Source organism: Corvus hawaiiensis, chromosome 15 (genome assembly GCF_020740725.1).
Source record: "Corvus hawaiiensis isolate bCorHaw1 chromosome 15, bCorHaw1.pri.cur, whole genome shotgun sequence".
Lineage (NCBI taxonomy): Eukaryota > Metazoa > Chordata > Aves > Passeriformes > Corvidae > Corvus > Corvus hawaiiensis.
The window spans coordinates 18,632,282-18,769,679 of NC_063227.1; the positions used below are offsets into that span (position 1 = coordinate 18,632,282).

The 137,398-nt window shown below is 56.7% G+C and overlaps 4 protein-coding genes across 16 annotated transcripts; 2 read left to right on the forward strand and 2 right to left on the reverse strand.

The window, feature by feature from the left end:
- The first annotated feature begins 3,256 nt into the window (after positions 1-3,256).
- On the forward strand, positions 3,257-99,343 carry LOC125333968. Its single transcript, XM_048320300.1, has 5 exons — positions 3,257-5,879; positions 7,185-10,031; positions 78,990-79,048; positions 92,578-92,666; positions 96,891-99,343. Exons 1-5 carry the CDS (start codon positions 3,426-3,428, stop codon positions 97,115-97,117), a joined length of 5,676 nt encoding a protein of 1,891 aa, XP_048176257.1. The 5' UTR covers positions 3,257-3,425; the 3' UTR covers positions 97,118-99,343.
- Positions 16,291-33,624, forward strand: LOC125333565 (protocadherin gamma-A2-like). 2 transcript variants are annotated; one of them, XM_048319519.1, is made up of 2 exons: positions 16,291-18,256; positions 30,877-33,624. In XM_048319519.1, exons 1-2 carry the CDS (start codon positions 17,825-17,827, stop codon positions 33,085-33,087), a joined length of 2,643 nt encoding a protein of 880 aa, XP_048175476.1. In that variant the 5' UTR covers positions 16,291-17,824; the 3' UTR covers positions 33,088-33,624. The 2 variants fall into 2 exon arrangements, with proteins under 2 accessions (XP_048175476.1, XP_048175475.1); XM_048319518.1 differs by having other exon boundaries at positions 16,291-17,841; positions 30,462-33,624.
- Positions 99,344-105,449: 6,106 nt separating the features above from the next.
- LOC125333826 lies at positions 105,450-116,123 on the reverse strand. Of its 11 annotated transcripts, none has more exons than XM_048320079.1 (4): positions 109,851-109,988; positions 108,728-108,883; positions 107,879-108,007; positions 106,131-106,851 (listed from the first exon to the last, which is right to left on the reverse strand). In XM_048320079.1, the coding sequence occupies exons 1-4, from the start codon at positions 109,953-109,955 to the stop codon at positions 106,561-106,563; spliced, it is 681 nt and encodes a 226-aa protein (XP_048176036.1). In that variant the 5' UTR covers positions 109,956-109,988; the 3' UTR covers positions 106,131-106,560. The 11 variants fall into 11 exon arrangements, 5 of the variants coding, with proteins under 5 accessions (XP_048176036.1, XP_048176035.1, XP_048176034.1 ...); XR_007206980.1 differs by lacking the exon at positions 108,728-108,883 and adding an exon at positions 109,997-110,476 and having other exon boundaries at positions 106,132-107,464; positions 109,851-109,918; XM_048320078.1 differs by lacking the exons at positions 108,728-108,883; positions 109,851-109,988 and adding an exon at positions 108,940-109,643 and having other exon boundaries at positions 106,131-106,833.
- A 133-nt stretch (positions 116,124-116,256) lies between these two features.
- LOC125333825 lies at positions 116,257-126,981 on the reverse strand. Of its 2 annotated transcripts, none has more exons than XR_007206977.1 (3): positions 124,968-126,981; positions 119,381-119,478; positions 116,257-118,990 (listed from the first exon to the last, which is right to left on the reverse strand). XR_007206977.1 is itself a non-coding variant. In XM_048320076.1 (3 exons), exons 1-3 carry the CDS (start codon positions 126,246-126,248, stop codon positions 118,623-118,625), a joined length of 969 nt encoding a protein of 322 aa, XP_048176033.1. In that variant the 5' UTR covers positions 126,249-126,981; the 3' UTR covers positions 116,257-118,622. The 2 variants fall into 2 exon arrangements, 1 of the variants encoding a protein (XP_048176033.1); XM_048320076.1 differs by having other exon boundaries at positions 116,257-118,967; positions 125,723-126,981.
- Between the last annotated feature and the right edge of the window lie 10,417 nt (positions 126,982-137,398).

Sequence of the window (137,398 nt, forward strand, 5' to 3'; positions counted from 1 at the left end):
GTTCATGTAGAACCATGATTCATGGGTAAAACAGCTTATTAATCATGTGTGAAACCTCCATTATCCATCTGTATCTCTATATAACATTGTGATGCAGAGTTTCTTCACAGTTGGAATTATATTTTCTTTCAGGCCTTTGTTTCCTGGAAGGTTGCAGTTCATTTTGACAATTCTGGTCAGCATTTTTAAATTTGAAACAGGGACTGGTTTCTTTCAGCATATCCTTGCTTCAGCCACTGAGGAAAGAATTGTGTTTGGCGGGGGAATAGGAAGCAGAAGCAGTAAGAGGATCTGTTGTCATTTGTCAGAAGATTTACCTTGAGAAAGAGGCCAATGAGAAGTTGTTTAAAATGATGGATTGATGATCGTGCAAGGTGAGCAGGCCACAGGGTAGAAAAAGCTTGCTGAGGAGAGGACTAATTCTTCCCATGTACCCCCTATCCTGTAGTCCAATGTAAGTCTTTAGGGTCACCCTTAGAGCTTAAGACCTCAGTGACTTCCAGGTGCCCTCAGGGATGAATTTCAATGCCTATAATTAAAGCTGAGAAGACTTCACCATGAGCACCTCTGAGTATTTTTTCTCTTCTAATGCTTCCTTGCCTTATCTGATTTATTTTTGGGGTGTTTTGTTTTGGTTTCTTGTTTTGTTTTTCCTCGATTTACTCTGTCTGTGCGTTTACTTACTATTATCCACAACTTATCTTATCTTAGCAATGTATCATGTGTTAATGTCTCTTGCTCCAGTGGGCGTGGAAGGCAGGAGATATGAGAGTGACTTTGTGTTCTGTTATTGTTGGGAGAAATAGATGTAAATATGACTTTAGTAGACGTTGCATCTCTTTGGAAAAGTACATGTGATAAAGACGGGGAGGAGATTCCCTCTCAGCCAATGGTTTGATGAGCCATTCTCTGTTGGATGACTGCTAATCTTTTCGTTTGGTTGTTTATCATTTGTGTGCTTTAGAATCCTTCATTTCCTTCTCAGAATGCTGGTGAGCAGATAAGGGTACCTCCCTTCTGGTGTGATTGTAGTGCATTATCATCTCATGATAAATTTGACCAGTAAGGATATGGCCACAAGCAAAACCTTCCAGTTGCATGGCATAGAAGGAAAAGAAGACAGGGGAGCTCTGTGTGTGAGGCTGTAGAAGAACTCGGTCATTGCCTTGCTTGTCATATGTCATAGATAACACAAACCTGCGCCTGATGGAGTACAGTGTGATTTGAGTTGCTTCTGTAGAGCAAGTGAGACCCACGAGATGTTATTGCATCTGTTCATTTCTATGTGTTTCTAACTCTTGCATTGCTTGTTGTCATGAGCTCAGCCTCAGAGTGTCTGACCTTATGTGGAAGGTCACATCTGTGCCAATTGTCCGAGTGCAGATGGAGTGCCCACACACACTTGTGATGTTTACAGCTGTAAAGAGGAAAGGGTTTCATAAACACGTGCGTGTTCATGCAGGAATATTTTGTCTGTAGTGTAATAATGCAGAAGCATCTCTGCTGCAGTCCTCAAAGTACAGAGTGGCCACCCAGCCCAGCCAAGGTTTCCATGAACAGACCAGGGACCAGCGGGAGAACGTGTGCAGTGTCCCCCAGGTCATCGCCCAGAGGAACGTGCTGGGCATGCACCTGGAGGCTGTTAAATGGCTGAGGAACAGGCTGGATGGTCACCTCCAAAGTGTTGTAGACAGTGGCTCAATGTCCAGGTGGAAAGCAGTAACCTGTGTAGTCCCTCAAGAGTCCTTACTGGGACCAGACTACTCAGTACCTTCACAGACAATGGGATTGAGTGCGCCTTCAGCAAATGTGCAGCTGACACCAATTTGAGATGATTCACGAGAGGGCAGAGATGCCAAGGAGGGATAGGCTGGAGAAGTGGCCTCCTGCAAATATCAGCAAGTTGAACAAGGCCAAGAGCGAAGTCCTGCAGCTGGGTTAGGGCAATCCCCAGTTACAGCAGGGAGTAGGAGAAAGGGAACAGCTTTGCAGAGAAGTGCTTTGGGTTATTGGTGGGTGATGAGATGGGACATGGGCTGGCAATGGGCACCTGCTGCTCAAATTGTATCCTGCACTGCACAGCAAGTACTCTGACCAGCAGGTCGAGAGAGGTCCTTCCCCCAACTCAACTCCTTTTGTGAGACCATAGACTGCATGCAGATCTTGGGCCAATATCTGAAATGCACATGGTAGAGTCACCATACACATCATGAAAATGATCTGAGGGTGAAACATCTCCGCTATGCAGGAGGACTGAAGGAGTTTAGGTCTTCAAGCATAGAGAAAAGATGACTCTGTGTATACTTTTCAAATTATTTTTGCTGTTTGAATTTAAAAATAAGCTCATAGGAAAGATGGAGAGAGCTCTTTTTACCAGGGCTGGTGGTCATAGGACAGTGGACAAGTGTTTTAAAGTGAAAAAGGTGAGGCTTTGATTAGGAGAAAGGTTTACAGTGTGGGTTGTGAGAAAATGGAACATATTGCCCAGAGAAGTTATGGATACGCCTCCATTGTTCAAGTCTAGCAGAAAATGTTCCTGCAGATGGCAGAGGTGTGGATTCAGTGACCTTTAAAGAACACTTCCAACTGAAAATATCGTTTGAATCTATGAAGAACTCAACATTGCTTTGCACTTTCGCACTGTGAGGCCCTCAGAAATAGAGATGCCGATGAAAGAACTTTCATGAATCAGAAGCAAAAGAGTAAACGTTAATCGGCTATCTTGGCATAGAGAATGCTTACATTCCTTTAGGTTTAATTCATCCTAGGTAGTGAAAGAAGAATTTAGAATATGTGACGAAGTGCGAAAAAGCTCTTATAGTCTTATCTATATATTCATTTATTGCTGCTATAGATGTGCTGTGATTTAATTAAGAGCACCTGAATTTTGTTCTTTACTGCCCTGTCATGAATATTTGCTTCTTACTGTTCAATGCGACTCAAAACGCTGCCCTAAAAGCAGCAGACAGCGCATCTGAGATACAAATGGCTTGGTGTCGAATTAAGCAAGAACAACTGCGCTTGCTGTTTGCAATCGAGGAGAGAGCCCAGAGGCGGCGCAGCCCCCGAGCCCCGCCCAAAGCCGGGCCCCCTTGAGCGCGGCCATCCGGCGGCTGCAGCGGCGTCGCGGCGCCTCCGGGTGCCGCTGTTGGCCGCCAAGGAGCGGTGCTGGAGCCGCCGCCGCCGCCGCGTCCTGCCCCCGCAGGCTGCTCGCTCGCCCGGCGCCGGCCAGAGCGGCAGCGGCACGGGCAGCAGCGGCGGCGGCGGCGGCGAGAGACGGCGCTGGGCGGGGAGCAGCGGCGTCCGAGGCGGGCAGAGCGGGCTCGCTGCGCTGCGGCGGCCCCTGCGCTGTGTGGCGAGAGCGGCTGGAAGGGAGGCAGGGCGGCGGCAGGAGGCAGGAGCGCGGCGAGCGCTGGCGAGAGAGAATGGCGGTGAGGCGGCGGCAGAGGCGCGCTGCGGGCTGTGGGCGAGCGCTGGTGGCCGCGCTGCTGCTGTGCGTGTGGTGCCGGGCGGCGGCGGAGCGGGTCCGCTACTCCATCGCCGAGGAGCTGGGCAGAGGCTCGCTCGTGGGGCCGCTGGCGCGGGACCTGGGGCTCAGCGCGGACGAGCTGCCGGCGCGCAAGCTGCGGCTGAGCGAGGAGAAGCAATACTTCACGGTGAGTGAGGAAAACGGGAACCTGTACGTGAATGAGAGGCTGGACCGGGAGGAGATGTGCGGCAAGTCGGCGTCCTGCTCTGTCAGCTTCGAGGCGCTGGTGCACAACCCGCTGAACGTTTTCCACATCGAGGTGGCCATTGAAGACGTGAATGACAACTCCCCGGCTTTCAGCAAGGGTGTTCTGGAGCTCGAGATCGGTGAATGGACGCTTCCCGGTGCTCGTTTTCCGCTAGAGATGGCCCGAGATGCGGACGCAGGAAGCAACTCGCTGCTGACTTACCAGCTCACCAGCAACCCTTCCTTCTCTCTGGCCATGAAGGAGATGCCAGGTGGCAAAAAGCAGCCGGAATTAGTTCTAGAGAGAGCGTTGGACCGGGAGAAGCAGAGTTCCATTGATCTGGTGCTGACGGCAGTGGATGGAGGGGACCCTGCCAGGTCTGGGACTGTCCAGGTTCGGGTCAATGTGACGGACGCAAATGACAACCCGCCCGTGTTCAACAAAAGGATCTATGAGGCTCGTATGGCAGAGAATCTGCCGGTAGGGTCGCTGGTGCTGCGGGTACAGGCGACAGATGCGGACGCGGGCACCAATGGGCGGGTCTCCTACTCCTTCGGCAATGTCCCGGAAGACGTCCGCGCATTATTTGCATTCGACGCCGAGAGCGGAGAGGTCAGGACAGCGGGTCCCCTCGATTACGAGGGACAGAGTAAATACATCTTCGGTCTCGAGGCGAGGGACGGGGGTGGGCTCACTGATCACTGCGAAGTGCAGATAGACATCACAGACGAGAACGACAACCCACCAGAGGTCACCATTCTGTCCCTCTCGAGCCCCGTGCCCGAGGACGCACCGACCGGCACCGTGGTAGCCGTGCTGAAAGTTCGGGATAGAGACTCCGGTGAGAACGGTCAGGTGTCCTGCGAGCTGTCGGGCGAGGCGCCGCTGTCCATCGTGGCGTCGTCGGGCGGCTCGTACAAGGTGGTGACGGCGAGCGCGCTGGACCGCGAGGAGGCGTCCGAGCACCGCGTGACGGTGGTGGCCCGGGACCGGGGCAGGCCGGCGCTGTGGAGCAGCAGGGAGCTGGTGCTGGAGGTGTCGGACGTGAACGACAACGCGCCGGTGTTCGAGGAGGCGGCGTACAGCGCGTACGTGGCGGAGAACAACGCGGCGGGCGCGCTGGTGGTGCGCGTGCAGGCGCGGGACGCGGACGCGGGCGCCAACGGGCGCGTGAGCTACTGGCTGGCGGGCGGCAGCGCGGGCGCGGCGGCGCTGGTGTCGGTGGAGGCGCGGAGCGGCGCGCTGTACGCGCAGCGCTCCTTGGACTACGAGCAGTGCCGCGAGTTGGCGGTGGCGGTGCGGGCGCAGGACGGCGGCTCGCCGGCGCGCAGCTCCACGGCCACGGTGCGCGTGTTCGTGCTGGACCGCAACGACAACGCGCCGCAGGTGCTGTGGCCGGCGGCGGGGGCGGGTGGCGCGGCGGCGGGAGGCGTGGCCCCGGCGGCGGCGCCGTTCGAGGTGGTGCCGCGCTCGGCCGAGGCCGGCTACCTGGTGGCCAAGGTGGTGGCGGTGGACGCGGACGCGGGGCGCAACGCGTGGCTGTCGTACGAGCTGGTGCAGGCGTCGGAGCCGGCGCTGTTCCGCGTGGGGCTGCACAGCGGCGAGGTGCGCACGGCGCGCGCCGTGTCCGAGAGGGACGCGGCCAAGCAGCGTGTGGTGGCCGTGGTGAAGGACCACGGGCAGCCGGCGCTGTCGGCCACGGCCACGCTGCACGTGGTGCTGGCCGAGAGCTTGCAGGAGGCGCTGCCGGAGCTGAGCGAGCGGGCGGCGGGCGCCGAGGCGGCGGCGGGCGAGCTGCAGTTCTACCTGGTGCTGGCGCTGGCGCTGCTGTCGGCGCTTTTGGTGCTGAGCGTGGCGCTGGCCGTGCTGGCGCGGCTGCGGCGGGCCGGGCCGCCCGCCGTGCTGCGCTGCCTGGGCGCGCAGCGCTTCTCGGTGGCCGGCGCCGCCTTCCCGGCCGACTTCTGCGAGGGCACCTTGCCCTACTCCTACAACCTGTGCGTGGCGGCGCCGGCGCGCGCCGTGCCCGAGGCCGCTTGGCCGCCGCCGCCGGTGCCCATCCTGTCTGCGGAGGAGCTTCTGGGCGGGGATTCCTGCGAGAAGCCGAGCCCGGGCAGCAGCAGCGCCGTCGTGGGAGAGCAGCCCACCGAATCTGACCCACCACAGGTCTGTAATTTCGCACGCTGATTTTCTCTGAGCCTTTCCTATGAGCGTCGTGGCGGAAGAAGGCTCTTTGGTTTCGTTCATTAACTATTTTCCCTGTTTACTTTGGCTGCAGCACATGCGATATGGCACTTCCTGCCTCTTCAATTTTGGTGAAGGTCTTATTTCTCTTCATCTGAAGGTTTTATTAGATTCCTGTGAGAAAATAAGCCTAGCAATCTGATTTCGTCTTCAGTATTTTGGAATTTTGCAAATTATGCTAGTTGACCTTGTTGACTGTTGTTTTTCAGCGCAGAGTAATCAAACCTGATAGATAATTAGAAAAAAGAGCCGTTGCTATATGTTGTTTAAATATTGTAGTACCAAAGGAAATTTGCGTGTAGCTCCCTGAATAGAGAATTTATACTTCTGCCTTATGGCTCACATCTTTTGAGGAAAAGATGCCATAGAAACGTTTACACCACCGGGACAGGATAATTTAGCATTTCAGAAATAAAACAAATGAGCAAAGAAAAAACAAAAAATCAACCATAAACCATAAACAAAGAAAACAGAGTAACAAAGAATCAAACAACAACCAAAAAAACCCTACACAAAACGACTCCAAACCGTTGTGTTGTGTATTTCAAAGCATCTTTTTAGTGTTTTATTCCTCTTTCCTTATCATATAACCTGACGACTTTTCTTAAGTTATGTTTTGGTATTTTGTTTTCTTTTGGGTTTTTTAGTGTTCTGAAATTACCCCCCAAGCGAGAATGCATGGACTTGATCACGTAGGAGGTCTTTTCTGGCATTAATGATTCTATTGTTTTATGGCTCCTTGCTCTCTGCTTCTGAGTTACTCTACATAGGAGAATTAGGTGTAAGCGCCGCCCCTAGGGTGTAAAGCTCTAAGGAACACGTCTGAAGTGGTGCCTGGAGAATGGGGAGAAGTCAGAGTGGTCAGAGCAACCTCAGATGTGCAGCTTCAATAGAAGAAGGTCCAAAATTTTAGGGTGGTCCCTGTACTGGGGAATGCAGGAAGAGAGCATTTCGACTATTCCTAAGTATTTCAGATCATATATGGCGCTGTTTTAAGCACGGAATGGCTGAGGAAAAAGTCCTTGAAGAAGGTCTAAAAAGCTGTGCAGTTGCAGGAAGGAGATTGTGCTTCGGGGTCTGATGAAATAATATTAGTAATACTTTGCATGCCATATTCGAAGAACATTATATTTTATCAGTTTTAGGAAAAGTTTTCCTGTGCTGTAGGAATACCACAACCTCAGAAGGCGTAATAATTGTGTCTAGTGATCAGCTGGGTGATCAAAGAAGAGATCGGCTGTAGAAAAGCCGAGGCGGGAGGTTCCCGATGGGTGGGAACGCACGTCTCCGAGACCACTGTCCCATTCCCGCGAGCTTCCCGTGAACAAGGCAGGGCGGCATTGCTCGGCAGCGCTCGGTGCCTGCAGTGCCGGCAGGAGGCTGCGGGCGCCGCTGTTGACCGAGAGGAGCGAGAGGAAGCTCGGAAAGCTACCGGCAGCCCCGCCCGCTGCGGACCGGCTCTGTCACGGGATCGCTGCATTCCTGGTTCGGCGGTCGGGCGGTCTTGCGATCACTGCATCGGTGTGGATCAGTTCTGCAGCAAGGCGGTGGGACTGCCGGCGGCAGCGGCTGGAAGCGAGAGGCTCATCGGTGGTCTGCGGAGGAGAGCTGCCGGCGCCTGAGATGTGCGCGGCGGGGAGGCGCTGGGGCCGGCGGCAGCGAGCTCTGCTCTGGGCCGTCCTGCTGGCAGCGTGGGAGGCGGCGTGGGGGCAGCTGCGCTACTCGGTGCCCGAGGAGATGCCCAAGGGCTCGTTCGTGGGCGACGTGGCCAAGGACCTGGGACTGCAGCTGCCGGCGCTCAGCGATCGTGGCGTTCGCATTATTGAAAGAGGTAGGACGCAGTATTTCGCTCTGCACGGGAAGACGGGACATTTAGTGACGGCGGAGAGGATCGACAGAGAGCAGCTGTGCGAGAGTGTGCAGCAATGCGTGCTGCGCTGTGAGCTGATAGTGGGGGAGGAAATGAAGTTTCATGAAATTGAAGTAGAGATCATGGACGTTAACGACAATGCACCGAATTTCAAGGAAATAGACCTGGAACGGAGGATGAGCGAGGCAACAGCCCCAGGGTCACGGTTTCCCCTGCCAGACGCTCACGACCCGGACTGGGGCCGGAATTCCCTGCAGAGCTACGAGCTGAGCGGCGACGAGCACTTCTCGCTGGCCGTGCAGGCGGGCCCCGGCGGCGATCAGCGTCCCGAGCTGGTGCTGGCGAAGGCGCTGGACCGGGAGGAGGCGGCGTTTCACGAGCTGGTGCTGAGGGCGAGCGACGGCGGCGATCCGGCACGGACGGGCACAGCTCGGATCCGTGTGGTGGTGCTGGACGCGAACGACAACGCACCCGTGTTCAGCCAGGCGGAGTACACGGTGCGTGTGCCCGAGGACGTGCCCGTGGGCTCTGTCCTCGTCACTGTCACGGCCACCGACGCTGATGAGGGTCTGAATGGACACGTGAAATATAGTTTCCATAGAATTTCAGAAAGGGCATCCGAACTTCTTGACCTTGAATCAAAGACAGGAGAAATAACTCTTAAGGAGTCTTTAGACTTCGAGAAAATTTCCTCACTTGAACTGGAGGTGCAAGCACAGGACGGCGGAGAGCTATTTGATGTGGCCAAAGTCAGGATCTCCGTGACAGACGTCAACGACAATGCCCCTGAACTGACAGTATCGTCGGCACTGAGTGAGATTTCTGAGGATGCGCCGTCGGGGACGGTGGTCGCCCTGCTGCACGTCCATGATCGGGACTCTGGGGCGAATGGCGAGGTGCGCTGCTCCCTCGACGGGAACGTCCCGTTCCGGCTGCAGAGCTCCCACGGCAGCTACTACAGCGTGGTGACAGCGAGAGAGCTGGACCGGGAGCAGGTGTCGGAGTACAACGTGACGGTGCGGGCGGCCGACGGCGGGTCGCCGGCGCTGCAGAGCAGCGCGGTGCTGGCGCTGCGGGTGCTGGACGTGAACGACAACGCGCCGGTGTTCGCGCAGGAGCGCTACAGCGCGCGGCTGGCGGAGAACAACGCGGCGGGCGCGCTGGTGCTGACGGTGCGCGCGACGGACGCGGACTGGGGGCAGAACGCGCGCGTGCGGTACCGGCTGTGGGAGGGGCGGGTGCGGGGCGCGCCGCTGTCGTCGTACGTGTCGGTGCAGGCGGAGACGGGCGCGCTGTACGCGCTGCGCTCCTTCGACTACGAGGAGGTGCGCGAGCTGGAGCTGTGGGTGCGTGCGGAGGACGGCGGCGCGCCGGCGCTGAGCAGCAACGTGTCGGTGCGGCTGCTGATCGTGGACGAGAACGACAACGCGCCGCAGGTGCTCTACCCGCCCGCGGCTCCGCCTGTGGCATCGGGCAAGGGGGGCTGGTCGGGCGTGGAGCTGGCGCCGCGCTCGTCGGAGCCCGGCGCGCTGGTGGCCAAGGTGGTGGCGGTGGACGCGGACGCGGGGCAGAACGCGTGGCTGTCCTACGAGCTGGCCAAGGCGACGGAGCCGGGGCTGTTCCGCGTGGGGCTGCACAGCGGCGAGGTGCGCACGGCGCGCTTCCCGCTGGCCCGCGACGCGGCGCGCCAGAGCCTGGTGGTGGTGGTGAAGGACCACGGGCGGCCGGCGCTGTCGGCCACGGCCACGCTGAGCGTGGTGCTGGCCGAGAGCGTGGCCGAGCTGCTGGCCGAGCTGGGCAGCGCGGCCGAGGCGGCGGCGCCGGGCGAGCCGGCCGGCAGCCTGACGCGCTGGCTCGTGCTGGCCGTGGCCGCCGTGTCCTGCCTGTTCGTCGCCTTCCTGCTGCTGCTGCTGGCGCTGCGCCTGCGCCGCTGGCGCCGCGAGCAGCTGCTGGCGGCCGACAGCGGCGTCTTGCGCGGCGTGCCGGTCTCGCACTTCGTGGGCATCGACGGCGTGCGCGCCTTCCTGCAGTCCTACTCGCACGAGGTGTCGCTCACGGCCGACTCGCGCAAGAGCCAGCTGCGCTTCTCGGGCGGCAGCTGCTGCGACACCCTGCCGGCCCGGCCGCCGCCCGACGAGCCCGCGCCGCTGCTCGGGGAGGAGGACCCTGCCGGCTCCCGCCCCGCGGATCCCGCCGCTCCCTCGGTGAGTTTGTCTGGCACGATTGTCTCCTTGATGCTTTCCCCTGATGCTTTTCTGCCCTTTCTCCATCATATTCTGTTGCTTGTATTGGTAGGTTTTCTAAAATAGGTGAACTTTCGCTTAGGGATGCGCCGTGTTCTGGTGCTTCTTGCCGCGGAGAGGTGGACGTGGCGTGCGTGCAGAGCCTTAAACTTCTGGGTGCAGTAGGTGAAGGGAGGGTGCTCCTGGATGGAAGTTTTTAGCCTAGTTCTTTCTCTTTTTATCAGGTGCCAGGTCGTTTATCATTGTTTTTCCTGACGTGATATTGGTTCTCCTGTTAGTTTCTTCTGAATTGATGGATTAAGTTAATAAGTTATTAGGAAATGAACGTTAAGTTATTGGTAGGATCAGTTTCTTCCCAGAAGCACGAGTTTACTTGCGTGAGGTTCTTAGGTGTTTCAAATTCACTTTTCTTCTTTCGTTCTGTTCTCAGCCTTTATGTTTCTCTATGATAATGCACGTCAGCAAGGAAATTCCTTTGCATTTGTCTGTGCTGTCATCTTTGAGTCCCATGTAGAGGAATGGTCCAGGCAGCAACTGGCCCTTGACAATGTCTATCTGTTCGCCATTAAGAGGAAAGAAAATCCTGAAGGTTCTTATCTAGATGGGTTTTCTGATGCATGGTGATTCCTGTGAATGGCTATTACTGAACACAGATATACGCTTTACATCAAGGTTTGAGAATCATCTCTTCCAGCTTGGCTCTGTGCTGTAATAGGATGATTGTGTCTTTGAGCAGATACTTTGACAACTGGGCTTGTATCAGAGCTACATATCGTGCACTGGAGAACACTCTATATTTCTGATAAGGAGAGAAATCTCTTTGCATTCATCCATGTTTTGATCTTTCTTCTCTGTAAGAGGACTTGTGCGTGCATGAGATTTCTTTCAAAGGTGTCTTTCTGCAAAGACAGCTTTCTGTTTGTGTGATGTTTGGGCAGGGTGAAAAACAGGGTAAGTGTAAAATTTGGTCTGGTATAATGTGGAATGTCTAAAAGATGTAAAGATGATGGAAAATTTCAGGTTTTCTTATTTGTTATTTGAGGGAAACAATCATGGTTCTGCATCCAAGTAGATTGCACAGTAGCTATGGTCCTTGGTGTGAGCTCCTGTGTAAGTGTCCTGTGGACCTTTCACTAATGAGATGCCCTTCTTGTGTACCTGCTACAGTTCACATCATCTGAAATGTCAGCGGTTTGAACCTTGCAGAGAAATGCACCTCTCCTTTCTACGTGGCCTGATCATGGTGCCTGTTAGAGATATTTTCTCTAGGCAGCTGGCATTTTGATTCCATGTACTTGCCAATTATGGGGTTAAAAAACTCAATGGAAGTTTTGAAGGGTCAGGGAGGAGAGTCCTGGGAGCTATGTGTGAAGGCCAGTGGAAGGGCACAAGAGATGTAATTTGGTCCTTTCGTTGCTTGGTGCCTTTCTGCAATATCACACCATGTTAATTTTTTTCTTAATTGTGTTTTTGTACATTATTCTGTTCTTTTTAACTAATAGCTTAGTTATGGTCCCATGGCAAATGCTGCACCTGGAAATTTGGGAGGTTCTAATTGTGTACTTATTACCGACTAAATACCTGAAATATGTGCTTAGTCTGCCTAATCATCTGGAAGAGTAAGTTAGGATTCCTCCTTTCTGCAGGTGGTAACTTCTTCCCTCACTTGTTCTCATAGGAAACACTTGCATAGATATTAATGGAAAAAATCCTCTTGCTTGTTATGTACACATGGCAAGAAGTCAAATATTATCCATGGTAAAGAGAGGTTGTCTGTGGACTTCCTCTTTTGGTAGAGTCTCTCTGCCAAGTTGGAAGATTCATGATAGCCACGGGAGCTGTGACGTGTATGTGGAGGAGCTTGGGGGTGCTGTGTGTGAGGAGTACTGGTGATGAGGCATGTGCAGGGTTTGTTGCTGGCCTTCTCTAAATAAAAGTGTTTTATTTTTTGACATCACATGGTTTCGATTCAAATGGCCAAGGGGTAGGTACAGCACTTTTTGCATTAGAAGTGGCAGAGTCGTGTACCTTCAAAAAAGCTCATGTGCTGAAGAAAGGTGATGTTGCCTTTGAGTTGATACTTTGAAGACTGGGTCTTTGATTGATCTGCTGATCGCTTATGCCCTTTACAACATTTTACATTTGTTCAAAGAAATGGGATGTGCAGGATAACCTCTGCATGCGTCCTTGGATCTGAAAAGACTCGTGTGCAACTCTTCTTTTAATGGTGTCTGTCTGCAGAGTTTTCCTCTTGTGTGATATTTGGACAGGGAGAAGAGTTCTGTCTGTCCAGAGACATGGTGAGTGGAAGAGGTCACTGTAGTATCGTTTGAAATGGCTTAAAAAATGAGAAAAAGTTTAATTTGTCCTAGTTATTAAAACAGGCCTACAAATCAGCTTCCATGTATCTCCCTGATATGATTTTCCAAAGACATCAATACTGCATTATCCTCTCATGACACGTGTTGCCAATTAAGAGAAAGTCATGACAGTCATAATCTGCAAATGTTTATCACTCTGTTGTGTGTTAGCGTCACTTGTTCATGCTACAGCAGTTATGAGAGACAGGAGATGTGAGAATTCTGCTTCTTTTCAGAGTGTTCTGCAGACAAATGTTCTTCTGTTATTGGTGTGATCGTAGTGCAATACCCTCCATGATATGTTTTTCCAAATGATGAGAACGTCAGAAGGGAATCTGCCAGGTCGATATGGTTGGTGATAAGGTCAGAGGACCCCAGCATTTTACTTCTGTTGGAGTACAATGCAATTTGAGCAGCTTCTGGTTAAAAAGATTTAGCTATGAAATGCCATTGCACCTGACCCGTACATTTCTGTAGGTTTCTAACTCAGGCATTGCTAGTTGTCAAAAGCTACCGTGTGTTGTCTGATCTTTTGCGGAACATCACATCTGTAACAATTGTCCGAGTGCAGGTGCAGTTCCCATAAACACCTGAGATATTCGGAGCTGTAAAGAGGAAGGTTTGCCTAGGTCTATGTGTGCTCACCAAGCCAAACGTCTAGAGTAAAACTGCAAGACCACCTCCTAAGGTAGTCCACAAAGTGCTGTTCATGGCACAGTGGAGGACTCATTGATTTGTGAACGTCTATTAAAACTCAGGCCTCTTTTTGGTTCTAAGAGATCTCGAACTGGCTTTGCAATTTCCGATTTCAGCCCTTATGGTACAGACATGCAAAAGAAGGAAATTTTGTGGCTGATAAAAGAGCAAATCTTATTCTCCTATCTTAGCATACACCAATAAACCTTTGCTTTAGTTTGACTTACTTGTCGGATTAAATAGAGACAGGTAAATGAACACCAAGCAAGTGCTGCTGCGCTCGCTGTTTGCAATCGAGGAGAGAGCCCAGACGCAGCACAGCCCCCGAGCCCCGCCCAAAGCCGGGCCCCCTTGAGCGCGGCCATCCGGCGGCTGCAGCGGCGTCGCGGCGCCTCCGGGTGCCGCTGTTGGCCGCCAAGGAGCGGTGCTGGAGCCGCCGCCGCCGCCGCGTCCTGCCCCCGCAGGCTGCTCGCTCGCCCGGCGCCGGCCAGAGCGGCAGCGGCACGGGCAGCAGCGGCGGCGGCGGCGGCGAGAGACGGCGCTGGGCGGGGAGCAGCGGCGTCCGAGGCGGGCAGAGCGGGCTCGCTGCGCTGCGGCGGCCCCTGCGCTGTGTGGCGAGAGCGGCTGGAAGGGAGGCAAGGCGGCGGCAGGAGGCAGGAGCGCGGCGAGCGCTGGCGAGAGAGAATGGCGGTGAGGCGGCGGCAGAGGCGCGCTGCGGGCTGTGGGCGAGCGCTGGTGGCCGCGCTGCTGCTGTGCGTGTGGTGCCGGGCGGCGGCGGAGCGGGTCCGCTACTCCATCGCCGAGGAGCTGGGCAGAGGCTCGCTCGTGGGGCCGCTGGCGCGGGACCTGGGGCTCAGCGCGGACGAGCTGCCGGCGCGCAAGCTGCAGGTGGCGTCTGCCGGCAAAAAGCAGCTGAAATACTTCACGGTGAATGAGGAAAACGGGAACCTGTACGTGAATGAGAGGCTGGACCGGGAGGAGATGTGCGGCGAGTCGGCGTCCTGCTCTGTCAGCTTCGAGGCGCTGGTGCAGAACCCCCTGAACATTTTCCACGTTGAAGTGTCCATCGAAGACGTGAACGACAACTCTCCGGCTTTCAGCAGTGCTGCTCTGGAGCTTGAGATCGGTGAATGGACGCTTCCCGGTGCTCGTTTTCCGCTAGAGATGGCCCGAGACGCTGACGTGGGAAGAAACTCGCTGCTGACTTACCAGCTCACCAGCAACCCTTCCTTCTCATTGTCAATGAAAGAAAAGCCGGGTGGCAAGAAGCAGCCGGAATTAGTCCTAGAGAGAGCGTTGGACCGGGAGAAGCAGAGTTCCATTAATCTGGTGCTGACGGCAGTGGATGGTGGGGAACCGGCGAGGTCTGGGACAGTCCAGGTTCGCATTAACGTGACGGATTTAAATGACAACCCGCCCGTGTTTAGCAAAAGCCTATATGAGGCGCAAGTGGCGGAGAATCTCCCGGTGGGGTCGCTGGTGCTGCAGGTGCGGGCGACAGATGCGGATGTGGGCTCCAACGGGAAGGTCTCCTACTCCTTCGGCAATGTCCCGGAAGACGTTCACTCATTGTTTGCTATCGACAGCGAGAGCGGTGAGGTCAGGACAGCAGGTCCTCTCGATTTCGAGGAGAAAAATAAATATGTTTTTGGCCTAAAGGCGACAGATGGGGGTGGGCTGACCGATCACTGCGAGGTGCAAATAGACATCACGGACGAGAACGACAATGCCCCTGAGATCACCATTCTGTCCCTCTCGAGCCCCGTGCCCGAGGACGCTCAGGTGGGCACCGTGGTGGCCCTGCTGAACATGAATGACCTGGACTCCGGCGAGAACGGTCAGGTGTCCTGCGAGCTGTCGGGCGAGGCGCCGCTGTCCATCGTGGCATCGTCGGGTGGCTCGTACAAGGTGGTGACGGCGAGCGCGCTGGACCGCGAGGAGGCGTCCGAGCACCGCGTGACGGTGGTGGCCCGGGACCGGGGCAGGCCGGCGCTGTGGAGCAGCAGGGAGCTGGTGCTGGAGGTGTCGGACGTGAACGACAACGCGCCGGTGTTCGAGGAGGCGGCGTACAGCGCGTACGTGGCGGAGAACAACGCGGCGGGCGCGCTGGTGGTGCGCGTGCAGGCGCGGGACGCGGACGCGGGCGCCAACGGGCGCGTGAGCTACTGGCTGGCGGGCGGCAGCGCGGGCGCGGCGGCGCTGGTGTCGGTGGAGGCGCGGAGCGGCGCGCTGTACGCGCAGCGCTCCTTGGACTACGAGCAGTGCCGCGAGTTGGCGGTGGCGGTGCGGGCGCAGGACGGCGGCTCGCCGGCGCGCAGCTCCACGGCCACGGTGCGCGTGTTCGTGCTGGACCGCAACGACAACGCGCCGCGGGTGCTGTGGCCGGCGGCGGGGGCGGGTGGCGCGGCGGCGGGAGGCGTGGCCCCGGCGGCGGCGCCGTTCGAGGTGGTGCCGCGCTCGGCCGAGGCCGGCTACCTGGTGGCCAAGGTGGTGGCGGTGGACGCGGACGCGGGGCGCAACGCGTGGCTGTCGTACGAGCTGGTGCAGGCGTCGGAGCCGGCGCTGTTCCGCGTGGGGCTGCACAGCGGCGAGGTGCGCACGGCGCGCGCCGTGTCCGAGAGGGACGCGGCCAAGCAGCGTGTGGTGGCCGTGGTGAAGGACCACGGGCAGCCGGCGCTGTCGGCCACGGCCACGCTGCACGTGGTGCTGGCCGAGAGCTTGCAGGAGGCGCTGCCGGAGCTGAGCGAGCGGGCGGCGGGCGCCGAGGCGGCGGCGGGCGAGCTGCAGTTCTACCTGGTGCTGGCGCTGGCGCTGCTGTCGGCGCTTTTGGTGCTGAGCGTGGCGCTGGCCGTGCTGGCGCGGCTGCGGCGGGCCGGGCCGCCCGCCGTGCTGCGCTGCCTGGGCGCGCAGCGCTTCTCGGTGGCCGGCGCCGCCTTCCCGGCCGACTTCTGCGAGGGCACCTTGCCCTACTCCTACAACCTGTGCGTGGCGGCGCCGGCGCGCGCCGTGCCCGAGGCCGCTTGGCCGCCGCCGCCGGTGCCCATCCTGTCTGCGGAGGAGCTTCTGGGCGGGGATTCCTGCGAGAAGCCGAGCCCGAGCAGCTGCGTCTTGGCGGAAGAGCCGCCCGCCGATCCCGACGCACCGCAGGTCTGTAATGCTCGCCTACTTTTTTTTCCTGAGCCTTTGCTAAGCGCGTGATGCACTCTGTCCCTGGATTTCTGCTCCCTTTTGGGACGGCTTGTACAGGTCTGTGTTTCAACGAAGCCCTGAAAGAATCCTGTGCCGTGTATCTTAACAGACGGCGGTGCGAACGGGCACTTCTGGTCTCAGCAGCTGTCACACCTGTAGGCTCCGTGGAATGCCTCTTTTCTTTCAGCTTCTGGTGCATAAAATCTTAGAGGAGTGGTGATGCTCTGAGTTACATTTTCCTGTCCTTCATTTTCCACTCAGAGCAGGTAGATTTAGATGGCAGCTTTTTCCTCATGACATGTTGAGGTTTAGCTGAAGAACTTTGTCTTCTAAACTAGTCTGAAATGGTGACGGTTTCTACCGATGAAGGCAGATTTTCGGTGTGTAGGACGAGATGCTCGAAGTTTCAGATTCTTGTTTCCTGACTTCACTTTCTCGATTCGCGCCTGGGTAACAGCTCTAGAAAAAACCGGGTTTATTTACTGCTCTTTTGGTGTTGCAGTGCAAAATGAAACATACATGTGGGTCACTGAATAAAGAAGTGACAGATAATTCCTTCATAATGAATTCTTCTCCCCTTTCCCGTGTGCCCCTTTTCTTTTGAGGGAAGTAGCTGTGTAAATTGCAGGTTTCAGTGAACAAATTAAATAAGCCTGGAATAAGTCCGTGTCACTGCCTGCCTCATTATTTGTCAGACGTGTAGGGGAGGGTTTTCCCTTCAGTTGTGCTGTCCAAAATTATTCACGTGTTTTTAGGTCTTTTTTTGGGGGCATAACGTACGTTCAGGTTCAGTGGTAAAATTTCGTCTACAAAGCTTGGGTTATCTGAAATGTTAGGTATTGCTTAAGTGTCAAGCATATCCTTACTCCATAAAATAAGATATACTAATTTTACATGATGGTCTCAGGAAAACGGAGTGAATATTTCTCCTTCCTGATGCATCTTTCCCGAAGCGAAGTACTGGGGCTTGGGTGGATGCTGAGTAATAAACCATTTGTTAATGGCGGTTGTCTACTGTACCTCAGAAGGAACATACGAGTGCTTCCCTAAAGAAAGTTCAGCTGTGTGCGATCCCATGCTTTGCTGGAAGGCGGCTGCAGAAATGACAGCTTTAGTCCAGCTGGACTGGACACTGCATCACCGTAAGGACTTTGCCGACTGCGGAAGTTGCCCGTGGGCAAGGCGGGATGGGCATTGCTCGGCAGCGCTCGGTGCCTGCAGTGCCGGCAGGAGGCTGCGGGCGCCGCTGTTGACCGAGAGGAGCGAGAGGAAGCTCGGAAAGCTACCGGCAGCCCCGCCCGCTGCGGACCGGCTCGATCGGTTGTTCCCTGTCAGGCTCGGCGGCGGGCGGTCTGCGAGCGTCCCCGCGGTGCGGAGCAGTGCTACAACCAGACGGAAGGACCGGCGGCAGCAGCCGGGAGCTCTGAGCCGGGATCTGAATTAAACAGGGAGACGGACCGGTAGTCGGAGGCGGGGAAAAGACGGCGGTGTTGCGGTGCCGCGGCGGAGATGTGCGCGGCGGGGAGGCGCTGGGGCCGGCGGCAGCGAGCTCTGCTCTGGGGCGTCCTGCTGGCAGCGTGGGAGGCGGCGTGGGGGCAGCTGCGCTACTCGGTGCCCGAGGAGATGCCCAAGGGCTCGTTCGTGGGCGACGTGGCCAAGGACCTGGGGCTGCAGCTGCCGGCGCTCAGCGATCGCAGCGTCCGCATTGTCTCTGAAGGTAGGACGCAGTATTTCACTCTGCATGGGAAGACGGGACATTTAGTGACGGCGGAGAGGATCGACAGAGAGCAGCTGTGCGAGAGTGTGCAGCAATGCGTGCTGCGCTGTGAGCTGATAGTGGAGGGGGAAATGAAGGTTTACCGAATAGAAGTGGAAATCAGGGACATTAACGACAACGCCCCGAGCTTCAAGGAAATTGATCTGGAAGAGAGAATGAGCGAGATGACAGCCCCGGGGTCGCGGTTTCCCCTGGCCGAGGCTCATGATCCGGACTCGGGCCGGAATTCCCTGCAGAGCTACGAGCTGAGCGGCGACGAGCACTTCTCGCTGGCCGTGCAGGCGGGCCCCGGCGGCGATCAGCGTCCCGAGCTGGTGCTGGCGAAGGCGCTGGACCGGGAGGAGGCAGCGTTTCACGAGCTGGTGCTGAGGGCGATTGACGGCGGTGATCCGGCACGGACGGGCACAGCTCGGATCCGAGTGACAGTGGTGGATGCGAACGACAACGCGCCCGTGTTCAGCCAGGCGGAGTACACGGTGCGTGTGCCCGAGGACGTGCCCGTGGGCTCCACCCTCGTTACCGTTATTGCCACGGACGCCGACGAGGGTTTGAACGGACACGTGAAATATTCGTTAAAGAAAATAACAGAGAAAGGATCGAAAATGCTCCATTTGGACTCTGAGTCTGGAGAGATCACGCTAATACAGGGCCTGGACTTCGAGGAAGGCGACTTGTATGAGCTGGAGGTACAGGGACGAGACGGCGCCGGCCTTTTCGACACTGCCAAAGTCGTGATCGCCGTGACAGACATAAACGATAATGCACCCGAAATTTCGTTGCGGTCAGCGCTAAGTGAGATTTCTGAGGATGCGCCGTCGGGGACAGTGGTTGCCCTGCTGCATGTCCATGATCGGGACTCTGGAGCGAATGGCGAGGTGCGCTGCTCCCTCGACAGCAGCGTCCCGTTCCGGCTGGAGAAGTCCTTTGAGGATTACTACAGTGTGGTGACAGCGAGAGAGCTGGACCGGGAGCAGGTGTCAGAGTACAACGTGACGGTGCGGGCGGCCGACGGCGGGTCGCCGGCGCTGCAGAGCAGCGCGGTGCTGGCGCTGCGGGTGCTGGACGTGAACGACAACGCGCCGGTGTTCGCGCAGGAGCGCTACAGCGCGCGGCTGGCGGAGAACAACGCGGCGGGCGCGCTGGTGCTGACGGTGCGCGCGACGGACGCGGACTGGGGGCAGAACGCGCGCGTGCGGTACCGGCTGTGGGAGGGGCGGGTGCGGGGCGCGCCGCTGTCGTCGTACGTGTCGGTGCAGGCGGAGACGGGCGCGCTGTACGCGCTGCGCTCCTTCGACTACGAGGAGGTGCGCGAGCTGGAGCTGTGGGTGCGTGCGGAGGACGGCGGCGCGCCGGCGCTGAGCAGCAACGTGTCGGTGCGGCTGCTGATCGTGGACGAGAACGACAACGCGCCGCAGGTGCTCTACCCGCCCGCGGCTCCGCCTGTGGCATCGGGCAAGGGGGGCTGGTCGGGCGTGGAGCTGGCGCCGCGCTCGTCGGAGCCCGGCGCGCTGGTGGCCAAGGTGGTGGCGGTGGACGCGGACGCGGGGCAGAACGCGTGGCTGTCCTACGAGCTGGCCAAGGCGACGGAGCCGGGGCTGTTCCGCGTGGGGCTGCACAGCGGCGAGGTGCGCACGGCGCGCTTCCCGCTGGCCCGCGACGCGGCGCGCCAGAGCCTGGTGGTGGTGGTGAAGGACCACGGGCGGCCGGCGCTGTCGGCCACGGCCACGCTGAGCGTGGTGCTGGCCGAGAGCGTGGCCGAGCTGCTGGCCGAGCTGGGCAGCGCGGCCGAGGCGGCGGCGCCGGGCGAGCCGGCCGGCAGCCTGACGCGCTGGCTCGTGCTGGCCGTGGCCGCCGTGTCCTGCCTGTTCGTCGCCTTCCTGCTGCTGCTGCTGGCGCTGCGCCTGCGCCGCTGGCGCCGCGAGCAGCTGCTGGCGGCCGACAGCGGCGTCTTGCGCGGCGTGCCGGTCTCGCACTTCGTGGGCATCGACGGCGTGCGCGCCTTCCTGCAGTCCTACTCGCACGAGGTGTCGCTCACGGCCGACTCGCGCAAGAGCCAGCTGCGCTTCTCGGGCGGCAGCTGCTGCGACACCCTGCCGGCCCGGCCGCCGCCCGACGAGCCCGCGCCGCTGCTCGGGGAGGAGGATATTGCCGGCTCCCGCCCCGCAGAACTCGCCGCCTCACTCCCGGTGAGTTCCTCAATCCAGACTGCCTCTGCGACTCTTCCCTCTTCTGCTGTTCTATTCTTTCTCCCCCTGTTCTGTGTCCTCTGTAGGCAGGTTTGCTGAGAAGGATAGTAGAGCTTCGTTCTTTTACGTGCTGTGTTCTGGTGCCTCTTGCTGCGGGTTGGTGGAGGAGGGGTCCATGTTCAGCCTTCCAGTTGCTTGGGGAGGCAGGTGTAGTGAGGCCGATGATGGCTCGAAGTTCGTGTGTGGCTTTGTGATTCAGCACGAACTGGTTTCTGTGCCCTGACAGGTGTAATTCCCGTGTTTCTTTCAGTATTAGTTTCTCTGAACGGATGTGTTACGTTTTTAGCAAAGTGTAGATTTCGTTCTTTGCTGGTTCAGGTGTCTTCCCAGCCTCAGAAGTGCTTGATTGAGGTGAGATTCTGTATATTGTCATCTCGACAGCTGTGTGTGTAGCTTTCCTGCTCATCGCTTGTACTCTTCTCAGCATTTATTTGTCACTATGATACACGATGGGGGTCAGTAGGAAACACCTTTGCATTCATCCGTGCCAGGAATTCCTTTGCGTTCGTCCAGTGCTGAAGAAGACAAGGCCACTTACAGCGACTTGCTGTGGGCTGTTCCTTCTTGGCTGCCGTGAGGAAGACGTGGGGTCTCAGCCTTAAAAGTTGACGGGTGAGGCAGGAGAAGGGAGGCTGATCTTGGCTGGAGGTCCGTTCCTTGTTTTTATCCATCATCATTTCGTTTCTCCTTTTGTCCTCTGAGTAGACATAATTCCTGTCAGCGTTACACATTCTCAACAGATGTGTTGCATTATATGCAAATGGAATTAATATTGTTTGCAGAGTCAGGTGTTTTCTGGACAGCACATGTGCAGGATCAGGTTGAGATTCTTTTGAAACTGCACTTAATGTCCCCGTGTGTAACACCCCTGGACATTGATCCTGTTCTTCTCAGCCTTTCTGTGTCTCCATGAGAATGCAGAGATCATAGAAATGTTTTATAATTTGTCCTCTCCTTGATCTTTGTGGTTCTGATGAAGGAATAAGCTGGGAAACGTATTTCCTTGGTGATGTGCGTCTGCTTGCTATGAATGTGAAAGAAAAACCGTGAATGTTGTGGCTGTTTTGGCAAGTCTTTAGTTACTGCATGTAAAGGGATGCTGGAAGAAATGGCAGAGGTAGCTGAAGGTCTTGGTTTAATGGTGATGCATGTTGAAGAGAAATTGTAACAACGTGATTTTAGTCTTTCCTCAAAGATTTTTGGCTAGAGGATGTGTTAAGCAATCTGATTTCAGAGCACGGGGAGGTTCTTCATGTGTATTTGCAGGTTGCCATGATGATTTAACCAATCACTTAATTAGGGACTTATGGCTAATGTCACCATATGTCCTTTGGGAAGAGGAAACTGTGTATTCATTCCTTCCTTCAGACAGGAATTATGTACTTATCACGAGTGACATTATCTAGAAGAGTAAGTTGTGATCCCTACTTTTCTGCAGATGTTAAGTTCGTGCTTCCCTCATTGTTATGATCTGAAGTTTGGCCTTTGTATCAGATAATGTGTGGAAGATTAGATATATTACATTTATCTGACTGTGCCGCACATGCTTTTATTTGTCGCAGCTATAAAGACTTTCGGAGGTGTGTTTCCTTAAGATGTCACCCGCAGAAATGCTCTTACATGTCACATGCACGTGGTGTGAAATCAAATATTAGCCCCCCTAAAGAGAAGTTGTCTATGCAAATTTTCTATAGGTGTAGTCCATCTACAAATGGTGAGGACCGGAATGAGAATTATGTGAAGTGTGAAGGCTTTGAGGAGAATTGTGGAGTTCATGTATGTGAGAAGTTCTGGTGGAGACAAGGCGTGTGTTTTGTTGTTTCCCAGCGTTTACTGATAACCTTCTTAGAATGAGTCTAAAGATGTCTTCATTTTGACATCACACTTCTCAGAATCTGACTGAGCAAGCTGTGGGTTCATCAGTCTACTTTCCTATTGCAAGATATTTCCTATGAATGGCAGTTATTGAGCATTCATGTAAACTTCAAAGTTTGACAATCATGTCTCTGCCAAGTTAGCCATGTGCTGAAGTAGGATGATGGTTTCTTTGAGCTGGTACTGTGATGACTGGGTTATTTTCATCGCTTATGTGCTTGAGAGTATTTTGTTTTTCTTAGCAATGTACATTTCTAACGGGCATTGGTGTTGTGATCATTCTCACATAAAGAGAAGTTGTGTGTGCTGCTTTTCTTTCAGTGGTGTCTGACTGAAAAGGTAATTTTCTTTCACAGAATTCACAGAATGTCTGGGTTGGAAGAGACCTTCAAGATCATCGAGTGCAACCCATGCCCTAGCACCTCAACTAGATCATGGCATCAAGTGCCATATCCAGTCTTTTTTTAAACACATCCAGGGATGGTGATTCCTCCACCTCCCCAGGCAGTCCATTCCAGCACTTTATCACCCTCTCTGTAAAAACCTTTTTCCTACTATCCAGCTTATATTTCCCTTGACGCAGCTTGAGACTGTGCCCTCTCGTTCTGTCAGTTGCTGCCTGGTGAAAGAGGTCAACCCCCACCTGACTACAGCCACCCTTCAGGAAGTTGTAGAGAGTAATGAGGTCACCTCTGAGTCTCCTTTTCTCCAGGCTAAACAACCCCAGCTCCCTCAGTCGTTCCTCACAGGGCTTGTGTTCCAGGCCCTTCACCAGCCTCGCTGCCCCTCTCTGAACATGCTCAAGCGCCTCAATGTCCTTCCTGAACTGAGGGGCCCAGAACTGGACACAGCACTCGACGTGAGGCCTCACCAGTGCCCAGTACAAGGGAAGAATGACCTCCCTGCTTCTGCTGGCCACACTATCCCTGATACAGGCCAGGTGCCGTTGGCCTTCTTGGCCACCAGGGCACACTGCTGGCTCATGTTCAGTCGGCTGTCGACCAGCACCCCCAGGTCCCTTTCTGCCTGGACACTGTCCAGCCACACTGTCCCCAGCCTCTAACGCTGCAGGGGATTTTTGTGGCCAAAACGCAGTACCCGGCACTTGGACTTATTAAACTTCATCCTGTTGGACTCTGCCCATCTATCCAACCGTTCCAAGTCTCTCTGCAGAGCCCTCCTACCTTCCATCAGATGGACACACGCTCCCAGCTTAGTGTCGTCTGCAAATTTACTAATGAAGGACTCAATTCCCTCATCCGTGTCGTCAATAAAAATATTGAACAGAACTGGCCCCAGCACAGACCCCTGAGGGACACCACTGGTGACTGGTCACCAGCTGGATGCAGCTCTGTTCACCACCACTCTCTAGGCCCAGCCATCCAGCCAGTTCCTAACCCAGCAAAGAGTGCACCTGTCTAAGCTGTGGGCTGCCAGCTTTTCCAGGAGTTTACTGTGGGAGACAGTGTCAAAGGCCTTGCTGAAGTCCAAACAGACAACATCCACAGCCCTTCCCGCATCCACCAGGCAGGTCACCTGGTCTTAAACAGAGATCAGGTCGGTCAAACACGACCTACCCCTCCTAAACCCACGTGGGCTGGATCTGACACCCTGGCCGTCCTGTAAATTCTGTGTGATGACACTCAGTACAAGCTGTTCCATTACCTTACCTGGTACTGAGGTCAGGCTGACTGGCCTACAGTTACCAGGTTCCTCCTTCCTACCCTTTTTGTAAATGGGCATCACACCAGCCAGCTTCCAGTCAGCTGGAACCTCACCAGTGAGCCAGGACTGTTGGTAAATGATGCAGAGTGGCTTTGCAAGCTCATCTGCCAGCTCCCTCATCACCCTGGCATGGATCTCATCCGGTCCCATAGATTTATGAATATCCAAGCATCCCAGCAGTTCTCTGACTGCCTCCTCCTGGATAACAGGGGGACCATTCTGTCCACTGACACCATCAACCAACCCAAGAGGACAGTCCTGAGGAAAAGCCATCTTTCCGCTAAAGACTGAGGCAAAGAAAGCGTTAAGGACTTCTGCCTTCTCCTCATCTGCAGATACTAAGTTCCCTCCCTCATCCAATAAAGAACAGAGGTTGGTCTTACCCTTCCTTTTACCATTAATATATTTGTAAAAACATTTTTTATTATCCTTTACAGAAGTCGCCATCTTAAGTTCAAGCTGACCTTTGGCCTCCCTAATTATTTTCCTACATGCTCTAGCAGCCCTCTTAAATACTTCTGAGAGACCTGGCCCTCCTTCCAAAGACGATACATCCTTTTTTTATTCCTAAGTTCCTCCAAAACCTCCTTGCCCATCCAAGGCTGGATGTTTACCTCGTCGACTCATCTTTCGGCACACAGGGACAGTCTGTTCCTGTGCCCTCAAGATCCCTGTTTTGAAGCATGTCCACCCTTCCTGAACTCCTATGTTTTTAAGGGCTGCTTCCCAAGGAACTCTCTGAATAAGTCTCCTAAATAGGCCAAAGTCTGCGCTCCGGAAGTTCAGTGTAAGAGTCTTATTGATGCTCCTGTTGATGTCACCAATTATCGAGAACTCTATTATTTCATGATCACTCTGCCCCAAGCGGCCTCCAACCACCACATCTCCCACCAGTCCTTCTCTATTTGCGAACAACAAGTCTAACATAGTCCCTCCCCTGCTAGGCTCACCCACCAGTTGTGACAAAAAGTTGTCAATACATTCTAAACATTTCCTGGACTGCTTCTTATCTGCTGTATTAAGTTCCCAGCAGATGTCTGGCAGGTTGAAGTCACCTACAAGAACAAGGGCTGATGATCCTGAAACATTATCTAGTTGCTTATAAAATAAGTTCTTCCTGGTTGGGGGGACAATAACAGACTCCCAGTAGGATGTCAGCCTTGTTGGCTTTCCCCTTTATTCTTACCCATAGGCATTCGACTTCATTAGTTTCAATACCTGTGGCATCAAAAGCCTCCTTAATATAAAGGGCCACCCCTCCTCCTCTTCTCCCTTTCCTCTCTCTTCTGAAGAGCTTTTAACCACCCAATGCAGTGCTTCAGCTATGTGAGTCATCCCACCATGTTTCAGTGATGGTGACTGCATCATAGCTTCGCTGCATAAAATAGCTTCTTGTTGAGTAATGTTTGTGTAGAGCGAAAAAATCTCTCTGTGCACAGGCATAGGAGATGAAAAAGTTTGCTGTGGTTTAATTTGAAAAGTCCAAAAGATGTAAAGGTGGTGTAAAAGTTCATACTTAGAATGCAGAGTGAATAGGCTGAGAGATGGCATTTGAACCAGGAAAGTAGGTACGGCAAAGTGGTTTTGTTGGGTCAGTGGTTAGATTTCAAGTCTGCTGTCCAGGCCTGTGCCATTTCCCCCCTGTAATCCTGGTTTCCCTTTTCTGAAAGATAATGACAGCCATCCAGCACTAATGCAGCATGTTGGGTGTGTAGAATGCTTTATAATTCCTGTGCAAAACATGTTTTATTTGGTTCAATGAAAGACTCAAAGTGGCTTTGCATTTACCCATTGTCAGCCCCTCAAATATGGAGATGCCGAAGAATGAAATTACGTGAATCAGAAACAAAATAATAAGTGTTATTCAGCTATTTTAGCATGGAGCTATATAACATTTCCTTTTGGCTGATATCTTTCTCAGATTAAATGTTATAAGATACCTGACGGAGTATTATAAAGCCCCCAAAGTCGTCCGTTTCTGTCATAATAGTTTATTGCTCCTATAGTTGTATCATGATTTTATTAAGAGCAGATGAGTTCCTTTCCTTATTGCTCTGCCACGAATTCTTGTGTGTGAGGAGACAGTGTGATTAAGGAGATGACCTAAAGGCGCCTGACAGAGCACCTCAGTAAAAACGACCTAGAGTCACACCAAGCAAGTGCTGCTGCGCTCGCTGTTTGCAATCGAGGAGAGAGCCCAGAGGCGGCGCAGCCCCCGAGCCCCGCCCAAAGCCGGGCCCCCTTGAGCGCGGCCATCCGGCGGCTGCAGCGGCGTCGCGGCGCCTCCGGGTGCCGCTGTTGGCCGCCAAGGAGCGGTGCTGGAGCCGCCGCCGCCGCCGCGTCCTGCCCCCGCAGGCTGCTCGCTCGCCCGGCGCCGGCCAGAGCGGCAGCGGCACGGGCAGCAGCGGCGGCGGCGGCGGCGAGAGACGGCGCTGGGCGGGGAGCAGCGGCGTCCGAGGCGGGCAGAGCGGGCTCGCTGCGCTGCGGCGGCCCCTGCGCTGTGTGGCGAGAGCGGCTGGAAGGGAGGCAGGGCGGCGGCAGGAGGCAGGAGCGCGGCGAGCGCTGGCGAGAGAGAATGGCGGTGAGGCGGCGGCAGAGGCGCGCTGCGGGCTGTGGGCGAGCGCTGGTGGCCGCGCTGCTGCTGTGCGTGTGGTGCCGGGCGGCGGCGGAGCGGGTCCGCTACTCCATCGCCGAGGAGCTGGGCAGAGGCTCGCTCGTGGGGCCGCTGGCGCGGGACCTGGGGCTCAGCGCGGACGAGCTGCCGGCGCGCAAGCTGCAGGTGGCGTCTGCCGGCAAAAAGCAGCTGAAATACTTCACGGTGAATGAGGAAAACGGGAACCTGTACGTGAATGAGAGGCTGGACCGGGAGGAGATGTGCGGCGAGTCGGCGTCCTGCTCTGTCAGCTTCGAGGCGCTGGTGCAGAACCCGCTGAACGTTTTCCGCGTCGAGGTGTCCATTGAGGATGTGAACGACAACTCCCCGGCTTTCAGCAGTGCTGCTCTGGACCTCGAGATCGGTGAATGGGTCAGTCCCGGGACTCGTTTTCCGTTGGAGACGGCCCATGACGCAGACGTGGGAAGGAACTCGCTGCTGACTTACCAGCTCACCAGCAACCCGTCTTTTTCCCTGGCCATGAAGGAGAGCCCTGATGGAAACAATCAGCCAGAATTAGTTCTGGAGAGAGCGTTGGACAGGGAGAAACAGAGCTCCTTTGAAATGGTGCTGACAGCTGTGGATGCTGGGGATCCAGTTCGATCCGGAACTATCAAGATTCGGATCAATGTGACAGACGCCAATGACAACCCACCCGTGTTCGCGCAGGACCAGTACCGTGCGAGATTGCGAGAGGACGCCCCCCTGGGATCGAGAGTGTTAAACGTCTCTGCTTCCGACGCTGACACCGGCAACAATGCTCGCATCACCTACGGCTTCGGGAAAATGCCTGCCAAGGTACTTCAGAGATTCATGGTGGACACGGAGAGCGGGATGATCACCCTAAAGGAGATTTTGGACTTCGAGGACACTAGAGGCTACACATTACTGGTGGAAGCGAGGGACGGAGGCGGTCTGGTGGCACAGTGCAAGGTGGTGGTGGAGGTGCTGGACGTGAATGACAACGCACCTGAGATCACCGTTCTGTCGCTGTCAAGCCCTGTGCCCGAGGACGCGCCAGCAGGCACCGTGGTGGCCGTGCTGAATGTAAACGACCCGGACTCCGGTGAGAACGGTCAAGTGTCCTGCGAGCTGTCGGGCGAGGCACCGCTGTCCATCGTAGCATCTTCGGGTGGCTCGTACAAGGTGGTGACAGCGAGCGCGCTGGACCGCGAAGAGGTGTCCGAGCACCGCGTGACGGTGGTGGCCCGGGACCGGGGCAGGCCGGCGCTGTGGAGCAGCAGGGAGCTGGTGCTGGAGGTGTCGGACGTGAACGACAACGCGCCGGTGTTCGAGGAGGCGGCGTACAGCGCGTACGTGGCGGAGAACAACGCGGCGGGCGCGCTGGTGGTGCGCGTGCAGGCGCGGGACGCGGACGCGGGCGCCAACGGGCGCGTGAGCTACTGGCTGGCGGGCGGCAGCGCGGGCGCGGCGGCGCTGGTGTCGGTGGAGGCGCGGAGCGGCGCGCTGTACGCGCAGCGCTCCTTGGACTACGAGCAGTGCCGCGAGTTGGCGGTGGCGGTGCGGGCGCAGGACGGCGGCTCGCCGGCGCGCAGCTCCACGGCCACGGTGCGCGTGTTCGTGCTGGACCGCAACGACAACGCGCCGCGGGTGCTGTGGCCGGCGGCGGGGGCGGGTGGCGCGGCGGCGGGAGGCGTGGCCCCGGCGGCGGCGCCGTTCGAGGTGGTGCCGCGCTCGGCCGAGGCCGGCTACCTGGTGGCCAAGGTGGTGGCGGTGGACGCGGACGCGGGGCGCAACGCGTGGCTGTCGTACGAGCTGGTGCAGGCGTCGGAGCCGGCGCTGTTCCGCGTGGGGCTGCACAGCGGCGAGGTGCGCACGGCGCGCGCCGTGTCCGAGAGGGACGCGGCCAAGCAGCGTGTGGTGGCCGTGGTGAAGGACCACGGGCAGCCGGCGCTGTCGGCCACGGCCACGCTGCACGTGGTGCTGGCCGAGAGCTTGCAGGAGGCGCTGCCGGAGCTGAGCGAGCGGGCGGCGGGCGCCGAGGCGGCGGCGGGCGAGCTGCAGTTCTACCTGGTGCTGGCGCTGGCGCTGCTGTCGGCGCTTTTGGTGCTGAGCGTGGCGCTGGCCGTGCTGGCGCGGCTGCGGCGGGCCGGGCCGCCCGCCGTGCTGCGCTGCCTGGGCGCGCAGCGCTTCTCGGTGGCCGGCGCCGCCTTCCCGGCCGACTTCTGCGAGGGCACCTTGCCCTACTCCTACAACCTGTGCGTGGCGGCGCCGGCGCGCGCCGTGCCCGAGGCCGCTTGGCCGCCGCCGCCGGTGCCCATCCTGTCTGCGGAGGAGCTTCTGGGCGGGGATTCCTGCGAGAAGCCGAGACCGGGCAGCAGCGGCGCCGTCGCGGGAGAGCAGCCCGCCGACCCGGACACACCGCAGGTGTGTAAGTCCGCGGCCTCTTTCTCTGTGAACCTTTACTGAACGGCGTGCTGGAGGCAGTAGGCTCATGAGGGTTTTTTTTTTTTTACTTTCTGGATCTTTAAGTGCCCATCTGTGCTTTCCATGAACGCATTAAATAGTTCCATACCTACGCTTGGTTTCTCCTTCTAGCCTTCAGAAATGGCAGTTAGAGCCTCATCAGCTTTAAGACATCTATGCTCATCTGGAAGTTCTTACAGTTCTACTTCCGGTGCATAAAATGTATCTAGAGCTTTGAAGCTCTTTTCTTTCATCTCATATTCTGGCTCAGATTAATGGTTTTCCCTAGGTAAAATACATGTTTTTAATTGCTTTGTGATGCTAAGACAGAGGCGGATCCTTATTCCGTAGAAGGAGATGTAGATGACGAGCTTAGCTTGCAGAGTTTTCCTTCCCGGTAGTTTTTTCTCTTAGCTGTGTTTTTCAACTTCAAATTGGTGGACAAAACCCCTTAATGTTGTTTCGGTATTTGGATCCCAAAGGAAAGTTTCATATAGTTCCATGAATATGGAAGCTCCAGTTCTGTGTGTTTCTTCCAATTTTTTGAGTGATGGCTGCTGTAGAAATGCTTACTCTCCTGACTCGGGTGAAATTAGGATCTCAAAAATCCTCTATGACTAAGTCCTCAGAGTAAACACTGTAGGTTCTGTGCTAAGTAAGGTTGCAACGAAAAATTTTGAAATCGCAGTCAGAGAATGGAGAGCAATGCAGACTTCTTCAGGGTAGTCTGATGTGCGGGTGTAAGGACCATCCTTGCAGTGTCAGATTCGGCGATCAGAGCAACTGTTCACCAGTAGTTTCCCTAGACCGTAACACTGTTTTGATCTGTTGAAAGGCTAAAAGAGTTCTTCAAACACAAGTACTATAAAAACTTTGTCGGAGAGTTTGTGCTTCCTGACTTATGCAATAAAACTCGTGGTATTCCACACATAATATTAAGGGAGATTTATAATCCTGTTATATTGCCACAATAAAAAAATATTTCCTTGTGGTGGAAATAACATAACTACGGGAGGCGTGTGGCTTCTGCCTGGTCGTCATCATCTGGAAGATCAAACAGAGATCAGCAAGAGAAAATCAATGTGTCTCTGGCTACTGAGCCATCCCGCCCAGCTGCCCGCGGGCAAGACAGGACGAGCAGCGCTCGGTGCCTGCAGTGCGGGCAGGAGGCTGCGGGCGCCGCTGTTGACCGAGAAGAGCGAGAGGAAAATCGGAGCGCTGCAGCCCCGCCCGCTGCGGACTGGCTCGATCGGTTGCTCGCTCCCGAGCGACAGGCTCGGCGGCGGGCGGTCTGCGGTCGTCCTCTCTCTGCGGAACCGGGCTGCGCGAGGCGGAGGGGACGGCGGAAGCAGCTCGGTGCAGGAGCTCGGATCGCTAGGTGGGAGCTGCTCGCGGTGTTGCGGTACCCTCGGTGCTGCAGCTCAGGATGTGCGCGGCGGGGAGGCGCTGGGGCCGGCGGCAGCGAGCTCTGCTCTGGGCCGTCCTGCTGGCAGCGTGGGAGGCGGCGTGGGGGCAGCTGCGCTACTCGGTGCCCGAGGAGATGCCCAAGGGCTCGTTCGTGGGCGACGTGGCCAAGGACCTGGGGCTGCAGCTGCCGGCGCTCAGCGAACGCGGCGTCCGCATTGTCTCTGAAGGTAGGACGCAGTATTTCACTCTGCACGGGAAGACGGGACATTTAGTGACGGCGGAGAGGATCGACAGAGAGCAGCTGTGCCGGCAGGTGGAGAAATGCGTGCTGCGCTGTGAGCTGATAGTGGAGGGTGAGATGAAGTTTTATGAAATAGAAGTGGAAATCACGGACATTAATGACAATGCCCCGAGCTTCCGACAGGCAGAAATAGAACTTAGAATGAGCGAGACGACAGCCCCGGGGTCGCGGTTTCCCCTGGCCGAGGCTCATGATCCGGACTCGGGCCGGAATTCCCTGCAGAGCTACGAGCTGAGCGGCGACGAGCACTTCTCGCTGGCCGTGCAGGCGGGCCCCGGCGGCGATCAGCGTCCCGAGCTGGTGCTGGCGAAGGGGCTGGACCGGGAGGAGGCGGCGTTTCACGAGCTGGTGCTGAGGGCGATTGACGGCGGCGATCCGGCACGGACGGGCACAGCTCGGATCCGAGTGACAGTGCTGGACGCGAACGACAACGCGCCCGTGTTCAGCCAGGCGGAGTACACGGTGCGTGTGCCCGAGGACGTGCCCGTGGGCTCCACCCTCATTGCTGTGACGGCCACGGACGCCGACGAGGGGCTGTACGGGCAGGTGAAATACTCGTTGAAAAAAGTGTCAGACATAGCATTGGATATTTTCCATCTGGATTATGAGACTGGAGAGATCACGCTATTGCGAAGCCTGGACTTTGAGGACGGCAACTACCATGAACTTGAGGTGCAGGCACATGATGGTGGAGGACTTTCTGATACGACCAAAATTACGATCACCGTGACAGACGTCAATGACAACATGCCAGAGATATCGGTGAGGTCGGCGATTAGCGAAATCTCGGAGGACGCCCCATCGGGAACAGTGGTTGCCCTGCTGCACGTTCAGGACCGTGACTCGGGGGCGAATGGCGAGGTGCGCTGCTCAATCGACGGGGACGTCCCCTTCCGGCTGCAGAGCTCGCACGGCAGCTACTACAGCGTGGTGACAGCGAGAGAGCTGGACCGGGAGCAGGTGTCGGAGTACAACGTGACGGTGCGGGCGGCCGACGGCGGGTCGCCGGCGCTGCAGAGCAGCGCGGTGCTGGCGCTGCGGGTGCTGGACGTGAACGACAACGCGCCGGTGTTCGCGCAGGAGCGCTACAGCGCGCGGCTGGCGGAGAACAACGCGGCGGGCGCGCTGGTGCTGACGGTGCGCGCGACGGACGCGGACTGGGGGCAGAACGCGCGCGTGCGGTACCGGCTGTGGGAGGGGCGGGTGCGGGGCGCGCCGCTGTCGTCGTACGTGTCGGTGCAGGCGGAGACGGGCGCGCTGTACGCGCTGCGCTCCTTCGACTACGAGGAGGTGCGCGAGCTGGAGCTGTGGGTGCGTGCGGAGGACGGCGGCGCGCCGGCGCTGAGCAGCAACGTGTCGGTGCGGCTGCTGATCGTGGACGAGAACGACAACGCGCCGCAGGTGCTCTACCCGCCCGCGGCTCCGCCTGTGGCATCGGGCAAGGGGGGCTGGTCGGGCGTGGAGCTGGCGCCGCGCTCGTCGGAGCCCGGCGCGCTGGTGGCCAAGGTGGTGGCGGTGGACGCGGACGCGGGTCAGAACGCGTGGCTGTCCTACGAGCTGGCCAAGGCGACGGAGCCGGGGCTGTTCCGCGTGGGGCTGCACAGCGGCGAGGTGCGCACGGCGCGCTTCCCGCTGGCCCGCGACGCGGCGCGCCAGAGCCTGGTGGTGGTGGTGAAGGACCACGGGCGGCCGGCGCTGTCGGCCACGGCCACGCTGAGCGTGGTGCTGGCCGAGAGCGTGGCCGAGCTGCTGGCCGAGCTGGGCAGCGCGGCCGAGGCGGCGGCGCCGGGCGAGCCGGCCGGCAGCCTGACGCGCTGGCTCGTGCTGGCCGTGGCCGCCGTGTCCTGCCTGTTCGTCGCCTTCCTGCTGCTGCTGCTGGCGCTGCGCCTGCGCCGCTGGCGCCGCGAGCAGCTGCTGGCGGCCGACAGCGGCGTCTTGCGCGGCGTGCCGGTCTCGCACTTCGTGGGCATCGACGGCGTGCGCGCCTTCCTGCAGTCCTACTCGCACGAGGTGTCGCTCACGGCCGACTCGCGCAAGAGCCAGCTGCGCTTCTCGGGCGGCAGCTGCTGCGACACCCTGCCGGCCCGGCCGCCGCCCGACGAGCCCGCGCCGCTGCTCGGGGAGGAGGATATTGCCGGCTCCCGCCCCGCGGATCCCGCCCCTCCCTCGGTGAGTTTGTGGGGCCGAATTCTGTGTGAGATGCTTCCGTCTGCTGCTCCTCTGTTCTTTCTTGCCCTGTTCTGTGTCTTGAGTAGGGAAGATTTGCAGAGAAGGAAGTTCATGGGCACGCTGTGTTCTGGTGCTTCTTTCTGCGGGGGGGTGGGCGTGGGGTTAGTGGTCAACCTTGAAGATGTTAGGTGAGGTAGGAGAAGGGAGGTTGCTCTTGGCTGGAGCTTTGTTCTTTGTTTTTAAGATGTTGCATTTCGTTTCTCGGTTTTTTTTCCCCTGACAAGCATAATTCCTCTCAGCATTACGTATTCTCAATGGATGTGTTGCATTAAATGCAAGTGGAATTTACTCTGTTTGCAAGGTCAGGTGTTTCCCAGGCAGCACCTATGCACGAGCAGGTTAAAGTTCTTTTGAAACCGCACTTATTGGCCCCGTGTGTAACATCACTTTAAATTTTAAAGTTTGAGAATCATGTACCTTCCAAGTTACCCGTGTTCTGAAGGAGGATGATGGTTTCCTGGAGCACTTACTGTGATGACTGGGTCCTTATCAGAGCTGGATATCGCTTATGCACTTGAGAGTGTTTTATTTAATTAGTAGCACACATTTCTTTTGGGCGTCAGTGCTGTGATTGTTCTCAGATAAGGAGAGGTTGTGTGCGCCGCTTTTCTTTCAGAGGTGTCTGACTGCAAAGGTAGCTTTCCTGTTGCATAATGTCTGGGCAGGGTGAAAACTCTCTCTGTTCAGGGGCAGTGAAGATTAAAAGTTTGCTGCGGTTTAATTTGAAAAGTCCAAAAGGTGTAAAGATGGTGTAGAAACTCAGTTTGTTGTAGTTCTTATATGAGACTCACAGTCGTGGTTGTTTGCCTATTCCCTTTTTTAATCCACAAAAAAAATTACATTGAGGAACTGTGGCCATGGACTTTTCTGTGAGCTGCTGCGTGAGAATTGTGTGGGCTTTCTACCCCCTAAATACCCTTCTCGTGTACCTACTACACCTGGGATAATATGAAATGTCAGGCTATTGAACCTTGCAGAGAAATGCAACTCCCCTTCCTGGTAAATGTACATGGGCTGACGGCGGTGGATGTTAAAGATGTTTTGGATGTCAGCTGGGGTTTTGATTCCATGTTCTTGTAAATTTTGAGGGTCAGAGAACACCATGTACATTGTGCAGGGCTGGAGACAAGAGTCCTGTGAGCTGAGGTCTGTTGAAACAGGAGGGACACGGTTTGCTCTTTTCCATGTTCAATGTTCAGCCATACCATTGTGCAGTGTGATTTTCTTCTTCCCTGGTAAATTTGCCCTAACAGATCTTACTCCAGCTGTGTGGAGAGCCGTGGGAGCTTCCTCCTGTGTGTTTGGAGGTTGTTATGTTTTTTTAAACAAATGGTTTAATTAGGTACTTATGGCAGGTGCCATAAAGGGAACTCTGTGTTTAGACAACTCTCTGTTCATCACCTCTCAAGTACCTGAACTTGGTGCCTAACCTTCGTGCCATCATCATCAAGAGTATATGCTGACCCCCTCCTTTCTGCAGGTGTAAACTTCTTGCCTTGCTCGTTTTAATGGAAGTGTTTTCTTAAACTGTTACTGGAAGAAATTCTTATGCTTGTCACAGGTTGAGAAGTCAGATATTTTTCATGGCAATGGGAAGCTGTCTGAGGAGATTTTCTTTTGGTGGACTCTCTCTGGAAATGTTTAACATCTCTGATAATTCTGTGAGCTGTGAAGGGATTGAGGCGAGACTTGTTAGTGAGTAATTCATGTTGGAGACAAGGCATGTGTCTTGTTGATTCCCAGTGTTTATTCATGACCTTCTGAAAATTGTCTAAAGGTGTCTTCATTTTTTATGATATTGCGTCATTTGGACTCCAAGTACCGGTTGTGTGTTCACCATTTAGGTTTTCTGTTTCATGATGTTTTCTGTGAATGGGAATTCTTGGGCACAGATGGAGACCTTGCATTCAGAGTAGGAGAAGGATACACCCTACAAAGAACGCATGTGCTAGATAAAGATGGTGTTACCTTTGAGTGATACTTTGATGACTGGATCGCGAATTGAGCTGCCAATGTCTTATAGCTTTTTCAACAATTCAGAATTGCTGAAATTATTGCAATGAGCAGAAAACTCGCTGTGCATGCATTTGTGTTGTGATCCTTGGGATCTGAGAAATTGTGAGTGCAGCTTTTCTTTTCATGATGCTGTGTGATGATGGAGAGAAGTCTACCCAGAGACAGGGCCAGTGCAGGAGTTTACTGTGGTATGGTTTGAAAGGGATGAAGGAAATCTATAAATGTCCATTTTTCCTAGTAGTTAGATGAGGCCCTCACCTGTGGTTCCAAGGATTCTCCTTTTTTCGTGGTCCAGCGATCTGACTGTGGCTGGGGTGTGTGTTTCGAGGTCCTGTGCAACGCTCATGTGTACTTGGTACAAGACAGTTTCCTTTGTTGTGTACCTGCTACAACTGACAGAATCGGAAATGGGAATTTATACATTCTGGTGGTTTCAGAAGTGGAGTGTTGTCTAAATACCCAGCCCAAGTTGGGTGTGTCTGCACACTTAGAATGCATTGCGAGTAGGCTGAGAGCCTGGCTTCGATCCAGGAAATAGGTGTGCCAAAGGGGTATTGTTCGGAAAGTAGTTAGATTTCATGTCTGGTGTCCAGGCCTGTGCCATTTTTTCCCTGTGATCCTTTCGCTGGAAGTAAATGACATTCATGCGGCAATAATGAACCATGATGCTCGGATAGGACGGTTTATATTTCCAATATGAAACATCTTTTATTTGGTTCTATGAAAGACTCAAAAATGACTTTGCACTTTCTCACTGTCAGGTTCTCAAGTATGGAACGCAAAAGAAAGAATTTCCATGAATCAGAAAATAATAATAAGTGTTATTCTATCTTAGCGTAGAGTCCTAAACATTGCTTTAGGGTGATGTCTTTCTCAGGTTAATTTGTCCCATGTAAGGGAAGCAGAATTCAAGATACCTGATGGGGAGCTGAAAGGCTCCAAAAATCATCCCTTTTTATAATATAGTTTCTTACTTTTACACCATGATTTTATCAAGATCAGCTGATCAGCTGAGTTCTTTTCCGTACTGCTCTGCCACGAATTCTTGCGTGTGACTATTCTGTATGAATCAAGGAGACGACTTCAAAGCAGCCAAGAGCGTATCTCCGTTAAAAAGGACCTTGGAATCCCAGAGAGCCAGTGCTGCTGCGCTCGCTGTTTGCAATCGAGGAGAGAGCCCAGAGGCGGCGCAGCCCCCGAGCCCCGCCCAAAGCCGGGCCCCCTTGAGCGCGGCCATCCGGCGGCTGCAGCGGCGTCGCGGCGCCTCCGGGTGCCGCTGTTGGCCGCCAAGGAGCGGTGCTGGAGCCGCCGCCGCCGCCGCGTCCTGCCCCCGCAGGCTGCTCGCTCGCCCGGCGCCGGCCAGAGCGGCAGCGGCACGGGCAGCAGCGGCGGCGGCGGCGGCGAGAGACGGCGCTGGGCGGGGAGCAGCGGCGTCCGAGGCGGGCAGAGCGGGCTCGCTGCGCTGCGGCGGCCCCTGCGCTGTGTGGCGAGAGCGGCTGGAAGGGAGGCAGGGCGGCGGCAGGAGGCAGGAGCGCGGCGAGCGCTGGCGAGAGAGAATGGCGGTGAGGCGGCGGCAGAGGCGCGCTGCGGGCTGTGGGCGAGCGCTGGTGGCCGCGCTGCTGCTGTGCGTGTGGTGCCGGGCGGCGGCGGAGCGGGTCCGCTACTCCATCGCCGAGGAGCTGGGCAGAGGCTCGCTCGTGGGGCCGCTGGCGCGGGACCTGGGGCTCAGCGCGGACGAGCTGCCGGCGCGCAAGCTGCAGGTGGCGTCTGCCGGCAGAAAGCAGCTGAAATACTTCACGGTGAGCGAGGAAAACGGGAACCTGTACGTGAATGAGAGGCTGGATCGGGAGGAGATGTGCGGCGAGTCGGCGTCCTGCTCTGTCAGCTTCCAGGCGCTGGTGCAGAATCCGCTGAACGTTTTCCGCGTTGAGGTGTCCATTGAGGATGTGAATGACAACTCGCCGGCGTTCAGAAAACCTGTTCTGGAGCTCGAGATCGGTGAATGGACGCTTCCCGGTGCTCGTTTTCCCCTGGAGACGGCCCGAGACGCTGACGTGGGAAGGAACTCGCAGCTGACTTACCAGCTCAGCAGCAACCCATCCTTCTCTCTAGCCTTAAAGGAGAGCCCTGATGGAAGCAATCAGCCGGAATTGGTGCTTGAGACAGCTTTGGACCGGGAGAAGCAGAGTTCTTTCCAGCTGGTGCTGACGGCAGTGGATGGTGGGGACCCAGCGAGGTCTGGGACTGTCCATGTTCGGGTAAACGTGACGGACGCCAACGACAACCCACCCGTGTTCAGCAAAAGCATCTACGAGGCACGGGTGGCAGAGAATTTGCCAGCAGGGTCGCTGGTGCTGCGGGTCCAGGCGACGGATGCAGACGCGGGCACGAACGGGCGGGTCTTCTACTCCTTCGGAAACGTCCCGGAGGCTGTCAGCGCATTGTTCACTGTCGGCAGCGAGAGCGGTGAGATCAGGACAGCGGGTCCCCTCGACTACGAGGAGAAAAATAAATACCTCTTCGGTCTCGAGGCGAGGGACGGTGGGGGTTTGGTATCACATTGCAACGTGCAAATAGACATCACGGACGAGAACGACAACGCCCCCGAGATCACCATTCTGTCCCTCTCAAGTCCTGTGCCCGAGGACGCGCCAGCAGGCACCGTGGTGGCCGTGCTGAATGTAAACGACCCGGACTCCGGTGAGAACGGTCAGGTGTCCTGCGAGCTGTCGGGCGAGGCACCGCTGTCCATCGTAGCATCGTCGGGTGGCTCGTACAAGGTGGTGACGGCGAGCGCGCTGGACCGCGAAGAGGTGTCCGAGCACCGCGTGACGGTGGTGGCCCGGGACCGGGGCAGGCCGGCGCTGTGGAGCAGCAGGGAGCTGGTGCTGGAGGTGTCGGACGTGAACGACAACGCGCCGGTGTTCGAGGAGGCGGCGTACAGCGCGTACGTGGCGGAGAACAACGCGGCGGGCGCGCTGGTGGTGCGCGTGCAGGCGCGGGACGCGGACGCGGGCGCCAACGGGCGCGTGAGCTACTGGCTGGCGGGCGGCAGCGCGGGCGCGGCGGCGCTGGTGTCGGTGGAGGCGCGGAGCGGCGCGCTGTACGCGCAGCGCTCCTTGGACTACGAGCAGTGCCGCGAGTTGGCGGTGGCGGTGCGGGCGCAGGACGGCGGCTCGCCGGCGCGCAGCTCCACGGCCACGGTGCGCGTGTTCGTGCTGGACCGCAACGACAACGCGCCGCGGGTGCTGTGGCCGGCGGCGGGGGCGGGTGGCGCGGCGGCGGGAGGCGTGGCCCCGGCGGCGGCGCCGTTCGAGGTGGTGCCGCGCTCGGCCGAGGCCGGCTACCTGGTGGCCAAGGTGGTGGCGGTGGACGCGGACGCGGGGCGCAACGCGTGGCTGTCGTACGAGCTGGTGCAGGCGTCGGAGCCGGCGCTGTTCCGCGTGGGGCTGCACAGCGGCGAGGTGCGCACGGCGCGCGCCGTGTCCGAGAGGGACGCGGCCAAGCAGCGTGTGGTGGCCGTGGTGAAGGACCACGGGCAGCCGGCGCTGTCGGCCACGGCCACGCTGCACGTGGTGCTGGCCGAGAGCTTGCAGGAGGCGCTGCCGGAGCTGAGCGAGCGGGCGGCGGGCGCCGAGGCGGCGGCGGGCGAGCTGCAGTTCTACCTGGTGCTGGCGCTGGCGCTGCTGTCGGCGCTTTTGGTGCTGAGCGTGGCGCTGGCCGTGCTGGCGCGGCTGCGGCGGGCCGGGCCGCCCGCCGTGCTGCGCTGCCTGGGCGCGCAGCGCTTCTCGGTGGCCGGCGCCGCCTTCCCGGCCGACTTCTGCGAGGGCACCTTGCCCTACTCCTACAACCTGTGCGTGGCGGCGCCGGCGCGCGCCGTGCCCGAGGCCGCTTGGCCGCCGCCGCCGGTGCCCATCCTGTCTGCGGAGGAGCTTCTGGGCGGGGATTCCTGCGAGAAGCCGAGCCCGAGTAGTAGCACCGTTGTGGGAGAGGCGCCCGCCGAATCTGATGCGGCGCAGGTTTGTAAGCCCGCATTGTCTTTCTCTGTGAACCTTTCCTTCCTAGGGGCGTGCAGCAGTCTGTTCTTTGGCTTCCTTTTTCGTTTGGGATGGCTCGTTCTTGTCTGTGTTTCAATGAATCCCTGTAAGAGTCTAATCCACTATTTATTGTCAGCCGGCGTCACGAACGGCCACTTTTTTTGTGTCATGATCTGATGATAAGACAAGACGCAGTGAATTGGTTCTTACCTTTCAGCTTGTGCGTAGTAGAATTGTACAGGATTGGTGATGCTGTGATTGTTGTTTTTCTTCATTTTCCACTTTGAACAGGCAGGCAGAGACAGCAGCTTTTCTATTATCACATGGTGAGGTTCTATCTTCAAAACTTGTTGTCTGAATCGCTGAGAGTTTCTAATGATGAAGGCAAATTTTTAATATGTAGAAAGAGATTCGTTTATTGACGCTCGATATTTGAGATTTTTTTTTTTCTGAGCTCTCGTACTTGATCCACCCCTGAGTAACAGCTGTAGAACCAACCTCTTTATTTACTGCTCTTTTGGTGTTTCACTGCAAAAGGGACGTGCATATGCATCACTTACTTGTAAAAGTGACAGGTCATTCATTTATAATGAATGCTCCTCCCCTTTTCCGTCGCCTCTTACATCTTTTGAGGGACGGTAGCTGCATAAATGCCAGGCTTCCGTGAACAGATGAAATAAGCATGGTCTGTGTCACTTCCTGCCTCATCAGTTGTCACACGTGTAGGGGAGGATTTTACCATTCAGCTTGTGTTTTCCAAAATGTTTCGGATGTACAGTAGCTCTTCTTTTGTTCTATCATATCTTGAGGTTCCCTTGGAAAATTTTGTCTACAAAGCTAGGGTTGTCTGAAATGTTAAGAGTTATCAAAGTTCTAGGCGTATCCTTACTCCATAACATAAGATCTGGTAATTCTACACGATGGGCTCAGGATAACGGAGTGGATGTTTCCTCCTTCCTGATCTATATGTCCCATAGCCAAGTACTGAGACTTTGATGGCTACTCAGTAATACCCCGTTGGTTAATGGGTGTGCTCCAAAGCGAACATACGTGTGTCTGATGGAAGTTCAGCTGTGTGCGATCCCATGCTTTGCTGGAAGGCGGCTGCAGAAATGACAGCTTTATTCCAGCTGGACTGAACACAACGTCTCGGTGGCGACTGTCCCCTCCCCTCTCTCACGGGCGAGCTGCCCGTGGGCAAAGCAGGGCGGTAAGCGCTCGGCAGCGCTCGGTGCCTGCAGTGCCGGCAGGAGGCTGCGGGCGCCGCTGTTGACCGAGAGGAGCGAGAGGAAGCTCGGAAAGCTACCGGCAGCCCCGCCCGCTGCGGACCGGCTCGATCGGTTGTTCCCTGTCAGGCTCGGCGGCGGGCGGTCTGCGAGCGTCCCCGCGGTGCGGAGCAGTGCTACAACCAGACGGAAGGACCGGCGGCAGCAGCCGGGAGCTCTGAGCCGGGATCTGAATTAAACAGGGAGACGGACCGGTAGTCGGAGGCGGGGAAAAGACGGCGGTGTTGCGGTGCCGCGGCGGAGATGTGCGCGGTGGGGAGGCGCTGGGGCCGGCGGCAGCGAGCTCTGCTCTGGGGCGTCCTGCTGGCAGCGTGGGAGGCGGCGTGGGGGCAGCTGCGCTACTCGGTGCCCGAGGAGATGCCCAAGGGCTCGTTCGTGGGCGACGTGGCCAAGGACCTGGGGCTGCAGCTGCCGGCGCTCAGCGAACGCGGCGTCCGCATTGTCTCTGAAGGTAGGACGCAGTATTTCGCTCTGCATGGGAAGACGGGACATTTAGTGACGGCGGAGAGGATCGACAGAGAGCAGCTATGCGAGAGTGTGCAGCAATGCGTGCTGCGCTGTGAGCTGATAGTGGAGGGGGAAATGAAGTTTTATGAATTAGAAGTGGAAATCAGGGACATTAACGACAATGCGCCGAGCTTCAAAGAAATTGATCTGGAAGAGAGAATGAGTGAGACTACAGCCCCGGGCTCGCGCTTTCCCCTGGCTGAGGCTCAGGACCTGGATTCAGGCCGGAATTCCCTGCAGAGCTACGAGCTGAGCGGCGACGAGCACTTCTCGCTGGCCGTGCAGGCGGGCCCCGGCGGCGATCAGCGTCCCGAGCTGGTGCTGGCGAAGGCGCTGGACCGGGAGGAGGCGGCGTTTCACGAGCTGGTGCTGAGGGCGATTGACGGCGGCGATCCGGCACGGACGGGCACAGCTCGGATCCGTGTGACAGTGCTGGACGCGAACGACAACGCGCCCGTGTTCAGCCAGGCGGAGTACACGGTGCGTGTGCCCGAGGACGTGCCCGTGGGCTCTGTCCTCGTCACTGTCACGGCCACGGACGCCGACGAGGGGCTGTACGGGCACGTGAAATACTCGTTTAAGAAAATCACAGAGAAAGCCTCGAAGATATTCCATCTCGACTCTGAGACTGGAGAGACCACTCTTTTGCAGAGCCTGGACTTCGAAGAAGGCGACTCGTACGAACTTGAGGTGCAGGCACGGGATGGCGGAGGCCTTTCTGACATGACAAAAGTCACGATCACGGTCACAGACATAAATGATAACGCGCCCAAGATTTCAGTGAGGTCGGCACTAAATGAGATTTCTGAGGATGCCCCGTCGGGGACGGTGGTTGCCCTGCTGCACGTTCAGGACCGTGACTCTGGGGCGAACGGCGAGGTGCGCTGCTCAGTCGACGGGGACGTCCCGTTCCGGCTGCAGAGCTCGCACGGCAGCTACTACAGCGTGGTGACAGCGAGAGAGCTGGACCGGGAGCAGGTGTCGGAGTACAACGTGACGGTGCGGGCGGCCGACGGCGGGTCGCCGGCGCTGCAGAGCAGCGCGGTGCTGGCGCTGCGGGTGCTGGACGTGAACGACAACGCGCCGGTGTTCGCGCAGGAGCGCTACAGCGCGCGGCTGGCGGAGAACAACGCGGCGGGCGCGCTGGTGCTGACGGTGCGCGCGACGGACGCGGACTGGGGGCAGAACGCGCGCGTGCGGTACCGGCTGTGGGAGGGGCGGGTGCGGGGCGCGCCGCTGTCGTCGTACGTGTCGGTGCAGGCGGAGACGGGCGCGCTGTACGCGCTGCGCTCCTTCGACTACGAGGAGGTGCGCGAGCTGGAGCTGTGGGTGCGTGCGGAGGACGGCGGCGCGCCGGCGCTGAGCAGCAACGTGTCGGTGCGGCTGCTGATCGTGGACGAGAACGACAACGCGCCGCAGGTGCTCTACCCGCCCGCGGCTCCGCCTGTGGCATCGGGCAAGGGGGGCTGGTCGGGCGTGGAGCTGGCGCCGCGCTCGTCGGAGCCCGGCGCGCTGGTGGCCAAGGTGGTGGCGGTGGACGCGGACGCGGGTCAGAACGCGTGGCTGTCCTACGAGCTGGCCAAGGCGACGGAGCCGGGGCTGTTCCGCGTGGGGCTGCACAGCGGCGAGGTGCGCACGGCGCGCTTCCCGCTGGCCCGCGACGCGGCGCGCCAGAGCCTGGTGGTGGTGGTGAAGGACCACGGGCGGCCGGCGCTGTCGGCCACGGCCACGCTGAGCGTGGTGCTGGCCGAGAGCGTGGCCGAGCTGCTGGCCGAGCTGGGCAGCGCGGCCGAGGCGGCGGCGCCGGGCGAGCCGGCCGGCAGCCTGACGCGCTGGCTCGTGCTGGCCGTGGCCGCCGTGTCCTGCCTGTTCGTCGCCTTCCTGCTGCTGCTGCTGGCGCTGCGCCTGCGCCGCTGGCGCCGCGAGCAGCTGCTGGCGGCCGACAGCGGCGTCTTGCGCGGCGTGCCGGTCTCGCACTTCGTGGGCATCGACGGCGTGCGCGCCTTCCTGCAGTCCTACTCGCACGAGGTGTCGCTCACGGCCGACTCGCGCAAGAGCCAGCTGCGCTTCTCGGGCGGCAGCTGCTGCGACACCCTGCCGGCCCGGCCGCCGCCCGACGAGCCCGCGCCGCTGCTCGGGGAGGAGGATATTGCCGGCTCCCGCCCCGCGGATCCCGCCCCTCCCTCGGTGAGTTTGTGGGGCCGAATTCTGTGTGAGATGCTTCCGTCTGCTGCTCCTCTGTTCTTTCTTGCCCTGTTCTGTGTCTTGAGTAGGGAAGATTTGCAGAGAAGGAAGTTCATGGGCACGCTGTGTTCTGGTGCTTCTTTCTGCGGGGAGGTGGGCGTGGGGTTAGTGGTCAACCTTGAAGATGTTAGGTGAGGTAGGAGAAGGGAGGTTGCTCTTGGCTGGAGCTTTGTTCTTTGTTTTTAAGATGTTGCATTTCGTTTCTCGGTTTTTTTCCCCCCTGACAAGCATAATTCCTCCCAGCATTACGTATTCTCAATGGATGTGTTGCATTAAATGCAAGTGGAATTTACTCTGTTTGCAAGGTCAGGTGTTTCCCAGGCAGCACCTATGCACGAGCAGGTTAAAGTTCTTTTGAAACCGCACTTATTGGCCCCGTGTGTAACATCACTTTAAATTTTAAAGTTTGAGAATCATGTACCTTCCAAGTTACCCGTGTTCTGAAGGAGGATGATGGTTTCCTGGAGCACTTACTGTGATGACTGGGTCCTTATCAGAGCTGGATATCGCTTATGCACTTGAGAGTGTTTTATTTAATTAGTAGCACACATTTCTTTTGGGCGTCAGTGCTGTGATTGTTCTCAGATAAGGAGAGGTTGTGTGCGCCGCTTTTCTTTCAGAGGTGTCTGACTGCAAAGGTAGCTTTCCTGTTGCATAATGTCTGGGCAGGGTGAAAACTCTCTCTGTGCAGGGGCAGTGAAGATTAAAAGTTTGCTGCGGTTTAATTTGAAAAGTCCAAAAGGTGTAAAGATGGTGTAGAAACTCAGTTTGTTGTAGTTCTTATAGGAGACTCACAGTCGTGGTTGTTTGCCTATTCCCTTTTTTAATCCACAAAAAAAATTACATTGAGGAACTGTGGCCATGGACTTTTCTGTGAGCTGCTGCGTGAGAATTGTGTGGGCTTTCTACCCCCTAAATACCCTTCTCGTGTACCTACTACACCTGGGATAATATGAAATGTCAGGCTATTGAACCTTGCAGAGAAATGCAACTCCCCTTCCTGGTAAATGTACATGGGCTGACGGCGGTGGATGTTAAAGATGTTTTGGATGTCAGCTGGGGTTTTGATTACATGTTCTTGCAAATTATGAGGGTCAGAGAACACCATGTACATTGTGCAGGGCTGGAGACAAGAGTCCTGTGAGCTGAGGTCTGTTGAAACAGGAGGGACACGGTTTGCTCTTTTCCATGTTCAATGTTCAGCCATACCATTGTGCAGTGTGATTTTCTTCTTCCCTGGTAAATTTGCCCTAACAGATCTTACTCCAGCTGTGTGGAGAGCCGTGGGAGCTTCCTCCTGTGTGTTTGGAGGTTGTTATGTTTTTTTAAACAAATGGTTTAATTAGGTACTTATGGCAGGTGCCATAAAGGGAACTCTGTGTTTAGACAACTCTCTGTTCATCACCTCTCAAGTACCTGAACTTGGTGCCTAACCTTCGTGCCATCATCATCAAGAGTATATGCTGACCCCCTCCTTTCTGCAGGTGTAAACTTCTTGCCTTGCTCGTTTTAATGGAAGTGTTTTCTTAAACTGTTACTGGAAGAAATTCTTATGCTTGTCACAGGTTGAGAAGTCAGATATTTTTCATGGCAATGGGAAGCTGTCTGAGGAGATTTTCTTTTGGTGGACTCTCTCTGGAAATGTTTAACATCTCTGATAATTCTGTGAGCTGTGAAGGGATTGAGGAGAGACTTGTTAATAATTCATGTTGGAGACAAGGCATGTGTCTTGTTGATTCCCGGTGTTTATTCATGACCTTCCGAAAATTGTCTAAAGGTGTCTTCATTTTTTATGATATTGCATCATTTGGACTCCAAGTACAGGTTGTGTGTTCACCATTTAGGTTTTCTGTTTCATGATGGTTTCTGTGAATGGGAATTCTTGGGCGCAGATGGAGACCTTGCATTCAGAGTAGGAGAAGGATACACCCTACAAAGAACGCATGTGCTGGATAAAGATGGTGTTACCTTTGAGTGATACTTTGATGACTGGATCGTGAATTGAGCTGCCAATGTCTTTTGCTTTAACAACAATTCAGTGTTGTTGAAATTATTGCAATGAGCAGAAAACTCGCTGTGCATGCATTTGTGTTGTGATCCTTGGGATCTGAGAAATTGTGAGTGCAGCTTTTCTTTTCATGATGCTGTGTGATGATGGAGAGAAGTCTACCCAGAGACAGGGCCAGTGCAGGAATTTACTGTGGTATGGTTTGAAAGGGATGAAGGAAATGTATAAATGTCCATTTTTCCTAGTAGTTAGATGAGGCCCTCACCTGTGGTTCCAAGGATTCTCCTTTTTTCGTGGTCCAGCGATCTGACTGTGGCTGGGGTGTGTGTTTCGAGGTCCTGTGCAACGCTCACGTGTACTTGGTACAAGACAGTTTCCTTTGTTGTGTACCTGCTACAACTGACAGAATCGGAAATGGGAATTTATACATTCTGGTGGTTTCAGAAGTGGAGTGTTGTCTAAATACCCAGCCCAAGTTGGGTGTGTCTGCACACTTAGAATGCATTGCGAGTAGGCTGAGAGCCTGGCTTCGATCCAGGAAATAGGTGTGCCAAAGGGGTATTGTTCGGAAAGTAGTTAGATTTCATGTCTGGTGTCCAGGCCTGTGCCATTTTTTCCCTGTGATCCTTTCGCTGGAAGTAAATGACATTCATGCGGCAATAATGAACCATGATGCTCGGATAGGACGGTTTATATTTCCAATATGAAACATCTTTTATTTGGTTCTATGAAAGACTCAAAAATGACTTTGCACTTTCTCACTGTCAGGTTCTCAAGTATGGAACGCAAAAGAAAGAATTTCCATGAATCAGAAAATAATAATAAGTGTTATTCTATCTTAGCGTAGAGTCCTAAACATTGCTTTAGGGTGATGTCTTTCTCAGGTTAATTTGTCCCATGTAAGGGAAGCAGAATTCAAGATACCTGATGGGGAGCTGAAAGGCTCCAAAAATCATCCCTTTTTATAATATAGTTTCTTACTTTTACACCATGATTTTATCAAGATCAGCTGATCAGCTGAGTTCTTTTCCGTACTGCTCTGCCACGAATTCTTGCGTGTGACTATTCTGTATGAATCAAGGAGACGACTTCAAAGCAGCCAAGAGCGTATCTCCGTTAAAAAGGACCTTGGAATCCCAGAGAGCCAGTGCTGCTGCGCTCGCTGTTTGCAATCGAGGAGAGAGCCCAGAGGCGGCGCAGCCCCCGAGCCCCGCCCAAAGCCGGGCCCCCTTGAGCGCGGCCATCCGGCGGCTGCAGCGGCGTCGCGGCGCCTCCGGGTGCCGCTGTTGGCCGCCAAGGAGCGGTGCTGGAGCCGCCGCCGCCGCCGCGTCCTGCCCCCGCAGGCTGCTCGCTCGCCCGGCGCCGGCCAGAGCGGCAGCGGCACGGGCAGCAGCGGCGGCGGCGGCGGCGGCGAGAGACGGCGCTGGGCGGGGAGCAGCGGCGTCCGAGGCGGGCAGAGCGGGCTCGCTGCGCTGCGGCGGCCCCTGCGCTGTGTGGCGAGAGCGGCTGGAAGGGAGGCAGGGCGGCGGCAGGAGGCAGGAGCGCGGCGAGCGCTGGCGAGAGAGAATGGCGGTGAGGCGGCGGCAGAGGCGCGCTGCGGGCTGTGGGCGAGCGCTGGTGGCCGCGCTGCTGCTGTGCGTGTGGTGCCGGGCGGCGGCGGAGCGGGTCCGCTACTCCATCGCCGAGGAGCTGGGCAGAGGCTCGCTCGTGGGGCCGCTGGCGCGGGACCTGGGGCTCAGCGCGGACGAGCTGCCGGCGCGCAAGCTGCAGGTGGCGTCTGCCGGCAAAAAGCAGCTGAAATACTTCACGGTGAATGAGGAAAACGGGAACCTGTACGTGAATGAGAGGCTGGATCGGGAGGAGATGTGCGGCGAGTCGGCGTCCTGCTCTGTCAGCTTCGAGGCGCTGGTGCAGAACCCGCTGAACGTTTTCCGCGTCGAGGTGTCCATTGAGGATGTGAACGACAACTCCCCGGCTTTCAGCAAACCTGTTCTGGAGCTCGAGATCGGTGAATGGACGCTTCCCGGTGCTCGTTTTCCCCTGGAGACGGCCCGAGACGCTGACGTGGGAAGGAACTCGTTGCTGAATTACCAGCTCACCAGCAACCCATCTTTCTCTCTAGCCTTAAGGGAGAGCCCTGATGGAATCAAGCAGCCGGAATTAGTGCTTGAGACAGCGTTGGACCGGGAGAAGCAGAGTTCCTTTGAGCTGGTGCTGACAGCGGTGGATGGTGGGGACCTGGCGAGGTCCGGGACTGTCCAGGTTAGGATCAATGTGACAGACTTAAACGACAACCCACCCGTATTCAGCAAAAGAGTCTACGAGGCGCGAGTGGCAGAGAATCTGCCAGCGGGGTCGCTGGTGCTGCGGGTAAAGGCAACAGATGCAGATGCGGGCTCCAACGGGCGAGTCATCTACTCCTTCAGCAACGTTCCAGGCGTCATCAGCGCGTTGTTTGATGTTGACAGCGAGAGCGGGGAGATCAGGACGGACGGTCCTCTCGATTACGAGGAGAAGAATAAATACATCTTCAGCCTGGAGGCGAGGGACGGTGGGGGTTTGGTGTCACACTGCAAAGTGCAAATAGACATCACCGATGAGAATGACAACGCCCCCGAGATCACGATTCTGTCCCTCTCAAGTCCTGTGCCCGAGGACGCGCCGGTCGGCACCGTGGTGGCCGTGCTGAATGTAAACGACCCAGACTCCGGCGAGAACGGTCAGGTGTCGTGCGAGCTGTCAGGCGAGACACCGCTGTCGATCGTGGCGTCGTCGGGTGGCTCGTACAAGGTGGTGACGGCGAGCGCGCTGGACCGCGAAGAGGTGTCCGAGCACCGCGTGACGGTGGTGGCCCGGGACCGGGGCAGGCCGGCGCTGTGGAGCAGCAGGGAGCTGGTGCTGGAGGTGTCGGACGTGAACGACAACGCGCCGGTGTTCGAGGAGGCGGCGTACAGCGCGTACGTGGCGGAGAACAACGCGGCGGGCGCGCTGGTGGTGCGCGTGCAGGCGCGGGACGCGGACGCGGGCGCCAACGGGCGCGTGAGCTACTGGCTGGCGGGCGGCAGCGCGGGCGCGGCGGCGCTGGTGTCGGTGGAGGCGCGGAGCGGCGCGCTGTACGCGCAGCGCTCCTTGGACTACGAGCAGTGCCGCGAGTTGGCGGTGGCGGTGCGGGCGCAGGACGGCGGCTCGCCGGCGCGCAGCTCCACGGCCACGGTGCGCGTGTTCGTGCTGGACCGCAACGACAACGCGCCGCGGGTGCTGTGGCCGGCGGCGGGGGCGGGTGGCGCGGCGGCGGGAGGCGTGGCCCCGGCGGCGGCGCCGTTCGAGGTGGTGCCGCGCTCGGCCGAGGCCGGCTACCTGGTGGCCAAGGTGGTGGCGGTGGACGCGGACGCGGGGCGCAACGCGTGGCTGTCGTACGAGCTGGTGCAGGCGTCGGAGCCGGCGCTGTTCCGCGTGGGGCTGCACAGCGGCGAGGTGCGCACGGCGCGCGCCGTGTCCGAGAGGGACGCGGCCAAGCAGCGTGTGGTGGCCGTGGTGAAGGACCACGGGCAGCCGGCGCTGTCGGCCACGGCCACGCTGCACGTGGTGCTGGCCGAGAGCTTGCAGGAGGCGCTGCCGGAGCTGAGCGAGCGGGCGGCGGGCGCCGAGGCGGCGGCGGGCGAGCTGCAGTTCTACCTGGTGCTGGCGCTGGCGCTGCTGTCGGCGCTTTTGGTGCTGAGCGTGGCGCTGGCCGTGCTGGCGCGGCTGCGGCGGGCCGGGCCGCCCGCCGTGCTGCGCTGCCTGGGCGCGCAGCGCTTCTCGGTGGCCGGCGCCGCCTTCCCGGCCGACTTCTGCGAGGGCACCTTGCCCTACTCCTACAACCTGTGCGTGGCGGCGCCGGCGCGCGCCGTGCCCGAGGCCGCTTGGCCGCCGCCGCCGGTGCCCATCCTGTCTGCGGAGGAGCTTCTGGGCGGGGATTCCTGCGAGAAGCCGAGCCCGAGCAGCGCCGTCGCGGGAGAGCCGCCCGCCGACTCGGATACACCGCAGGTCTGTAAAGCAGATTTCTTTCTTCTGCGGTGTCCTGATGGCAGCGAGCTCTTGGGTTTTTTTCTTCCTCGAGTCTGTTTGTGCTTCTCTGTGTTTTCCATGAGGGCGTGAAATAATCCCTTCTTATGTCTTTGTTTTTTGCATCAAGCATTGCGAACGGGCAATTGCTGCCTCATCTGCTGTAAGATTGGTAGGCTCAGTGGGAGGTTCTTACCGTTCAGGAGTTTTGAATCACATTTGATTCATGACACATTGTATTTCAGCTGAAAGGTTTTCTCTGGATAAATTATGTTTTCATAATTGTTGTTTGTTATAAATGAAGAAGGTGGATCTTTATTGTGTACAATGAGATGTACACGACGGGCTTGGTGTGGAGATTTATCCTTCCCGATAGTTGTTTTTTCAAAGCTATGTATGTGGACCTTCTGATACGTGGACCAAACCCCTTCTTTTGAGGGAAGGGTGCTGCAGAAATGCTTTGCACTACTGAGCCGGGTTAATTGTGGATTTCAAAAAATCTCTATGTGGGAGTACTAAGTCATCAGAGTGCACACTGTCATCCTATATTGAGTAATGTTGTAATGAAAAGTTGAGAAGTCGTGGTTGGGGAACGGGGAGTAATGCAGGCTTTATTCACAGTAGTGTCTGATGTGGAGGTGCAAAATAGGAACGAGCGCCCCTGTAGTGCTGGATTCGGTGACCGTTGTGACAATTCATGAGTAGTTTCCCTGTTATATAACACTATTTTTATCTGCTGAAAGGCTGTTCTTTAAGTACGACTCGTAAAAAACTGCAATTAGTGGAAGAGTTTGTGCTTTTGGACGTATATAGCAAAACCCGTGATACACCAGACATCGTAGTAAGAGAGGGTTACATCCATGTTATATGACCATGATAAAATCGTTTTCTCGTGCGGTAGAAATAGCATAATCACAGCAGAACTGTTACTTCTGTCCGGTGGTCATCAGCTGGAGGATGAAATCAGAGATGAAATCAGAGACCAGCTGGACAAAAGCTGAAGCAGGAGCTCCGCGCTGGACGAAAAGCGACGTCTTCTTAACGATTATGTCCCCTCCCGGCGAGCAGCCCGTGGGCAAGGCAGGGCGGGCATTGCTCGGCAGCGCTCGGTGCCTGCAGTGCCGGCAGGAGGCTGCGGGCGCCGCTGTTGACCGAGAGGAGCGAGAGGAAGCTCGGAAAGCTACCGGCAGCCCCGCCCGCTGCGGACCGGCTCGATCACTCGCTTGCTCGGTGTCGGCTGGGTGGCCGGGCGGTCTGAGATCGTGTCCGCGGTGCGGAGCCGTTCTGGAGGAAGAGGGAGGGGCCGGCAGCTGAGATTCTGTGCAGAAGCTGAGAAGAGAGTCGGAGCCGGAGCTGTCTGGGTTGGCGGCGAGGAGCTGCAGGAGGTGCCGCGGCGCCTGAGATGTGCGCGGCGGGGAGGCGCTGGGGCCGGCGGCAGCGAGCTCTGCTCTGGGCCGTCCTGCTGGCAGCGTGGGAGGCGGCGTGGGGGCAGCTGCGCTACTCGGTGCCCGAGGAGATGCCCAAGGGCTCGTTCGTGGGCGACGTGGCCAAGGACCTGGGGCTGCAGCTGCCGGCGCTCCGAGACCGCGGCGTCCGCATTGTCTCTGAAGGTAGGACGCAGTATTTCGCTCTGCACGGGAAGACGGGACATTTAGTGACGGCAGAGAGGATCGACAGAGAGCAGCTGTGCCGGCTGGTGGAGAAATGCGTGCTGCGCTGTGAGCTGATAGTGGAGGGGGAAATGCAGGTTTACGGAATCCAGGTGGAAATCACGGACATTAATGACAACGCCCCCAGCTTCAAGGAAATTGATCTGGAAGAGAGAATGAGTGAGACTACAGCCCCGGGCTCGCGGTTTCCCCTTGCCGAGGCTCACGATCCGGACTCGGGCCGGAATTCCCTGCAGAGCTACGAGCTGAGCGGCGACGAGCACTTCTCGCTGGCCGTGCAGGCGGGCCCCGGCGGCGATCAGCGTCCCGAGCTGGTGCTGGCGAAGGCGCTGGACCGGGAGGAGGCGGCGTTTCACGAGCTGGTGCTGAGGGCGATTGACGGCGGCGATCCGGCACGGACGGGCACAGCTCGGATCCGTGTGGTGGTGCTGGACGCGAACGACAACGCGCCCGTGTTCAGCCAGGCGGAGTACACGGTGCGTGTGCTCGAGGATGTGCCCGTGGGCTCTGTCCTCATCACTGTCACGGCCACTGACGCCGACGAGGGGCTGTACGGGCAGGTGAAATACTCGTTGAAAAAAGTGTCAGACATAGCATCAGATATTTTCCTTCTGGACTCTGAGACTGGAGAGATCACACTATTGCGAAGCCTGGACTTCGAGGAAATTTCCTCACTTGAACTGGAGGTGCAGGCACGGGACGGCGGAGGCCTTTTTGACACAACAAAAGTCACGATCACCGTCACAGACGTCAACGATAATGCACCCGAGATTTCGGTGCGGTCAGCGCTGAGTGAGATTTCTGAGGATGCTGCGTCAGGGACGGTGGTCACCCTGCTGCACGTCCATGATCGGGACTCGGGGTCGAACGGCGAGGTGCGCTGCTCACTGACCGGGAGCGTCCCGTTCCGGCTGGAGAAGTCTTTTGAGAACTACTACCGCGTCGTGACAGCGAGAGAGCTGGACCGTGAGCAGGTGTCGGAGTACAACGTGACGGTGCAGGCGGCCGACGGCGGGTCGCCGGCGCTGCAGAGCAGCGCGGTGCTGGCGCTGCGGGTGCTGGACGTGAACGACAACGCGCCGGTGTTCGCGCAGGAGCGCTACAGCGCGCGGCTGGCGGAGAACAACGCGGCGGGCGCGCTGGTGCTGACGGTGCGCGCGACGGACGCGGACTGGGGGCAGAACGCGCGCGTGCGGTACCGGCTGTGGGAGGGGCGGGTGCGGGGCGCGCCGCTGTCGTCGTACGTGTCGGTGCAGGCGGAGACGGGCGCGCTGTACGCGCTGCGCTCCTTCGACTACGAGGAGGTGCGCGAGCTGGAGCTGTGGGTGCGTGCGGAGGACGGCGGCGCGCCGGCGCTGAGCAGCAACGTGTCGGTGCGGCTGCTGATCGTGGACGAGAACGACAACGCGCCGCAGGTGCTCTACCCGCCCGCGGCTCCGCCTGTGGCATCGGGCAAGGGGGGCTGGTCGGGCGTGGAGCTGGCGCCGCGCTCGTCGGAGCCCGGCGCGCTGGTGGCCAAGGTGGTGGCGGTGGACGCGGACGCGGGTCAGAACGCGTGGCTGTCCTACGAGCTGGCCAAGGCGACGGAGCCGGGGCTGTTCCGCGTGGGGCTGCACAGCGGCGAGGTGCGCACGGCGCGCTTCCCGCTGGCCCGCGACGCGGCGCGCCAGAGCCTGGTGGTGGTGGTGAAGGACCACGGGCGGCCGGCGCTGTCGGCCACGGCCACGCTGAGCGTGGTGCTGGCCGAGAGCGTGGCCGAGCTGCTGGCCGAGCTGGGCAGCGCGGCCGAGGCGGCGGCGCCGGGCGAGCCGGCCGGCAGCCTGACGCGCTGGCTCGTGCTGGCCGTGGCCGCCGTGTCCTGCCTGTTCGTCGCCTTCCTGCTGCTGCTGCTGGCGCTGCGCCTGCGCCGCTGGCGCCGCGAGCAGCTGCTGGCGGCCGACAGCGGCGTCTTGCGCGGCGTGCCGGTCTCGCACTTCGTGGGCATCGACGGCGTGCGCGCCTTCCTGCAGTCCTACTCGCACGAGGTGTCGCTCACGGCCGACTCGCGCAAGAGCCAGCTGCGCTTCTCGGGCGGCAGCTGCTGCGACACCCTGCCGGCCCGGCCGCCGCCCGACGAGCCCGCACCGCTGCTCGGGGAGGAGGACCCTGCCGGCGGCCAACCGGCGGACCCAGCCGCTCCCTCGGTGAGTTCCTCTGGTCGGACTCTGGCATCGACGCTTTCTTCTGCTCCTTCCCTGTCCTTTTCCCCTGTGGTCTCTCTCCTGAGTAGGGAAATATTCATACATGTAATGCAAACCCTCGGTGAGCGATGCGCTGGTGCCTCTTGCTGCGGGGAGGTGGACTTAGAATCAGATCTCCGTCTTATGGTTTGTGGGCGTTTCAGGACAATTGAGGCTCTTCCCTGCTGTAGATTTTTGTTTTAGATAGTTTGTTTTTATGAATCCAGGTTTTTTACTTCCGGTTATCTTGCCAGTCTTAGCTCTGGTGATCTGCTGTATTGCATTGTAAAGAAGTGGAAGTTTGCATTCTTAGCAGTGTCAGCTCTGTTCTCCACAGCACATGTGCTTGAGTAGGATGACAGAGAGAACATTTGTGTTTCCATCTAGGAATCTCAAGTTAGCGATAATATTTTTATTTTGGATGCAATATTACATATTACAGGGCTTCCCCCCCCCCCCCCCCCCCCATCATTATGTGCTCTAGGGTATAGTACCACCTGATCTTATATTTTAATTTTTTTTTTTTTTGTCGTTTAAAACAGAGCATGAACTACACTGTAGTATGGATTTCTCAAATCTGTCTTTGGTATACTTAATAATCACTCCCTGTATTCCTTTCCTTTTTTTTTAAGAGTATTTAGAATAAATGTAAGCCACTGCTGGGAATTGAACGTGGACCAGTGTTTGCCTGCTTGGTGTTGGGTCTGTTACATTCCTTACGTGTGGAAGTGCCTCATAGAACCTGCTCCTCATCCAGGAGTTGCAGCAGTGTCATCTTTGTGCAGCACTGTGTGTTTTCCAGGAGACCATTCCTAGGCATTCTTCGAGTTTGCTGGCGGGAATTTCTTTGGTTGAGTAAAAAGTGAGCTTCACATTCGGGAGTGAGTAGAGATGGTGAAAGAGGAGCAAAATTGTTTGTTGCTGATGTTGTTAAATCTAAAATAGATGTGTTAGCACTGGTTTGTCACCTTGGTGGTGAGTCATTGTTGTGCTCCTGTGAAGATGGAATAGAAGAACTGGATATTCCCAGAAGGAATGTTCAGACCAGAGACAATGTGCCCCTTTTTATATCTTCAAACTATGGGTGAATATCTAGAAATTAGAGGGTATTGTCGATGTTTCTGCTGAGGTGCGTTACAGACGGCACGGCATTGCAAGGACTGTTGAGATACACTGGTGGGAGGGGTTGTTCTTTTGTGCTTTTTACATCGCCTTAAGTCTTGTTTTGTATCGTTCTCTCTCGTGTAGCAGCGCTTGATCTTTCCATGCCAAGTGTTTAAAATCGATGCGGTGCATGAGCAAGAGAGTAGCATACATTTTAATGCGTTACTGGTTAGAAAGGTTGTTTTTGCCTCCTGTGCTCCTTGGCAGCCGATGAGCACAATCCAGAGTTACTGCACCTGGAGTGATTTAGTGACAATGACCTTGTTGTCCACGAGAAGCCTCTTCTGCCAAACAAAAGTTGATTTCCGAGGGATTGTTACTGTTCTATGGGCAATCTTCGTCTACTTTACTCCTCGTCCTTTTGCCTTTTGCAGAGGTGTAAACACAGGTGGTGCTGTAGCCGAGGGTGTAGCGACAGTAGGTCCTAATGTGCCTAAAGCCGATGTTAATTTCTTGATAACAGCGTTGCTCACAGGTTTGGACTATTAGACATACACAGGTATTTTCATCGTGAACAATTTATTGGTTGAAGGTTTTTTCAAAAGTCAATCATCCGTTTTTGTATTTATTACAGTTTTCTTGCAACACAGAGTTTTCAATTAACGTTTATTATTTGAAAGCTTGGAAGCTGTGTATTAATGTAATACAACAAAGGGTGAGGAAGGGCGTGATTCTGCCTAAATACTTTCTCACTATGGGCAGGTGTCCTTCCCCGTCCTTCCCCCAGCTGAAGCAGACTGTGGCCGCTTCTTGTTGCGGAGGAAGAGCCCGTTCTCACAGCAATGTTGCGGCTGAGCAATCGTTTTCTAATAACTGCTACAGCAGAAAAAACTTGTGAGATAAAACCTGAGTCTTGTAGTTTATATCTTTCTTTCTTTTGAGGCAGTGGCAAGAGTGGCATAACCGGGAACTGAGTTATCCCCAGGACCCTGTGAATGAGCACAGCAGTAATCCATGGAGTTATTTCTTGAGCAGTAGAACTGTTAGGAAAACCTGCTGTACCCATAGTTTCCCAAATCCTGGTTTGTGTAGCGCCTGAAATGATTCAGCTGATCATAACGTGCCCTGCTCTCTACACAGTCACGAAACAAGAATTGTTGGCTTGCAGAGAGTTTTGTATTCCGTGATTTCCTTTGGCTGTTGCAGAGAGGTGGTGTCAGTACCAACAGGCCCTGAGGTGGATCAAGTGTTTTTTCATAGGCGTTGCTCTCAAGAGTGTTTTATCATTGCCGTTTTCAGACCATCCCACGCCGGGAGCGTCAAAGGACACGTCACGTTTGTGCCTTGGATAAACTACCTTCTCTAGTTTTGCCCTTCTAAAATTTCTTTTTGTGACTTTTTTGTTGTCTTTTTTTCTCGAATTCTCTGTCCTGGGAAAGGTAGCAACAGGTCATGTATGCCTCGGGTGTCACCACAGAGGAGTAATAAGCCTCTTCTTTATGATTCTCTGAGTAGCACATTGGTAACTGAAGTATCCTGGGAGCATGGATACCTTTTTTCTCCCATCCACATCTTAGATCTACTTACTTAATGTCGTTCACTGAAAAAGCTTTTTGAAGAAATGCTTTAACGGGCCATTCTTCCCAGTTCTAGGTCAAGAAGTTGTGGTAATCTCCTGGATTTGTAAAACTGGGAGCATGGAAGGACAGTGCTGTTCTAGAGAATAAGACTTGCCATTTCCACCCAGTCTCAGCCTCTCTGAGAGGGATATAAAATAAAAGGAATATAAAAAAGAATTTCCAGAAAGAAAATGGTAGTCCTGGTGCTTCCCAAGTATTCTGTAGACGTTGCTTCACAGAGATGGTAGAAATGAAATAAAAGAGCTGGATAAAGAGAGCGCACAGCAATAATAGAAGGGATTGCGATCTGCAAGGCATTTGCTGCGCAGTGTACCTGCTTACACTTACCCGTACTCACCTGGGCTCCCTCGTATGAAGTCTGCGTGATCCTCCACTACTCAGTAACACGTTCCCCAGCCAGACTCTGCATTTTCGCTTCTGAACAGAGCTCCTAGATTCCCCGTTTCGTGGGTATGAGGAAACTCGCCAAATTGAACGCTGACTCGGCCTTTCGGTAGCTGACGGAGATGAACCACAAACGGTGCGGCCCGCGGCGAGAACCCCTTGAGCGCGGCCATCCGGCGGCTGCAGCGGCGTCGCGGCGCCTCCGGGTGCCGCTGTTGGCCGCCAAGGAGCGGTGCTGGAGCCGCCGCCGCCGCCGCGTCCTGCCCCCGCAGGCTGCTCGCTCGCCCGGCGCCGGCCAGAGCGGCAGCGGCACGGGCAGCAGCGGCGGCGGCGGCGGCGAGAGACGGCGCTGGGCGGGGAGCAGCGGCGTCCGAGGCGGGCAGAGCGGGCTCGCTGCGCTGCGGCGGCCCCTGCGCTGTGTGGCGAGAGCGGCTGGAAGGGAGGCAGGGCGGCGGCAGGAGGCAGGAGCGCGGCGAGCGCTGGCGAGAGAGAATGGCGGTGAGGCGGCGGCAGAGGCGCGCTGCGGGCTGTGGGCGAGCGCTGGTGGCCGCGCTGCTGCTGTGCGTGTGGTGCCGGGCGGCGGCGGAGCGGGTCCGCTACTCCATCGCCGAGGAGCTGGGCAGAGGCTCGCTCGTGGGGCCGCTGGCGCGGGACCTGGGGCTCAGCGCGGACGAGCTGCCGGCGCGCAAGCTGCAGGTGGCGTCTGCCGGCAAAAAGCAGCTGAAATACTTCACGGTGAATGAGGAAAACGGGAACCTGTACGTGAATGAGAGGCTGGACCGGGAGGAGATGTGCGGCGAGTCGGCGTCCTGCTCTGTCAGCTTCGAGGCGCTGGTGCACAACCCTCTGAACGTTTTCCGCGTCGAGGTGTCCATTGAGGACGTGAATGACAATGCGCCGCGCTTTCTGCAAGAAAATTTCCAGCTGGAGATCAACGAGTTCACTTCTCCCGGCGCCCGATTTGCCGTGGGTGTGGCCGAGGACGCGGACGTAGGCAGCAACTCACTGAAAGGCTACGAGTTGGAGGCCAACAGCTATTTCGCGGTGGAGGTGAAGGAGAGCACGGATGGCAGCAAGTTCGCAGAGTTGGTGCTGCGCCGTGCTCTGGATCGGGAGAAAGAGCCGCGTCTGCGTCTGATGCTGACTGCGCTGGATGGCGGAGACCCGCCCCGGACTGGCACCGCCCAGCTCTGGATCAACGTCACCGACGCCAATGACAACCCACCCGTGTTTGCTCAGGACCGGTACCGCGCCAGCCTGCGCGAGGACGCGCCTCCGGGCTCAACAGTGCTGAACGTGACAGCCTCCGATGCAGACGCCGGCACCAACGCCCACATCACCTATGGCTTCGGGAAAATGCCGGCGAAGGTGCTTCAGAAGTTCGTGGTAGATGCGGAGAGCGGAATGATCACGCTGAAAGAGGCTTTGGACTTCGAGGACACGCGAGGCTACGTGTTGCTGGTGGAGGCGAAGGACGGTGGTGGTCTGGTTACGCACTGCAAAGTGGAGGTGGAGGTGGTGGACGTGAACGACAACCCACCTGAGATCACCATTCTGTCCCTGTCGAGCCCTGTGCCTGAAGACTCGCCAGCTGGCACCGTGGTCGCCCTCTTGAACGTGAACGACCCGGACTCCGGTGAGAACGGTCAGGTGTCGTGCGAGCTGTCGGGCGAGGCGCCGCTGTCCATCGTAGCATCTTCGGGTGGCTCGTACAAGGTGGTGACGGCGAGCGCGCTGGACCGCGAAGAGGTGTCCGAGCACCGCGTGACGGTGGTGGCCCGGGACCGGGGCAGGCCGGCGCTGTGGAGCAGCAGGGAGCTGGTGCTGGAGGTGTCGGACGTGAACGACAACGCGCCGGTGTTCGAGGAGGCGGCGTACAGCGCGTACGTGGCGGAGAACAACGCGGCGGGCGCGCTGGTGGTGCGCGTGCAGGCGCGGGACGCGGACGCGGGCGTCAACGGGCGCGTGAGCTACTGGCTGGCGGGCGGCAGCGCGGGCGCGGCGGCGCTGGTGTCGGTGGAGGCGCGGAGCGGCGCGCTGTACGCGCAGCGCTCCTTGGACTACGAGCAGTGCCGCGAGTTGGCGGTGGCGGTGCGGGCGCAGGACGGCGGCTCGCCGGCGCGCAGCTCCACGGCCACGGTGCGCGTGTTCGTGCTGGACCGCAACGACAACGCGCCGCGGGTGCTGTGGCCGGCGGCGGGGGCGGGTGGCGCGGCGGCGGGAGGCGTGGCCCCGGCGGCGGCGCCGTTCGAGGTGGTGCCGCGCTCGGCCGAGGCCGGCTACCTGGTGGCCAAGGTGGTGGCGGTGGACGCGGACGCGGGGCGCAACGCGTGGCTGTCGTACGAGCTGGTGCAGGCGTCGGAGCCGGCGCTGTTCCGCGTGGGGCTGCACAGCGGCGAGGTGCGCACGGCGCGCGCCGTGTCCGAGAGGGACGCGGCCAAGCAGCGTGTGGTGGCCGTGGTGAAGGACCACGGGCAGCCGGCGCTGTCGGCCACGGCCACGCTGCACGTGGTGCTGGCCGAGAGCTTGCAGGAGGCGCTGCCGGAGGTCAGCGACAGAGACGTTGTGTCCGAGCTGACGTCTGATCTGAACCTCATTCTTGTTGTGTCGCTCTCCGTCGTGTCCTTGTTATTCGTTTCCACGGTCATTTTTGTTTTTTTCTTTAAATGGCGACGGTCCAAGAGCCCTCCCATTTTTGTAACTTCTGATAAGGAACTTTATTCCACCCTGGGCTCAAAAGCACCGTACAACTACTGCAGCAGCACGCTGCCCTTGCCCTATTCTTACGAGGTGTGTTTAGCCTCCGAGTCGGGGCAGAAAGACTTCACGTTCCTGAGACCAGGGACGGCAGCCTTGTCTGCCCGTCTCCTGTCCGGTGACCCAGGCTCAGGCACTCATTCCGGGAAGGACCCTCCTAGCCCCGGGAGCTCGGCACAGGTGAGCTTCTGTCCTACGGTCCCTCTCTGTGGGTTTTTGTGAATCTTTTTTTCCTCTGTTCTGCTGTCGGTGATCAGCGGGCAACCGGCAACGCCCCGGCGCACTGCTCAATAGCTCAGGGGTGTGGGGGTGTGACTGAGTGTGTATGTGAGATCTTGGCTCATCCTTTTGACCTGCCAACTCTTATCCGCAAATTGCTGATTTCCCCCGAGGAGCGACGCAATATTGTCAGTACTTCTGTCTGTCCTGGAGAAGGACAGACAGGTGCGAGTTTTACCGAACCGGAGTGATGAGGTGGACTCGGGGTGGAGCAGGAAAAAAAGTGTGGTGGAGTTGGAAGCTGAGACAACCCTTTCGCCTTGGGCTAGTGACCTCTAATTTTCTCAGCCACATTTGGGAGCTTTCATGTGATAACGATGTGTGATCAGTCCTGGCGTGTTTACTCAGTGGGGACAGCCACGCTGTAGCTCTCTCCCTTTTTGGCAAGCTCAGTTCTTGCGTGCTCTGAACCCCTTTAACATAAAGTGTTGTGGACACCCGTAATTTAACTTTCCCCCTTCGTTTGTAGAGCCGGATCTAGTGCTTCAGTGTAGCTCCAAGCCTGGAGTCCAGCTGAAGGAGCTTTTTGTTCCCTGCTGACGCCGGCTTGTCTGGATCCTCAGCAGAGTCGGGAAAAATGCCGAAGTGAGCGGCTCGGGCTGGGATTTGGCTTGAACCCGTCCCCGAAGAAATTCGTGGTGCAGGGGAAGGCGTCTTCCCCTCAGCTGTCGTACTTTTCCACTCTTCTCCCTCCAAACGGCACTTTCAGGCGCTCTGAAGCATCGTCTGCAATATTCAGGCTTGTCGTCAAGGTGGAGGAGACATAATGTCTCCAGATTAATCGGAATATGGTAGATGGAAATGTTCTGTCTTTCCTGCTTTTCCTGAGGTCTCTTTTCTACTCATCTCTCCGTTGCTTGGCCATCCCGCTACTGCTGGCATTAAAGGGACAAGGTACTCTGGTACGGGTGGTGTGTGCACTCATAGGAAGGGAAATGACTTGAGAACTGCGGTACCCACGTTAGAGGAATTGTTCCGTATACTGCGTTTAGAAAAAACACGAAATGGGCAGTGATGGAAGAAAAGGATTCAGAACTTACAGTGGTTGGAAAAAGGATTTAGGATTTATTTCAAAGAAAGTAAGTCTGAAGATTATTTCAAGATTTGTGTGGAAGAGAGCTGTGGATATTATTGGTTTTAGATTATATGTGAGGAAGAAAGATAATTGGGATTTGGTTGTCTGTAAGAAAAAGAGGTGCTTTGGGAACATTAGATGACTAACATTGTTTTTTATCAGTGTGAACCCTTTTATCACATTCTCTGGACAGACGATAAGAACGATAAATAGCACTGATAACGGTTATCTTTTGGCAACAATCAGGAGAAAAAGAAATAGCTGAACATGTAGATAGGACAGATTGCGCCGACTCTTTTGATGTTGCTGAGTCTTCATGTAAGCGCAGAGATGCTGCGTCTCTGGGTGGATCCCATGTGCTCACGGCAGCTTTTAGGATTGTGTGGGGCGAGGACACGCAGACAGAGTCGAGATTCCGCTCGCTCTAGCGAATATCGTTGTCCAGCAGTGGTGCGGGTGGTTTGCAGCCCCTACACAACGAGCTCAGCCACCACAATTAGCGGAGCAACAAATAACCCGCCGCAAGTTTCCGAGCCAGTTCTGCAAGGCTTTGAGGACCTCCGTAAGTGAATGAACGCGTGGGCGCTGGTTTCCAGTCTGGTTTTTTCCCAGACTTCGCCATCCCTTCTTTACCAGTCTCGGCTGTGGGATGACACTTGGGCGCTGTGTCACAGCCCGGTTTTCACAGGGTTCCTGGCGCTCCCTTATCAAGCTTCCTCATCCCCTTTCCATTATCCCGTGACAGCCGAGCAGTTGTGGGGGTGACAGACGATGAACGCCGAAATTTCGGTCATTTAATCCTTATGCGTGCGTGAAAAGTGAGAAAACCCGATGTAACACGAGTCGTTGGTGACAGCACCAACAACCCAACGGCAGGAAATGGCTGATTTTCGACCAGGCACTGCCGGTGCTGTGACCTGCCAGGCTGTTGCTGCGCGGCAACGGGATCCGTTCCCACCTCGGTGAACCTGCACCGCAGGTCGCAGAGCGTGATTTCCCTGAGTCTGGCTGATGGAAAAAAGTACCGGGGAGCACGCTGGGAGATGACGAGAGTAGGAGGGCGTATTAAACCGAGATTTATGCGGTTTGTAGAGGAAGATGCCTGCTGGGATAGTGGTGGCAGTGGGGATCCCGCAGGAGGGGCGATGCTCCTGGAAATGCTGCGGCGGGAGCCGCCCCGCGGCGAGACTCTGTGTTGCGGCCGGAGGAGCTGCTCATAACTCGGCAGCCCCAAATCAGTGTCGCTTTGCCGGCTACGCTGCTTTGGTGGCACACTGAGCGGCGACGTCGCGACGCCTTAAAAGGGGCTTCCTCCCAGGAAGGGGCTGGCCAAGCATTTGGGTGGGAGGACCGGCATCCTGAAGGTCCTGAGCGACACTGGGAGCTGGCGCGGTGGTGCCGGCTCTCCCTGCAACCCTGGGTACCCCTGATGACCCTCCGCACTCATCCTCCCGCCCTCTCCACCTCCCCTTCTTACTCCCGCTGCCTCATTCCAACGAGGTGTTCCCGGGACACACACCCCAAACACCCCACGTCTCCGTATCGCCCCTTTTGGCGTCACTATTTCTGCCATCCTTTCCACCTTCCTGCCCGCACACGCAGTCCCTGTGCCCGATCTGCCGTGCCTCTGCCACGGCTCCCCCCGCCCGGCTGTTCTCACAGCGAGGTTTCTCGCAGGACTGCGCTCTCCCGTCAGGTTCTGCCCGCTCGAGCCCCGCTGTCCTCGGGCCGAGGTCGCCGCGCTCCCTCCGGCGGGGCTCGGCGGCGGCGGCGGGGCTCCGGCGCCCTGCGCTCCGTGCAGTTATTGGACGGGACTCTGTGTGCCGCTGTCGGCCAATGATGGAGCGGGGGGGAACTGGCGGCCCGGCCCCGCTCGGAGCCGGGATGAGGCGCAGACGGTCTCAGAGAGACTCTGGGAGTGAGTCACCGCCGAGCCCGCCGAGCAATGCCCGGCTCCCCGCCGCCGCCGCCGCTTCCCGGGGCCGCTGGGCAGCGGCATGACGGGGCGAGCTGAGAGTTTCTAGCCGGGGCGGGGGGGCGAAGCGGAGAGCGCGGCCGTCCTGTGCGATGAACGGCGTTGCTGTAAGGAGCCGCGGGGTGACGACGGGGCAGGTATTGAGCCTCTTGCTTTTGTTCGGCGTTTCCGACTGGGTTTCCGCCGCGATTCGCTATGCGATCCCCGAGGAGGCGCGGAGAGGCTCCGCGGTGGGGAATGTGGTAGCCGACCTGGCGCTGGACCTCGGGCGGCTGCCGGGACGCCGATTGCGGGTGGTGTCCGGCGGCAATAAGAAGTACTTCGGGGTGGATCTGACGAGCGGGGCGCTGCTGGTGAACGAGAGGATAGACCGGGAGGAGCTCTGCGGCGCGCTCTCTCCCTGCTCCCTCAGCTTTGAGATCGTGGTGGAAAACCCGCTCGAGCTGTACAGCGGCACCGTAGAGATCCAGGACATCAATGACAACGACCCGGTTTTTCCCAGCAGCCAGGCGAGGCTGGAAATCAGTGAGTCGGTGGCTGCCGGAGCGCGCTTCCCGCTAGAGAGCGCGCAAGACCCCGATGTGGGAATTAACTCTTTGCAGACCTACCAGCTCAGCGCCAACCCGAACTTTGCGCTCGACGTGCAGACGAGGGTGGATGGCAGCAAGTACGCGGAACTGGTGCTAGAGAAGGAGCTGGACAGGGAGGAGCAAAGGGAGCTGAATTTGGTCTTGACTGCGCTGGATGGAGGCAGCCCGCCACGGTCGGCCCATGTGCAGATCCACATTGACGTTGTAGATGCCAACGATAATGCCCCGGTCTTCAACCAGTCCACCTATAAGGCGAGTGTGAGGGAGAACACCCCCAGCGGTACCCTGGTCGCCAGGATCAGTGCGTACGATCTGGATGATGGGCCCAATGGAGACATCGTCTACTCCTTCAGTAGCCACACCCCCGCCAAGGTACGAGAACTCTTTGCTCTGGACTCAGCCACAGGGGAGTTGAGGGTCAAGGGACAGCTGGACTATGAGGAAACGAAGCTGTATGAGATTTACTTACAAGCTAAAGACAAGGGAGCCGTTCCTGGTGTGGCTCATTGCAAAGTGCTGGTAGAAGTCGTGGATGTGAATGACAATGCTCCAGAGGTGACAGTGACTTCTGTGTACAGCCTTGTGCCTGAAGATGCAGCCCCAGGGACGGTCGTAGCTCTGCTGAGTGTAACAGACTTGGACTCCCATGACAACGGCCTGGTGAACTGTTTTATTTCCCCTGGGATCCCCTTCATGCTCAGCTCCTCCCTCAAAAATTACTACACATTGAAAACAGAAGGAGCTCTGGACCGGGAAAAGGCAGCAGAGTATAACATCACTATCACAGCCAAGGACTCGGGCTCACCACCCTTGTCTGCAGTAAAACACATCCTGGTGCAGGTGTCAGATGTCAATGACAACGCGCCCAAGTTGTCCCAGGACTCCTATGATGTCTATGTTCTGGAGAACAACGTGCCCGGCATCCCCATCCTTAATGTGAGCGCCACAGATCCGGACCTCGGGCGCAATGCCCACCTCTCCTATTCCCTTTTGCAGGGTGACCCCACTTTTGGCCACCTCTTCTCCATCAACCGGGAGAATGGCACCCTCTACCTGCTCACCTCCCTGGACCATGAGGACCAGGTGGAGTTCAGCATGATGGTGCAGGTCCAGGACGGCGGCTTTCCGCCTCTGGCCACTAATGTCTCAGTCAGTGTGTTTGTCACTGACCTCAATGACAATGCCCCAACGGTGCTGTACCCTCATCCCAACACCACCGCCCCCTACACTGATGTGGTGGCACCAGGCACTCCTGCCGGGCACATGGTCACCAAGGTGGTGGCGGTGGATGCAGATGCAGGGTACAATGCCTGGATCTCCTATACCCTGTTGCAGGCCACTGACCCCAGCCTCTTCTCGGTTGGGCTGCACAGTGGGGAGATCTTCACGGCCCGCCAGCTCCGCGAGGATGAAGCTCCCGAGCACACCTTAGTCATCCTGCTGAAAGACCATGGGGAGCCTGTGCTGTCCACCAGTGCCACTATCTCCATCTCTGTGGCCGAGATGGTCAAGGAGGTGCTCAATGACCTCACTGATGTGGCGCCTGCCAATGATCCCAGGAGACATGTGACTTTCTATCTCATCCTGGCTGTGATTTTGGTGTCAGCAGCCTTCTTCATCACCATGTTGTCCGTGGGCATCTTCAAGTGCTACAAGTGGAGGCAGTCAAAGGAGCTGTACAACAGCTCCAGGAGTACCACGTACAGGACACCAGGGCCTTTCCACCACATTGATGCCGTGCGGGGTGGCTTCACGCCACCCAGCTTCTACCACCAGGTCTATCTCACCACGGACTCTCGCCAGAGTGATCTCCTGTGTAAAAAGCCCTTCACTTCCAGCCCCTTAGGGAGCCGCCAGGGCACCATAAGGAATGGTGAGCCAGGGCTGTACCACCAGATTGTGGGCACCGCCAGCCGGCTCCCCACACCTGCCGAGGTAATGTAGCGCCTTCCTTGGCATGTCCCAGCGCTGGGCAGAGCCACGGTTCATTTGTGCCGTATGCGTGTGGTTGCATTTTGGGGTTGGGAGGGACATCCAGTCGTGCCATGCCTCTAAAGAGTTCAGCTACAGCTGAACAGGTGTTGTTTGGAGTCAAATGAGCCATCCTGAGGGTTGATGACTTCTGCACTGTGGTGAGCAGGATCAAATGAGTCAGTCTGTTCATGTTGGCAAACATACATCTTTTGGATGCAGTTCTGGGTACGCCTTGCATGAGTAACCAGTGGAGGCTGAGGTCAGCTTGAAACCACTTGTTAATCCTTGGCACAAAGTTTGTTGTTAATGGTATTTCCTTCCCTTTGCAAAAGGAGAGCCAAGGGGAGCACTTGCACTGTGGGGGAACGTAATCTCTGCGCGTCGTGACTTGGTGGGGGCTGGAGAGGTGGTGGTGTAGATGGGGCTGGGAGCTGGGCATCGGCGTGTCGCCTCTCACAGTGCAGCACCCAAAGCTGAAGGATGATGCTGGTTCCTCTGTTTGACAGACCGTGGTCACAGAGCAGTCCCTCCCATCTGTGCCACTCCTCATGTTTGACTCCTGAATGGCTCCGGTTTTCTTTCCATGGAAGTTCTGTGATGATGTTCGCTTTGGGGGAGGGGGTGGGATTGCAGACTGCCCCAGTTGCTTGCAGGGCTCCGCTGAGTTGGACTTTGGCTCTGAGCAGGGTGGTGAGTCCTTCACTCAGATGTTGTACAAAAACCCTATTAGAAGCTCTGCATGATTTGTAATCTGCTGTCTCTGGGTGATGTCTGATGTCCTGACGGAACAAACTGCAGGCTGGAAGGCGTTTGCGCATGGCAGCAGCTTCTGTGCTTCTCCCCCGATGGGAATTGTGCTGCTTAATTTGAAAGCTCTCAATTACAGGAAAGCTTCAATCTTCAGAGGTGAGGCCAGGTAGTGGAGGGGGGGTGTGGATCTGGTGAATTTCCAAGGTCGTTGGTGCTGGTAATTTTTCCTTCCTGGGAGGCAGTGGGTAGGAGTGATCGGTTCCTCAGAGCAGAAGGAAGTGAGGTGCAGCGGAAGCTGTTCATGGGTGTGAGGCTGCGTGTGCCGCCTGCTCAGTGTGGCCAAATCACAGATGGAGGCAGAAACCTCTCAGAACTATTTTATGCCTTTTTTTTTCCCCCCTGCTTGCGTCACTGCTCAGACTCAGCACTTCTGATTTGTGGCAGGTGAGAATGGCTGCAGCAGCTGCAGGAGCAAGTGTTCCTCTGCATTGTGTTCCTCTGCAGCTGAGGGCTGTGCTATGGCTGGGGACAAGGATGTCTCCTCCACCAGGTCCTCACAAGATGCCTCTCTCTGGTGGTGAGGGCAATAAGTGATTTGAGAGTGGGGTGAAGGAGGGGCAGTGAGCCTGAACCCTAGCCATGACTCCCTCCTACTCCCCAGTACGGCACTGCAAAGGCACTGGCAGTGAGAAATCAGCTGGGCTGGCTCTGGGCCCTGCATTTTCAGTCTTTGTGGTGACAACGGACTGTGTCAAGCCTGCAAAGGCTTTACACCTCTTTGCTCTGCAGGACACAGCCAGCTCACAAAAGTGATGCTGTGGGGAGGATGTTGGCTCTGTGTGTAGCAGGTGGCGTGGCCATGAGGGATCCTACCCTGCAGGATCTCCAGTGACGCCTGAGTTGTGTGGCTTGGTGCTTTTCCACAGGGTGAGCTCTGACCCTGTGGAATAAGGAGCATCTCCTTCTCCATCCTAGACACCCCATACCCTTCCTGCCTTGTCACACTGTCCCCATCCCAGGCTTTGACAGACCCAAGCAGCAGCAGGACCCCCTGTGTAAAGCCCTTGCTCCAGGTCCTTGGGACACTGAGCCACCTCGGGACACTGAGTGGATTCTCCCAGGCTATGTGGGCTTTGCAGAGGGGTTCTGCTGAGGCACTGCAGCAGCAGCAAACCCATTCCTAGGGGTGCAGCACCCTGGATTGCCAGTGGAAAGGTTTGTCACCCAGCTGTACTGTCTGGGGCCTGGACTGGGATGGGGACAGAGCACATTCCAGAGCCAAGGTTACTGTGACAGCTTCCTGCTGGTGGCACCATCAGGAGCCCTGGGGGAATGAGTTTGTGCAAGCAGGAATTGGTCGCTCTCTGCTGGGAAATCCCTTGTCCAGTGTTTTCCTGCATTGTCTCTTTAAGAACGCCTTCTCCCCTCCTCCGGAGCCGGCAGTAGGTGGGACCCGGGCGGTCTTCTCACCATTCATAAGGTTCTTCCCGGTGTCTCTCCCTGACTGGCAGCAGGGTGGTCCCGCCTCACGGCTCTTAGAATAGGCAGAGAGGTGCTGCAGACCGGAGGGAGGACCCTCGACTGCAGCACCTTCACCGTCTCTGTTCTCGCCAGAGGGATGCTGTCCCTGTCACCGCCCACCGTGCGGGGCATGAGTGCCCTGAGCCTCCCTCACCTATTCCCCAGGTCCCTCTGGTGCCCAGGGGGTGGAGACGGGCAGGATCCCAGGCAGGAGCTGGGTCCCCTGTCTGCCACACCACTGCAGACCCCCACCCCCAGGAGCTGTGTGCACCCAGGGGAGGGTCAGGGTGGCCTTCAGGGCATCAAGGACAGAAGACAGAGAGGGTCTTTTTACAAGAGCATGTAGTGACAGGTCGAGAGGGAATGGTTTCAAACCGACAGAGAGAAGGTTTAGATTACATAATAGGTATAAAAATTCTTCCCTGTGAGCATGGTGTGGCACTGGCACAGGTTGCCCAGAGAAGCTGTGGCTGCCCCATCCCTGGAACTATTCAAGGCCGGGCTGGATTGAGCTCTGAGCAACCTGGTCTAGTGGAAGGTGTCCCTGGCCACAGCAGGAGGTCAGAATGAGATGATCTATAAGGTCCTTTCCAACCCAGGCCATTCTGTGACTCTATGAATGCACAAGGCTTCTGCAGGGATGTGAATTGAACTAAAAGCCTGCAGCTTGCCAGCATGGTCTGGGACAGGGAGAGCAGGAAATTACTGTTAGGTCCCCCCTGGGGAAGCTGAGACCTCTGCTTTTGCCCTCAGGACTGCAAAGCTGTATCTGCCACAGAATATCAGTGTGTGTGTCTGCCAGGTGGGAGGCTTGGGCTTCCTTCCCAGTCTGACATCCTGACCTGGTGTTGTGATCCTGTGGTGATCTAGTGGCCTTACTGTCCGGCTCTGTGTGTTTGCAGTGATTTGGGTACTGTGAAGACTGACCCCTTCCTTGCCCCAGGGCGAGGAAGTGGCTTCCAGTCGGGTGTGCATTGGGAGCAATTGTATTTTGGCTTTGCATGGCTCACTGCCTTTGCTTTTTCACCTTCAGCCTCCCACTGCCACGGGTGGGCTGGGAGGAGTGGGCATCCCTGTCTTAGTGCAAGGTCTCCTGGCTGGTGGTGGTACTGGTGGCAGCGATGCCTCACTCAGAGAGGCAATCATGGGGCGCAGGCAGCAGCCAAAGCAGTAGCTGAGGGGGAGCAGAGGGGTGAGAGAAGAGCCCCTGGCACCTCGGGGCTCTAACAAGCACCTTTTCATCGGGCATGAAAAGTCCTTTGGCCTGCGTTCATGACAGCTGCCCTTTGTCTGTGGGCATGATGTGAAGCCACCATTGTGGAGGGGGAGCACACAGGGAGGGCTTGTACCTTGCTTCCAGGCTGCCAGGACGTGCAGTTTCCCTGTGAATGCAAAGCGAGCTGTCGGAGCAAGTGAGTCAGGCTGGCAGAGGGGAGGCCGGGGGTGGCAGCCCCGCTGTTGCCGGCTCGGGCCCCTGCTTCCCGCACCTCCGGAGTCACTGCTGGCCGAGAGGGGATGCAGCTCTCGGCCAATTGGGCGCTGATCTGAAGCGAGGGGGGGGGAAGTCTGCTTCTCCCCCCCCCTCCCACCTCCGCGCTGGGGCTGTGATTCAGTTCCCCTCCCCCAGCCCACCCCCTCTGCTTGGAGGCTGACAGTTGGAGCCGCAGCCTGCCGGAGCCCCGGAGCTGTTTTCTAAGCCGTGGAAGAGAGACCCAGGGATTTATTCGCAGTTCCTCAGTGCCTGCTGTGTCCTGGGCCGGATGCGCACGGACATGGAGAGTGTCAGCCTCCAGCGACCCGCCTGGAAATGGCAAGTACTGAGTTTGTTTTTGCTCTGCGGCTGGGGCTGGGTCTCCGGGCAGATCCACTACTCGGTGGTTGAGGAGTCAGAGTTGGGAACCGTGGTGGGGAACGTGGCCCGGGACCTGGGCTTGAAGGTGGAGGAGCTGCCAGGTCGCAGGCTGCGCCTGGGCTCAGAGGAGAGCTTGCGCTACTTCGCCGTGCGCCTGGACAGCGGCACGCTGGTGGTGAGCCAGCGGCTGGACCGCGAGCGTCTGTGCGGAGCAGCTGCCAGCTGCGTGCTGTCGGTGCAGGTGGTGACAGAGAACCCCCTGCAGCTCTTCCGCCTGGAAGTGGAGATCCTGGACCTGAACGACAACTCCCCGAGCTTCCCCACTGCTCACCGCACCCTGCGCATCGCCGAGTCTGCCACGGTGGCTGCGCGCTTCCCCCTGGAGAGCGCGCAGGACCCCGACGTGGGCACTAATGCTGTGAGCTCCTACCGGCTGAGCCCGAACTCCCACTTCTCCCTGGATGTCAAGCAGCAGCCGGATGGCAAACTCTTCCCGGAGCTGGTGCTGGAGCGTGCCCTGGACCGGGAAGAGCAGCCAGAAGTGCAGCTGGTGCTGACGGCCGTGGATGGGGGAAGCCCAGCTCGCTCGGGCACGGCGCAGATAACGGTCCAGGTCCTAGATGTCAATGACAACGCACCCACCTTTGACCACACCACATACAAGGTGAAAGTCCCGGAAAACACACCTGTGGGGGCTGTGCTCCTCCGGGTCAACGCGTCTGACCCCGATGAGGGCCCCAATGGGGAGACACAGTACTCCTTCGGGGTTCACACCTCCGACTCCGTGCGGAGGCTCTTTGCCCTGGATCCCCGCACTGGCGAGGTCCGGGTGAATGGGGCCCTGGACTTTGAGGAATCGCGTTTCTATGAGATCTATGTGCGAGCCCACGACGGAGGGGTCCCAGAGATGGAGGGCAATTGTGTGCTGCAGGTGCAAGTGGAGGATGCCAATGACAACCCCCCGGAGGTGCTGCTCACCTCCCTGTTGAATCCGGTGCCAGAAGACACCCCACCGGAGACTGTCGTGGGGCTCTTCAATGTACGAGACCGAGACTCAGGGGCCAATGGGGATGTGAGCCTGGACATCTCCCCCGATGTGCCTTTTGCCATCAGGTCCCTTCAGAACCACTTCTCCCTGGTCACCCAGAAGAGCCTGGACCGAGAGTCTACCTCACAGTACGCAGTGGAGCTGATCGCTCAGGATGGTGGTTCTCCTGCCCTCACCACCACACTCACGCTGCTCCTCAATATATCTGATGTGAATGACAACCCCCCACGCTTCTTGCAGCCCTCCTACGATGCCTTTCTCCAGGAGAACAACCCGCCTGGCTCCCTGCTGTGCACCGTCTCTGCCTCAGATCCTGACGACGGGGTTAATTCCCGGCTTGTTTACTCCATAGAGAGTGGCCAAGTGCAGGATGCCCCCATCTCTTCCTTCGTCCACATCAACCCTGACAATGGCAATCTCTACGCTCAGCGCACCTTTGACTTTGAGGTGCTGCAGGTCCTGCCGGTGTCTGTGGTTGTGAGGGACTCGGGGTCCCCCCCCCTCTATGCCAATGTTACCGTCTACATCTTTGTGCTGGACCAGAATGACCATCCCCCCACCATCCTGCACCCTGCCAGTGACAGCGATGTGCCGGAACCCCAGAGGGTCCCGCTGTCTGCCCCACCGGGCTACCTGGTGGCCAAGGTGACAGCAGTGGATGCGGATGCTGGGCACAATGCCTGGCTCTCGTACCGACTCTTGCCGCAGTCCACAGACCCCTCCTTGTTCCACGTGTCGCTGTACACCGGGGAGGTGCGGACGGCGCGTGCCTTCCAGGACAGCGATATGGCAGTGCAGCAGCTCGTTGTCCAGGTGATGGACAACGGTGACCCTCCGCTCTCCACCACTGCCACCATCACTGTGGCCCTGGAGGAGGCAGCCCTGGAGGAGAGCTTCAAGCCTCAGGATTTCCTGGCTGGTGCCAAGGAGAAGCCGGACCTGACCTTCTACCTGATCATCGCGCTGGCAGCCGTTAGCACGGTGGCACTGGCCACTGTCACCCTCCTGGCCGCCCGGTGCCTCCGGCGCAAGGGCCGGGCTGCCGTCTCACCCTACTGCTGCTGCTGGCTCAGCGAGTCGCCCTCCCGGGACTTCTGCAAGCACTCCAGCCCCAAGCTCCAGCTCAGCTCCGACGGCACCCTTAAATACATGGAGGTCACGCTGCGACCCACCGACTCCCCATCCCAGCACTACAGCACCTGCTTCTCCCCGGGCTCCGAGCGCACCGACTTCACCTTCCTGCGGCCCTGCCCAACCCCCGCCACCCTGCCGAGGGAAAGCGGCGCTTTCCTGTCCGCCGCCGGCACGCTGCGGGACCGCGGCCAGGTGAGCGGCCCGGGGCGGGGTCCGGCGGTGCCGGGCGTTCGGGGGGCGCGGAGCGGCCGCGCAGGTTCGCGGCGGCGGCGCGCGGGCCGTGATTGGCGCCGGTGTTGCTGTCCTGGGGAAGGCGCGCGGCGATTGGAGCGGCGGGGCCCAATGGAGCGGCGGCTGCGCGGCGCGCTCCCCCCGCCCCGTCGAGCCGCGTCCGCCCCAAACAATGAATGGGAGCGGCGAGCGCTGAGCGCGGCCCCCGGCGCCCAGGGCATCGCTCCCCGGCCGGCCACCCGGCAAGGATGCCGAGGGCAGGGCAGGCGCGCCGGTCCCTGGGGCTGCCGCGTGTCTTCTCCTTCTGTTTGTTCTTGCACAGCTCGTCTGCTCAGATCCGGTACAGCATCCCGGAGGAGCTCACACGGGGTGCTTTTGTGGGCAATATTGCGAAGGACCTGGGCACCGATGTGGCAAAACTGGCGGCAGCTAATCTGCAGGTACTGTCCGATTCGGATTCCCAGTATTTCTCCGTCAATGTGAACACTGGTGTTATTATGGTCAGCGAGAGGATAGACCGGGAGCAGCTCTGCGGGCAGAACCCACGCTGCTTCCTCCACTTGAAACTTGCCATCGAGAACCCAGTGGAGTTTTACCGTATTGAGGTGGAGATCTTGGATATCAATGACAACCCCCCGGAGTTCCCCAGTGATGAGGTTTCCTTGCGCATCTACGAGCTGGCGTCTCTGGGTGCCCGCTTCCCCATCCAGCCAGCCCAGGACCCTGACGTGGGCACCAACACCTTGCAGACCTATCACCTGAGTGCCAATGACAACTTCAACCTCAACGTGAAGGCCCGCACTGATGGTGGGAAGTTCCCTGAGCTGGTGCTGGAGCGGGCCCTGGACCGGGAATTCAGAGCTTTCCACTACCTGGTCCTGACTGCTGAAGATGGGGGCTCTCCCCCACAGTCCAGCAAGATCCGCATCACTATTCAGGTTCTGGATGCCAATGACAACCACCCGGTCTTTGACAGACCATCATACGGAGCACGCTTGGTGGAGAACTCGCCGCTGGGCACCCTCGTGGTGAAGTTAAATGCCACCGATGTGGACGAAGGACCCAACGGAGACATCCGCTACTCCCTCAGTAGCCACAACTCAGCTGCCTTACGCCAGATCTTTGCCATCGATGAGCAAACTGGGGAGATTCGTGTCCAGGGCAACCTGGACTTTGAGGAGGCGACAGTGTATGAGATCGAAGTGGAGGCCAAGGACATGGGGTCACCCACGATGGAGGAGCACTGCAGTGTGGTGGTGGAAATCACTGATGTCAATGACAACGCCCCCGAGGTCATTCTTACCTCCTTCTCAAGCACCCTGAGCGAGGACGCGCTGCCGGGCACAGTGGTGGCCGTGATACACGTCAGAGACAGGGACTCTGGCGAGCAGGGCAAGGTCCTGTGTCACGTGTCTCCAGATCTTCCCTTCCAGCTGCGTAAGGACTACGAGCACCAGTACTCGCTGCTCACCAGCACCCGTTTGGACCGGGAGCACGTTGCCTACTACAATGTCACCGTCTCTGCCTCGGACCTGGGCCATCCCCCACTCTCCCGCCACACCATCTTGCCAATCACCCTGATAGATGTCAATGACAACGCTCCCCAGTTTGAGCAAGCGTCCTATGAAGTGCTGGTGGCAGAAAACAACCCAGTGGGCAGTGTGCTGGTTACAGTCTCTGCTGCCGACCCTGACTCGGAGCAGAATTCCCGCCTGTCCTACTCCATCCTGCGAGCTGGTGGGACAGATCCAGGCCTGGATCCTACTCGCTACCTCTCGATACATCCCACGAATGGGCAGGTCACTGCCAAATTCCCTTTTGACTATGAGCAAACCACCTATCTCCAGTTCCATGTGGAGGTCTCTGATGGTGGCTCCCCGGCCCTGAGGAACAGAACACTGGTTCATGTTTTTGTAGTGGACCAGAACGACAATGCCCCACGGGTGCATTTCCCCAGGGCTGGGGAGGACTCTGCTACTCAGTTCCGAATTTCCCCTTCCATTGTCCCTCCTGCCCTCATCACCAAGGTGGTGGCAATAGATGCGGACTCGGGGCGCAATGCTTGGCTATCCTACCACCTCGTGGAAGCCACAGACCTGGGGCTTTTCAGCGTGTCCCTGCGTTCTGGGGAGGTCCGGATCATGCGGGCTCTGCAGGAGACGGACGCCTCTGCGCACGAACTGCTGGTGGTGGTCCGGGATGCCGGGGAGCCCCCACTCTCCACAGCCGTCACACTGGTGGTGCTGGTGGAGGAGAAGGGTCCGGAGGCCCTGCAGGGCTCCGAGGCTCGGGCTGCTGATGGTGGGGGCTTGCCCACTATTACGCTTTACCTGATTGTGTCCCTAGTGCTCATCTCCGCCGTCTCGCTGGTGGGACTGGCAGCGCTGGGCATTCGGTGCCTCCGGCGGGGCTCTGCACCTGCCAGCCAGGGCTGCTGCGTGGAGAGCGTGAACACGCTTCAGCCTCCTCCCAGCCACATCTTTGGGCACTTGCACTATGAGCCTAAGCAAGGGGACACTGTGATGGGCGTGCAGGTGACAGCAACGGCACCCCCCGCCCCTCGTTACCGCTCCTGCTTTTCGCCAGTGTCGGATATCAGCGAGTTCATGTTTGTGAAACCCTCCGCGGATCCCACCCTGTGCAGCGAGGTGAGCTCGGGAGTGTGGTCTCCAGCCTGAACACAGCCCCGGTGTTCGCGGGGCTCGGCACCGATCTGACCGGCTTTGGGGAGGGGGTGTCCGCCGGTGCCCGGTGCCAGCAGCCGGGCGGGGCGGAGCGGGGTTCCCGCTGCCGGGAGTCCCCGGCGCCCTCCCGGCGCTGCGGGGGCGGAGTGGCGGCAGCGGGGGAAGGGAGGGGGGGCTACGCCGTGCGTATTTTGGGGAAGGCGGTGAGATGGAGAAGGGGAGGAGGAGGGAGAGAAAAAGGAGGAGGAGGAGGAGGAGGAGGAGGAGGGGGCTGTGGAGAGACGTAAAACTGTCACTCGGTCCATCCCCTCCGCTCGTTGACTTTGTGTGTCTTTGCGTATCGAGAAGCGGTTCAGCCGGCCGGGCTGCGCTCGTCCCCTCCCCCGCCTCGTCCATCCCTCCCTGTCCGGCTCCGGCGGCGGCTTCCTCCCTGCACAACCCGCTCGGACCCCCCTGGGGCGCGGGGGTTCCGGCTGCGGGGGCGGGGAGGCGGGGGAGGCTGCGCGGAGCCGCCGCCGCTCCTCTCCGCGCTGCTCCGTTCGCACACCCGGCACGGGATGCTCGCGGGACAGAGTTTGCCATGGCAGCTCCCGCTGCTGCTCGCAGCCCTCTCCTGCCTGCCGGCTCCCAGCTGCGCCCAGCTCCACTACTCCGTGCCCGAGGATCGCGAGCCGGGCTTCTCTGTGGGCGACCTGGCCAAGGACTTAGGGGTGGAGGTGCGGAGCCTGGCTGCTCGCAACCTGCGCCTGGTGAGCGAGGGTGGGCAGCGGCACTTCCAGGTGGACCTGGCGGCAGGTGTGCTGCTCCTGGACAGCAGGCTGGACCGGGAGGCACTGTGTGGACAGAGCCCCACGTGCTCTCTGCACCTCCAGCTCGTCATGGAGAATCCCCTCCAGCTCCACCGTGTTGAGGTGGACGTCCTCGACGTGAACGACAACGCGCCCCAGTTCCCCAAGCCGGAGGTGGTGCTGGAGATCACTGAGGTAGCCAACCCTGGGACTCGGCTGCCCTTGGAGGTAGCAGAAGACCCGGATATGGGCTCCAACTCCATCTCCACCTACGAGCTCAGCCCCAGCAAGCATTTTGCCCTGAGCATCAACGTGAGAGGAGATGGTGTTAAAATGCCCGAGATCGTGCTTGAAAAAGCACTGGATAGAGAGAAAGTGCCTGTTCATCATCTAACACTGACAGCCCTGGATGGAGGGAACCCTGTGAAATCTGGCACTGCCAAGGTTACCATCCATGTCCTGGATGCAAATGACAACCCTCCTGTCTGTGACCCACCCATATCCAAGGTACTTCTGGAGGAGAATGTGCCAGTGGGCACTCTGGTCACCAAGCTGAATGTCACCGACTTGGATGAAGGTCCCAACGGGGATGTGGAATATTCTTTCAAAACTAGCAATAATGCACCTGGTAAATTCACCAAGCTGTTCTCCTTAGATGCTCGGACAGGGGAGATCAGAACCAAAGCCCCGCTGGATTATGAGGAATCCAGTGCTTACGAGATTGCGGTTCGAGCCAGGGACAAGGGATCTCCAGCCATGGAAGGCCACTGTCACCTGCGAGTGGAATTAATTGATATCAATGATAATAGCCCAGAGATTGTGCTGACCTCTGTCTCCAGCCCAGTGCAGGAGGATGCAGCCCCAGGCACTGTGATCGCCCTCATTGGCGTGAAGGACAGCGATTCTGGTGACAATGGGCAGGTCCGTCTGCAGATAGCAAAAGAGCTCCCATTTAAACTAGTGTCGTCTTTTAAAGAGCATTTCTCTCTGGTCACCAGTGGTCCCCTTGATCGGGAGAAGGCCAGTGGATACAACATCACGGTGAGGGCTGTGGATTCAGGGTCCCCCCAGAGGGCCACACAAAAAACCTTTTATCTCCGCATTGCTGACGTGAATGATAACGCACCGAATTTCTCCAGCCCTTTTGATACAGCTCACGTTCAGGAAAACTCCCTTCCTGGAACTTCTGTCTTTTCAGTGTCAGCATCAGATCCTGATGAGGGTAGCAATGCCAAGCTGTCTTACTCCATCCTGGACAACGGGATGCAGGATGTACCCATCTCAACCTACTTCCGAATAGACCAGGACAATGGCACCATCTACACCGTGCGAGCTCTGGATTACGAGCAGGACAAGGTGTTCCAGGTGCCCGTGGAGGTGAAGGATGCTGGGTCTCCTGCTCTGAGTAGCACTGCTGTGGTCCATGTGTTTGTCCTGGACGAGAATGACAATGCTCCCAACATTGTCTACCCGTCTGTCCCCAAGGGCTCTGCCTTCCACCAAGCCATCCCGGCCTTGGCAGAGCCTGGCTATCTGGTTACCAAAATTGTAGCAGTTGATGCTGACAGTGGCCATAATGCCTGGCTGTCCTACCAGCTGCAGGAGTCTGCTGAGGCTTTGCCTTTCCAAGTGGAACGCCGCTCTGGAGAGATAAGGGTTGCACAGGCTCTCAGGGAGTCAGAAGATTCCCACAGGCTGGTGGTCGAAGTGAGGGACAATGGCACCCCGTCCCTCTCGGCCTCTGTGGTAATAGTCATTTCTCCAGAGGAAAACAGCGTGCAGGACTTCTCCAAGTCCTTGGACCTCCCCCAGTCTTCTCCCGAGGATACCAACCTAACTCTTTACCTCATCATTTCCTTGGTGTCCATCTCCCTCGTGTCCTGCGTGATGTTTGGGCTGGTGGCTGCCCGGTGTCTCAAAGCTGGCAGTGCCAGCTGGACCTTCGCGGGTTGCTGCCGAGGGACTGGCCGCAAGCCCGCCTCCCATTTCCGAGGGCAGATGAAGCCAGATGGCTTCATCAAGTACCTGGATGTGGGAGGAGCGGGCTTGACCTCCCAGGCACAGAATTACACCTCTTGTTTCTCGCCCATGTCTGACCAGAGCGATTTCCTCTTTGTAAAGCCCTTCAGCCATTCTAGCACTGCGGAGACCGTGGCTGCCTATGAGCAGGTGACCAGCACCTTAGCGAGTCCCTGCGATGGGGTAAGAGATGGCTGTTTCTCACTGTCCTCTCTGCTGAGTGCAACAGTTTGTCATATCCAGGCCAGTTGGCTGTTCCCTGTCTGTCCTTCCTTCTAAGACGGTGGCCTCAGGGAACATGTGTCACTGTCACCTCCTGGCAGGTGAAAGTTTTGGCTCGGCTTGGTGGAGGTGGGGGAAGGGGCTGAGCAGCACTATAGGATCAAAGACTCTGTGTTTGTAGCAGTGGAGAGTTTCCCCTTGGCCCCGCTCGTACTTGTTTCTTTTTAAAGTGATTCTTAGCGTAGTTGGGAACAGATTGATTGGGGGTTTAACTTCTTGGTTCTGTTTAACCCCTTTTTCCTCCATGGCATATGAACTGTAGTGCGGGGGAGGTTATCTGGAAGGAAAGTCTGCCTGTGTTTCTTTTGCTCAGTTTTAGAGGTGCACTGTAGAAATTTCTCATTTCTTAAGCTCCAGGTGTTATTAATTACTGACTGTGCCTCGGCAAGGGATCATTTTCCAGCTTGAGCGAGGAGCTGAATTCAGTATTGAGCACTAAAACACTGAAATGTCAGCAGTGACATTATTCACAAAGATCCTGGTGACCTTACGTGCCCTTGGGCTTGCAGAGGCTGAGGAGTGGCAAGCTTTGAAAACTTGAGCTGTTTGTACTCAGCTGCCTAAGTATAGATGTAGGTGACTGTGTTTAGCTGGAGCTTTTATAACTTTGGGCTATAAAAAGTAAAGCAATTTAGTGTCACAAATGCCTGCCCTAAATTTGAAAATGGTAATTACAACAGGAATTCAGAATATGGAAGGGCTATTCAAAATATTGGGAAGGGCTTATCTAGTGCAGTACTGTGTGTCAGCATGTGCAAAAATGCGTATCTGAAATCTGGAGGACAAGTCTTTAAACAGCTTCATTTGCATGCAGCATGGGGACCAGTGGGGCATCTATTTTAGGGGAGTAATTTATTCTAATATCTTCTTTCATGAGTATCATCAAAGCTGCAGAGAAATTAGTGAGAGCACATCTACTAAATAAGAATCTAGGTCAGCTCTACTCATCTTCACTTTTCCTTAGTACTTGCATGTACAAGCAGAATAATCCTATAAAACTGGTGTTCCACTATGTATGGACTGTGAGTTGCTCATTCCTAAAATAGCTGAGGGAAGTGTTGTCCTTTCCAGGTAGTATGTCATCACCCTGCAGTTAATTAAGATGATTATGATTTTCGGAAGAGTGCGTTTTCCCGACAGAAACAGTTTGTGCTATTTAGTGCTTCCCACAAAGGCGTGATTCAAACAGGAAAATACAAGGTTGCTCCATGTCCTTCCTTATTTACAAAATGTTCATTGTCTGGTGGTAAAATAACACGGGCAGAGAGTGATACGGGGGCTTCTTAATGAGGTTACAAAGTGTGCTGCTGTGTCTGAAGGTTATTGTGTCTCCTAAACAAATAATGCTTTTTCCTCTTGCTGTCGGAAGTTTATTCTTCTGTCTGTGGACAGAAATATTGTAGTGCTGCAAGGCCACAGCATCTAGGAAAAGTCATTCAAACACAATGCCTGCAAACAAGACCTCAGGCAGGCCTTTTTAAGGACAGCAGAAGGAGAGATTAGGAAGGTCTGTTACCATTTTACCTTAGAGTATTAAAAGCATCTTTCTCAGTATCAATTAACTTTGCCACCCCCTCACACCCCCCTTCCTCCTCCAAGCTCATTATTGTGGTACCACTGCTCCTGCTGGATTCATGCCCTTATCAGTTTATTTCATGCTTCATTTCTTTCACAGCCTGGTTTCCTGAGCTGCTTTGGAAGATTTTCTCTGAACAGTTTTTGTCATGCTTTTTGGTATTCATGCTGCTTCAGAAATACTCCAGAAAGGGGGAGGGGGAGCTTTCTCTTTGTTCTAATTGATTTGCTTCACTTGGACAGAACATGCTGATACTCCAGACTGAAATAATCCAGGATCAGTTCGCTTTCATTTCCAAAGGCAAGAACGGAGGTATTAAAACTCTTCTTTTTCTTTGCAGCAAGCTCAGCCTAACACGGATTGGCGCTTCTCTCAGACCCAGAGACCTGGAACAAGTGGGTAAGTGGTTCTTTCTTCATTTATCTGTGGGATGAAGGTTTCTTTTCTTTGTGTGCCACTTTCAGTGCTGGGAATTCCATGAGTGGCAGCTCTGAGGACGGGTGTTGCTGTCGTTGATCGAGTCAGAAATAGGGCTGCTCCTGTGGTAGCTGTGTTTGGTGGGGGTGTGACAGCTGCTCTTGGCACTGGTGTGTCTGGCTTTGGTGTCTGCACCTCAGGAACTGGAAGGAACTCCAGGTGAAGGTGTGAGATGGTCAAAGGACTGGACAATGGGTTTCACTTCTTTGCTGAAGCAGATTTTGGGCATTTGAGTAAATTCCTTCCTGAGTCAAAAATCTAAATTTTGCTCCCTTCGTGGAGGCCACTGGAAATCACTCCCTTTGCCAGTGGTGGAGCCTTGAGCTCTGTGCTGCTGAGGTGTGTTCACAGAACCACAGAATGGCTCAGGAGGGAGGGCACCACAGAGCTTCACCTGGTTCCACCTCCCTACTCAGCAGGGTCATCCCAGAGCACACAGCACAGGATTGTGTCCAGAGAGTTCTGGAATATCCCCAGTGAGGGAGGTTCCACCACCTCTCTGTGAGGTGTGTGTGAGGTCAGAAAAGAAGCCCCAGCAGCAGAGCAGAGACCTCCCAAGCGAGTACCCTGCTCTTGACTGGCGCTCTCTTGCCTCTGGCCCACCAAGGTTTGCTTGTCTTGGTCCACACTGAGAGACCACTGACAACAAAATGTTGTTCTTTGCCTCTCACATCTTCCCTTGTGGCTCATGAGCAGGGACAGGGATCCCCTTCAGAAGGTGAACTCCCTTGAAAGAAAGAACTGAATTTCACCTTTCTCTGTGAATACCCCAACCAGAGGTTATTGTGTGTGCCGAGACTGGCTCCAGGATATTTATATGTGAAAAGATTGTAGCTTTTGGGGAATACATGAGGATTACGCTCTTGGAGCAATCAGGAGTAAATTTGGGTGATGTGCTTCCTCATCTGGCTGGGTCAGGCTCTGTGCTCTGTTATTCCTGGTGCCCACTATGGAGGTTAAAATGGTGACATGGCAGTACTGGGTGCTGGATTTTGGTGTCAGAGCTTGCAGTTAAACATCTGCAGCAGCTGCTTGTGCCTGACTCTTTCCCTGGGTCTGGCTCTGTAATTCATCTTATCAGAAAATTAAGAGATTGCTATAGCCAACTTGTTGAAGTGATTAAACTTTGCTATGAGGCTCTTCCAGCTGATAAAGCTAAAATGGAGTGAGGGTTTGATGTAATTAGATAAAAGTGTTCATAGTAGAAACTGCCCTTGGACTTTAAAACAAAGCTTTAGCTGGATTAGTTTTCTCAGAGGTTTGTTGAATTCCCCATCACTGACAACATTTTAATCAAGGAACATCTTCCTAAGCATTTCCGCTCTAGTTCCAATGACAATTAACAAGGCCCTGTTGATGCAGAAGTGCACCACAGCTGCTGTAATTGTTTTGCTGTGAGAAGGCAGTAAATGAGCCCCATCAGAGCAAGCTCTGCTGCTGTCTCTTGTAGCATCATGCTGGGGCTCTTCAAGGCACAGAGCTGATGCAGTCCAGGCCCCCTTAGCTCAGTGACAGGGACTTTTCTCAGGTCATGGGACAGTGACACTCAGCCCAGCTCCCAGCCTCTGCCTGGGTCTCTTCACAAGCTCCATCCCCTTCCCAGTGCCTGGGAGACAGCAGCAACTCGTGGCGTGGGAAGAGAGAGGGCAAGAGGAAAGGCAGCCTCAGGCTGTTTGTGGGGAGCTGAAGTGGTGTGACATGATAGTTCTGGGGCATGAGCCGCGGTGTCACTGCTGAGGAGCTGTGACCTGCGTGCCCAGGACAGTCCCTGGAACAGCTGCTCTTGAATCACAGAATGGTTTGGGTTGGAAGGGACCTTAAAGCTCAGCTTTTTCCACCCCCTGCCATGGGCAGGGTCACCTTCCCCTGGATCAGGTCGCTCAGAGCCCCATGTCAGTGCCTGTTGTGACAGGGGTCCCACAGCATGGGCTGAACCCTGGCTTTGGAAAGAGACTTTGCCCAAGCACAGGCTCCTGCTGAAATAACTGGAAAAGCTCAGTGGATTTTAATTCCTGCTGGTTTTCCCCACTTGCCTGTGTCCACATTTGCAACAAAACGGCTCTTGAAGATTTTTTTCCCCCTCTGTTTCTTTCATGCTGTTTGAAGTTAAATGAAGGGGGATGTTCTTATTCCAGACCTGTGTGACAGTATTAAAGGATGGAAATAGAAAGTGCTCTCATGTGTTCAGTGCCCAGCCCTGACATCTCCCTGGTGATCAAGCAGGCAGATCCTGGAAAGCAGCCCACTCCCCATTGTGCTGTTCCCGTGCTATTCCCGGCGTTTTGATGCCTGGTGTGTGAATTCCCAGGCCCTGCTTGGTAGTACAGGTATTAAAGAGGGGGCAAGTGCAGCTGCCTGAGCCTGGCTCGCTGTTCTCCCTGCGATGCAAAACCCTGTACAGATGTGGCTCGTGCTGACAGGTGAAGCTCTGTAGCAGCACGAGCTCTCTGAACTGCAGGGCTCTGCTTGTTGGTTGGGGAGCACAGCCACCTTGGAGCTGAGAATCAAAAAACAGGATGTGCTCTTAACTCGATTTGACCCAAATTTAATAACAATGAAGACGTGGCAGCTTAGGCCAGGGGTTTGGATGGAGCCTGGCACTGACCCTAAGCCAGAAACAAGCTCAAACCCATGTTGGGGTTTCTCCCTTGCTGTCTCCATGGGAGCTGGGGAAGAAACAATCCTGTCTTTTCTCTGCATAGCCCTGCCCATCACAACAAATCCCACATGTCTCTGGGCACCTGGGACCAGGCAGAACAGGGGAAGCTCAGTGAGGCAGGGACAAGCTCTTGATCTCGTACATCGCTGCTGCTCCGGGACAACAAAGGGAATCTGCTCTTTGTTCTGAAACACGGGAGAGCTCTGGTGCACATGCTCAGGAGATAAGAGCTCAGACAATATGCTCTGAAAATGTGGTAGCGAGGCAGACCTGAGCAAAACAATTCAGAATTAATCTTGTTTGGGAGAAATAGGAGGATAGGATGATTAATTTAATGATGTTTGTGTTTTGTTTTTCTTAAAAAAATGAACACCCATGCTGTCGCTGGGCAAATGTAAATGAATCCAGAGTGATTCCCAGCAGCAGATGCCATTCCCAGACAAATCAGATCAGTGACTCTAGCAGAGATTACAGTGATGAATTGCCCAAAGTGGAGTAAATGAATGGTCCAGCAGCATTGCAGGACATCCCTGTGGGATCATCAGTGTGGGGTTTCCCTGTGGGAGGAGGCTGGTGGTGTAAGGGAGGAGAATGCAGGGACTGCGGCTGCTGCAAAGGACCCATCTTGTTGTTTTGGTTGGTTTTCATTGTTGTCCCCTGCATGTTCATGGTGCTGCCTGACCCTGGCTGCTCTTTGTTTTGGTGTCTGTGTGATGACTTGTTCAGGAAAACACCGGGCTGAAGTCAGGATTTCCTTCCTGGAGGATGGGGAGGGCTCTGTGCTGCTCACAGGTGGGTGTGGGAGGGTGAGACAGGCCAGGCTGGGAAGAGCCAGTATGTCCTGGGCATCTCGTGGCAGGAGTGAGGACAATTTTGGGCTGTGTGGACAGGCTGGGAGGAGATCTCAGGCAGGAGACACCCCAGAGACAGCGGCAGGGGACTCACAAGGAGGTGGGAAGCAGTGTGAGAATCCATAGCAACTCCAGGGGAGGGAGGAGCAAAGCGTGTAGAGAAGATGCAGAGTTGCCATTTCACACCCCCCTTCCATTGGTTTTCTCCAATCCTGAATCCCCCTTTGTTAATGCTTCCCAAAGCTGTTGCTAGCCAGGCTTCCCCTCCCAGGCTGAGCACAGCCAATAGTGATGTTCACTTCCCTGCACTTGTTTATCAAACAGCACCCCAGCTGCCCTGTCTGACCCCAGCCATCATCCCCCCACCCACAGCATGAGGGGCTTGGGGCTGGCAGCGGAGATGCTGCAGCAGGAGAGAGCCAGGAAGGAAAAGAGGGTTGGTTTTTTTTTTCATTCTTTGTTTTGTTTTCACTCAAGAACTCCAAGAGTTGGGCTTGCAGGGCTGTCAACAGGCTGCCTGTGCGTGCTGGGGGCTGGGGAGAGGAATAAAGAGTAGTCCTTTGAGCTCTCAGGGATGTTCTCGTGGCTCAAAGCTTGCAGGTACAGCCAAGGGGGGGTTGTGGTGTGTTTTTGGGGCACACGACAGTGTACCAGGACACTGACCCCATATGTGTGTCTGGGGGGAAAAACACCCCAGAGCAGCTGGGGCCAGAGGAGTGGAGAGAGGGAAACACGGACATTCCTGGGCTTACACAGCGTGGGGGCGGATGCCCAGCAGAAGGACAACTGGCCACAGCTGAGGGCTTTGCCCACATCCTTCCTAAAAATAAACATTTGCATCCTCAGGGGCCACTGGGGTGTCTGTGGGCATTGGAAAGGCCCAGGAATTTACGCTGTGAGTTCGTGTGGTGTTGTAGTGGATCCAGGAGCAAGCGCTCCAAAGCACACGCGCAGGGCACCGGTGGGGCTGTGCAGATAAACGCTGATGGATTTGCCTTCTGCTCATTCATGGCAAACGTGGGAATGGGCACGTGCCAGGCAGGGCTGCCGGACAGGCTGCCCACTGACAGGAGCAAAAGGAGCAGCAGAGGGAAGTGCCGCTGTGGGAAGTTTAGGAAATCATTACAATCCTCATGTTTCCCTCCCAAGTGCACCCCAGGGTTAAGGCAGCGGTGGCATTTGGTGTGCCAGGTGTGGTTGCACACGTTTTGCGGGTGAATTATAAAGTTGTAACAGTCTCTGGGCTAAAATTCCTGCTTCTTCTGGCTGGGTTGTGTTTGTTTGCCTGTTCAGTACTGAGTAGGTAGTGGTTCCTCCACAACTCCTGCAGCATGTGGAGTGTGGAGCTGCTCTCAGCTGCCACCCCAAGGCCTGGGGAAGGTGTGAGTGGAGCCCTGCAGCCTGAAAAAACCACGGCAGCCTCTGGAAATCTATTTGAGGTCATGGCTTTGAAGGAGCAGCCATAATCTAAGTGACGGTGTTCTCCTAAGACGCAGAGCTGCTGTGCTTTAAGGTGGGCTGTGAATCTCTGAGTGCAGAAGCAGCTCTGCTCTGAAGGGGTTTTCCCCCTGCCAAATCCTCTGGGGCTGTAGAGCTCAAATCACCAACTTCTGCCAGGTCCTGGCTAGCCTGGGAGAGAAGTTGCCTTTTTGTTGAGTATTTGGGATGGTTGTTCATGAACAGTGATGAAGCCCATGCCAGTCCTCAGCCTGTTTGTGTGGCTTTTGCTCAGCAAACACCTTGGAGGGAACCACAGAAGCCCAGGAAATGCCAGACTGTTTTATCTGTCAGGTTTGACCCAGTGGGTTGTGAAACTGAAAAGATTGAAGACAACTCAGAGCCTCATGGCTTGGAGGGGCTGGAGCGTGTCCAGGGAAGGGAATGGAGCTGGGAAGGGGCTGGAGCCCCAGGAGCGGCTGAGGGAGCTGGGAAAGGGGCTCAGGCTGGAGCAAAGGAGGCTCAGGGGGGACCTTGTGGCTCTGCACAAGTCCCTGACAGGAGGGGGCAGCCGGGGGGGTCGGGCTCTGCAGGGAACAGGGACAGAAAGAGGAAAAGGCTTCAAGTTGTGCCAGGGGAGGTTTAGATTGGATATTAGGGGAAATTTCTTCAGAGAAAGGGTGGCCAGGGGTTGGATCAGACTGCCCAGGGCAGTGGTGGAGTCTCTATCCCTGAAGGGATTTAAAAGTTGTGCAAATGTGGCACGTGGGGCTTGGGTTAGTGCTGGAGTTGTCAGTGCTGGGTTAATGGTTGGATTCAATGATCTCAAAGGACTTCTCCAATCAAACAATTCTGTGATTTTATTACTGGGATTTCCAATCAAAGCCTGCAGAGAAAACATTGCTTTAAAAGGACTGTGAGGCTGCCCAGAGTCTGGCTTTGCTCTGAGCATGGGCTGCAGCCTTGTGGTGCAGTTTTGGAGTGGATTTGGGGTGCTGGGACAGGCAGGAGCTGTTTGGATGCTGGGAGCAGGACTTGTCCCTGGATAACTGCTCTCCCTTCCCCTCCTCTTGCAGAGCTGATCTGATCTTGGGATTGGAAGCTGAAGGTTTAATAGAGATGTGTCCTGGTCCCAGCCCACCTCTCCTTCCATAGTCAGGAGACCACAGAGCTGGTCCCCTGTGCCACCTGGAGCACTCCTGCTGGCAGGCTCCACCCTTTTGTCTATTAACACCCCAAATCTCAGCAGATTCAGTATTTGGGCTTCTTTCTATATCACGTAGGCCTTTTAAACTGAGTATTTCCTTCCCTTACGGACCATTCTGGGCCAATAATCCCTTTATCTGCATTCGTCATGGCCCTTGAAGTCTGAACCCTCCAGATCCTGCCAAGTGGGACAAAAGCCGAAAAGTCTTTTGTGGAGAAAAGGAAATACTCCAGCGATGGGATGTGTTTCTCATTGTGGACAGCCCCCAGAATGAATATCAGGAGTTTCATCACCAGTTTTATGTATGGAAATGCTATTTTAGGTAATTTAACAGGTGCTACGTGTATTAGTTTAATTTTTCTCTCTCCATCTGCTTCCTGCGCAGCTGAGCACGCGCCATGGCCGGCTGCGGAGATGGATCTGAAAAATAGGCACAGCAACCTTTCCAAAGAATTTCTCAAAATATCCTTCCTGGCATGTCTGGGACACAGGTGGTGGCAGGATGGCCCGGGGGAAATAATTCCTGCTCTCGGCTCTGTCTCCTTCAGGAGGGTTAGAAGAGTTCCAGGGAGAGGGGACACTGCCCTGGCCCCACTTTTAGAAACTTTGTGGGCTTTTGTTCTGCCTTCATCCAGCAGAGCAGCATCCCAGCAGCTCCACGGGATGGAAGTAAAAGCTCTCCGGTGCTTTGGGAGGCTGGAAATCTTCCCCCCACTCACACTTCCAATTCCATCTTTGCAAAGGCATGATCTTAAAGCTGGGCTTCATCCAGGCTCCCTCCAGGCCTTGTAATTGCGTTACAGAAGTGGCCGGGAATGTGCGGAGCCGAGGGAATGTGGGGGAAGGGCTGGCAGCATCCTCTGTCAGGGGAGGCAGAAGGACAGGAAATTGTGGCAATTTTGGAGCTGATCCCACTTTTTCGGAGGCTGGGGGAGGGCGGTAGGCTGCGGGACGTGGTCGTGGGAAGTGGGACAGAGGGATGCTCGCCCCGGGCTGTGTCCCCAGGCGCGGGGCCGTGTCCCCGCACGCCTCGAGCACAGCGGAGGCTCAGCACCGGCGGACACGGATCTGCTCCCTCTCACTTGTCACTTTGCCAGCCTGGGAATGTTCAGGCTGAGATTTTACTTCTGCTGCTGCCTCCGGCTGGAGCCGTGTGTGGGAGGCAGCGGGGGGGATGGGGAGGAAGCTGGGAGGGAGGGAAGAGCAGCGCAGCGGGGCTTAGGCAGGGCGGCAGCCTGCGGCGAGCAGGGACTGCTCGGGAAGGGGGCTGGAGGAATGGGCTTGGAGATACCCCTGGCTCTGGGAGCTGGGTGGGGAGGGGAGAGCAGGATGCTGCCCCAGGGAAAGTGGGAGCAGCATCCGGGGCTGGGGTGTAAATGAGAGTGAAAGGGGAAGAGGCCGGGAGGAGAAGGAAATCCCAGTCACATCCCCTGGCCCGGAGTGGGAGAGCCTGGGAGCAGCGGGGACCACGGGCTGGGAGAGGGCACTGCCATAGGAGCCAGAAAGCCCCAAATAAGAGAGGAGAGAGGATGCTGAGGATATCCCGGGAAAATCCCCAGCCCAAGCACTGCCCACAGCCCTGCCCGGTGCCTCAGAGTGCCGAGGTCTCGTCCTCGGGGCACTGAGCTGCCCTCTCCATCCCCCGGGGCTCTGACAGCACTGCTCTGGCACGAATAAACTTTCCCAGTTTGTTGTGGCGCTGCTGTGACTCGTGTTTCCAGCTGCAGAGCAAGGAAAACAATTTTTCAGGAATCCATCGGGCGGTTGTGCAAATAAATGTTTGCGAGGCCTTTGGCTGCCATAGTGACGAGCTCCATGGCAACCCCGCAAGGAAATGAATAATTCTGTGCTCGAAGTGGAATAATTTCGTGCTGGAAGTGGAAGATAAAAAGGGACCTGATGGCTGAGGGTGCTGCAAAATAGCTGATGAGCAAAGCACCCGAGTGCCCCCCTGGTGTGGGTGCCTGTGGGAGCTCTCGGTAATGGGGCGGTGTTGGGATGCAGATGGATGCAGTGCAGGGCTGCCAGGAAAGCCTTTTGTCTGGTTGTTCCATGAATTCCATGTAGCCAGGTTTACTGAAGGCATCTCCAGGTCGTGCGGGGGCTGTACCTGCCTGTCCTGCCCCAGCCCCTGTCCTGTGCTCCGTGTCCACCACTCCCTGAGCCCCTTAAGGCGCTGCACCCCTGGGGTTGTCTCAAATGTGGCTTTGATTCCTTTCTCTCCAGTTCTAGCTACGCTGGAAGCATTCCTGAAAATGAAAGCCAGCTCTTTTCTGAGCTTTGAAGTGTAGAGTAGAACTGAACAGAGAGAGGAAAAAAAAAAATCTGTCCTATGGGGGATGGGTTTTTAGAAAAACACCCTATTGAATCAACAGCATTTGTATTAAAACCAGCAAGTCCTTGGAGTATTTCCATAGGAATCAGCCCTCCCATTCCGGGCAGGCTCCCTGCAGCAGCCTCCAAGGCTGTGCACGAGTGGGGAGCAGTGGCAAGGGGGGGTTCTGGGTGTGCCCACCCCGGGCAGGGGGAGCAGGGCAGGGAAGGCTGCTCATTGTTGAGTCAGTGATTCACAGCTGTGACTCACAGCCCCATCCTATAGCCGTGGAAAGCAGCCAGGTCTGGCCATCAGCTGTGTGCCTTCTCCACTGCGAGAAGTTATTTTTGGATGTTTTTAGATTACAGCCCTTGGGTTTTTTTCTGTGCGTCTGAATTCTGGATGATTGCGCTGCAAGTAATTGAGACACTCGAATTTCCTGCTTAGAGAAGTGAGTTCAATACCTTTTTTTTTTTTTTTTTTTTTTTGCAGTGCTAAGGCATTTCTAAAATAGCTTTTCTCTGTGGCATCGTGAGGAGCAGGCACACAGCTTTGGGGCTCTTTGTGCAAAATTCGGGAGCACTGGGCGCAATAAGGTTACAGAAAAGGACATGGGGGGTGTCAGGTTGAACGTGAATCACTGGTGCACCCTTGCTGTGATGGAGGCTGACTGGTTTTACTGGTAAGGTTGTAGCCAGCTGGACAAGGGGTTGCCCTCAATTCCCCTGTGGCAGATCCACAGCTGGAGCACTGTGCCCGATTTTGGGCTCCTCACTGCAACAGAAGCAGGGCCACATGGGAGCCGCCAAAATGATCCAAGCGCTGGAGCCCAAGGCAGGGTGGGAGAGGCTGAGAGAGCTCCTTTGGTGTGGAAGTGTGAGACCAAGGAGCACTGGATGAGCCTTAAGGACCCTTCCAGCCCAAGCCATTGTAGGATTCTACGAGTCAGGCCCCTCTCCAGTCTGATTTTGTGATCCCACAGAGCATTTAGGGGATGTTGGGCTTTGGGTGTCCTGCAGACAGTGGGGCACAGCCGTAATGCAGGGGCTGGTGAGGCTCAGCACAGCAGTTTGTGTGTTCATGCCCTCAGTAAGACCACAAGGAAGGAAAGGGGTCTGAAGTGCTGCCCATCCTGAGCTGGCTGGTGGTGCACAGTCCCCCTTTCCCTGGGACACACAGCTCTAAACCAACAGCTCAAAGCAACCTGAGCAAGACCCACGTTTCTCTGCCGTGCACTGGGAGGGTTGGGCTCTGCCGCTCAGACCCTTCCCAGGCTGCCGGGACAACCCAGACCCTTCATCCCTCCCTTCCCAACCCATTCCCGGCCAAGTCTGGTGCCCAGTGGTGCCAGCTCTCCTGTCTGTGCCTTCATGCAGCCTTGGGGCCAAGGGCTGTTGGGATGGGGGGGCGAGGACCACCTGGGGAGGGAGCTTAGTGGGGTCAGGAGTCCTGGTGCAGGTGAATTTCCTGAGCACAGGGTGAGCCTTTCCTTTGTGCATTCCCACTGTGGTAGGGCACGGAGGCTTTGGCCGGAGGCAGGAGGAGCTTCTGTCCAGGGATGGCTGAAGGAGGGGTGGGAGAGGAGGGAAGAATCTTTTGGGAGGCGGAAAATGTGATGCCACACCAAAGAGGGACTTGAACCTGAGCCTCTGGTTTCAAAACAGAGTTCAAACCACCGGGATATTACAGTTTAAAAATCCACCCCTAAGGTATTTTTTGTACTTTCCCTTCCCCCATCTCTGGGTACCACCACGTTAGGGCAGCTCCCAGGGCCAGGATCAGCGGCTGGGAGGCTCAGGGATGTTTCTGAGCAGCTTTCCTGAAGCCCTGAAAAACCTGGACATCTCATCTTCCAACTGGGGGGGTGGGCAGGAGCTGCTGGGGTTAACGGGTGGCTGAACGGGCTGTGGTTTGCCATGGAGTTTAGGTTCCTAAGTCCTTTATTGGATCTAGCCCGGGGCTCTATTCCCAGCCCTGTTTGTGACATTAACAGGTCACTGCAGCCCCAGGGCTGTCCCCACCTTGTCCTCGCTGCCCGCACGGCACCGAGCACGGGGCTGGGGACCCGCGGCCGAGGAGTCTCGGCACAGCCATCACGCAGGAATCAGTTTGGGAGGCGAGCACGCCTCACTTCTGGCCTTTTTGAAACTGTGCCGCCACCCACGGCGCGCAGGAGGGCTATAAATAGTGGCCAGGATGCCCTGGGGTGCGGCAGACAGCAGGTATTTCAGGATGCAGGGTCGTGCCGGGGCAGCTTCTGCTCCATTAGTGGTTATTTGCATCCTCTAAAGATTAACTGGTGTGAGAGCAGCGCCCTGTGCCCGGCTGGGGATGGATCAGGCATGGGATACAGAAGGGGAGGACGGTCCTGTGGTCCTGGCACAGGTCCTGCACATCTTTGGACAAGTTGTTTAAGACCAGATTTTCTGCAGAGCACCTGGGAGTGTCCCTACAGCATCCTCAGGGTCAGGTGTCGTGTTTCAAAGGGGGTTTGAACATACATTCAGAATTCCAGAATGGTTTGGATTGGGAAGGACCTCACAAACCATCCCATTCCATCCCCTGCCCTGGGCAGGGACATCTTCCACTATCCCAGGCTGCTCCATGCCCCATCCAGCCTGGCCTTGGGCACTGCCAGGGATCCAGGGGCAGCCCCAGCTGCTCTGGGCACCCTGTGCCAGGGCCTCCCAGGAAGGATTTTCACAGGGATGGTGAAAGCTCCTGTGCATTCAAGGCTTCTCTCCTTGCAGAGCTTTGGTGCAGCTGGGGCAGGACCTTCCCAGCTACGAGGTCACTGTGGCAGATCCGATCTTCAAGAACCCTTCTGCGGCTCCATCCCAGTTCTGAAATGTCCTGTTCTGTGTGTGAGGGTGCAGGTGGAGGGGGCACCTGGGCAGGGGGATGCTCGGCAGGGTGTGAGGAGCCCATCTGCTGCCCGGCACGTGGCACTGAGCTGGCACCGGCCGTGCCTGCGCTGGCATTTGCAGCGTGCGGGGTGCTGAGGGCTCAGGCACGGAGCTGCCAGCGGGACACCCCGGAGCTGGGGGTGTCGGCTGCTTGAGCGTGGCTGAGCGGGAATTCAGGGGCTGAGCAGGAATCTGGTGTCTGAACAGGATGCTGGGATCTCAGCACAGCTTCGGGGTCTGAGCAGGGCGTTGGGATCTGAACAGGAATTCAGGGTTTGAGCAGGGCATCGGGGGCTGAGCAGGGTGTCGAGGTCTGAGCAGGAATTTGGGGTCTGAGCAGGGTCTGGAAGCTCCTGGGAATAAGGGCTGGGAGTACAGTGGTGGAGGAGGCCGCCTCCTGCCTTGCAGCCTGGCGCTTCGAACACTTTCCTGGGAAATGGGGTAAGGTCTCTTCACGGGAAGGGCTTTCCAACCCCCCCATCCTTCCCTATCTCACTTCAGGAGAGCTCCCAGCTGCAAGAGCAGGGCAGTCCTCATCCCAAGGGAGCCAGCACACAGCCAAGGGGTGAATCCCGGCATCCCAGTGGATGGAAAGGGCTGTGGGTGGTCAGAGCACTGAGCTGGGAGAGGAGAGAGCGGTGATCTGAGTGGTGCGGTCATTTAGGGACAGAGCAGAGGGGACCCCAGGAAGCTGGTGAGATGTTTAGGAAGTGGAGAGACTCTGGAGGGGCTCTGGGAGCACAGCCCTGAGCAGTGAGCGGTGGCTGAGCACAGCTGACACCTGGCAGACATGAAAGCGGGGCTTGTTAGCCTGCACAGAGTGCTGATTGTAGCCTCGGCCACAAAACCTCCTCAGCCAAAGTCTGTCTGCATCCCCCGAGTTCTCCCAGGCGGATCTGTGGTGCTCAGCACCCCCAACAGCCAAGGGAAACCAAGGCAGATGCCCAGATGCTCGCTGCTCTCCTCGCCTTGGTGCTCCAGCCTCCTCAGGACTGAGCTGGGGCTCTGTTCAGAGCCAGTTCTGGGGTGCCGGGCAGCTGCTCTGTGATGATCCTAAATCCCAGCACACCGTGGGGTTTTCTCACCCTCCATCACATGAACGAAGCTGCAGAATGGAGTTGTGGCCTGAAATAGCTTGAAAGGTGCATCCACTCACAGCCTGCAAGAGGACAGAGGAGCTGCTCATAGAAGGGTGCAGATGCGCCTCTGGGGCTTTAGTGATAACTTTTCCTGGTCTTAAAATCAAGAGTTGTACACGGTTAGAAGGGGAAAAGGGATTTTACCTTGGTGTTTATTTTAAGGATCCTTAGGTGCACACGTCCAGGTCATGTGCATCGAGATGCACCCCGCTGAGTATGAGTGTGTTCCCCCAACATCGGGTATCACATTAGAGGTGTTACTAATTAGCAGATCTATCAAAGATTCCCCAATGAGAGGCTCAAGTGAGCCCCCCTCCCCAAGGAACCTTCCCCTGGATGGTTCTATCTCAGGTTACAGAATGTGTTCTGGAGAGGACCTTGGGCTCTGGGGCACACTGATCCCTAACTACAAAGCTGCTAAAATGTTGAGTCTCTCAGCTTGACAAACAAGGCCAAGAATGTAGGCAAAAAGCACTGGGAATACAGAAGTTGTAAAAAGGTATAACAGGGGTATAAAAGAAAAGGCAAAAATCTTCATGGCATCATTAGGACAGCAGTTTTTATGGCATTACATTATAATTTTGGGAAGGGATTGCATTATATCCCATGGCAGGGGGTTGGAATGGAAGATTTTCAAGTTCTCTTCTGACCCAGAGCATTCTATGATTCTCTGATTCCGTACTGGTGGGGTTATGAGGTGATGAGGTGCTGGCTGTAGCCTCTGAAGGCAGCAGGAGTCGGGAAGGTGTTGCTGGAAGCACCACTGAGTCCCCAAGTGCTTTTTGTGGTTATTCTTCAAGAGCCTGGTGAGGGGTGGACACTTCTGGAAGGGTCTGGGCTCCTGGGTGCTGTTTAATAGAAGGATTTAAAGCATGCACTGCACCAGCCCACTCCTGACTGAACTGTAGTAACTTGCTGTTTGTTTTCTTTTCCCACAGCTCCCAGAATGGAGAGGAAGCTGGAGCCTGGCCGAACAACCAGTTTGACACGGAGATGCTCCAAGCCATGATCCTGGCTTCAGCCAACGGTTGGTCTCCATCACTTGTGGGAAACCCCTGACTCTTGCTCTGGCGGGGCCACCTCGGGTTCATGCTGGTAGATAAGATGCTGTGGGACTGATTTATCTGGGTTAGCTGGGCTGCTTTCAAAAGTTCTTCAACAGATGCCACAGCTGGTGTCCCTGCAGGGAGGCTCCAGGCAGAGGAGATACTTGGTTCCTGTAGACAGGGACACCTCTTCCACCCAAATTCTGTTTCCTTTGTACTGAAACATCATCTGGCTGTGCTGTGGTTGTGGTACATGACAGAGCCAGCCTTGAGATGATGTTTCATAAACTGCTTGGTTCCAGAGTCACGGTAACTTAAACTTGCTGCAAGGCGAGGAGGTTTGTGTGTGGCTAGAGGCTGGAGCAGGGAAACAGCGAATGCCCAGCTCAGTATTCCCAACAAACCTTGTGTGCAGAGGAGCTCTCCGAGTCCCTCTGCTGAGCCACGGACTCCCCAAGGTTTCCCCCACTGGTTGCTGCTGCCTCCTTGCAGTTGTATTCACAGGGGGGTGGTTTGGGGTCATTTTGGGGTGGTTTGTTCTGGTTTATAGCTGTGCAGAAGCCTTGGGCAGGGAGAGATGCTCCCACGCACCCCCAGCCTCCGTGGCTTTGCATGAAACAAGGACAATCACCACTCTGTGCAGCGCTGTGGATAAAGAGCCTGGTTTTCATACAGCCTTTATTTATAAATACCTCCAAGTCTTTCCCCCCTTGATTTAAAAATAGAAGCACAGCCATAAAACCCTGCGCAAAATGCTTAGGATGTTTCCTTTGAGCTGTCGGGAGGGAAGGAATCCGAGGGAGGAGGAATGGCTTTGGTGCTGCTTTCTTGGAAAGCTGCTGCAGCTGAACTTCGCTGCTCCGCAGACACCAGGCAGCCTGGAGACAGCTGCCGTGGCTGGGGACGGGGACGAAGGTCTGGGGCAAGGGAGTTGTTTACACTCAAGAGAAAGAAACAACGTGAAAATGTGTCTTTGCTCTGAAAAACGACCGTGGAAAAATAGCCCTTGGGGTTGCACGTGGTTATCATCACCCAGTGTCTCCAGATCCGGTTTCCTTGCTGGTAAATAAAGCTGTTTTTCTGGCTGCTGCTCCAGCCATCCCCGGGATCAGAGCTAAGCGGGTCCCTTCCAGGTTAAACACCGACTTCCACGGAGCCCCGGGCCCTAGTGCAGCAAACCTCCCCCAGTCCACGAGTCCCACACAGTCCTCACCTCTCCCAGGGCTCCAGTCTGCCCAGGGGGGTCAATGGAAATCAAATCCCTCCTCCAGGTAATGGCTTTCCCTTATCCATTCTTATCAGGCCCCGGTCTGTGCTGGATGTATGCATGGGGACACAGCACACGTATTTTCCTCCAGCACAGTGTTTTTGTGTCACCTCTGTTCTCTGTCCCCCGTTTCTGCTCTCTCTTTATCCAATAGTGTTGATTGCAGCAGGCTTTGATTAGGGGCAGCGCTAATTGCCCATTAAGCTTTGTGCTACCCATCCCTGGGTGTGATTTCCTGGTCATTTAAAGAATCCTTATCTTTTACCATCACCCACTGAGCTCTGTTTGAGCTTCGGGGTGACAGGTGGGACACAGTGACACAGGTGATGCCCTGGATGCATCCCAACCCTGGGCCAGGGGTTATCCTTGGCTTCAGCAAGAGGCAGCGCCGACCCTGCCAGGCCAAGCCTGCACGATCCAGTCTTTGGAGGATTAAATCCCTTTCCCAATGGTTAAATCACCACCACAACTCAAGACTACCTGGGGACCTGATTTTTCCCCCAGGGCTGTAACCTTGCTGTAGAGCTTCTGTCTTCCTTCCCAGCCATCCTTCCACAGGGTCTTCCTCCCTTGCAACTGGGAACAATATGAAAAGCCAGTGTCTTGAGCCATCTGAATGGACAGAGGCAGCTGCGAGGACGGCCCAAGGGGCGCAGATGCTCCAGGACAGCAGACACTCAAGGGCAGACATCCTGTCCTTAAAATACTCTGGCTGCCAGCGAGAATTTATAGAGGTGCCATGGGATGGCGGGAGAGCAGACGGAAAGGCAGCCCAGGGAGGTTCCTTGTCCCCCCAGGCAGGGGCAGACACCCTATATTGGGTCTCCTGAAAGCCCCACCAGCAGCTGCAGCAACACCTGCTCTGGGGCTGCCCCTGGCCTCGCCTCTGCCCACGGGGGCGATGGAGCCACTCGCTGGTTATTTTTGCCGAAGCCCAAATTCTTGTTTTCCTCCTCAGGACCGTTTGGGATGATGACAGGCTGCTGGTAGAGGCTGAGCATGACCTTTGCAGCAACAAGAGCTGAAGTGCTTTGCTTGGCAAGAGCACCTCGGTGCCCATTTATAACCCTCTATTGTTCCTGTTCCCTCTTCTTTTCAGCCTTAATGTCAGTGTTACCTAGAAACAGCCGGTCACCCTCACCCGGCACCGACTGGCAGGCTGGGAACTTCACCAGTGCCTTTTTCTCCCTGGTGAAAGCTGTGCTGAGACTGCAAATTAATTCATGGGGACTTGGGTGGTGCTGGCAGCCCCAGAGCCCTGGTGTGTCTGGGACGGCCCCAGAGGGACACAGGGCAGCAATAGCCAGGGAGGAGAAGGTGGACTTGGAAAGTCCACCCAGCCTCTCACTGGGCTGACCCCAGCTGGGACAGTGCAGATAAAACAATCCTCCCCATGGCTGGAGGCTGTCGTTCACCTGTGGGATGGTCCCTGCACATCTCCAGTCATCCCATCCCATCCCACAGGGACCATTTGTGACACCTCCATGGTGTGAGCTTGAGTTGGTTGCCAATGAAATAAGCTGCTGCTGAGGTGAGCGAGGATTAGCAATAAATGTCACTAATTACAGACACACATCTCCCCAGCCCGAGGACCTCCAAGCTCTGCTAGGTCTGGAACCCATTTCACGGGGACTCTGGAAGAATTCTCCTGCGGTGAATGCTTCCAGAGCGGGAAGTGAAAGGCATTTCCCCGTGCTGGGTCGCTGTGTTTGCTCGCCACGGCCCCCGCCCCGCTGCACAGTATCGTGCCTGTTTTCAGCCTCGCTGTGTTTTCCTCTTCGCCTGCCCCACCAGAGCAGCTGCAACTTTTCAAACTGCAGTTGCTTCATCCTTCCGACCCCTGCAAAGGGAACGTGTACACAGCCATATTTCAGCGGGATGGTGGGATGTGGTCCAGCTCTTTGTCCAGCTTTCTGGCTGGCTTAGCCACCTCCATCTGCATAGGGAAAAGCAAAGGCAACACGGAGGCGTGCACAGAGCCGGTTTGGAGTGAGGAGAAAGACGAGGGGACCCAGCCCACCATCTCTGCTCATTGGTTTTCTTTGTTCCCACAATCTCGCTGCCTGCGAAGGGAGGGAGCAGCACCCCTGGGCGCTGCCTCGGGCGCTTTGGGTGCCCTTGCTGGGTGTCTCCGGCCTCCAGGAGAGCCTGGCCCCAGCGTGAGGCAGTTAAAGGCTGAGATGGGAGCCACGGGATCTCACACAAAGGCTGAGCTTCAGCAAACCATTTCTGAGCAGGGCTGTGCAAGGATCCCACCCTGAGCCGTGCACGGGCAGCTGCACTGGAGCAGATCCTGCAGCAGCTCATGGCAACAGCATCCCTTGAGCCCTGCCATCCCCCCGTGCTCATTCCTCCCCCTGCCTCCACACATCCCCCCATCTCCATCTGGCCTCCACCATCCAGCAGAGCCCCGGCATCCCGGGGGGGCCCCGTGCCCCTCCCCACTCCCGTGCTTGCTCGCTCCGTGCTGGAGCTTTGCATAGCGACAGGAGTGAATTTGCCTTCCCCTCCCCCTGCTCCCAGATCTGGACCATCAGACACGCTCTGGCATCGATTTCCTTCGTGCTCGGCTTCCTAGAGCCATTTTGTGGTATTGCAGGGGAGGGGTTTTCTTTCTCATCTCCCGTGTCGCGCTCCCTGAGTAAACCTGGCTGGAGAAAAATACCGCGGGCGGGGTTTTAAATGCGGCGGAAAAATAAATAAATATTGGATTTCCTTTAATGCATCACTGATGGTCTGACTGCACAATATGTTTGTAATGGGCAGTTTCGGGGGGGGGCTCCGTGCCAGGCTCCCCAGCACAGCCCTGTGGGAAGCTGAAGGGTGATGTTGGTTTGCGTTTGACACCCTGTGGGGCTGTTGGGGCTTGAGGTGGGGTCTCCATCTGGCTTTAACCTCCTGCCTTTCTCTTTCCCCCCTTGCCCGGCGCTCCCCACAGAAGCTGCTGACGGTAACTCGACCCTGGGTGGCGGCAATGGCACGATGGGGCTGAGCGCCCGCTACGGCCCCCAGTTCACCCTGCAGCACGTCCCCGACTACCGGCAGAACGTCTACATCCCGGGCAGCAATGCCACCCTCACCAACGCCGCCGGCAAGCGCGATGCCAAGAACGCCGCCCCCGCCGGAGGCAACAAGAAGAAATCCGGGAAGAAGGAGAAGAAGTAGTGAAGAAGAAGAAGGAGACCTTAGAGCTACAGGGCAGCCGGCTCCAGCACTCCCCCAAAACCACAGCCCAGGCCGGAGGACGAATGTGAATTTTTTTGTGATGCAAAAGTAGGAAATGCTGCGAATGTATCTCGTCATCATCAGAGCTGAGAGCAGGGGCTCGCTGCTCTCAGGTCTCATGATGAAAACCAATCCGGAACCTAAACCGAACGCAAACAAGTGCCCTGTGAATAATGTTTTATACAATCCCTCGGGTGTTAGAATATGCAAGGGCGGAAGGCCTTTTGCCATGTCTTTGGATCTGATTTGCTCCCAGGTAGTCCGAGAAAGGCACAAGGCTTGTGCTTGGCTTTGCCCAGTGTAAATAATTTTAATGTGGATCTTTTAATTTATAGCCCTTCAGCTAGTTTTTGGAAAGGAAAAGGAAGTTCCTAGCTTAGAGCCCATGCTCCAGTTCTTCGCTCTTAAATTTTCCATTCGTAAAATTCATCCCCAGTCAATGATGGCGATGGATTTTGGAATTTGGAAGTTGGTAGGGAGTGCTTCAGTTCCTGCTTACCTGGAAAAAAAAAAAAAAGTGTTTATATTGCATGAGTCAAAGGGAATATGGCAAAGCTGCATCCGAAACATTTTTAGTTTTGTTTTTGGCTTTTTTTTTTTTTTTTCCTAAAGCGTAACCACTAATGGCCTGAAATATGATAAGGAAAAAGCCCTCCTGCTGTGTGAGAGGCAGGGAGTTCCATGAGGAGCACGCCGAGGTGTGCGGCAGCTGCCCCGGCGGTTCTAGGGGTCTCCGAAGAGCAGACACATCTCAAACCTTCTTTGCAGTAAATATTTATAATGTACAGTCAATGTTCTTATGGAATTAAGGCTAAGAGAGCCTCGCTCCCCCGGCGGCCAAGCCTGGCCTGGTCCCCACGCAGGGGACCCGGGGACGACGCTTCACTGTCTGCACACGGTGTCTGCATGCACGTCCCTCACCTCACACCTGCACTAGCGCAGTAGCTCCACGGACCCGGAGAAGTCCTCGCATGCCCACGTGGGGTGACCGCGCCGCCAGCGCCCGAGCCTCGCGCCAGGGCTGCCCTGGGGAAGGGGTGGGAGGGGGTGGGATGGCTCAGGCGGGGTGGGGAAACTTATTGCTTCTTGTTCGGGCCCCAAAGGTTGTTTGGGGTGCTCAGGCGGTTCTACAGGCGGTTTTTTGGGGTCTCGCCCAAAGGGGTGGGATCTGCGGAGCTGCCGGTGCATGGCTTTGGTGCAGAGTTGGTGGCTGAGTAAGTGATGGTTGTTCTGGTGGTGTTTGGGGACCAGATCCAAACAAGGGACCCAAGAGCAGGGGGTGAAGCTGCAAAATGGGGGGCAATAATTAGGGGAGTGTCACACGGGACCATGCAGGGCCAGGCCGGAGGAGGTGATGCTCCCGCTGGCTTTGGCGTTTGTACCCTGTGGAGAGAATTGAAGGATGAGGATTAGAGTTTCTCCATGTGCCCATCACCGAAGCACCAGGCCAGCTTCCCATTACAAAGCAGCTCTGAGCCCCTGGGAAGGCAGATGGGGGCTTTGTGTAGCCAGAGCCAGGAGAGGAGCCGTGGGGTGGCCAGGAAGGGGCCGCGCCGACTTTCCCAGGGGGTGTGTGTTGTTTTTTTTCCTTTTTTAATCACTAACACGTAACTCACCCGAGCAGATCCAGCCCTTTCAGCCAGGCTCTCCCCACCCCTGCCCCCTCCCCAAACCCAGGGCAGCAGGAGCACCCACCGTGTTTCATCCGGATCCAGCCACCTCCGGCGCTGGCTGCACTGGGAGCGGTTCCCACCCTGTCCCCTGCAGCTGCCACCTGCCCCCGCCCCCTCTAGAAATGCTGTAGCTGAATCGTAGTCTTTATATTTTCTTTTTAATCTGCAATCTGAGGTAGCGTAGTGAGTGTCGTGTATTTAGTGGCGTGTTATTTTTAATCGCGGTAAACTAACTTGTGGACATCAGTATTTTCAATTTCCTCTGTATCTTCTTTCCATGTGGTCTGTGCTCCGAGTGTACGTGAAATGAAACACGTTTGCCCTTTCAATGTGTCTAATATTGAATTATACTTATATATTATATATATGCTTATATCCTTCTTATACCCATATAGACCAACGTCGATGTGTTACACGCAAGTTTTATACTCTAATATTTATATTGCTTTTTTTCTTTGGGAAAAAAAAAAATAATAAAATGGTTTCTTCTGAACCAATGGTATTTATTCTGACGGGAAAAGGGAGGCACAGGTGGGGTCCGTCCATCCCCGTGGTGCTGCTGTGCTGAGACTTCTGACAGGGGTGGTTCAGCACTGGTTCCAGCAGTGGGGATGCTCTTGGGGCACTCCCAATCTTGTGTCCCCCAGGCCTGCTGTGGGGGCAGCCCCGTCCTCTGGCCCCCCAGGCCTTTGAGTGGAGGGTGACGTGGCTGTGGATCATGACTGAGGACATGATGGGGTCGGTAGCTACAGCCCCAAGAGGATCCAGCTGCCTGTCTCCATCACTGGCAGGATCTGGTCACTCTTCCCCAGTCCTGGAGGGTCTGGAGAACCAGACCTGGTGGTGGATCCCCCCACCCTTCCTCATCACCAGCAGGAATCCACTCTCCCTCCTCCAGCCCTGGTCTGATTTGCTTTTCATGATCTCCCCTCTCTGCCCTTGGGGACAGTGGTTCAGGCATTGTGAGCGGAGCTCCCTGGCCAAGACAATCCTCCCACTCTCTCCCTGTGGGGGGTCCAACGCAGGCTGAGGAAAAACATCCCGTGGCTCAGGGTGTCGCAACCTTGGAGGAAAAAATAAGCTGCTGCTGGCCAGATGTGAGGGAGAGGGTGGAGGAGGCGGGGGCAGAGCAGCCCCAGCAGACAGACAGACAGACAGAGCCTGGGGTTGGGGTTTGGGGCTGGTCCCCCCTCTTAGCAGAGCACAGGAGGCTCCAGGTGTGCGGGGCACTGCCCCCATTCCTGTATTCCCATCCGTCCCCACCCAGTGTCTCTGTCCAGGTGCAGCTCTGTGGCCTCCACCCTCTGCCCCCAAAAACCCCCCCGAGTCTGTCCTCACACACAGAGAGCACCCCCTGAGCCCCCCTTGCAGACTGACAGACACTTCCCTAATCCCCCAGCGCCCCACGGAGACACCAAACCCCCATCCCACTGCACGGAGGTGCCTGGAAATCCCCATGCACCTCTCAGAGGAACATCCCTCTCCCCAAACTCCCTTTTCATCCCACAGATCCAGCTCTCCTTCCTCCCCTGTGCACGTGGGGCCAGCCCTGGTCACACACACACGAGGGGTTCTAACCAGAGCATCCTCCTTCGGGACAGGCGGTCCCAGGCCACAGGGGAGACCACGAGGGTCAGGGCAGTGACAGGGCAGGGATTTGCTGCTCCGGGACCCCTGTGACACCGCGCCCTCTGCCCCAGCCCTGGAGCTGCGGTGCCTCCCGTGCTAGATCACCTGGAGTGCCTTGGGACAGCTCCAGGGGGATGGTGGGGATCAATCCCATCGACCCGCGGCTAGCGGGGAGCAGGGCTGACCCCAGCACCTGTCGTGGCCGGGGTGGCTTCAGCCCAGGGCACCGGGCATCACTGCCCGCTTGGCTGGTGATGCCCCCGGGTGCCTTGAGCTGGGTGCTGAGGGCTGTGGGTGAAGGAACCGGGGATGGTCAAGCCAGTGGGTCCTCAGATAGGTGACAGTCACCACTGGCGGGGAGCAGAGAGGCTTTGCAGAGCTCTAGGGGTGGGTTTGGGTTGAGGAGCCACCACCTCCCCGGTGCCCTGAGCCCCGCGGTGTCCCCGCTGCGGGTGTCGGTGTCGGGATGTGCGCAGTGAGAGGGGGCACATCGAGCTCCATTTCATTTCTCTTCTCTCTTGCACTAAAACTACCCCAGGGCACGGCGAGAGCCGGGAAGTCACAAACACAGACCTGGCCAATTAGCTCTGATGAAGGAAACCCGGTCAGCCGCGCTAATTACCGGGGACAGGCGGGAGCGGGAACGTGTTCAGTGCAGCGTGGTGAGCTGGGGAATTCCCGAGCTGAGGCGGGGACACGGCGGAGGCCAACAGGAGCAGAGCCAGAGTCACAGCCCTGACGAAAGGGACACAAAGACGGGGACAAGACAGAGCCTCTGGCAGGCGCTCGGGACGAGTGACATCGCGGGGTTCGTGGCATTGCTCCCGGGAAGGGTGGCCTTGGAAAGGAGGCCCTGCAGGTGGGATGGGAGCGACTGAGAGGTATGGGAGGTCTTTCACTGCAGCCATTGGGGGGACTGAGGGACTCTGCCTGCAGGGGGCTGTGGGGGACCGGTGGCTGTGTCCCCCCCAAACCAGGTGGGGGTGGGGGTGTGGATTCACCAGCAAACTGTGAGGTGCCCAGCCAGTGCCAGATGGGGACCCTGTGCCCGGGCCAGGGTATCCGTGCTGGGGTGCTCTGAACATCCTTCAGCAGCCAGAAGGGGCTCGGATCTTCCTCCACCTTGGTGCCCTCCTGCTGCTGCTTCTCCCCCTTCTCCATCTCCTTTCCCCACCACGGGGATCAGCTCAGCACCTTTTCCTCCCCTCCCTGCCACTCAACCATGGCATGGGACCGGGGAATCTTCCGACTCCACAGGCAGCAGAGCTGGAAGCTCTCGGTGGTGCAGGAGCAGCTCACGTGGTGGTGGGGACCCCCTTGTCCCCCCTCTGAGGATTGTCCCCAATTCACTTCCTGCTCCTGGCAGAGCTGGAGCATCCAGATGCCGCAGGTGGTGCTGGTCCCATGTCACCAGCTTGTGGAGCCCTTGTTTGCAGCAGGTTTTGTTGGTGTTTTTCCCAATTGACCTTGAAAATCAAACCAAACACACCAGAAAAAAACCCAAAAAACCAAAAGGAGTTGAGCCAAGCCAGTTTTCCACTGGATCTGTGAGCTGAGCTGACCTGTCACTTGGCCCCAGGGAGGGCTGGGTGGGGAGCTGGAATCTCCATCAGGCTGTGGTCATGGGCTGAGTCCCATCAGCAGCTCCTCCAGCCATGACTTCACCCAGCAAAGCAGAGGGGGGTGGAAATCACCGAAAAAGCCGAGTTTCCATGCAGCTCTCTCTCATCGTTTCCTTCGGGGTCCCCAAAAGCACTGGGGAGGTCCCCCTGGGTCTGACACAGACCCTGGGGGCTGGAGCCTGCCCGGAGCAGAAGACACCCCTGGGAGCTGGTGGCAGCGGGGGCTTCTCCTCCCCTAAACGCCTCGGAAGGGAGGGCAGCCAATGCCATCCAAAAGCACTTGGAATTCGCAGTACTTGGGATACAAAATGTCCAAAAGGGATCCACTGGGGGCAGTGGGGGCAAAAGGCCAGGTGAGGAGAGGGGGTGTCCATAGCAGGGGATGTGGTGGGAGAGCCCTCCCTGCAGCCCCCCTGCCCTGCACCCCTCCAGCCCCCCCCATCACATCCCCAGGGATTTTATTTCCCCCTGACACAGCTGGTTCCTCTCACACACCCCCAGGGGGAAGCGAGAGGTGTTTCACCATCCTCCACGTCCCTTCCTGCTCCATAAATCCGCTTCCCGCCGCTGTGATTTATTATTATTTATAACAATAATAAAGCGTGCGTAGACGGAATAAAATTCGCCTTTTGCTGACTGGAACCTTGTGACCACGGGGAAGGAGAGGGCGGAGGGAGGGCACTGCTGGCCCTTGGCCGGCCCCGCTGGGACTCGGGGGCTGCCAAAGGCTCATCCATCACGTGGAGGAGCAGGACCAGCCCTCAGCCACTCTCTGCACGAAATAGGATGTGGTGGGATTTTGTCCTTTCACAGCCTGTGTGACCTTGCGGTGGCCTCTGCTGTGGGGTGGCATGAGCTGCTGGGAGAACACTGTCTGTCTGTCTGTCCTCCCCGTGGGACAGAGCCCTTGTCCCAGCCGTGCTGTGGCTGGGTGCCCGAGGAGATGGTCCAGGGAACCAGCCAGAACCTGAGGTCATGGGGCTGGGAAAGGGGAGGGCAGGGAGGAGAGGCAGGGAAGGAGAGCGATGCCAGGAGGGGTGAGGGCAAACCAGAGAATCTGGGCGCTGCTGTTAGGACACAGAGAGGCTGGAAGGGCTCAGCTCCGAGGGGACAGCCCTGTGTGTGTCCCTCACCCCGAGCCCCCACACTCTGCTGGAACTTGCAGGGTCACTGTCACCTGGTGCAGCTCATGTGCCTGGCACCAGGGTCTGAAGCTGCCTCTGAAGGCAGGAACACCCCTCTGCTCCCCAAGAACTCAGTGCTGGCCCCCCAAAACCATCCCTGGGGGGTCCCTGGAAGCACAGAGCCAGGCAGGGCTGTTTCCCTCATGGATGCCTGCAGCCCCTATTAGCCACAGGGGGCAAAGGTAGAGCTCTGCAAAGCCCCCAGCCAAAAAAATATAAAGCCAAAATGGTCCTCTGGCAATGCGCAGGGGCTGCCCATGCCCAGTGCTGCCTGCCCGACCCTCCTCCCTTGCACCCCAGAAGTGGCCATGCCCGGTTTGGGCACGGGGTTTTTGGCCCCCTCTCCACGTGAATGGGCAGCAGTGCTGAGCCAACCCCCCCTGGGCTTTGCTGGGGCCACTGGGAGCAGGACAGGGAATGGATCCGTGCTGGGTTGTGTTCCTCTCACGGGGGACAGGGATGTAGGTGACACGGAGCCCAGCACATCCTGCTGGCCACGGTTCAGAAGCTGCTGCCAGTTTTGGGCTGGGGGAGCAGAGACACGTCCTGGGAACCTCCCCTCCTCTCCCACAGGGCTCACGACATGTGGGATTTGATTTGGGATTTGAGGGGAGCCCTCTTGCATGAAGCCCAGTGACACAGCCTGGCTGGCACAGGGAAGGGAGAGCGGCCAGAGCAGCCAAGTGGTGCAGGAGGACAAGAGCCCCCCAAGACACCCCAGCTCCAGAGGGCTTGGGGGAGCCGTGCTCGCCCCTCGCTCCAGTGGCACCTGCACCGCTGCTCCCCAGGGCTGGGCGGTGGGGACCCTGCCGTGCTCCCCATCACCTCCAGACTGGGAGGGCCCCGTGAGCTGCAAGGAGGGGCTGGGACTCCCCCAGATAAATGGAGGAGGAAGGTCCTTGTGCTGCAGAGCGAGATGGGACGGGCGCCAGGGAGGGACAGCGGCCAGATGGGAGCCGAGGGACAGGAAGAGGGAGACAAAGCTGCTTTGTGCAGGGCAGTGTCTGCTGCAGGGGAAGAGGGGAAATGGGGAAGGGGTTCATGGGTGCCAGGGGATGGGGTCGGGTTGGCTCCCTTCAACCCCACAGTCCCCACAGTGCGGTGCAAGAGATAATCCACTGGGGTGCAGGAAGAAAATGTGTTTTGTGCCATTAATAACTTCAAAACTATTTTAAAACAGTGTTTTTTTCATCTCTCCCCCATCCTTTTTTACCTCGTGTTTTAGCTTGTGCTTTAAAGTGCACTTGTTAGCCCAGCAGTACGCGTAGGGAATTTATAAATCAGTGACTATATCGAGGGGGGTGTGGAATAAAAAACCGTGGAGCCTGGAGCTCTGCACGGTGCTGGTGGGTGCCTGATGTTGTTAGAGACCAAAAGCGTCCTCCTGCCCTGCTGCAGCACCCCAGGGTGATGGGGCATTCCCTGCTGAAGCTCACAGGGTCTCTCCCAGGCCCTGCAGGGATTTGGGGTGTCCCCACCCTCTCACTGAGCATCACCCCCGTGGTCTCTCCAAGGCTACCCCAGCCTGGCTTCCCTCCATCCCCCTGGTCCCCACAGTCAGGCCCAGTGCCAGGTTTAAACAATTATTTTATCCTGGCTTTTTTTCTCCCCTGTTTTCACAGGACACTGTGGGCTTCCCACTCCTCAATTAGCAACTTGTCATTGACGAGCTCATCAAAAGGCTGCTAAAAAAACCCAAACTGAGATTTGATGCAAACTAGGGCAATAATCAGGTCCCTGCCCTGGTTTTTAAATTATCCCAGCTGTCCCTGTGTGTCCCTGCCTGTAGGGATCCGCTCCTGAAAGCCTCGTGGAGCCAGTGCTGTCCAGCTGGCTCCATCCCACACCGCTGCAGCAACGGGGACACCTCGGAGAGGAAAGGGGGCTGGGGAAGAGGCAGGGACATTTTGGGACACGGACCTGGCTGGTGGCTGTGCTGGTGGCAGGGAGGGGGGACAGGGCTGCTCCCCACCACGGGCAGGGGGTAAAGACAGCACGGGCGGGCAGGAGGGCTCCGGGTTGGCCACAGCAGGGTTTGGACACCCCTTGGAGCACCCACCATGAGGTGCCAGCAGGACCTGGGCAGCAGAAGAGCTGCTGCAAGGAGCACTCGGCCCCAGCAGCAGGAGTACAGCCCGGGCTGGGATGTCCCTGTGCCCTCGGCTCCAGCCCCTGGGCAGAACCTGTCCCAAGGACAAACCCCTCCTGTGCCACCAAGCCAGGGCCACGTGGATGAACACTTGTCCCGCCAAAGTGGCCATCTGGGAGAAGGCGTCCTTCATCCCAGCAGAGCAGCAGGGAGCGGCAGCCTGGCCCAGTTCTGGCTGCTTTGACCTCTAAACTCAGCCGGGGGCTGGGCTGGGGCTCCTCGTGTGACTGCGAGGGCAGGGGCAGCCTCCAGGGGTCACCAGGAGGGACACTGCTGTCACAGAGCTGTCACACAGGTGTGCACACCCTCGGGGACAAAAAGGCTTGACCAGTGTGACCAGGGCTCTGCTTGCTGGTTTGTCCCTGGGGAATATTCATCGTGCCAAGGGTCCTGTCCTCCCCACTTCCCACCCACCTGGCCTTCAGCCCTGGTGACATCTGGGCAGCGGGGACACCTCCATGCCCCAGAGCCTGTGTCTGGGCTCTGAGACACCACACCTGGTGTGCCACGGTGGATTTTTGGAGCAGGAAACAGGATTTCCAGCCTTCTCCAGGGATGTGGTGGCAGTGCCCAGCCCACCACAGCTGTGATGCTGCTCCAGCTCCTCAGCTGCCCCTTCCAGCCTGGATGAGCTCCCTGCAGCTCAGTGCCACAAGGCTCCAGGTTCAGCTCTGCACCAGCAAAGCTAGGATATGGAGAAAAAAATCACGGTTTTTTTGTACCAAAAATCATGTTTATTTCTGCATCTTTTGTAGATAAAACTCTCAAGATCACACCGTGCTCCCAGAGCATCCCTTTCCCACAGCTGCAAAGCCATGGAAAAAGGGGAGCAGGTACAAGGAAATACAAACTCCCAGGCAGGGCTCCAGGCTGGCCCGGATCCAGCATACATATCCCAATTTCTCTCTCATTTTGAAGCTTTCCAGAGCATTTGGCAGCTCCTGACCAGCACTGGCACCCTGACATGAGGGTGGCACAGCTCTCGGCCCTACAAGGAGCCCTCTCACACCCGGAGTGCTGAGAAGGCAGTGGGACCAAGCCTTAATTGTCCTACCTGCCCTTCTTGGGCATCCTGATGGGATGGGAAGGGGTCAAGCCGTGTGTCCAGTGCTCCATCCCACATCCCTCAGCAACGGGGGAGCCGCGCTTCACCCAGCTTTGAGTGTGGGGAGCCCCTGGGCTGTGGCCAGAGGCCAAACCGGAGCAACTTCTCCCCTCTAAAAATCAGCGTTTCTCTCCCTTTTTTCCAGCACAGAGCTCCCGTGTGCAGGAACGCTGCCACCTCCTCCATCCTCGCTCGCTGTTCCGCGTGGTTCACGCTCCGCTGGATCCGCAGCACCGGGGACGGCAGAGGGAGCGCGCTCGGAGCGGGCACCGGGCCCCGCACAAAGAGCAGCCGCTGCCGGGAGGGGCTGACCTGGAGCAGGGGACACGCTGTCCTCGGCTCGCTCAGCTTTTTGTTAGTGCTCGCAACGCGTGGTGCGATAACGAGCCCCAGGAATGCCCCAAATGCTACGAAAAGTGGGATTATTTTTGCTATCGAGCTCTTTCTGTTATTGGACATAAAAGCTCGGAGCAATCTGCTCTAGTGGGAGGTGTCCCTGCCCATGGAGGGGGTTGGGACAAGATGAGATTTAAGGTCCCTCCTCCAAACTTTTCTGTGATTCTATGAAAAGTTCATTAAACCAAAAAGCTTCAGAGGCTCGGTGTGACCCCAGGAGGGACCAGTGCTCCCAGTAGAGCTCCGGTGTGCAGAGGTTCCTGCAGGAAGGGGTGGCCACAGCCAGGTCCCCACATCCTGCTGCCACACCCGTGCTGGCTCAGTCTGCCTGGGGTGCTCTCCCAGACCAGAGGGTGCCAATGCCTTCTCTCCAAGAGCATTCCTGTCACCCCATTTCCTTCTCCACCTTCCCAACACCCCAGCTCTTACCCGGGCTGGGATCAGCCTGCCTCCTCAGCAGGGGTGTGACAGCAGCCAGGCTCTGTGCCAGTCCCAGGTCATGCTGGGCTGTTATGGATCACTCCATTACCTCGGTGTTATAAATATGTTCAATTAGAACAAGAAAAGAACTCCAAACATGTAAGGCAGAGGCTGGGACAGAGCCATTCCCACTGTTAACTCTATCAGAAGCCAGAACCCTGCAAGACCAGACCTGGGGTCCCTGGCTGTTACCCCAGCACTGAGTTCTCTGTAGGGAGGGCTGTGGCTTTACTCTGTCCCTGCCTTTCTGCCCAGTCTGCTCCACCACCAGAACCACAGATGATGTTCCTCCCCTTGGCTGAAGCCTTTGACCCTTCAGCTGTCAGCAGGGACAGACCCAAGATGGGACAGGAGAGCTAAACCAGCACAAAACCAGCCAGAAACGGCCCCAAGAGCCAGAAGGAAAATAAATTACCCTTCACAACCATGCACAGGTCCCGGAGTGAAGCTTTATTTTACTTACTGAAAGCTCTTGCTGGTCCAGCAGCTTTCTGCCTTCTTCCAGGATCAGTGTCCAGCTGGAGCAGCTGATGGTCTCTGTTGTCTCCTCAGGGATGCTCCATCTCTTGTCACCTCGCTGGCTTTGCTGGTTCTGAAAACAAGGGGATGGTAAAAACAGGGGGAGAAGCGGAGAAGCTCATCCAGCTCAGACTTCCCTCAGGGGCCGGCTGGGCTGGAGGAGCCACCGGGCCTGGGGACACCGGGGTCACCGGGGAGTCCAGACACTCCCACCACGGGGTCAGGGCTGCAAAGTGCACCACCTTCAGGGTTCAGGCTTCTCCCTGTTTTCAGCCCAACCCCAGAGAGCCCCGGAGCTCTCAACGGGCAGCGCGGTGACCCAAATGGGGCTCCAGAGCTCCAGACACAACTTCCTTCTGAGGAACGCATCCCGTGCATTCCCTGCACATCCCATGGGAGAGGACAGCGGCTGTGATGGAGGATGCTGCCCCCAGGCTCCCACAGGGCTGTGCTGGCAGAGGATTACAGCCCCCCCAACCCCGCCACGCTCCACACTTTGCCCTTATCCCGTTAAGCCCAGCATCGCCTTCCGGCGCTGGTGTCCCAATAACCAGACCCAGACAGGGGCTCCCCTTAAGAAGCCTTTGTAGCTTAAAGCCTGAGCTCATCCAGCTCATGACGCCACTCCCGAGGCAGGAACCCCGAATTAGAGCATCTGCCGAGCGCCAGCCGGCCCGGGGCACCGGGTGGCCGAGGGCACGGGGTGAGTGTGGCACTGCCCGGGCCACGGGGCCGGCGCTGCCTCGCAAGATGCATTTTTACGATTGGGAGGAGGCGGCAGAAGGGAGGGGACCTGCTCAGGGATGTGAAGCTGCAGAGTTATTGCCCAGGCGCTGCGGGCGTGAGGATTTAACTCTTTCAGGGCTGAAAACCTTCCCGTGCTGTCCTCCCCAGCTCCTGAGGCATCCCCTCCTCCGAAAGCCGGCACGTGGAACCGTGCAGGGAGAAGCTGTAGGATTTAAAAGCCTTTTGGAGACTGCTAAATAACAACCACAAACCGAGCACCTCTCTCTCACCATCTCCATGCCCTGGAGCATCCCTGAAAATCCCCCTCGCTCCTCCTTGATGCCTTTGCCTCCCCTGCCCCGCTCCCAGCGGGGAACCGTGGCACAGCGGGCAGGAGATGTCACTTCTGGGCCGGTCCTCAGCCCCAAAACCCGGCAAAGCCACAGAAACGTGGGGTGTGCACAGCAGATGGCTCAGACAGGAGCTGTGCCCCGTGTGACACACGCGGGTCACGCAGCGGGCCGGGCTGGGAGGGGACCGCCGGCCCCCAAACCCGGCCATCCCCGGCTCCCTCCCCCTTCCCAGACGTCCCCTGCTCGCGGTGGGTGTTTTTTGGCGCTGGGCCCTGGCTCGTGGGCTCTTTGTGGGTGCTGCTGATGGGTCCCAGCCCCTGGGGGTCTGGCAGCAGCGGAGGAGATGGAGCATTTGGTGAGCGCAGACAACACAGGGAGCATTCAGAGCTGCCAGGCTTTGTGCGCTGAGCCCCTCGGGCTGCAGGAAGGAGGGGGGTGAGGGGGTCCCCCCAGCTGCCAGCTGGGCTGGGGCAGAGCTGGACGGGTCTGAAAGAAAGCAGGAGCCGGCACTCAATGCACCGCTTGTCCTGCTGCCTCTGCAAACCCTCTGAGCCAGCAGCCGCTTCTCCCCCCGGGCCTCGCTCTCCCACGCTCCCAATCCCTCTCCTGAGCCCGAAATTTCAGCAGCAGCTTCTTGCTCCCCCGGGCAGAGCCATCCTCCTCCCACAGCCCGTCTCTGCCCCCAGCTAACCCCCTGCCCACCACAGCCCGAACCCGGCAGACTGCTCCTGCCCGCCTCCCTCCTCCCTCCGCTCCCTGCAGCTCCCAATTACTCCCTCACGCCCCCACCGACGCTCTCATCTTTCTCAAGCGGTGAATTTTCTCACATCCGCCCACCTTTTTATTCCAGAAATGTATTCCACTGCTTTTTTTAACCCGGACAAACCGTAAGGATCCGCAACATCCTGTGCAGGGGAGGGTTGTGGAGTGGCAGCTCGGCATTTAAACCTGCCTCTCCCAGCTTCATTCAAGCTCTTACTTACAACGGGGACACAAACACCTCCAGTTTATCATTTCCGACGCCTCCTCCAAGTCCCTTTCCCGAATTAAGCAGCTCCGGGGCTACCCCATTCCCTTCACTGCCTCCCTCTGCACCTGATCCGGCTCATGGGGTCCCTCCTCAGGCAGCAGAGCCAGAGCTGCAGGCAGCACAGCTCAATTAAAACAAAGGGAAAAAAGCCGCTGCTGTGCTTGCTTTTCCTTCCTCTTCTCTATTTTCCCAGGGGTTTCTAGATCTCAGAGGGGGCTTTGAGGTTTTAACTACTGCAGACATGACCCGGACACTCCCCACACCCATGTTTTGCTCCAGCTGGAAATTGTCAGCTTGGAGCATCCCTCTGTCCGTGGAGTTAAAAGGGAAAAGCATCCAGGGCAGGAAAATCCTCTTGAGATCATAAAATCACAGAATGGTGAAAGGGACCTTAAAAATCATCTCGTTCCACCCCCTGCCATGGGCAGGGACGCCTCCCACTGTCCCAGGCTGCTCCAAGCCCCATCCAGCCTGGCCTTGGGCACTGCCAGGGATCCAGGGGCAGCCCCAGCTGCTCTGGGCACCCTGTGCCAGGGCCTGCCCACCCTCCCAGGGAACAATTCCTTCCCAGTCTCCCATCCAGCCCTGCCCTCTGGCACTGGGAAGCCATTCCCTGTGTCCTGTCCCTCCATCCCTTGCCCCCAGTCCCTCTCCAGCTCTCCTGGAGCCCCTTTAGGCCCTGGAAGGGGTTCTGAGTCTCCCCGGACCCTTCTCTTCCCCAGCACTCCCAGCCCTTGGAGCATTGTTGCGGCCCTCTAAGCCCCCAGGCAGCCAGGTGAGGTCCCTCTGCATCCCTTCATGGCCAATCTTTTGTTTTTTCCCTACTGAAATATTGTCAGAAATATTCCTACTCCTCACAGCCTGCCTGATGTCCTTTGTTTCCGGCCTTTTATCTGGTTAAACAGCAGCTTGAAGCCATGCAGGAACCTCCCCTCTCTTCCCACGGGAAGTCAGCTTCTTTAGGAGACTGCAAGAGACCCCTTTGGAGATCCAGGTGGGCTTTATCAACATGCCAGCATCAGCGGGACAGGAAAACACCGGAGATGCTGAAGAGCTGAATATTTATTTTAGGCAAAGAGTATTTATGGCTTGACCATTATGGGCTGGAACCCCCTGCCCAAAGAACCCATTTTTTCTCATCCCCAGCAGATCTGCTCTAAGATCACAGTGGCTTTGGACAGGACCGACAAAACATTTCAGGAAGACTCAGAAATTGCTGCCTCTACCTACAACACACAGATTTTTGTCCCAGCATGATTTTGTGACTGGCAAAGCTCCAACCTGCCCTGCTCCCTTGGCTCTGTTTGGGGTTAGAGATGAACGTCACCATCTCCTGTCCCACGAAGCAGGGAAGGGCCTGGGCATCGGGATGAGGGGTAACCTGTCTGATCTCTGCACCCGTTTCTGGTTCGAGAAACCAGAGTCCCCCCACATCCAGCCCGGCTCAGCCCCTTCTCTCTCCCTGCACTGCCTGGACCGGTACTGATGGATTTGGGATCAATTTTCTGCCTTCACTTCCCCGTGTGCTGGGGAGCAGATGGCAGAGCTGTGACGTCGAGGTGACAGCAAAGGACACCGGCTGAGTCACTTCAACCACAACCCAGTCCCGAATCATCCGGCGCAGCTCTGGGGGGAGGACAAGCACTGAGGACACTGAGCCCTTGTGTGAGTGCCCTGCCGTGCTCCTCCCTCCATGGTGCTGCAGCTTTCCCCCCTCCCTGACCTCACTCCCCCACAACGGCTCCTTCAAGCAGCAGCCCTGCGGCTTTTCCCGTTCCTTCCCGGTCTGGGGATGGAGCTGCTGGTGGCTGAATGGGCTCAGCTGCCTGGGCAGGAAGGGAATCTGAGATCAGAGCTGACAAGGCTCACCCGCTGAGCCCCTCCTGCCTGCCTTGGCAGCCGTGACAGGGGATGGAGAAATGTCCTGACAACTGCAGGAGAATCCCACCGGGAGAGCTCCACAAAGCATCAGACAGGAGGTCCACGGGGAGGAGGCCTCAGGGGAGCACTGGCTCCAGCAGGATCCTCTGCAAACACTCAGAGCAAGGCCAGAACCAGCACAGGCCTGGGAGCTGGGGTGGGTTAACCCTGGTGGGCCCACACAGCAGGATGGGGGCAGAACTGGAAGGGTGAGGGCTGAGATAAAGGTGGTTTAATAGGTAACAGGAGCTGAGCCTGCAAACAAAGCAAAATAAGGAATTCATTCCTCACTTCCCCTTGGCAGGTGTTTGGGCACTGAGCAGCTGGTGGTGTTTAGCTGCTCACCGGGGTTCAGCCACGACAAGACCACACAGATGCCACCCTGCCCTGAAATCACCCTCTGAAAAGAGCAGGAAAAGGGAAAACCCAAGGGTCAGGAGAAGAAAATCCCGTGGGGACAGGCAGAGCTCAGACTCGTGGGTCTGGGACTCCCTGCCCTGGCTCCTACACCCTGTGAGGAGTAAGTGGAGCCCTCGTGTCCCCTGCACCCTGCAGACAGTAAGTCAGGGCCCCTTGTTGTTGCAGCTGTGGAAGGGGAAATCCTCCCCCTCCAAGGGAATTTGGGTCTGGAGTGGCTGTGACAGCCATCAGTGTCCCCTCGGAGTTTTGATCTCCTGTGATCCCAGCGCACAGTGATCCTCTGGGAAAGAGCTGGAGCGTGAAACCACTCAGGGAGAGCTCAGTGGGACACAGGGAACGCTGTCACCACCAGCTGAGGAGGTGGCATTTGGGCACACACGTGGTGCTGGGGCCATATGAACCTACAGCTCTCGGGCTGCTGCTGATCCCGTAGGGAGGAGGGACAGGGACACCCCACATGTCACAGCACCAGGACACATCGGCCACACAGGGACTCCTGAGGGTCTGATGGGTCAGCGAGGCTGTGCCAACCACAGATTAACCTTGGAACCCACTGAGGCCGAAACGCAGACCAGCCTGTTACAATCATGGAATTGTTTAGGTTGGAAAAGCCTCTGAGATCATGGAGTCCAACCATTGCCCCGGCCCTGCTGTGTTCACCACTGCGCCGTGTGCCCAGTGCCACATCCATACGGCTTTTGGACGCTGCCAGGGATGGTGACTTCACCCCTGCCCTGGGCAGTCTGTTCCAGGGCTTGGCCACCCTTCCAGTGAAGAAATTTTCCCAATATCCACCCTGAGCCTCCCCTGGCCCAGCCTGAGGCCGTTCCCTCTCCTCCTGTCCCTGTTCTTTGGGAGCAGAGCCCGACCCCCCCGGCTGCCCCCTCCTGTCAGGGACTTGTGCAGAGCCACAAGGTCCCCCCTGAGCCTCCTTTGCTCCAGCCTGAGCCCCTTTCCCAGCTCCCTCAGCCGCTCCTGGGGCTCCAGTCCCTTCCCAGCTCCATTCCCTTCCCTGGACACACTCCAGCCCCTCAATGTTCCTTTAAATCCCTGCTCTTTTCTGCATGTAAAAGATGAGTGAAAATCCCACTGCCAGCACAGGCTGTGGAAACTTTGGAGACTTCTCTCCATGCTTCTCCTGACCTTCCTCCTCCTCCCACATTTGAGAGAGAAAAGTTGTAGCTTCACCATTTCTACATCTCTGCTCTGGATTTCTCTTTCCAAATGCCTAGTTGAGAGATCTTCCTCCCCCACTCTTCTATCCTGGTCTAGCGGAAGGTGTCCCTGCCCATGGCAAGGGCTGGAACCAGACGACCTTTAAATGTCCCTTTCAATCCAAACTATTCCATGATTTTATGATTCTAAGAAAAACTTCGGCTTTCTGGGCCTCATTCCCGGGCGGGAGAACAGACGATGGCACCGGGGAAGGTGCTCTGTAAGCCAGCACAAATGGAGGGGTGGAGAAGCTATTTTGGATCCGGATTAAAAGGACAGAACACGTCAGCAACCGCAGCAATCCCAGCCGGCTATGTGGCCCATGCCATGGTTTCCTTGACAGCTGAGAGGAAGGAACAAACACCAAGTAGTAGGAGCAGGTACCGTGTTTTTCCATCCCTTCCAGCCCTGGAGCTCCCAGGTGGGAAGAAGGAGAGTGGAGGCACAGCTCAGTGAGCACCTCCTACCCTGCCACCCTCCCCTGCCCCGGCAGGACCGCAAAACTTCCTGCCAAAAATCCATTGCTCCAGCCCCGTTAGCCACGGGCGAGGAAAACACAGGAGCAGCGACACCAGCGGGGCAGGAGGAGGGAATGGAGCCCAGGCTCTGGACTCCCTCACGGAGCCTTTGTGAGCAGCAGCCTCACGCCCTGCTCTGCTCCAGGAAACGGCATCTTTTCCCTATCGAACCATGGGAAAGGACAGCAAATATTCCATTGATATCATTCATATCATTTGTCCAGCAAATATTCTGCATCCTGCTCCTCCATGTCTCAGGCATGGGGTAAAGTTCAGTGGGTTTCCATTCTGGATATGCTTCCAGGAATGTTTTCATGCCCTTGGGTAAGATGGGGGGGAGGGAAGGCATCCAACTCCCCCCTCGGGATGGGAGGGAAAGGATCAGGGCCCAGACTGGCTGGCAACACCTTCCTCCTGGGGAGAAGGAGGTGGGGGATGCTCCACAAGGAGTTTTGGGCATGTTCTTAAAGCCCTTCCCTTCCTCCGAGCCCCCAGCTCTGTTGGGTTATTTGCTGCCCACTGAGGCCTCTCCGGCTGCTCCTCTCATCCCCCCGAGGGTCTCTGCTTGGCCCAGTTGTCTCCTTTTGCTTCTCCAACGAGCATCCCGGGCTGCCAAAGCCCCCCTGCCCCCTAATCTCCCTTTCACTGCCGTGCTGCCGCTCAGGCCCTAAGGAGATTAGCCCCGGCCGCAGCTGCTCGTCCTCCCCAGGGCCAGGGGTGTCACCCCGGGGGGAGCCACGTGCGGGGGTGACACATGCACGGCCACCACCCCAGTGGCAGCGCAGCTCTGGTGCCCTCTCCTGTCCAGCCCCAGCCCCAGAGGAGGTGCCGAGTGGGGGGGATGTGCTGGGAGCAGGCATTAGTGGGATACTTCCCCCCCCAAACCTCACCTGCTGGTCCAGCTCTTTTGTGTGGGAACCTCCCAAACTTGAAAAGGAGAGGACCAGGACGCCCAGGCAGGAGTCAGGACACCCGTCCTGGAGCACCGGGGCTCAGCCTTGTGCTGCAGCAGCACAGAGGCGGATGTCAAGAGGCAATGAGAACCCCAATCCTAAATAAAACAGCTGACCCTGCAAAGCAGGTGGAGGCTGGCAGCTCCAGGCACGGATCGCTCCCTCCCGGCACATCCTCCCCGGCACCGAGGGGGTTAACGCCGAGCGCCCGGGCTCTCGCAGATCTGCGTTTCCGTGACAACAGCTCCCGATGAATCCCAGAGCTCTGAAATCCCATTAAACATCTGCGAGAGGCTGCCCGTGCCGCCTGCCCAGGCTGCCACCTGCCGGCACCTCCGGCCCGGCCCCACGGCCCCGAGCCGGCACCCCAAAAACACAGCGCAGGGCAGCACCGGCATGGGGACACGAGCCTGGCTACCAGAGCCGGCTTTGGGGCTAGCGAAGGGGGGCTGGAAGGGCTGAGGGTGCCGGTTTGCACCCCCGAGCCCCCGGAGCCTTGGGGTGTCCTGGGAGGGACACAGCACCCGGTGCTGGGGTTTGGGCTGGCAGGGACGCTCCTCTCGGAGCAAACCAGTCCGAATTCAGCCCCGGGGCCGGGGCTCAGAGTTCTGAGGGCACGTTGGAGAGACTGGTACCTCTTAGGGCTTTTGAAGGTCTTACGCTGATCCAGCTGCTTGGGGTGTCTGGGGGACTCTGAAGGGTCCCTGAGGATGAGACAGGGGAGTGGCCCTATGGGAACTTCGGAACGAGCTCTTCCCAAACCACTCAAGGGGTGTGGAAGGGTGAGGAAGGATGTTGTGGCCTGGATCCTCACCTCTGTGCTTCACCCACTCCCCTCCAGCTTTCGTGCACTCAAGGATTTCTAATCACCCTTTACACTTGATTTCAGAAATTTGGGGTTTTCCTTCTCCGTGCTTCCACCGCTGCCTGCAACAGGAAGAGGCATCGGGAGAAGGTGAGGAGGAATTTAGGGAGGTGCCACACGTTTCAGGGGATCACAGAACCGTTAAGGCTGGAAAAGACCTTAAATATCATCAAATTCACAGCCCCACTGTGTTCACCTCTAAACCACGTCCTCAGGTGCCACATCCACACTTTTTGAACACTTCCAGGGATGGTGACTCCACCAGGGATGCTCCTGATGGCATCGCTCGACCAGTGTGTCCCTGCTGTGGGTAGGAAAATCAGTGCCCAGCCTTATTAGAACACAGCTTTTTGCACAATATTTAATATTTAATATCTATAAAAGTCATATATACACAATATATAAACCCTATTGTACGGTAGGGCTGCTGCAGCTGAACGTGGCTGTGGTACTGCTCAGCTGTAGATGTTGTTATCCCCAGTTGCATCCCAAATTGCTCCGCTGCACTCCTGCTTTCAGAGGGGCAGCTCCTCAGCTTTTCCTGCCGTTCCCAAACGCTGCCGAGCCATTTTTGTCCTGGGAAAAAGCCTCTCCTGTGCTTCGGGATGGATGGGACAGGAAACAAACACGGAGCGAGCAGCGCCTTCCTCACCCCTCTCCCCATCACACAACTCCAGGGCTGGGATGGGAGGGAAAAGGAGCAGGAATTGTAGCAGCGGGAGCCCTGGAAACTCTGGCATCAGCAGGCACCAGGGGAATGCAGAGGGGCCGGGGATGAAAGCTGACACAGAAAGAAAATGCTCTTTTGGAGCTACAACTGCTGGCACAGCTGCTGGCCAGACCCCCTTCCAAAACCTGGAACATGCCATCGAGGGGCTGGGAATCATTAACTGCTTCGTTTGTGGGATTTAACCGTTTCCACCTCCCCCTGCGCCCTGAATAAGCTCAGATTCCTTAGGATTTCCAGCACCCCGATGCTGCAGGGCCTGGGGCTCCCCCCAGCAGCGGGAAGGGGCCCTTTCCCCTCCTCCGAAGCTTGGAGAGGCAGGAGCCTTGGGTACACGGCTTTGCTGCAGGGGTAAATGCCCGGGAAAGAGGCCGAACAGCACCCAGGGGAAACCCAGAGCTGTTTGATGCCCCTTTCAAAGGGCAGAGGCTTGGAAAGCCCCCAGCCTCAGGAGGGGGTGGGAATAAAAAGAAGCCTGAGCCTTGCAAACGAAGCAGTCGGCTGAAAACGACAGGGTGATGTGGGATGGATGCTGAGGGAGGGTGGGGACCTCTGTCCAGAGGAGCTGGGACAAAGCCCTGCTGGACCCTGGGCTGGGCAGTTTTGCTGTGGCGAGCCAGGCCCTTGGGGCTCCTGGGCTCGGTGACAGCACCAGGGGGGTCTGAGCCTCATCAGTGCCCACTCTGGGTCAGGACCCCCTCGTTAGAGGCAGCAAAGCAGCAGGAGGGAGGGAGGGAGGAATGTGAGAGCTTGCAAAGCATCTCACTGCAGGAGTTGAAGCTGCCAGGAGGAGGGGATGAGTTTCAGGAAACCCAGAGAGGCAGGAAATCAAGGGAGAGGGACAGTAATTGAGGCCATATGTTGGAAGCAAAGAATGCATCTGGTAGCAGGGAGCAGGCAGAGGGAGAAGGCCCACGCTGTGGGGACAGCAGGGGACGTGCAGAGTCACATTAACCCCCTGGGCCGAGCAGAAGGCTGAATTCAGACCAACCACAACTGCTGGGAGGGGTCAGCGGTGCAGGTCTGTGCCTGCGGTGGCTGCAGGCTCAGGAGGCTTCCAAACTACGCTCAGTAACATCCTGACCTCATGGGTAATGCTGCAAAAAGGGGATGGAAATGGCTGCTCCGTTACAAAGCGACAGGGTTCCTCCTACATCCGTGCCCCTGAGCGTGCCTGGAGCCAGGGAGGAAAGTGGAAATGTGCCAGGAGGGAGGTCAGGGCCTCTCTGCTCCCCAAAAGCTTTGGGGCAGGAGTACCTGCCAGGGGAGGATTTACTCACCCACAGGTAAAGGCACAGTTGGGGTGATGAAAGAGCCGCCTGGAGTTGCACACTCATCACAGGATTATCCCACAAGGCCAACCCCACAAGGCCATTCCACTCCTTCAGGCATTCCCAGGCTCAGGCAACAGCACTGGGAAAGCTCCTAAGAATATTGATGGCCTCTCCCCCTCCTCCCTTCTAAAGCACATTTGAGATCGATGTGGAACGTGTGTGGTTGGAACAGAGGATTCTGGCACAGCATCACGGCCTGGGAAGGGAGAGGAGAGCTCTGCTGCCGACAGCCACCGAGCTTCCCGGGAAATCCAGGAGGAGATGGAGGGCAGGAATGCAGCACTGAAGGGGTGCACAGGCTTTGGGGTGGGATGCAAATCGCTGCGGGGTTGAGAGGCTTCTGGGGTTTGAGAGGCTTCTCTGTAGCTCAGTAGGGTTTGAGAGGCTCTGGGGTTTGAGAGGTTTCTCTGTAGCTCAGTAGGGTTTGAGAGGCTCTGGGGTTTGAGAGGTTTCTCTGTAGCTCAGTAGGGTTTGAGAGGCTCTGGGGTTTGAGAGGTTTCTCTGTAGCTCAGTAGGGTTTGAGAGGCTCTGGGGTTTGAGAGGTTTCTCTGTAGCTCAGTAGGGTTTGAGAGGCTCTGGGGTTTGAGAGGTTTCTCTGTAGCTCAGTAGGGTTTGCACATCCCCGGGTTACTGCGAGGGGTCCCTCAGAGAAAGGTGGAGCTCTGCAGGCAAACCTGAAATTGCTGCTTTCAACAGTAATTGCTGCTTTTTCTCCCAGTAAAGAACAACATAATGCCCCTCGTGCTGGCCCAAGGCTCCATCCCCGGGAATCCAGCTCCAGAGCATCTCTCTCTTGATCTGTAGCTCCCTCTGCATCCAGCCCAGAGCTCCTGCTGCCCCAAACACCCAGTTGCATCCCATCCATGTCCACCAGCTGCTCCCTGCTGCTCTCACTGCCGGTGCTTCTCCTCTGCCTCCTCCCTCACCAGCTTTGCAGGGCAGATCGTGTTCCCTGACTGTCCATGGCGGCTGCTGCAGGACAGGAGAAGCAGCTGCTGTGATGGGTGGGAGGGGGAAAACCACACAAAAGGGGTTAAATCCCCTTAGGAAGGGGGAGGGAGGAGCATGGCAGAGCTGAGCAGTGGGGCCCTGAGAAATCTGCTCTAGTTCAAGATGTCCTTGCTCATGGCAGGGCAGTTGGAAGTGGATATTGGGAAGAAACTCTTCCCTGGGAGGGTGGTGAGGCCCTGAGAAGCTCAAGGGGACTCAAAGGTGAGCCCAGCCTCATCTGCTCAGTGCTGGGGTGACACTTGCACCTCCTGTGTGAAGGGTGGGCAAGGGGAAATGGCCTCCCTTTGTCACAGCTCACATCCACTTTGAAACATTTTTCCTCTTAAAAGCAAAAGGATATTGTCAATTTTCCCCCACGGATTTGTCACTCTTACCTTATCTCTGTCATCCGGGAAGTTCAGACTATTCCACTGCACATTCAAAATCCATCCTCTTGTCCTGGTTAAGCTTTTCTTCAAGTTCTCAGCAGACACTGAAAGAAAAACAAAACGACATAAAAATAGAAGAAGGACATTCCTAAAATATTTGCTCTAAGCAGGAGCAGCTTCTACCCTGGAGTCACCAGCACTCCAGATGTACCCTCTGACAACCCCTCTGACCTCCCTGCCAGGAGTGTGGCTCATCCCCCCTCTTTAGATCCGGGCAAACAACCCCCCCCCAAAATAATGAACTGCTTCAGGTAATTCCTCAGCAGCAGATCTCCCGGGAAATGTGGTCCTTCCTGCCCCTGGGTGGGGTATGTGTGCTCAGAGCACGGGCAAAGCTCATCACACTGATGCTCCTGTGCACTTCCCAGGCAGATTTGGGCTCTCTGCAGCATGAATACACACCAAGGCAGCACCAAGGCAGCACCAAGGCTCTCCCCACGCTTTTTTTTTGCAGTGTTGTGGTCTGGGATGCGCACACCAGGGAAGATCTGAATGCTTTAACAGTCTCCAAAGTGAGCAAAAAAGGGGATTTCTTTGGATTTGCTTGAAGGTGTTTCAAGACTGAGAGCTTGAACGGGGAAAACGCTCTGAGAAGTGACTGCCCAGCCTGGGGCAGGGGAGGGGACTGGGATTTACTGGGGGGTTACCACGTGTTGGGAGGAGATTTCGAGCTGAATGTCAGTATTGGAGCAGGTGAGGCAGAGCAGAGCACTGGGAGCCCAGTCAGGGGTCCAGCAGGGATTTCACCCCCTCAGGGACGGATGCATCTGCATTCCACATCCTCCCTCCTGCCTTCCTTCCTCCCTGGCCACTGACTCAGCAGCAGCAGCAGCCTTTTATCCCGGGACAGAACAATAGGTATCCTTCCTCCCAGGCATCGCATCCGCTTATCCCATCAGTAATTCGCTCCCTGTGCAGTCCAGCACAGCCACAGCTTTAACAGGAAAAAGCTTCCACTGCAGCCACTCAAGCAAAGCATCTTTGGGATGCAGCCTCGGGCTTTGCAGACTCAGCAAGGAGCTAAAATCATCCTTGCTTGGAGCTGGCCAGACCCAGCTCCCTGCTCCCCAACCACAGCCAACACCTCGCCTTTCCCGGGATCACCTCTGATCCCAGGACTGTGCTGTTTGGAGATGGACCCGAGGAAATCTGATCAGGAAAAAAATGGGACCAGGAAAACAGGAGCGTGCAGGAGGTATCGGGAGCCTCGCCAGCAGGTGCTGGAAATCCTCTGGGTGTTCTTCCTGCGACCCCACCTGGAGTCCTGCATCCAGCCCTGGGGCCCCCAGCGCAGGAAGGACATGGAGCTACTGGAGAAAGCCCAGAGGAGGCCATGGGGATGCTCCAAGGGCTGGAGCCCCTCTGCTCTGGAGCCAGGCTGGGAGAGCTGCGGGTGCTCACCTGGAGAGGAGAAGGATCCAGGGAGAGCTCAGAGCCCCTTGCAGGGCCTAAAGGGGCTCCAGGAGAGCTGGAGAGGGACTGGGGACAAGGCATGGAGGGACAGGACACAGGGAATGGCTTCCCAGTGCCAGAGGGCAGGGCTGGATGGGATATTGGGATGGGCAGGCCCTGGCACAGGGTGCCCAGAGCAGCTGGGGCTGCCCCTGGATCCCTGGCAGTGCCCAAGGCCAGGCTGGGATAGGGGAAGGTGTCCCTGCCCATGACAGGGGTGGGACTAGAGGCCTTTAAAGGTCCCTTCCAGCCCAAACCCTCTGTGCCCCTCTGTGGCAGGCGCAGGGGCTGTGCAGGCCCCAGCACTGGCAGGCACCGATCTTCTCCTTGCCATCCTCAGCTCCCGCCCGTAGGATCAGATGCAGAAAGCATTAAATGACTCCTGCAGCCCCGCAGGCTCCAGACCTATCAGCCATTTGTCTCCTGCTGACCTGAGGCAGAGCCCAGCATGGTGACAAGCACAGAAATCAGCAGGAGGACGAGGACGTGTCGGAGCAGAGATCAAGAGACGCTTCCCGAGCTGAGCCTCACGGAGCACGGCTGTGCCCCAGGTCCTGCAGCAGCTCGCTGAGAGAGACCTTCTGCTTTCTGGAGTGCCAAGGGACTGGAGCAGGCACTTAATGAGAAACAGCTGCTCTTGTGTTGCTTCCCAGCTCGTTACAGCCATAGGAGCATGTTCTGAACGGTCACGTTCTGTCTTCAGAGCAGTTTTACACTCACACCCCATCCTTGGGCCCGGTTTTAGGAAGGAGAATCACAGAATCATGGAATGGCTTGGGTTGAAAAGGACCTCAAAACCCATCCCATTCTACCCCCTGCCATGGGCAGGGACACCTCCCACTGTCCCAGGCTGCTCCCAGCCCCAATGTCCAGCCTGGCCTTGGGCACTGCCAGGGATCCAGGAGCAGCCCCAGCTGCTCTGGGCACCCTGTGCCAGGGCCTGCCCACCCTCCCAGGGAACAATTCCTTCCTAAAATCTAACCTAACCCTGCCCTCTTTAGAAGACCTCGGCCTCAGTGTACATTATCAGGGCCAGAAATGGATTTCTAAGCATATGCAGGAGTTGAGGAGGGGGAAGGAGAATCTCAGGCTGCGAGCTCTGGACAGGTTTCACTCACCTGGGCCCAGGAGATGCTTCCAGAAAGATCCTCAGCCGGGGCTGAATGAATCAGCAAGGACACAATTATCATCCTTCCTTCCAGAGAGCAGCCTCTAAGCCCTGAGTGCATCTGAGCCGTGTAAAAATAGTGCTCGGATCAATTAAAGGAAAGAAAATTGCAGGAACAGCCATTTCCAAGGTATTCCATCCTGGCTGTGCTTCTCAAGGCTTGTTCCAGTGTTAGCAACAACACTGGATTTATTTTTCACTCCCCTGGTTCTCCTGTGAGGTCTTGGTTTGAGGGAGCCCATTCCCTGGGTCAGGACTCAGCTCTCCCCATTCCCACCTCACCCCCTTCTCCCTCATCATCCCCCAGCAAGGCTAAACAGGACCAGGAGAACTTAAATTCTCCTGCAGGAGACTTTTTAGACCGGACAAATTAGATTTGACTTCTTGCACTGCAGAAGGGGAAGGAAAAATCACGAGGAGATTTTCCTACTGGCTTTGCACAGCCAACATTTTATTTTTTTATTTTGAATTAAATGTGTCCGGAGAAAATGACTTTTTCCACTGGATTTTTTCCCAAAAGCATTTCAAACATCAGATTTCTCCAATGTGGACAAGCCAGGATTTCTGTTAAAAAGCCAGGACAACTGAGACCCTCTCAGGATATTTTGGGAAGACAAAGAGGGAGCTCTTAGCTCTTCTTTTTTCCTGCCTTTAAAAAAAGCAGGATGGAGGTGTGAAGCCAAGCAACCACACTTCTGAATGGGAACAAGGGCAGGGAACGGAGATTTTCTAGAACACAGAGATCTATATAAAGACAAATATTGCTTGGCTCTTCAAAATCCATCAAGTCCAAAATTCCCTCATCTAGATGCTCCCCACATCAAAGTGTGATGATAAAGCTGCCTTCCCGACAGGAGTAGAATCTGTTTATCTGGAAATTTAGGGAACAAAGCTGGAGTTCAGCAGCCCAAGGGGAAATGGAAAGACACTGGTAGCCTTCTTTTTTCTTAATTTCTTTTTTCTTTCCTTTTTTTTTGGACAGACTTTAAATCCATCCCTGGCTGGTGAGAACTAAAATCCATTCCCGGGATGAGGAAGAAAAGGAGACGGTGGAAATCAAGGCCCTGCTGCCAGACAGGGTGTGGGGCAGGCAGACCAGGCAGAAGAGATTTTTCCAGTATCTTTTTCCTGGTGAGAGCTGACAAATCCAGGCCTAAGACTAACCCTGAGCCCTCGCAGTGCCCTAACCTGGAGGTCTCTAAACCTTATCTCAAATCAGCCCAGCGCTCTCGTGCTGTGGGTGGCGGTGGGAAGCGATTAGAGGAGTTAATTACAACTGCTGGCAGCGCTCCTCTCCCTTTTCCTGCCCTTTCTTTGTGCTCTGACCTCGCACCAGGACCCTCGGACGACAACAATGAGGGACGAGGGTCATTAAAACAAGCACTAAACATCACCCGGGGCTGAGCAGCGCGGAGCTTAGCGGGTAATTAGCGCTGCAGCATCTGCTCCTCATCAGAGCCTGCTCCAATCAACACTTCCAGAGGCTGACAATGGGGAAGTTCAAAGAGTAGGAGAAGTACCTGGGGGAGTCCTTGCTGCTCTGGAGAAAGGGATTATCGAGGGAGACTCCTGCCAGGTGGCCACTGGGGAGTTTTCCCTTAGCCTTTTTTCTCTTTTCCCCGATTTATCCCCTTCCCCACACCCCAAAAAAGGAACTTTTCCTGCTGTAGTTGATGTTTAGCACAAGCACTAGACTCTGAGGTGTGTGAGCCAGGCTGGTCACCTTTTGTGTCACTCTAGACAAGGGAAATGCAGAAGAAAAGTCACAGAATCCCACAATGGTTTGGGTTGGAAAGGGCCTTAAAGGATCATCCCATTCCAATGCCATGGCAGGGACACCTTCCACCATCCCAGGCTGCTCCAAGCCCCAATGTCCAGCCTGGCCTTGGACACTGCCAGGGATCCAGAGGCAGCCAGAGCTGCTCTGAGCAAGCTCAGGGCCTCCCCACCCTCGCAGGGAAGGATTTCTTCCCAATATCTGCTCTGAATGTCCCCTCTTTTAAAACCGTGAGCCCTTGTCCTGTCACTGCAGGCCCTCTCCAGCTCTCCTGGAGCCTCTTTAGGCACTGGAAGGGCTCTGAGGTCTCCCTGGAGTCTTCTCTTTCCCAGGCTGAACAATCCCAAATCTCTGAGCCTTCCCTCATAGGAGAGGGGCTCCATCCATGGATGTCTTTAGCGAGAGAAGCTCATTAAAGAGACCCGCTGCCAGAAATCAGTGCACCGGTGACACCCACAACACCCACCCTGACACAGCCACCAAATCCACCCGCGCACCCAAGCTCGGCGTGAGGCACTGAAAACCAAGGGATTTACGGGATGGCACGGGGGGAAGTGCTGCAGGAAAGCGTTTGCAGGTTTGCTGCTGGAAGAGCGGCCGAGAGATGCCCAACATCACCACAGCCCCTAAACGTCCCCAGCCCTGGTTAGTGCCCCTCCTCTGTGTCACAGAGGAGTCAGGCTGGCACAGACACCCCTTCCCTGCGAGCAAGGACGGTCCCACCAGCATTCCCGGCACCCTCACATGGAAAGGATTCCCACCCTCCCTGCGACTCCCTCAGCTCCACACCACAGGAGGGCTGAGCGGGGCATCCCCGGCTTGGTGCCTCACCCCGGGCTGGAGCCAGCCGGAGTCGGGGCTGTGCCTATCCCGGATGCCCACGAACGCCAAGACCCTCACACCCTGACCACGGGAAGGGGGAAAAGCGTCCCGGAAACCCCAACGGGGCTGCTGCTGCCCCTCCCCAGCCTCGGAGCCGGCTGCTGCCCGGTAACAAGGCAGGAAAGGACGAGCAGCGCTCCCTCGGAGCCGGCCTATGGCTGCGCTGCCTCTCCGTGCCTCCCTTGCAGCCGGGCTGGCGCCTGGGGCCAGCGCTCGCTCCGCCAGCCCGGCTGCTCCGGCACGGAATCACTGACCTATTTTCATCCAGGCAGGCGCAAGATCGCAGACAAAGGGAGATTGAGCTCGGGATATTTAAAGGAAAAGTGGCTGTGAGTGATGTGAGTGTCCCCAGAAACCGCAGCGGCTCTCGTGATGTTTGTGTGAGCATCCTCGTGCGCGGCTGCGGGTAGGGGATGGAGCGGCTGGGTGAAAACTGACCAAAAAGCTGCACTGGGCTGCAAAATCGGGGTTTTAGGAAAGGAATAAAAGAGTTTGGGAATAAAGCTGGATGTAGGATGGGCACAAGGGCGACCAGGACTCGCTATGTGGAAGGAACCGATTAGTGGGAAGGGTCCCACAGGGATCTCCCCCCTCCCTGGCTCTGATGGATGAGCGGCACAGACCGGAGAAAACCAGCTCTCCCAGGGACTTTTGGTTCAAGTTTGCTGACGGACTTGGCCCCAGTTTGGAAGTATTTAACCCACACCTCGGGCAGGTTTTGGAGCTGGCAGCTCCAGCTGGTTGGAAGTTTGTTGGATGCACTGACACCACCGATTATCTCTGTGCACATCCCTGCAACGGTGAGGGCCCAGCACTTCGGTTCTCAGCTATGAGATGCCACCAAAAAACCCCTCCCCAAACCCCAAACCTGCACTCCTTAGCCTGGAAAACACACACAGATAACCCCAGGAAGCCTTTGGAAGTTCACAGACCCCTCACGGAAGGGAGAGATGTGCTGTGCTCATCCCAGGGCACAGAGAGGCAGGGACCAGGAGGAGACCACAGACACCTGAGTCCATCTCTGAGCATCCTTGGTTGGTTGGATCAGTGAAGCTGGAGCAGTTTGGATCCCTGGATTGCTTCATATCCCGGATTGGGAAGTGCCTGCTCACCCGCCAGCACTGCACAGCACAAAGGATCAGGGATGAGTAACCCAAAAAAGGCTCCCACAAACAGGGATGATGACAACAGTTGCTCAATGCTGGCAGCTCTCCTGGGACTCTCCACGCAGCTGGGAAAGGTGCTGCTGCCAGCATTTGTTGGTCACGGACCTGGGGCAACCCCCTCCCCCCTCCTGAACGTGCACAGGCAGGAAGGAAAGAAAGAACAAGGACAGATCTCGGTGTCCTGGAAACAGGAAAAACCCTCTGGGCTGGGGAGCCTGGCAAGGGGCTGGAAGCTGAGCTCCATCCTGAGCTCCATCCTGAGCTCCCTCCTGAGCTCCCATCCTGAGCTCCATCCTGTGCTCCCACATCCTGAGCTCTATCCCCAGCTCCATCCTGTGCTCCATCCTGTGCTCCATCCTGAGCTCCCATCCTGTGCTCCCATCCCGAGCTCTATCCCCAGCTCCATCCCGAGCTCCATCCTGTGCTCCCAGATCCTGAGCTCTATCCCCAGCTCCATCCTGTGCTCCATCCTGAGCTCCCATCCTGTGCTCCCATCCCGAGCTCTATCCCCAGCTCCATCCCGAGCTCCATCCTGTGCTCCCAGATCCTGAGCTCTATCCCCAGCTCCATCCTGTGCTCCATCCTGAGCTCCCAACCTGAGTTCCCATCCTGTGCTCCCATCCCGAACTCCCATCCTGAGCTCTATCCCCAGCTCCATCCCGAGCTCCATCCTGTGCTCCCATCCTGAGCTCCCATCCTGTGCTCCCACATCCTGAGCTCTATCCCCAGCTCCATCCTGTGCTCCCATCCCAAGCTCCCATCCTGATCTCGATCCCAAGTTCCCATCCTGTGCTCCCGTCCTGAACTCGATCCCGAGCTCCCATCCTGTGCTCCCATCCTGATCTGGATCCCGAATTCCCACCCTGAGCTCCCATCCTGCTTCCAGGCAGTCTGGGGGATGTGCTCAGCCTCCTGTGGAGACAGGGGTTAAAAAAAGCAACACTGCAGCTGGAGCATCCTGTGGCAGGGAGGGATGCAGGGGGGCACCACCCAGCCCTGGGGGCTGCCAGGGGGGGCTCCAAGCAGCATTTCAGCTGGAATTCCCCTGGAATTCAGCTCCCCCCTCCCCAATCCTGCCCTGCAGCCCCTCTCCCTGCATCCCCCTGGGTACCAGCCCCTCACTGCCTCCCCTCTCCAGCCCCACATCCTACCCTGGCCCCCCAGAAAACCCCAGCCAAGCTGTGCCCCCGCACCCCCCGCACCCCCCGCAGCCCATCCTCCCTCCCCCCCGCGCTGACCTTTTTATTTTCTGCGTCAGGAACATAAAATGGAGACTGCAGGGAAGGGAAACATTTCCCTAAGATGGCTGAGGGAGAGGGAGGATTTGCACAGCAGTGCATGAGCACCCTCTGCTGCTGGACGAGCCTGGGGGGGGGGCAAGGAGCTCGCCAGTCCTGCTCCAGCCCCACAGGCTCCAGGCAACAAAAAACCCCCCAAAATTGTCCTAAGTGGGTGATTAAAATTCTTGTGATAGCCAAAATATTTGATTAAAAGAGCTCCGGCAGCCCTGTGAGCCCCTGAGTTGTTCTCGTGGCCTCTCCCTGCCACTTCTTTTACACTTCTATTTTTCCTGGCTGTGTTACGTTCAAAATTCTCGAAAAAAGAACAATATTTTGGATTAAACCCCAAATATTTCACACCCACAGCTCCCACAAATTAATGCCAGTGCCCCACACAATTAGAGAATTTCCCAGCTTTGAAAAAAACCCATGAAATTTCATTTATTTGAAGTTCCACGTCAGGATGAGCACCCAAAACTTGGTGTTTTCTCTCGTGGGATGGGAAAAAGGGTTGCAGATGGATGTGAGGGGAGAACCAGCACCCATCTGGAATGGGGTGAGCAGGTGTGGTCCCTAGGAAAGGTTTAGGGATGAAAAGGTACAAGAAAAACCCTTCAAGCTGCTCCCTGAGTATTCAGCTTTTAAGCCAGGGCTGTGTCAGTGGAGGGCCAAATCCTGCCCAAATTCTATTTTCTTAAAAAGTTTCAGCAGCCTTTTCAGCCCCTGAGCTCCCCTGGTTGCCTCTCCTTCCTCCTTTATATTCATATTTTTCTTGCTGTGTTAACAACCAAAATCCTCAGGAAAAGGAGAATATTTTGTATTAAATCCAACACATTTCACACCCACAGCTCCTAAAAATTAATGCCAGTGCCCCACACAATTATAGAATTTTCAAGCTTTGAAAAAAACCTTTAAATTTCATTTGTTTTAAGTTCTGCATCAGGATGAGCACCCAAACACCCAAAACTTGGTGTTTTCTCTTGTGGGATGGGAAAAAGGGTTGACAATGGATATAAAGGAATGGGGTGACCCCATTTAGGGCCAAATCCAGCTGGACCTGAGGCTAAAATTCTATTTAAAATTAGCAAATTAACTCAGAAAAATTGACTTTACCTTAAAGTTAGAAAATCAACTTTAAAATTAGAAACTTGAAAGGTTTCAGCAGCCTTGTTCCCCCCTGAGCTCTCCTGGTTGCCTCTCCCTCCCTTTTTAACATTTCTGTTTTCCTGGCTGTGTTAACATTCCAAATTCTCAGGAAAAGGACAGAAATTTGTATTAAAATCAACACATTCCACACCCACAGCTCCCACAAATTAATGCCAGTGCCCCACACAATTAGAGAATTTCCCAGCTTTGAAAAAAACCCATGAAATTTCATTTATTTGAAGTTCCACGTCAGGATGAGCACCCAAAACTTGGTGTTTTCTCTCGTGGGATGGGAAGAAGGGTTGCAGATGGATGTGAGGGGAGAACCAGCACCCATCTGGAATGGGGTGAGCAGGTGTGGTCCCTAGGAAAGGTTTAGGGATGAAAAGGGACAAGAAAAACCCTTCAAGCTGCTCCCTGGATATTTCAAGGCAGGAGCGTGTTAGGGTAGGGCCAAATCCTGCTGGATCTGAGGCTGAAATTTCCAAGGAAATCTTGCAAAAAAAATGTTCCCAAGTTCAGTTCAAAAAGGGCCAGAAGGCATCACTCAGGAAGGAGGTGAAAAACATGAAAAAATCCAGGGTCCCAATTTGGTTGGGTTTTTTTTTGGGTGAGAATTTAAATGCTAAGGGGATGAGGAAGAAAAGCAAGGAGCTTTAAAATATTGAAGAGCCAGATAAAGCACTGCTGGAGGTGATGGGAGGTAAAATGGGATGGAATTCAGCCAGGAATGGGATGCCCAGCACCCACCTGAGCCCCGTGACCCCACACGGGCTGTGAGGACAGAGCCTGGCAGGGCTGGGTGTGGGGTACCAGCTCTCACTGCCTCCCCAAAGTGCGCAGGAAAAGGGCTTATATAACTTATACAAATTATATAACCACAAAAATACCTCCAGAGGCCTCTCCTGGAGAGAGCAGCCCAATTTTTGTGGGATCAGGTGGAGCTCTGAGGTGATCCCTGGGAGTGGATGGAGCGGGGACACCCAGGATGAGACAGCCAGGGAGGTTTGATTTTATATTGATATAAAAATAGTAGCGGCACGTCCCCCTGCATGGCAGGGGACAAGCGAGGGTGGCACTGGGACACCAGGAGCTGGGCAGGGAAGTGGGATTTGAGGAGAGGGAATTTTTGGCAGCGTTGCTGCATAAAAAGGGGCATCGAGAGAGGAGGTGCCAGGGCAACGGGGCACTGCAAAAATTGCAAAACCTGGCTCCGGGGCTCCTAAAGCCGGGTGTATTCCCAGCACAGCCCGGTGACTCAGCCTGGCAGTGCTGGGAAAGCACGAGTGACACATCAGGGTGCTCCCAGCCTGGGCAGGATGTGTGGGAAGCCGGGATTTGGGATAGCCTGGCACTGCTGGGCCCCAGAGCCCGCGGTGTGGGGGGCACTGGAGAGATGGGGGAGCCGCCCAGCAGAGGGATCGTGCGATGCCCCAGAGATCCCCGATTCATTTAATGCCACAAAACACCACAAATCCCTGCTCCTGCTCCCCAAATGCCCCAGTGACGAAGCACCCTAAAGGCTGGGGATGCTGCCTTTGTGTGCCAGGCCACGGGATTGCTCCCCGGGACCCCCCCCTTTCCCCCGGCAGCAGATGGAGACCCACTCCCAATTATGTTCCCGTCCCAGGCAGAAGAAAGGAAGACAAATGTCCCAAAGAAAGCTATTTGGGAGGACAAAAGCTCCTTGAAATAGGAGCTGAGCTGTTTTTTCCAGGTTCAGAGCGGGGCCGGAGGGAGGGGGGGAGCAGGAGGAGGGGGGGATGGAGGGGCGGGATGCGCACGCAGGCAGCACTTCCCTTCTTTGTCTGCGAAAGGAGGTCACGGGGGGAGCCGGGGGGTGCGGGGGGGATGCGGGGGGGATGCAGGGGAGGATGCGGGGCCGCGTCAGCGCCACGTCAGGGCAGCAGCTGATCCCGGCTCCCAATCCCGGCGCGCTGAGCTCATCCCGGGAACGGCGCCAGCGCGGCTCAACTGCGCGCACCTGGCGGATGAAATCGGTACTGCAGCGCCAGGGCCACGCGAGAGGGGGGCGCGGGGAAACCCCTCCCGTTCCACGGACAGAGCGCTCCCGACACCCGCGGAAAGCCAGAATCCTCGAGAGAACCCCTTGGCCTAACTCGGGGTTCAGGCAGGGGCTTCTCCAAGCTCGATTTGCCCATAAAAATCACTGCTGCCCCAGTGCAAACGCCATGGGGGAGTGTGGTGGGTGCTACAGGCACAGCCTGGCTCCCAGTGGCTCCCAGTGACTCCCAGTAAGCCCCAGGCACCAGCACGCAGCCCACCAGTAACAGCCCGAGTGCTCCTTGCACCCTGGGACAGGCAGGAGCTGCACCCCAGGGCTGGGTGCAGGTGCCACCTGCAGCTCCCCCAAAAGCGAGGGGTGGCAGGGGACTGGCACCAGGTGAAGCCACTGCAGTGGCAGCAGGGATGGGGACAGCGGCAGCTCCTCACTCCCAAAGATTCTGCCCTGGGACACAGCCTGACCTCGCTCCCACTCGGCTTTTCCACGTGGCCTCTGCTAAAAGCACCACTTGCACCCAGGGACACACCTGGGCCAGCACAGCTGCTGCAGCTGGAGCAGGCCAGGTGCCCCAGGGATGGTGCTGAAATGGCAGGAAAGGAGCTGCTTGCCCCAAAACAGCGGGAAAGGGCAGTCCAAGCCACGCAGGCAACACCAGGGCCTGTTGTGAGTTGTAAAACATCTGCCGAAACTCTCAGCTGTGCTACAGAGAGTCTGTGAGGTGGGAGGCTCTCCCCAGGCTCTGATACACCCAGGTGGGAATCAGAGAGTGTACAAACACCTCTCAGAGCAGCCAACACCCTACCTGTGCTTACAGACTGCGTGTGGGAGATTAGGAATGATTTCAGTTCCCAGCAATTCCAGGGAACAGCCTCAAGCCCCTCTCCTAGGGCTCACGGGGTACCCCACACGTCCTGCAGGAATAATTCTCACTTGCGGAGTCCGGGGAGAAAGTTCTCCAGACTCCTCCAGAAAGCAAAGGAACATTCACTTTCCCACCAGTGCTGCTCACCCAGAGCCCTGCCAGAGCACCCTGATGCTGTCAGTGTGAGTTCCCCAACACCACTCCAGGAGAAATGAGGAAGCAAGAGCAGGGAGAAGGTGAAGGGATGAGAGCCACCAGCTCCAGTCAGGGAAATCCTGACTTACGTAAGGAGAATATTTTCACAAGGGTGGTTGAACACCAGAGAAGGGAGCTCAGTTATGCTGAGAGAGGAGCTGGGGCAATGTCTGGCCTTGAAGAGACTCCAACTTGACTGCAAAACAATCCCTGACGTTTGGGCTGGCCTTACTTGGAGCAGGAGGAACAGGCCCGAGACCTCCAGAGGACCCTTTGAACCTGAATCACCCTGTGATGCTGGAAGGACCCTGGTGAGCTCCCCCTGTTCGTTCTCCTCAGCATTTCGGATTTACCAGCTCCTGGTTTGGGGACAGATTTCTCCATTTTTCCTGAGAATATTCCAGAGGAAGAGAGAAGTTTCTGTGCCTCTTTGCTGCCACATCTCACCCGAGGTTGGCACACCAGGAACAGGTGGAGGAAGAGAGGAGCCACGGCTGCAGAATCCCAAAGGCCTCTGCGTCACCAGAGAGAGGGGACAGAGCTCGGGACACTGGGATGCACAAGGAAGGGGAGGGAGGTTCAGAGAAGATTCTGATGCCTGCAGACATCTGTGAGCAAGAGGAAACGATGCCAGAACATCCTGGGAATCTGAGGGCACGGGAAGAGCTCGCAGGGATGCTGGGAAGATGTGCAGAGGAACAGGAACAGGGATTTGGTGACTGGTCCCCAGCACTGGGCAGCGCTGCCAGGGAACCTCAAAGCTTTGCTCTCAAGAGAAACTTTGATTTGGGGGCACACGAGGTGCTCAGGGCGCTGGGTGGGTGAATAAAACCCCACTGTCCCTTCAGGGCGTCCCCAGATCCACGTGTCAGGAGCTAAATCCTTTGTGGATCTGGCCTTGGGGACCTCAGGGGTCAGTGACTTCCAGAAATGCTCTGGATTATGGGTAAGGAATGGCCTGGAGTGGGGCTGCATCCCAGGAGTGACAGATGATATCCCGAGGCCCAAATGGGAACCAGTAACGTGTGGGTCCGTACTGGGACCTTCAGTGTTCAATGCCTTCCCCAGTGACAGCAGACTGGTGGCACTGTGTGGGGACACCTTATCTGGGGCTGATAAAAGAGGTGGGGAGACTTTTTATCGAGGCCTGCCACGACAGGAGGAGGAACAAGAGTTTGAAACTTCAAAAGGAAGGTTTAGACTGGACAGAGGAAATGCACAGTGAGTGTGGTGGGGTAATGCTGAGATTAATTAATGAATGAAGGCTGATGGAGCAGGGATGGGGCTGAGGCAGAGCTTAGAGGGAAGGTGGAGAGAGGCTTTGGAGCAGGGCCTGTGGTGACAGGACAAGGAGTGAGGGATTTCAGCTGGAATGGGAGCAGTGGGGAGGGGTGGCAGAGGATTTGTTGGGCCAGAAGTTCACACAGGGAAGCCACAGATGTGCAGCAGGAGCAAACTCTGCTCCTGCCGACAGCCAGGCCACAAAGCTGCCCCTGCCGGGCTCTGCAGTGCCCTGGCACCCCCAGCCAAGCCACAAAGCTGCCCCTGCCGGGCTCTGCAGTGCCCTGGCACCCCCAGCCAAGCCACAAAGCTGCCCCTGCCAGGCTCTGCAGTGCCCTGGCACCCCCAGCCAAGCCCTCCCTGCTCTGCTGCAGGACCCTGAGAGTCACTGAGTGTCCCACAGAGCCAGGGCCCAGCTCAGCAGCACAGAGCTGCAGGAAACACCTCTGGGTTTTCCTCCACCCAGGTTAATTCTGCCCCAGGAGGAGCCAAGTCCACCCTCCCGAGTCCCACGGACATCTCAGATGATGAAATTTGGTAACAGAAGATCATCAGGACACTCAGGTGGGTCAGTACCTGCCAGGTTCCCCCTTTGCTCAGCACAGAGGGAGGGAGATGACTTTGAATCACTTCTCTGTCCCCAAACTCTCGGTCCCTAAAAGATCAGGGAAGGGAAGGAGACGACACCCCCATGGCTGAGCTGTGCCTTATCCCGGGAATGGGACACCCATCCTGGGCTGTGGCAGTGCCTGGAGGGGCAGCAGGGAATCCTCCTGATTCCTTGGGCCTCCTGGGATGAGGGAGGTGAGGAACAGGGTTTAAGGGGCTGAAAGCCAGACCTGGCTGGGCAGCACGTCCCAAAATCAGCTGCTGTCAGTGCCAGCCTGTGCTGGGCGTCTTTCCACAGGGAAACCAGAGCCTGGAGAGCACCCAAACCAAGGATTTTCTTATCCCAGTTTCCTACCCTGGCACAGGGATGCACAAACCTCTCAGCTCACCTCACACTCGTGGAACAGCCTGAGCTCCAGGAGGTGTTGCAGCGAGTTCATTGACTTGGGGTTGCTGTGTTTTGGGGCTGAGAAGGGGCCCAGGGCCTGGCACAGCTCCCAGAGGGGGCACAAGGCCACCCCACCACCTTCCTGTGCCCTCCCCAGCTGGCTCTGGGTGGGCAGGCTCAGCCCAGTTAATTAAAGCTGAGCTGGGAAATGAAGGGAGGTTTTATGAAATGAAGGAGGCCCCAGCAGTGGGGGAAGCCAGGGATGGGGCTAAGGCAGGGATTATAGGGAAGGCAACAGGACAAGGGGCCAGGGAATGGCTTCCCAGTGCCAGAGGGCAGGGCTGGATGGGAGATTGGGAAGGAATTGTTCCCTGGGAGGGTGGGCAGGCCCTGGCACAGGGTGCCCAGAGCAGCTGGGGCTGCCCCTGGATCCCTGGCAGTGCCCAAGGCCAGGCTGGATGGGGCTTGGAGCAGCCTGGGACAGTGGGAGGTGTCCCTGCCCTTGTGGTGTGGGTGATCTTTGAAGGTCCCTCTAACCCAACCCATTCCATAATCACTCACTGCCTCTCCCTGCTGCCTCTCCAGATTTACACCTGCCAGAAAATGGAAGTGATCAGTGCAGAAGGACCTTTTCCACAGGCTGCTCCACGTGGAAAACAACCCCGCACAGACAACGCTGTCAGGCTCCTGAGGGAGGTGTTTGGAGCAGCCACCTGAGGCTGAGCAACCTGGGCCAACACCGCCAGGACAGAGCCAGGGAAAGCAGGGAAAAAAATTGTATTTTATGTGATTCTTTATGAGCAATGAAGACAGAAAATTCACTGCTCCCCAGGAGGGAACCTCTGGGAGATTCTGGGGAGAAAGGGCAGTGCCAGCCCGGCCACACTCCTGGTGCCAGGGGGGATTTGCTGGGCCGGTGTGGAAGCTCACACAGGGAATCCACATGTGGGCTGCAGGAGCAAACCCGGGGACAGCCAGGCCTCTGACAGTGCCCCAGAATGCCCAGACCTCCCTGAGAGCACAGCCAGGACCCTGCTCCTGCCCCAGGGGTGCAGTTTGCCCTGGCAGCTCTGCACACAGGGGCTGCAGCAGCGCCACGGAGCCTCCGGCGATCCAGGAGCCACCCCTGGTGTCGAGCACAGCTCTGCCCAGTGACCCTCCGTGCACCAGGACAGGGAATTCCGCCTGGTTCAGGTGGGAATAATCCCCATCAGGGATGTTGCCGGGCTTGGGGCAGCCTCAACTTCTCCGGGCACCCTGTGCCAGGGCATCCCCACCCTCAGAGCCAAGAATTCCTTCCCAATATCCCATCTATCCCTGTGAACTGTTCCCCCCTTGTCCTGGCACTCCAGTTCCTGATGCAGAGCCCCTCTCTGCCTTCCTTGCAGCCCCTTCCAGATAGGGCAAGGCTTCTGTGAGGGCTCCACATAAAATTCTCTTGTCCAGGCCGAACAGCCCCAAATTCCTCAGCCTGAACCATCCCACAGAGCCTTCAAAGGTGGCAAACTCCCCCTGCAGCAACCTGGGCCTCCCTCGTGGATCCTGGAGGGCTCCAGGCCCCTGGGTGCTCTGCCCTGTCCTCTTTGCCCCCTGAGGCAAAGAGGGAATCACCTCCTTCGACAGAACTTGGTTATTTTCCTACAGAAAGCAGGGCCTTGCCAGCCCTCAGGTGTGCCATGAGACAGGAGCTTGCTGGGCTGACAGAACAAGGGGTGAGGTGGCCTTCAAAAGGTGGGTCCTACCTTCAGTTGCACTGGCTGAGAATCTCCTGCGGAGTGGAGGAGGAGGGCAGAGGAGGGGCACAGGCTCCTGAAATCCGAAGCCAAAGGCAGGAGGGGGAACGTCCTCACGGAGAGCATTCCTCATTCTGGTGCAACTGAGGCGTGCAGGAGCTGGTGGGAAGCCTCCAGAAGCAGCTGCTGGTGGTGGATAGAAGTGAAGCCACAATCAGGGACCTGAAGCCTTTTCTCTCTCGGTGCCTGCCAGATTTTCCTCCAGCCTCTCTCTCCCTGTGCAGCAGAAACAGGAACATGCAGCGGTCAGCTCGTGCTCACTGCCCACAGCAAACAGGAGCCACCCTGGAGCACATCCCAGAGGCTCAGGCCTATCCCAAACCCTCACCCTCCTCCTCACCTGTACCAGGTCCTGCTCCTGTGAGGTGACAGAGGGATGGGGTCTGAGGAGCAAACTACAGCCCAGTGAAGTGGAATCTGCTCCCAACCCCAAAACTCAGTGGTTGAAACCAGCCTCAGAGACCTGTGGTGGGTTATCAGATCCATCTCAAGGGTTGGGAGGCTGGGGAATATTTCAGTGTCCCAGTGACCTCTGTCCATGAAGGCTGGACAGTGGGCTCGAGGTGCACTGTGTGTTTCTGTGTCCAGGGAAAAGCCAAGGCCCTCCAGTGTCAGCCCCTCTCAATCCAGGGCTCTGCAGGGCACCTTTGGGGGATGCTGAGCTGCAAGAATCTGACAGGGGAACACTGGACAAAGAACAGGCAGATCACTGTGTTAAATCTGTGCCTCAAACCTCCTGAGAGCCCACACCACCAAAGCTGCCTGTGGACAGGAGCAGGGTGAGAACCAGCTCATGGAAAGTTGACCCAGGGATTAATTTTGGGCTAAGGAGGAATTAAAATCATCTGTGGGCTGACCCTGCTGGTTCCAGAGTTACGGACACCACCAAGAGAAAAAGCAAGCAGGGAGCAGCCAGAAGCAGCAGCAGGGTCATTCAGCCTCTCTCTTCCTCCTGAGGGCATTCCCTAAATCTCTGACCAGTGCAGCTTCTCATTCTTGTTTCTGCTCCCTCCAGTGTCACCTCTCCTCAGAGAGGGGCAGGGAACAGTCTCAGACCTGCTGGACCCCTTCCCCAACCCAGGATGGATCCCCCTCACCCTCTCCCATCTGAGCCTGCCAGCTCCTGCTTCTCCACCATCATCTGCTCCTTCTCCACATCCAGCATCTCCTTCCCACCACGTGCATCGGGTAATTTCTCCTCCAAGTTCCTTTCCATCCTCTTCACTTCAACCTGCAGCTCTTCCACGGGGTCAGCTCCAAATCCAGCTGCAGAGGGAACAGGGCTGAGCAGGGAGAATGAGAACACAGAGGGATGAGTGGGCTTGTTTTCCCCAAAAATCCCGAGCACCCACCCTTCCTGCAGCACCCCAATCACAGTCAGAGGTGAGGATCCATCCCTCTGCCTGACCCAAAAGGCAAAACCCCTCCTAACATCCATGCCCAGTGCAGCAGCGTCAGCCCCAGGTTTCCCAAGGTGCAGATTCCCACTGGAACACAGCCAGCAGCACCTTTCTTGTTGGGAGGGATTCACTGCAGTTTTCCCTCACTGTGGCTGCTGCAACCTGGGATGTTTTAATCTAAATTAAGATGTGAGCCCGTGCTCCAGGTACAGGGGCAATCAATTAAGCAGCACTGAGAGGAGCACTTGTAGTCCAGAATCAGGTAGGCCAGGCTTTAGTCTGATCCCTGCTGAGCCCTCTGTTACCCAGCACATCCCCACAACACCTTTGTCTCCAGTTCCACCGCTCTGTTGTTGTCTCCACCTTGCTCGTACTGACTGAGTTATCTAAAGAGAAAAGGGAAATACCATATAAAACACCTTTTCCTTCTCCAATTCATCCCACAAGCCTCACAATGCCCCAGACCAACCACTCAGGGCTGTGCTCTGCCCTTGCTGGACAAACCCCACAATCCCTGCAGAACCTCTGCCAGGAGCCCG

What these genes read in the sequence shown, in the direction of transcription:
- LOC125333968 (XM_048320300.1), top strand. Translation starts at nt 3,426, where the DNA reads ATGGCGGTGAGGCGGCGGCAGAGGCGCGCTGCGGGCTGTGGGCGAGCG. An exon ending in CGGATCCCGCCGCTCCCTCG is followed by an intron (nt 10,032 to 78,989) that starts GTGAGTTTGTCT and finishes TTTTCTTTGCAG; the next exon opens with CAAGCTCAGCCTAACACGGA. An exon ending in CAGAGACCTGGAACAAGTGG is followed by an intron (nt 79,049 to 92,577) that starts GTAAGTGGTTCT and finishes CTTTTCCCACAG; the next exon opens with CTCCCAGAATGGAGAGGAAG.
- LOC125333825 (XM_048320076.1), bottom strand. Translation starts at nt 126,248, where the DNA reads ATGGGAGCTCAGGATGGAGCACAGGATGGAGCACAGGATGGAGCTGGG. An exon ending in ATGCTCAGAGATGGACTCAG is followed by an intron (nt 119,479 to 125,722) that starts GTGTCTGTGGTC and finishes TTTTTCTTTCAG; the next exon opens with TGTCTGCTGAGAACTTGAAG. An exon ending in TCCCGGATGACAGAGATAAG is followed by an intron (nt 118,968 to 119,380) that starts GTAAGAGTGACA and finishes CCTGTCCTGCAG; the next exon opens with CAGCCGCCATGGACAGTCAG.
- LOC125333826 (XM_048320077.1), bottom strand. Translation starts at nt 109,365, where the DNA reads ATGCTCCATCTCCTCCGCTGCTGCCAGACCCCCAGGGGCTGGGACCCA. An exon ending in ATGGAGATGGTGAGAGAGAG is followed by an intron (nt 108,008 to 108,939) that starts GTGCTCGGTTTG and finishes CCTTGTTTTCAG; the next exon opens with AACCAGCAAAGCCAGCGAGG. An exon ending in TGGACCAGCAAGAGCTTTCA is followed by an intron (nt 106,852 to 107,878) that starts GTAAGTAAAATA and finishes CCCCTGCTCCAG; the next exon opens with GTCAGCCCCTCCCGGCAGCG.
- LOC125333565 (XM_048319519.1), top strand. Translation starts at nt 17,825, where the DNA reads ATGTGCGCGGCGGGGAGGCGCTGGGGCCGGCGGCAGCGAGCTCTGCTC. An exon ending in TGGAAGAGAGAATGAGCGAG is followed by an intron (nt 18,257 to 30,876) that starts ATGACAGCCCCG and finishes AGAATGAGCGAG; the next exon opens with ACGACAGCCCCGGGGTCGCG.